Source organism: Cherax quadricarinatus, chromosome 81 (assembly GCF_038502225.1).
Source record: "Cherax quadricarinatus isolate ZL_2023a chromosome 81, ASM3850222v1, whole genome shotgun sequence".
NCBI lineage: Eukaryota > Metazoa > Arthropoda > Malacostraca > Decapoda > Parastacidae > Cherax > Cherax quadricarinatus.
The window spans coordinates 4532153-4676331 of NC_091372.1; the positions used below are offsets into that span (position 1 = coordinate 4532153).

The 144179-nt window shown below is 41.5% G+C and overlaps 2 protein-coding genes and 1 long non-coding RNA gene across 4 annotated transcripts in view; 2 read left to right on the top strand and 1 right to left on the bottom strand.

The window, feature by feature from the left end:
* Nucleotides 1-19013: 19013 nt before the first annotated feature.
* Nucleotides 19014-51398, bottom strand: LOC128699881 (uncharacterized). The gene is made up of 3 exons (XR_008408673.2): nucleotides 51267-51398; nucleotides 35453-35608; nucleotides 19014-19433 (listed from the first exon to the last, which is right to left on the bottom strand). It is a non-coding gene; the product is annotated as an uncharacterized lncRNA (long non-coding RNA).
* LOC128699879 (F-box only protein 5-like) lies at nucleotides 44172-84060 on the top strand. Of its 2 annotated transcripts, XM_053792694.2 has the most exons (6): nucleotides 44172-44305; nucleotides 46523-46728; nucleotides 61077-61304; nucleotides 65650-66169; nucleotides 67065-67229; nucleotides 80402-84060. In XM_053792694.2, exons 3-6 carry the CDS (start codon nucleotides 61087-61089, stop codon nucleotides 80645-80647), a joined length of 1149 nt encoding a protein of 382 aa, XP_053648669.1. In that variant the 5' UTR covers nucleotides 44172-44305; nucleotides 46523-46728; nucleotides 61077-61086; the 3' UTR covers nucleotides 80648-84060. The 2 variants fall into 2 exon arrangements, with proteins under 2 accessions (XP_053648669.1, XP_053648670.1); XM_053792695.2 differs by lacking the exon at nucleotides 46523-46728 and having other exon boundaries at nucleotides 44197-44305.
* Nucleotides 84061-109974: 25914 nt separating this feature from the next.
* The window catches only part of hpo (serine/threonine-protein kinase hippo), a 304676-nt gene continuing 270471 nt past the window's right edge, over nucleotides 109975-144179 (top strand). Inside the window, exon 1 of the mRNA XM_070102292.1 lies at nucleotides 109975-110206. Coding sequence (XP_069958393.1) covers nucleotides 110166-110206 — 41 coding nt within the window. The 5' untranslated portion in view covers nucleotides 109975-110165. The remainder of the gene's footprint in view (nucleotides 110207-144179) is intronic.

The following is a 144179-nucleotide window of genomic DNA, read 5'->3' on the forward strand; positions in this document are numbered from 1 at the left end:
GAAGGCAAATCTTGTATCACAAACCTCCTGGAGTTTTATGACAAGGTAACAGAAGTAAGACACGAGAGAGAGGGGTGGGTAGATTGCATTTTCCTAGACTGCAGGAAGGCCTTTGACACAGTTCCCCACAAGAGATTAGTGCAGAATGAACATTAAAATGGTATAAAATACCGACAGATTGTTAGGTAAGACACATATGCAACAGTTAGGTATCTTTATTTCGAAACGTTTCGCCTACACAGTAGGCTTCTTCAGTCGAGTACAGAAAAGTTGATAGAAGCAGAAGATACTTGAAGACGATGTAATCAGTCCATCACCCTTAAAGTTTTGAGGTGGTCAGTCCCTCTGCCTGGAGATGAGCATTGTTCCGTTGTTTCAGACAATGGAACAATGCTCATCTCCAGACTGAGGGACTGACCACCTCAAAACTTTAAGGGTGATGGACTGATTACATCGTCTTCAAGTATCTTCTGCTTCTATCAACTTTTCTGTACTCGACTGAAGAAGCCTACTGTGTAGGCGAAACGTTTCGAAATAAAGATACCTAACTGTTGCATATGTGTCTTACCTACACAGATTAGTGCAGAAGCTGGAGGATCAGGCGCACGTAAAAGGGAGGGCACTGCAATGGATAAGGGAATACCTGACAGGGAGGCAGCAACGAGTCATGGTACGTGAAGAGGTATCACAGTGGGCGCCTGTTACGAGCGGGGTCCCACAGGGGTCAGTTCTAGGACCAGTGCTATTTTTGATATATGTGAACGACATGATGGAAGGAATAGACTCTGAAGTGTCCCTGTTCGCAGATGACGTGAAGTTGATGAGAAGAATTAAATTGGACGAGGATGAGGCAGGACTGCAAAACCAAAAAGCAAAGTCATGAAAATTTGGGGAAAAGGGGGAAAAAAGAACCCCAGACAGAGTATAGGGTAGGTGGGCAAAAACCAAAACCTCACTGGGGGAAAAAACCTTGGGGGACCATAACACCGGGCAAAACACCGGGGGCCAAATCAACCCAAATTCTTTTCAGCATACGGGGGCCTGGCAAAAACCCGAAAAGCGTTCCAAACCCTTTACCCAAAAAAAACGTTCAAAACCTGCCGGTATTTTGGCCCATACTGGGTATGGCACCATCTGGAACCCACCCGGTCAAACGTCAAAGTTAGGGGAAAGTACAAAGGGCAACAAAAGGGGAATCCCAGGCTCAAAAGGGGGTGTCAGAAAAGGGTTTAAGGGGAAAACGGGCTTTTATGACATTGGAGGACAGAAAATGTCAGGGGGGACATGATAACGACATACAAGATACTGGTGGGGGGAAAAGACAAAAGGGGGACAAAAAGGATGTTCCAAAAGGGGCAAAAGGCTCTCTCTCTCTCTCTCTCTCTCTCTCTCTCTCTCTCTCTCTCTCTCTCTCTCTCTCTCTCTCTCTTACTCTTTCTGTCTCTTCCTCTCTCTCTCTCTTAATCTTTCTCTCCCTTCCTCTCTCTCTATTCCTCTCTCTCTCTCTTCCTCTCTCTCCCTTTCTCTCTCTTCCTCTCTCTTTTTCTCTCTCTCTTCCTCTCTCTTTTCCTCTCTCTCTTCCTCTTTTTCTCTCTTCCTCTCTCTTCTTCTCTCTCTTCCTCTCTCTCTCTCTCTCTCTCTCTCTCTCTCTCTCTCTCTCTCTCTCTCTCTCTCTCTCTCTCTCTCTCTCTCTCTCTCTCTCTTTTCCCTTCTCTCTCCCCTCCTATCTTTTCCTTCTCTCCTCTCTTTCTCTCACTCTCTCCCCCTTTTCCTTTTCACTCTCCCCCGCTCTCTCTCTCTCTCTCTCTCTCTCTCTCTCTCTCTCTCTCTTTCTCTCTCTTTCTCTCTCTTTCTTTCCTTTACTAAAAAACAAAAAAAAAAATGGTTGGGACTCGTAGGAATCAGGGATCAGATGACAAAGGTATTGGTAGGGAGGAATGGATGGAGGAGCAGTGGAGAAGGATGGAGCAAGAATGGGAGAGAAAATTAGGAGAGCTTTCTGAAAAAATGGAGAAAGAGCTCTCTGCAAAATGGGAAAAGAGGTTGGAAAAGGAGACGAAGAAGTGGGAGGCACAAGTCGAAACTGCAGTAGACAGGGTAAGGGTCCTAGAGTTTGAGGTAAACAGGCTGAAGCAAGTCTCAGGGGCAGTGACCAGAGAAGACACAACATATGAAGCTGAGAGGATGAACAGGAAGGAAGGAGATATGAATTATGCTAAGGTCATATCAGCCTGCAAAGAAGGGTCACAGAGTAAAAGGAAAGAGCAGCTGGGTGCAGATAGAGAGGGAGATAAGTCGAATGCTGAGGCACAACCATGCTACCAAGAGCCACTGGAAAAATCAAGGGAGAAAATGACCATATACAGACAGGAACCAGAGTCACAGAGTGAGAGGCAATGGGAGGAGGAAAGGGCAAAATCAGTGTTTATCCATGGGCTTCGGGAGAGAGAGGAAAAGACACACACTGAAAGACGGCAGGAAGAAAGAAAGGAGATTGGGAAAATCATCACGAAAATAGGGGGAGAAGACATGGACGAGATTGTAAATTTTCAGAGAATAGGGGGGTACGTGAAGGGGAGAAACCGACTGATCAAGCTGATTCTCAGGACAGAAGCAGTGAGGAACAGGATCCTCCAAGAGAAACCAAGGTTGAAAAACTTGAAAGAGTACAAGAAGGTGTTCCTAGACAGAGACAGAACACAGAGAGACAGCAGCTGAGGGAGAGGACAAAAAAGCGAAAGGAGATAGGAAAGGAAACAAGGATGGAACCAGCAGAGGTCAGTCAGAGCAGAACAGAGAAGCAAGGGCAAGCACACACACACAACTATCCTCAGAACCCCACAACCTATCACACCATCCCAACACAAAACTACAATCCATACCCACAGCTTCCACCCAACACCCAGCTATAGAACCCCACAGTATGCTATCAGGTCTCCCACCCTCACAGGCCCCCCAAACCACAGTGTTGGAAAGGAAACTGAAGGTATGGTACACAAACGCTGATGGAATAACAAACAAGTGGGAGGAGTGGCACGAAAGAGTCAAAGAGACATCACCAGACATCATAGCACTCACAGAAACCAAGCTTACAGGTATGATAACAGATGCCATCTTTCCAATGGGATACCAGATCCTGAGGAAAGACAGAAGGAACAGGGGAGGGTGGAGGAGTAGCACTGCTGATCAAACACCGATGGAATTTTGATGAGCTGGAGAGAGGAGACAGCGGAGAAGAAAGTGATTACATAGCGGGAACTCTTCACTCTGGAGGTCCCAAGGTGGTAATAACAGTGATGTATAACCCACCACAGAACAGCAGGAGACCAGGGCATGAGTATGACGAGAGCAATAGAGCGATGGTTGACACACTGGCTGCAGTGGCCAGAAGAGCTCATGCATGTAGGGCAAAGCTCCTGATCATGGGCGACTTTAACCACAAGGAGATCGACTGGGAGAACTTGGAGCCACATGGGGGCCAAGATACATGGAGGGCTAAGATGATGGAGGTGGCACTGGAAAACTTTATGTACCTACACGTATGGGACACTACAAGAGAGAGAGGAGAGGATGAGCCAGCAAGACTGGACTTAGTATTCACCTTGAGTAGTGCAGATATTGAGGACATCACATATGAAAGACCCCTTGGGGCCAGCGATCATGTGGTTTTGAGCTTCGAATACACAGTAGAGCTACAAGTGGAGGGGGAAGCAGGAAGGCCAGGACAAATGAAACCAAACTACAGGAAAGGGGACTACATGAGAATGAGGAACTTCCTGAACGAGGTTCAGTGGGACAGAGAACTGGCAGGGAAGCCAGTTAATGAGATGATGGAATATGTAGCAACAATGTGCAAGGAGGCTGAGGAGAGGCTTGTACCCAAGGGCAACAGGAATAATGAAAAAGCCAGGATGAGCCCATGGTTCACCCAAAGGTGCAAGGAGGCAAAAACCAAGTGTGCTAGGGAATGGAAGAAATATAGAAGGCAAAGGACCCAGGAGAATAAGGAGAGCAGTCATAGAGCCAGAAACGAATATGCACAGATAAGAAGGGAGGCCCAACAACAATATGAAAACGACATAGCAGCAAAAGCCAAATCTGACCCAAAGCTGTTATACAACCACATCAGGAGGAAAACAACAGTCAAGGACCAGGTAATCAGGCTAAGGAAGGAAGGAGGAGAGACAACAAGAAATGACCGTGAAGTATGTGAGGAACTCAACAAGAGATTCAAAGAAGTGTTCACAGAGGAGACGGAAGGGGCTCCAGAGGGACGGAGAGGTGTGGCACATCACCAGGTGCTGGACACGGTACACACAACCGAGGAAGAAGTGAAGAGGCTTCTGAGTGAGCTAGATACCTCAAAGGCAATGGGGCCAGATAACATCTCCCCATGGGTCCTTAGAGAGAGAGCAGAGGCACTATGTGTACCCTTAACAACAATATTCAATATATCTATCGAAACAGGGAGATTGCCTGAGGCATGGAAGACAGCAAATGTAGTCCCAATCTTTAAAAAAGGAGACAGACATGAAGCACTAAACTACAGACCAGTGTCACTGACATGTATAGTATGCAAAGTCATGGAGAAGATTGTCAGGAGAAGAGTGGTGGAACACCTAGAAAGGAACGATCTCATCAACAGCACCCAACATGGTTTCAGGGACGGGAAATCCTGTGTCACAAACCTACTGGAGTTCTATGACAAGGTGACAGCAGTAAGACAAGAGAGAGAGGGGTGGGTGGATTGCATTTTCTTGGACTGCAAGAAGGCGTTTGACACAGTACCACACAAGAGATTAGTGCAAAAACTGGAGGACCAAGCAGGGATAACAGGGAAGGCACTACAATGGATCAGGGAATATTTGTCAGGAAGACAGCAGCGAGTCATGGTACGTGGCGAGGTGTCAGAGTGGGCACCTGTGACCAGCGGGGTCCCACAGGGGTCAATCCTAGGACCAGTGCTGTTTCTGGTATTTGTGAACGACATGACAGAAGGAATAAACTCTGAGGTGTCACTGTTTGCAGACGACGTGAAGTTGATGAGAAGAATTTATTCGACCGAAGACCAGGCAGAACTGGAGTTTACCTGGAGTTTACCTGGAGAGAGTTCCGGGGGTCAACGCCCCCGCGGCCCGGTCTGTGACCAGGCCTCCTGGTGGATCAGAGCCTGATCAACCAGGCTGTTGCTGCTGGCTGCACGCAAACCAACGTACGAGCCACAGCCCGGCTGATCAGGAACCCACTTTAGGTGCTTGTCCAGAGCCAGCTTGAAGACTGCCAGGGGTCTGTTGGTAATCCCCCTTATGTATGCTGGGAGGCAGTTGAACAGTCTCGGGCCCCTGACACTTATTGTATGGTCTCTTAACGTGCTAGTGACACCCCTGCTTTTCATTGGGGGGATGGTGCATCGTCTGCCAAGTCTTTTGCTTTCGTAGTGAGTGATTTTCGTGTGCAAGTTCGGTACTAGTCCCTCTAGGATTTTCCAGGTGTATATAATCATGTATCTCTCCCTCCTGCGTTCCAGGGAATACAGGTTTAGGAACCTCAAGCGCTCCCAATAATTGAGGTGTTTTATCTCCGTTATGCACGCCGTGAAAGTTCTCTGTACATTTTCTAGGTCGGCAATTTCACCTGCCTTGAAAGGTGCTGTTAGTGTGCAGCAATATTCCAGCCTAGATAGAACAAGTGACCTGAAGAGTGTCATCATGGGCTTGGCCTCCCTAGTTTTGAAGGTTCTCATTATCCATCCTGTCATTTTTCTAGCAGATGCGATTGATACAATGTTATGGTCCTTGAAGGTGAGATCCTCCGACATGATCACTCCCAGGTCTTTGACAGATAAGATAAGATAAGATAAGATAAGATTTCGTTCGGATTTTTAACCCCGGAGGGTTAGCCACCCAGGATAACCCAAGAAAGTCAGTGCGTCATCGAGGACTGTCTAACTTATTTCCATTGGGGTCCTTAATCTTGTCCCCCAGGATGCGACCCACACCAGTCGACTGACACCCAGGTACCTATTTGCTGCTAGGTGAACAGGACAACAGGTGTAAGGAAACGTGTCGAAATGTTTCCACCCGCCGGGAATCGAACCCGGGCCCTCCGTGTGTGAAGCGGAAGCTTTAGCCACCAGGCCACCAGGCCTGGTGTTTCGCTCTATTTTCTGGACAGGCTGCAGACCTGGTCCAGCAATTGGCTCCTGGAGTTCAATCCCACCAAGTGCAAAGTCATGAAGATTGGGGAAGGGCAAAGAAGACCGCAGACGGAGTACAGTCTAGGGGGCCAGAGACTACAAACCTCACTCAAGGAAAAAGATCTTGGGGTGAGTATAACACCAGGCACATCTCCTGAAGCGCACATCAACCAAATAACTGCTGCAGCATATGGGCGCCTGGCAAACCTCAGAACAGCATTCCGACATCTTAATAAGGAGTCGTTCAGGACCCTGTACACCGTGTACGTTAGGCCCATATTGGAGTATGCGGCACCAGTTTGGAACCCATACCTAGCCAAGCACGTGAAGAAACTAGAGAAAGTGCAAAGGTTTGCAACAAGACTAGTTCCAGAGCTAAAAGGTATGTCCTACGAGGAGAGGTTAAGGGAAATCAACCTGACGACACTGGAGGACAGGAGAGATAGGGAAGACATGATAACGACTTACAAAATACTGAGAGGAATTGACAAGGTGGACAAAGACAGGATGTTCCAGAGACTGGACACAGCAACAAGGGGACACAGTTGGAAGCTGAAGACACAGATGAATCACAGGGATGTTAGGAAGTATTTCTTCATCCACAGAGTAGTCAGCAAGTGGAATAGTTTGGGAAGCTATGTAGTGGAGGCAGGATCCATACATAGCTTTAAGCAGAGGTATGATAAAGCAAGGCTTTTGGGCCCATCCTAGACTCTCAGCATACTCCACCAATTTTCAAAAATCTGAATCTGCTCGACCATCATGAGAGTCTCGATCTTCCCTGAGGAGAATTTAGCTTGGTGAGAGCAAGCAGGTGGAGAGCAAGTCCTATCTGGTAATGGTAGCAGGCTTAAAGGTCCCCCCTCGGGGATAACTAATTTAAAGTGCAAATTCCTGTTGTGTGTGAGTGACAGAGCTCTCTTAGTATCAGGTAAGATAAGATAAGATAAGATTTTGTTCGGATTTTTAACCCCGGAGGGTTAGCCACCCAGGATAACCCAAGAAAGTCAGTGCGTCATCGAGGACTGTCTAACTTATTTCCATTGGGGTCCTTAATCTTGTCCCCCAGGATGCGACCCACACCAGTCGACTAACACCCAGGTACCTATTTGCTGCTAGGTGAACAGGACAATAGGTGTAAGGAAACGTGTCGGAATTTCCACCCGCCGGGAATCGAACCCGGGCCCTCCGTGTGTGAAGCGGGAGCTTTAGCCACCAGACCACCGGGCCACCAGGTGAAGACTCCAATGGAAATAAATCACTTTGTCTGACTTTTTGGGGGGTTATCCTATTTAATTTACACGTTATTAGGTATAATAATTGTACATATATGTACCTGTACCTAAATACCAGGAGTATACCTGGAGGGTGTTTTGGGGGTCAGTTCCCCGCTGCCCGGTCCATGACCAGGCCTCGTAGTGAACCAAGACCTCATCAACTAGGCGGTTACTGCTGACCGCACGCAGACCGACGAACGAACCACAGCCCGGCTGGTCAGATACTGACTTTAGGTGCCTGTCCAGCGCCTATTTGAAGACAGCCAGGGGTCTGTTGTTAAATTAGACACATGTGCAACTCTTGGGTATCTTTATTGAGGAAACGTTTCGCCACACAGTGGCTTCATCAGTCCATACAAAGGATAAACTTGAAGAACAGGAGAAGAATGAGGTAATCAGTCCCTCAACCTTGAGTCGATGTGGTCAGTCCATCAATCTTGAATAGATTGATTGATGAACTGACCACATTGAGAGACTGATTACCTCATTCTCCTCCTGTTCTTCAAGTTTATCCTTTGTATGGACTGATGAAGCCACTGTGTGGCGAAACGTTTCCTCGATAAAGATACCTAAGAGTTGCACATGTGTCTAATTTAACAACATGTCGGTTCTTTGAACCATTCATCTACAAGCCAGGGGTCTGTTGGTAATCCCCCTTATGTATGCTGGGAGGCAGTTGAACAGTCTTGTTCCTCTGAAACTTACTGTGTTGTCTCTTACCATACTCGTGGTGCCCCTGCTCTTCATTGGGGAAATATTTGCTTTCGTAGGGAGTGATTTTCGTGTGCAGACTTGGACCTAATCCTTCAATCTTGTCCCCCAGGATGCGACCCACACCAGTCGAATAACATCCAGGTACCTACTTACTGCTAGGTGGACAGGGACAGCAGGTGTAAGAAAACATGCCCAACGTTCCACCCGGCCGGGAATTGAACCACGGACACTCAGTGCGTGAGGCGAGAGTTTTAGTTAGTTTAATATGTTTATTATGCACCCCATACCCATCCTGTGGGCGGTAGTCAAAAGATTACAGAGGTACATAATTGGTCCAGGGACTGGACTCCAAAGTTTTGATAGCTGAGCAAGTTACAGAGGTAATGAACTCACAATTTACAAAGGTAATGAACTCACAATTTACAAAGGTAATGAACTCACAATTTACAAAGGTAATAAACTCCAGGTAGGTCTGGTCACAATCATGACAAGTTACAAAGGTATTTACAGATTACAGAGGTACGTAATGGGTCCAGGGACTGGGCCCACAAAGTTTTGATAGCTGAACTAGGTACAAAGGTAATGAGCTCAAGTTACAAAGGTAATGAATTCTGTAGAATGGTTACTTACGTTTATACATGGCTACAATCATGAACAAATTATAGAGTAATGAGCAATTCACACTTCCACACCCGGTCACAACTGTAGTGAGTTATTGGTGCAAATATTGATTGTTGAGTCACACACACACACCACACACACACACACACACACACACACACACACACACACACACACACACACACACACACACACACACACACACACACACACACACACACTTTAGTTTAGTATGTTTATTATGCACCCCATACCCATCCTGTGGGCGGCAGTCAAAAGATTACAAAGGTACATAATGGGTCCAGTGACTGGACCCCAAAGTTAAGATAGCTGAACTAGTTACAAAGGTAATGAACTCCAGGTAGATCTGGTCACAATCATGGCAAGTTACAGAGGTAATGAATCAGCTTCACTCTTGAGGGCGAGAGCAACGTCTACTATGACTTAGATTGTTTTAACCACCAGGCATTGTCTTCAGTCTTACCATGACACCGATTTCACGTATTTTATCAGGAATATATGATCTAGGAATGCCCCTTACACGGTGTCCCGTAGCTCTATCGCTAGCGCACTCACCTCACACTCTGAAGTCTGGAGATCGAATCAGCGGTACGGCTGAAAAACATTAGGACGCGTTTCCTTAAAACACCTGCTGTCCATGTTCACCCATGTTCTCATTGATAAACATTTGTCACTGGTCATGCAGTAGTGACGTAGTGACGTAACTGGTCATGCAGTAGTGACGTAACTGGTCATGCAGTAGTGACGTAACTGGAGTTTACCCCTCCTCATCCCCCAGCCCTTGAATTTCATGGAGGTGACACCAAAGATGCCGCCCTGGGTGACACCAAAGATGCCGCCCCAGGTGACACTAAAGATGCCGCCCCAGGTGACACCAAAGATGCCGCCCCGGGTGACACCAAAGATGCCGCCAAGGCCGGGTCACCATCTGGAAAGGACCCGGGCCGGGAGTGTGCCAACGAATCAAGGAGTGCTAGGCGAACAGAGACAGCAGGTGTAAGGTGACTAACACTTGGGTACCTACTTACTGCTAGGTGAACCGAGACAGCAAGTGGAAGACAGGTAAACATCGAGGTACTTACTGCTAGGTGAACAGGGAACAAGGACCCCGAGGTACTTACTGCTAGGTGAACAGGGAACAAGGACCCCGAGGTACTTACTGCTAGGTGAACAGGGAACAAGGACCCCGAGGTACTTACTGCTAGGTGAACAGGGAACAAGGACCCCGAGGTACTTACTGCTAGGTGAACAGGGAACAAGGACCCCGAGGTACTTACTGCTAGGTGAACAGGGAACAAGGACCCCAATGGAAATCAGTCACTCTCAGACTTTTTTGGGGGGTTATCCTAGGTAATTTACACATTTGTATGATAATGTGTATAATTATGTGAACCTGTCCCTAAATAAACTTATATGTTAACTACGTAGTATAACCCAACAAAGTCAAAGTAACTTTTCTAACTAAACTATAAAGCAATTATTATTATTATTAAATATTCGCCGGTATTCTCCCGGCCCGGGCCTTTTCCAAGTGGTGGCCCGGCTTTGGCTCCCTCTTTAGGGAGTGTCTGAGACCTAAGGGAAGATGTTGGCCGCATGTTAACGAACCTTTTTTTATGGACCGATTACGTTCATTTTTGGTGTACTATTAGAAGGTTATATCGAGTATGCTGTGCTGAAGTTTCAATCATATCGGCCAAAAAGGAAATGAAATATGCAAAATTTACGAAAAATTGCATTTGGCAGGGCACAGTTTGTCAGTGGTACTCGGACAAGTGGTTTTGACACTTGCTGCTGCTAGAACAACTCTAATTCCATCACTTGTCATTGACAATTCTAAAATAAACCTTATCTTCTTGCTAAAAAAAAATAAAGTTTCATAACTTTTTTGATATATTGGAAGATGTCGGTCTTGTTGCCCACATAAATCTAAAAATATTTGGGATAGTTCAGAAAGGTACACACTACCTTGTAAAGCAATCATTCTCCTATGTTTGTTGTGAAAATCAAGTCAATTCATTCATAAATAAGGATGGAGTCCCCCTAAATAGGTAAATAAGTTACTTTCGAGATATAGGCCGCAGCGCGCGGCACCCCCGCTGCCCGGGAAAAAAAAATTTCCCCGAAAAATTCGCTTTATTTTACACTTTTTCCGCGGCCTACGAGTGTTTATTACAGATAACCATTGTAAATCCGTTTTCTCTCATCACTGATGAGAGAGGGCGGACCCTCTCTTCACCTTCAGGGGAAATATCGATAGAAATTTATTCCTCGGGGCGTCATATTATGCTATATATTTTTTTTTGAGGTGTACTTTTTATGTTTATATGCTATTATTATATTGCATTATATCATAATAGATCAATTGTGATAGATAAATAAGCCTTATAATTGATATTAGCGTGGGTATGGAATATTTTGTTGGCTGGAGGTGTCGGCCATTTTATGCACTATTCCCAGGGGTTCCCGATTGGTTCCTTGATCACATTAGCTCCACCCACTCTGCAATGATCTCAGATGGTGAATTTGTATTATATTAGACATAAAAAGATGTACGAAAACGATAAAATAACACGGGGAAAAACGTAACGAAAACGTCAACAAAGCTGAGTCAGCGCTTCGTACGCACTATGTCGCGTCAGCGCTGTCACCATGCCTGTTATAAATGGCTGTAATTCCTTTTAGAAACATCGTACAAGGATAATAATTATACCAGCGTGTAGCCAGAAAGTTCAGCTATTTTTTGGTAACAATAACTCAGTTTTCATATATTTTCGAATTTTTTTTTGCTCCGCGCGCGGGAAACCTCAATCTCCCCTTAATTACTGCTAGGTGAACAGGGAACAAGGACCCCGAGGTACTTACTGCTAGGTGAACAGGGAACAAGGACCCCGAGGTACTTACTGCTAGGTGAACAGGGAACAAGGACCCCGAGGTACTTACTGCTAGGTGAACAGGGAACAAGGACCCCGAGGTACTTACTGCTAGGTGAACAGGGAACAAGGACCCCAATGGAAATCAGTCACTCTCAGACTTTTTTGGGGGGTTATCCTAGGTAATTTACACATTTGTATGATAATGTGTATAATTATGTGAACCTGTCCCTAAATAAACTTATATGTTAACTACGTAGTATAACCCAACAAAGTCAAAGTAACTTTTCTAACTAAACTATAAAGCAATTATTATTATTATTAAATATTCGCCGGTATTCTCCCGGCCCGGGCCTTTTCCAAGTGGTGGCCCGGCTTTGGCTCCCTCTTTAGGGAGTGTCTGAGACCTAAGTCTCCCATGGGAGGAGGCACAAGTACCTCCTCATCTTTGGGACCAACTGTCCCCAGGCCTAGCCACAAGCTAGGCCTCTCTGGTCTGCCATCCCCGCCTCAAAGGGGCTAATGGGAATGACAGTCTTATGAGCTAAAGGCTCGGGCTCAGGCACCTACCCTACCCTAGAAGGGTTAGGCATGGTGTCGATCTATAAAGCAAATTATTCTGTTTACCTTATAATATCAGGCAGCCTATTTTTATTTTATTTTTTTGATACTTTGCCCTAATAATTTACTTAGTCATAATGTTTTAACTTTTTTTTTTAACAAGTTGGCCGTCTATATAACTATAATTTTTAAAGGGGTGGACCGGTAAGCCAGCGGAAGGCCTCGGTCAAATGACCAAAAGCTCCAACGGATAGTAAAGAAATTTTACTGGTTTTCTAGTCGCCTTGTTTTAACAAAATATATATATATATATATATATATATATATATATATATATATATATATATATATATATATATATATATATATATATATATATATATATAAATAGTCTATTTTTGCAGGACAAAAAATTAGTATTTTTACAGGAAAATTTATTTCTAGTCACGCTCTTTGTAGAGGAAAAACTTTTTATAGTCAGCCTCTTTCTGAAGGACAAAAAGAAGTGATATAAATCTTCAAGGGATACTTCCACAACATGAATCTTCAAGGGATACTTCCACAACATGAATCTTCAAGGGATACTTCCACAACATGAATCTTCAAGGGATACTTCCACAACATGAATCTTCAAGGGATACTTCCACAACATGAATCTTCAAGGGATACTTCCACAACATGAATCTTCAAGGGATACTTCCACAACATGAATCTTCAAGGGATACTTCCACAACATGAATCTTCAAGGGATACTTCCACAACATGAATCTTCAAGGGATACTTCCACAACATGAATCTTCAAGGGATACTTCCACAACATGAATCTTCAAGGGATACTTCCACAACATGAATCTTCAAGGGATACTTCCACAACATGAATCTTCAAGGGATACTTAAACAACATGAATCTTCAAGGGATACTTCCACAACATGAATCTTCAAGGGATACTTAAACAACATGAATCTTCAAGGGATACTTCCACAACATGAATTTTCAAGGGATACTTCCACAACATGAATCCTCAAGGGATACTTCCACAACATGAATCTTCAAGGGATACTTCCACAACATGAATCTTCAACGGATACTTCCACAACATGAATCTTCAAGGGATACTTAAACAACATGAATCTTCAAGGGATACTTCCACAACATGAATCTTCAAGGGATACTTCCACAACATGAATCCTCAAGGGATACTTCCACAACATGAATCCTCAAGGGAAACTTAAACAACATGAATCCTCAAGGGATACTTCCAAAACATGAATCCTCAAGGGATGCTTCCACAACATGAATCCTCAAGGGATACTTCCACAACATGAATCTTCAAGGGATACTTCCACAACATGAATCCTCAAGGGATGCTTCCACAACATGAATCCTCAAGGGATACTTCCACAACATGAATCCTCAAGGGATACTTCCACAACATGAATCTTCAAGGGATACTTCCACAACATGAATCCTCAAGGGATACTTCCACAACATGAATCCTCAAGGGATACTTCCACAACATGAATCTTCAAGGGATACTTCCACAACATGAATCTTCAAGGGATACTTCCACAACATGAATCCTCAAGGGATACTTCCACAACATGAATCTTCAAGGGATACTTCCACAACATGAATCTTCAAGGGATACTTCCAGAACATGAATCTTCAAGGGATACTTCCACAACATGAATCTTCAAGGGATACTTCCACAACATGAATCTTCAAGGGATACTTCCACAACATGAATCTTCAAGGGATACTTCCACAACATGAATCTTCAAGGGATACTTCCACAACATGAATCTTCAAGGGATACTTCCACAACATGAATCTTCAAGGGATACTTCCACAACATGAATTTTCAAGGGATACTTCCACAACATGAATCTTCAAGGGATACTTCCACAACATGAATCTTCAAGGGATACTTCCACAACATGAATCTTCAAGGGATACTTCCACAACATGAATCTTCAAGGGATACTTCCACAACATGAATCTTCAAGGGATACTTCCACAACATGAATCCTCAAGGGATACTTCCACAACATAATCCTCAAGGGATACTTCCGCAACATAAATCTTCAATTGATACTTCCACAACATGAATCCTCAAGGGATACTTCAACATGAATCCTCAAGGTATACTTCCACAACATGAATCGTCAAGGGATACTTCCACAACAGGAATCTTCAAGGGATACTTCCACAACATGAATCTTCAAGGGATACTTCCACAACATGAATCTTCAAGGGATACTTCCACAACATGAATCTTCAAGGGATACTTCCACAACATGAATCTTCAAGGGATACTTCCACAACATGAATCTTCAAGGGATACTTCCACAACATGAATCCTCAAGGGATACTTCCACAACATAATCCTCAAGGGATACTTCCGCAACATAAATCTTCAATTGATACTTCCACAACATGAATCCTCAATAGATACTTCAACATGAATCCTCAAGGTATACTTCCACAACATGAATCTTAAAGGGATACTTCCACAACATGAATCCTCAAGGGACACTTCCACAACATAATCCTCAAGGGATACTTCCACAACATAATCCTCAAGGGATACTTCCACAACATAAATCCTCAAGGGATACTTCCACAACATAATCCTCAAGGGATACTTCCACAACATAAATCCTCAAGGGATACTTCCACAACATAAATCCTCAAGGGATACTTCCACAACATAATAGTCAAGGGATACTTCCACAACATAAATCCTCAAGGGATACTTCCACAACATAATCCTCAAGGGATACTTCCACAACATAAATCCTCAAGGGATACTTCCACAACATAATCCTCAAGGGATACTTCCACAACATAATCCTCAAGGGATACTTCCACAACATAATCCTCAAGGGATACTTCCACAACATAAATCTTCAAGGGATACTTCCACAACATAAATCTTCAAGGGATACTTCCACAACATGAATCCTCAAGGGATACTACTACAACATGAATCCTCAAGGGATACTTCCACAACATAATCCTCAAGGGATACTTCCACAACATAAATCTTCAAGGGATACTTCCACAACATGAATCCTCAAGGGATAATTCCACAGAATAAATCTTCAAGGGATACTTCCACAACGTGAATCCTCAAGGGATACTTCCACAACATAATCCTCAAGGGATACTTCCACAACATAAATCTTCAAGGGATACTTCCACAACATGAATCCTCAAGGGATAATTCCACAGAATAAATCTTCAAGGGATACTTCCACAACATGAATCCCCAAGGGATACTTCCACAACATGAATCTTCAAGGGATACTTCCACAACATGAATCCTCAAGGGATACTTCCACAACATGAATCCTCAAGGGATACTTCCACAACATGAATCTTCAATGGATACTTCCACAACACGAATCTTCAAGGGATACTTCCACAACATGAATCTTCAAGGGATACTTCCACAACATAAATCTTCAAGGGATACTTCCACAACATGAATCTTCAAGGGATACTTCCAAAACATGATTCTTCAAGGGATACTTCCACAACATGAATCTTCAAGGGATACTTCCACAACATGAATCTTAAAGGGATACTTCCACAACATGAATCTTAAAGGGATACTTCCACAATATGAATCTTCAAGGGATACTTCCACAACATGAATCTTCAAGGGATACTTCCACAATATGAATCTTCAAGGGATACTTCCACAACATGAATCTTCAAGGGATACTTCCACAACATGAATTTTCAATGGATACTTCCACAACACGAATCTTGAAGGGATACTTCCACAACATGAATCTTCAAGGGATACTTCCACAACATGAATCTTCAAGGGATACTTCCACAACATGAATCTTCAAGGGATACTTCCAAAACATGATTCTTCAAGGGATACTTCCAAAATATGAATCTTCAAGGGATACTTCCACAACATGAATCTTAAAGGGATACTTCCACAACATGAATCTTAAAGGGATACTTCCACAACATGAATCTTCAAGGGATACTTCCACAACATGAATCTTCAAGGGATACTTCCACAACATGAATCCTCAAGGGATACTTCCACAATAGGAATCCTCAAGGGATACTTCCACAACATGAATCTTAAAGGGATACTTCCAAAGCATGAATCCTCAAGGGATACTTCCACAACATGAATCCTCAAGGGATACTTCCACAATAGGAATCCTCAAGGGATACTTCCACAATATGAATCTTCAAGGGATACTTCCACAACATGAATCTTCAAGGGATACTTCCACAACATGAATCTTCAAGGGATACTTCCACAACATGAATCCTCAAGGGATACTTCCACAATAGGAATCCTCAAGGGATACTTCCACAACATGAATCTTAAAGGGATACTTCCAAAGCATGAATCCTCAAGGGATACTTCCACAACATGAATCCTCAAGGGATAGTTCCACAACGTAAATCTTCAAGGGATACTTCCACAACATAAATCTTCAAGGGATACTTCCACAACATAAATCTTCAAGGGATACTTCCACAACATAAATCTTCAAGGGATACTTCCACAACATAAATCTTCAAGGGATAATTCCACAACATGAATCTTAAAGGGATACTTCCACAACATAAATCTTCAAGGGATACTTCCACAACATAAATCTTCAAGGGATACTTCCACAACATAAATCTTCAAGGGATACTTCCACAACATAAATCTTCAAGGGATACTTCCGCAACATAAATCTTCAAGGGATACTTCCACAACATAAATCTTCAAGGGATACTTCCACAACATAAATCTTCAAGGGATACTTCCACAACATAAATCTTCAAGGGATACTTCCACAACATAAATCTTCAAGGGATACTTCCACAACATAAATCTTCAAGGGATACTTCCACAACATAAATCTTCAAGGGATACTTCCGCAACATAAATCTTCAAGGGATACTTCCACAACATAAATCTTCAAGGGATACTTCCACAACATAAATCTTCAAGGGATACTTCCACAACATAAATCTTCAAGGGATACTTCCACAACATAAATCTTCAAGGGATACTTCCACTACATGAATCTTCAAGGGATACTTCCACAACATGAATCTTCAAGGGATACTTCCACAACATAAATCTTCAAGGGATACTTCCACTACATAAATCTTCAAGGGATACTTCCACTACATGAATCTTCAAGGGATACTTCCACAACATAAATCTTCATAGGATACTTCCACAACATAAATCTTCAAGGGATACTTCCACAACATAAATCTTCAAGGGATACTTCCGCAACATAAATCTTCAAGGGATACTTCCACAACATAAATCTTCAAGGGATACTTCCACAACATAAATCTTCAAGGGATACTTCCACAACATAAATCTTCAAGGGATACTTCCACTACATAAATCTTCAAGGGATACTTCCACTACATGAATCTTCAAGGGATACTTCCACAACATAAATCTTCAAGGGATACTTCCACTACATAAATCTTCAAGGGATACTTCCACAACATGAATCTTCAAGGGATACTTCCACAACATAAATCTTCAAGGGATACTTCCACTACATAAATCTTCAAGGGATACTTCCACTACATGAATCTTCAAGGGATACTTCCACAACATAAATCTTCAAGGGATACTTCCACTACATAAATCTTCAAGGGATACTTCCACAACATGAATCTTCAAGGGATACTTCCACAACATAAATCTTCAAGGGATACTTCCACTACATAAATCTTCAAGGGATACTTCCACTACATGAATCTTCAAGGGATACTTCCACAACATAAATCTTCAAGGGATACTTCCACAACATGAATCTTCAAGGGATACTTCCACAACATAAATCTTCAAGGGATACTTCCACTACATAAATCTTCAAGGGATACTTCCACAACATTAATCTTCAAGGGATACTTCCACAACATAAATCTTCAAGGGATACTTCCACAACATACTTGCCATCAGAGTGACTGCCAACAATGGCTCACTTTCAGAGTATGAAAGATGTGGAGTCACTGACACAGAGGGAAGAGAGATACTGTGCTACTTCTCAGTGGTTAGAGTATTCGCCTCGCAACCGAAAATACGTGGGATCGAACCCTGGGCGAGATGGGACGCATGAGTAACTCTCCTTACGTCTGCTACTTCTGTTTACCTAGCACTAAATAGGTACCTAGAAGTTAGTCGTTGGAAAGACCTTAAAGGAACTTCATTGTAATTAAGGCATATTGTTGAGTAAGTGCCTTCTGCTGGCCTATCAGTTCATAAGACAAGATTTGTTTGGAATTTTAAACCGGAGGATTAGTCACCCAGAATAACCCCCGAAAGTCGAGGACTGTCCGTCTTATTTACATTTGGGTCCTTCAATCTTGTCCCCCACCAGTTGACTATCACCCAGGTTGACTAACACCCAGGTTGACTATCACCCAGGTTGACTAACACTCAGGTTGACTATCACCCAGGTTGACTAACACCCAGGTTGACTAACACCCAGGTTGACTAACACCCAGGTTGACTAACACCCAGGTTGACTAACACCCAGGTTGACTAACACCCAGGTTGACTAACACCCAGGTTGACTAACACCCAGGTTGACTAACACCCAGGTTGACTAACGCCCAGGTTGACTAACACCCAGGTTGACTAACACCCAGGTTGACTAACACCCAGGTTGACTAACGCCCAGGTTGACTAACGCCCAGGTTGACTAACACCCAGGTTGACTAACACCCAGGTTGACTAACACCCAGGTTGACTAACACCCAGGTTGACTAACACCCAGGTTGACTAACACCCAGGTACCTACACTTACTTATAAGTGAACATGAACAGCAGATATAAGGAAACATGTTAAACATTGGCACCCATGCCGGTGACTGAACCACGAACACTCAGTGTGGAAGGCGGGAGCATTGCCAACCAAGCCCCTTTTTCTGCGAGTTGAAGTGGAAATCCTAGGTACTTAAAGAGGGATATATGAACAATCACCCGAAGCTTCAAAATGTTCTCTATATCGCCGACCAGGCCAAGGTGATGTCTTGCCAACCTTCCTTGATATTTTTCTTCGATGATGAAGTCTTCGTTTCTTATTGTTGTTGTTTTTACGTTTCCTCTTTTCATAGGAATTTTCTCCCTTTATGTTGTGATCCAACCAGTCATCAATGGCAATCTGCAGAAAGAGTAGTTAGTTTAATATGTTTATTATGCACCCCATACCCATCCTGTGGGCGGTAGTCACCACATACCCATCCTGTGGGTGGTAGTCACCACATACCCATCCTGTGGGCGGTAGTCACCACATACCCATCCTGTGGGCGGTAGTCACCACATACCCATCCTGTGGGCGGTAGTCACCACATACCCATCCTGTGGGCGGTAGTCACCACATACCCATCCTGTGGGCGGTAGTCACCCCATACCCATCCTGTGGGCGGTAGTCACCCCATACCCATCCTGTGGGCGGTAGTCAACCCATACCCATCCTGTGGCCGGTAGTCACCACATACCCATCCTGTGGGCGGTAGTCAAAAGATTACAGAGGTACATAATTGGTCCAGGGACTGGACTCCAAAGTTTTGATAGCTGAGCAAGTTACAGAGGTAATGAACTCCCAATTTACAAAGGTAATGAACTCACAATTTACAACGGTAATGAACTCACAATTTACAAAGGTAATGAACTCCAGGTAGGTCTGGTCACAACCATGACAAGTTACAAAGGTATTTACAGATTACAGAGGTACGTAATGGGTCCAGGGACTGGGCCCCCAAAGTTATGATAGCTGAACTAGGTACAAAGGTAATGAGCTCACAAGTTACAAAGGTAATGAATTCTGTAAGAATGGTTACTTACGTTTATACATGGCTACAATCATGAACAAATTATAGAGTAATGAGCAATTCACACTTCCACACCCGGTCACAACTGTAGTGAGTTATTGGTGCAAATATTGATTGTTGAGTCACACACACACATACACACACACACACACACACACACACACCTACTAGAGTTTTATGACAAGGTGACAGAAGTAAGACAAGAGAGAGAGGGGTGGATCGGCTGCATTTTTTTGGACTGCAAGAAGGCCTTCGACACAGTTCCTCACAAGAGGTTACTGCAAAAGCTAGAGGATCAGGCACACATAACAGGAAAGGCACTGCAATGGATCAGAGAATACCTGACAGGGAGGCAACAACGAGTCATGGTACGTGACGAGGTGTCAGAGTGGGCGCCTGTGACAAGCGGGGTTCCACAGGGGTCAGGCCTAGGACCTGTGCTGTTCTTGGTATATGTGAATGACATAACGGAAGGGATAGACTCAGAAGTGTCCTTGTTTGCGGACGATGTGAAGTTAATGAGAAGAATCAAATCGGATGAGGATCAGGCAGGACTACAAAGAGACCCGGACAGGCTACAAGCCTGGTCCAGCAACTGGCTCCTTGAGTTTAACCCTGCCAAATGCAAAGTCATGAAGATTGGGGAAGGGCAAAGAAGACCGCAGACACAATATAGTTTAGATGGCCAAAGTCTGCAAACCTCACTCAAGGAAAAAGATCTGGGGGTGAGTATAACACCGAGCATATCTCCTGCGGCGCACATCAATCAGATAACTGCTGCAGCATACGGGCGCCTGGCAAACCTACGGATAGCGTTCCGATACCTCAGTAAGGAGTCGTTCAAGACTCTGTATACCATTTACGTCAGGCCCATACTGGAGTATGCAGCACCAGTTTGGAATCCACACCTAGTCAAACACGTCAAGAAATTAGAGAAAGTGCAAAGGTTTGCAACAAGACTAGTCCCAGAGCTACGGGGATTGTCCTACGAAGAAAGGTTGAGGGAAATCGGCCTGACGACACTGGAGGCCAGGAGGGTCAGGGGAGACATGATAACGACATATAAAATACTGCGCGGAATAGATGAGGTGGACAAAGACGGGATGTTCCAGAGATGGGACACAGACACAAGAGGTCACAATTGGAAGTTGAAGACTCAGATGAATCAAAGGGATGTTAGGAAGTATTTCTTCAGTCATAGAGTAGTCAGGCCGTGGAATAGCCTAGAAAGTGAAGTAGTGGAGGCGGGAACCATACATAGTTTTAAGGCGAGGTATGATAAAGCTCATGGAGCGGGGAGAGAGAGGATCTAGTAGCAATCAGCGAAGAGGCAGGGCCAGGAGCTGTGAATCGACCCCTGCAACCACAAATAGGTGAGTACACAATCTTGGGCCGGGAGCTGCACGACCACTTATGCATACACCGTGTATGTAAGTGTTATGTATGGCCCTTTAATGTACGTATATGATGAACGTTTACTTTATTCCTGGCACTGGGGATAAAAATATTCTTGACTGGTGACGATTATTATTATTATTATAATCAAAGGGGAAGCGCTAAACCTGTAAGATTATACAGCGCTTGAGGGGGGGCGGATATGGAAGGTATTCAGGTTTAATTCAGGGAACTGGAGAACAGATCCAATTCCCTAGATCAAGAGCCCCTCACCAGCATCAAGGAACCTTCCTTGAGGGGACTGATGGCGAGATAATTAGAAATGTTGGGCAAGGATCCCAATGGAAATAAGTCACCTTTATCTACCGCCCACAGGATGGGTATGGGGTGCATAATAAACATATTAAACTAAACTATCTGACTATTTTTTTGAGTTATCGTAAGTGATTTACACATATATTACTGCGTATGATAATTTGTGTAACTATTTATGTGTACCTGTACCTAAATAAACTTAAGTTTTTACTAAGATTAGATAAGGTCAGGTTTGTCAGGAAACAGAACAAGTGCTGCCTGACCAGTCTTAGATTTTTTATTTTTTTAAGATTCGCTGGTACATTACCTGTGTACTGCAGAAAAGAAATACTGTATATGTACTATTATTATTATTATTATTATTATTATTATTATTATTATTATTATTATTATTATTATTATTATTAATACACTTGCTGCACTGTTCAACTGGCAGTAAGAAAGTACCTGGGTGTTACTCGACTGTTGTGGGTCGCATCCTGGGAGGACAAGAATATTAAGAACCACAATGGAAATAAGACAGTCCCCGATGACGCACTGACTTTAATGGGTTATCTTAGGTGGCTAACTCTCCGGGGTTAAAAATCCCAACAAAATCTTATCTTGTCTTATCTAAGTTAGGTGGTTAATGGGCTATAAAATCTATCAACTACGCGAATACTTCAATTTCTAAAATGGAGATTAAGATAAACTCTCATCGCATATGCGCTGAGAGAATGGTTATAACTAACTATAATTTTTAAAGGGGTGAACCGGTAAGCCAGCGGAAGGCTTCGGTCAGATGACCAAAAGCTCCAACGACGGGTCATCATCTGTCTAAGACCCGCGTCAGGAAACACTTGTCCCGTTTCCTGACGAACCTTACCTAACCTAACGCTGAGAGAAATGTACCTCTCAGTGTATATATCCTGTGAACCTAATTACCTTCCATATCTCAGGTGTCCTATTATCCCCATCATTGTCATAATAATGTCTGGTATCCACATTTACGATCATTTAGTGGATGTCTGTTGTCTTCCTGGTAGTGTCTTGTGTCTGTTGTCTTCCTGGTAGTGTCTTATGTCTGTCTTCCTGGTAGTGTCTTGTGTCTGTTGTCTTCCTGGTAGTGTCTTGTGTCTGTTGTCTTCCTGGTAGTGTCTTATGTCTGTCTTCCTGGTAGTGTCTTGTGTGTGTTGTCTTCCTGGTAGTGTCTTGTGTCTGTTGTCTTCCTGGTAGTGTATTGAGTCTCTTGTCTTCCTGGTAGTGCCTTGTGTCTCTTGTCTTCCTGGTAGTGTCTTGTGTCTGCTGTCTTCTTGGTAGTATCTTGTGTCTGTTGTCTTCCTAGCAGCGTCTCGTGTCTGTTGTCTTCCTGGTAGTGTCTTATGTCTGTCTTCCTGGTAGTGTCTTGTGTCTGTTGTCTTCCTGGTAGTGTCTTGTGTCTGTTGTCTTCCTGGTAGTGTATTGTGTCTGTTTCTTCCTGGTAGTGTCTTGTGTCTGTTGTCTTCCTGGTAGTGTCTTGTGTCTGTTGTCTTCCTGGTAGTGTATTGAGTCTCTTGTCTTCCTGGTAGTGTCTTGTGTCTCTTGTCTTCCTGGTAGTGTCTTGTGTCTGCTGTCTTCCTGGTAGTATCTTGTGTCTGTTGTCTTCCTAGCAGCGTCTTGTGTCTGTTGTCTTCCTGGTAGTGTCTTATGTCTGTCTTCCTGGTAGTGTATTGTGTCTCTTGTCTTCCAGATAGTGTCTTGTGTCTGTTGTCTTCCTGGTAGTGTCTTGTGTCTGTTGTCTTCCTAGCAGCGTCTTGTGTCTGTTGTCTTCCTGGTAGTGTCTTATGTCTGTCTTCCTGGTAGTGTCTTGTGTCTGTTGTCTTCCTGGTAGTGTCTTGTGTCTGTTGTCTTCCTGGTAGTGTCTTGTGTCTGTTGTCTTCCTGGTAGTGTCTTGTGTCTGTTGTCTTCCTAGCAGCGTCTTGTGTCTGTTGTCTTCCTGGTAGTGTCTTATGTCTGTCTTCCTGGTAGTGTCTTGTGTCTGTTGTCTTCCTGGTAGTGTCTTATGTCTGTCTTCCTGGTAGTGTCTTGTGTCTGTTGTCTTCCTGGTAGTGTCTTGTGTCTGTTGTCCTCCTGGGAGCGTCTTTTGTCTGTTGTCTTCCTGGTAGTGTCTTGTGTCTGCTGTCTTCCTGGTAGTGTCTTGTGTCTGTTGCCTTCCTGGGAGAGTCTTGTGTCTGTTGTCTTCCTGGTAGTGTCTTGTGTCTGTTGTCTTCCTGGAAGCATCTTTTGTCTGTTGTCTTCCTGGTAGTGTCTTGTGTCTGTTGCCTTCCTGGTAGAGTCTTGTGTCTGTTGTCTTCCTGGTAGTGTCTTGTGTCTGTTGCCTTCCTGGTAGAGTCTTGTGTCTGTTGTCTTCCTGGTAGTGTCTTGTGTCTGTTGTCTTCCTGGTAGTGTCTTGTGTCTGTTGTCTTCCTGGTAGTGTCTTGTGTCTGTTGTCTTCCTGGTAGTGTCTTGTGTCTGTTGTCTTCCTGGTAGTGTCTTGTGTCTGCTGTCCTCCTGGTAGTGTCTTGTGTCTGTTGTCTTCCTGGTAGTGTCTTGTGTCTGTTGTCTTCCTGGAAGTGTCTTGTGTCTGTTGTCTTCCTGGTATGGTCTTGTGTCTGTTGTCTTCCTGGTAGTGTCTTGTGTCTGTTGTCTTCCTGATAGTCTTGTGTCTGTTGTCTTCCGGGAAGTGTCTTGTGTCTGTTGTCTTCCTTGTAGTGTCTTGTGTCTGTTGTCTTCCTGGTAGTGTCTTGTGTCTGTTGTCTTCCTGTGTCTTGTGTCTGTTGTCCTCCTGGTATGGTCTTGTGTCTGTTGTCTTCCTGGTAGTGTCTTGTGTCTGTTGTCTTCCTGTCTTCCTGGTAGTGTCTGGTGTCTTCCTGGCAGTGTCTTGTGTCTGTTGTCTTCCTTGTAGTGTCTTGTGTCTGTTGTCTTCCTGGTAGTGTCTTGTGTCTGTTGTCTTCCTGGTAGTGTCTTGTGTCTGTTGTCCTCCTGGTATGGTCTTGTGTCTGTTGTCTTCCTGGTAGTGTCTTGTGTCTGTTGTCTTCCTGGTAGTGTCTTGTGTCTGTTGTCTTCCTGGTAGTGTCTTGTGTCTGTTGTCTTCCTGGTAGTGTCTTGTGTCTGTTGTCTTCCTGGTAGTGTCTTGTGTCTGTTGTCTTCCTGGTAGTGTCTTGTGTCTGTTGTCTTCCTGGTAGTGTCTTGTGTCTGTTGTCTTCCTGGTAGTGTCTTGTGTCTGTTGTCTTCCTGGTAGTGTCTTGTGTCTGTTGTCTTCCTGGTAGTGTCTTGTGTCTGTTGTCTTCCTGGTAGTGTCTTGTGTCTGTTGTCTTCCTGGTAGTGTCTTGTGTCTGTTGTCTTCCTGGTAGTGTCTTGTGTCTGTTGTCTTCCTGGTAGTGTCTTGTGTCTGTTGTCTTCCTGGTAGTGTCTTGTGTCTGTTGTCTTCCTGGTAGTGTCTTGTGTCTGTTGTCTTCCTGGTATGGTCTTGTGTCTGTTGTCTTCCTGGTAGTGTCTTGTGTCTGTTGTCTTCCTGGTAGCGTCTTTTGTCTGTTGTCTTCCTGGTAGTGTCTTGTGTCTGTTGTCTTCCTGGTAGTGTCTTGTGTCTGTTGTCTTCCTGGTAGTGTCTTGTGTCTGTTGTCTTCCTGGTAGTGTCTTGTGTCTGTTGTCTTCCTGGTAGTGTCTTGTGTCTGTTGTCTTCCTGGTAGTGTCTTGTGTCTGTTGTCTTCCTGGTAGTGTCTTGTGTCTGTTGTCTTCCTGGTAGTGTCTTGTGTCTGTTGTCTTCCTGGTAGTGTCTTGTGTCTGTTGTCTTCCTGGTAGTGTCTTGTGTCTGTTGTCTTCCTGGTAGTGTCTTGTGTCTGCTGTCTTCCTGGTAGTGTCTTGTGTCTGTTGTCTTCCTGGTAGTGTCTTGTGTCTGCTGTCTTCCTGGTAGTGTCTTGTGTCTGTCGTCTTCCTGGTACTGTCTTGTGTCTGTTGTCTTACTGGTAGTGTCTTGTGTCTGTCGTCTTCCTGGTAGTGTCTTGTGTCTGTTGTCTACCTGGTAGTGTCTTGTGTCTGTTGTCTTCCTGGTAGTGTCTTGTGTCTGTTGTCTTCCTGGTAGTGTCTTGTGTCTGTTGTCTTCCTGGTAGTGTCTTGTGTCTGTTGTCTTCCTGGTAGTGCCTTGTGTCTGTTGTCTTCCTGGTAGTGTCTTGTGTCTGTTGTCTTCCTGGTAGTGTCTTGTGTCTGTTGTCTTCCTGGTAGTGCCTTGTGTCTGTTGTCTTCCTGGTAGTGTCTTGTGTCTGTTGTCTTCCTGGAAGTGTCTTGTGTCTGTTGTCTTCCTGGTAGTGTCTTGTGTCTGTTGTCTTCCTGGTAGCGTCTTTTGTCTGTTGTCTTCCTGGTAGTGTCTTGTGTCTGTTGTCTTCCTGGTAGTGTCTTGTGTCTGTTGTCTTCCTGGTAGTGTCTTGTGTCTGTTGTCTTCCTGGTAGTGTCTTGTGTCTGTTGTCTTCCTGGTAGTGTCTTGTGTCTGTTGTCTTCCTGGTAGTGTCTTGTGTCTGTTGTCTTCCTGGTAGTGTCTTGTGTCTGTTGTCTTCCTGGTAGTGTCTTGTGTCTGTTGTCTTCCTGGTAGTGTCTTGTGTCTGTTGTCTTCCTGGTAGTGCCTTGTGTCTGTTGTCTTCTTCCTGGTAGTGTGTCTGGTGTTGTCTTCCTGGTAGTGTCTTGTGTCTGTTGCCTTCCTGGTAGAGTCTTGTGTCTGTTGTCTTCCTGGAAGTGTCTTGTGTCTGTTGTCTTCCTGGTAGTGTTCCTGGTAGTGTCTTGTGTCTGTTGTGTCTGTTGTCTTCCTGGTAGTGTCTTGTGTGTGTTGTCTTCCTGGTAGTGTCTTGTGTCTGTTGTCTTCCTGGTAGTGTCTTGTGTCTGTTGCCTTCCTGGTAGAGTCTTGTGTCTGTTGTCTTCCTGGTAGTGTCTTGTGTCTGTTGTCTTCCTGGTAGTGTCTTGTGTCTGTTGTCTTCCTGGTAGTGTCTTGTGTCTGTTGTCTTCCTTGTAGTGTCTTGTGTCTGTTGTCTTCCTGGTAGTGTCTTGTGTCTGTTGTCTTCCTGGTAGTGTCTTGTGTCTGTTGTCTTGGTAGTGTCTTGTGTCTGTTGTCTTCCTGTCTTCCTGGTAGTGTCTTGTGTCTGTTGTCTTCCTTGTAATGTCTTGTGTCTGTTGTCTTCCTGGTAGTGTCTTGTGTCTGTTGTCTTCCTTGTAGTGTCTTGTGTCTGTTGTCTTCCTGGTAGTGTCTTGTGTCTGTTGTCTTCCTGGTAGTGTCTTGTGTCTGTTGTCTTCCTGGTAGTGTCTTGTGTCTGTTGTCTTCCTGGTAGTGTCTTGTGTCTGTTGTCTTCCTGGTAGTGTCTTGTGTCTGTTGTCTTCCTGGTAGTGTCTTGTGTCTGTTGTCTTCTTGGTAGCGCCTTGTGTCTGTTGTCTTCCTGGTAGTGCCTTGTGTCTGTTGTCTTCCTGGTAGTGTCTTGTGTCTGTTGTCTTCCTGGTAGTGTCTTGTGTCTGTTGTCTTCATGGTAGTGTCTTGTGTCTGTTGTCTTCCTGGAAGTGTTGTGTCTTTGTGTCTGTTGTCTTCCTGGCAGTGTCTTGTGTCTGTTGTCTTCCTGGTAGTGTCTTGTGTCTGTTGTCTTCCTGGTAGTGTCTTGTGTCTGTTGTCTTCCTGGTAGTGTCTTGTGTCTGTTGTCTTCCTGGTAGTGTCTTGTGTCTGTTGTCTTCCTGGTAGTGTCTTGTGTCTGTTGTCTTCCTGGTAGTGTCTTGTGTCTGTTGTCTTCCTGGTAGTGTCTTGTGTCTGTTGTCTTCCTGGTAGTGTCTTGTGTCTGTTGTCTTCCTGGTAGTGTCTTGTGTCTGTTGTCTTCCTGGAAGTGTCTTGTGTCTGTTGTCTTCCTTGTAGTGTCTTGTGTCTGTTGTCTTCCTGGTAGTGTCTTGTGTCTGTTGTCTTCCTGGTAGTGTCTGGTGTCTTCCTGGCAGTGTCTTGTGTCTGTTGTCTTCCTTGTAGTGTCTTGTGTCTGTTGTCTTCCTGGTAGTGTCTTGTGTCTGTTGTCTTCCTGGTAGTGTCTTGTGTCTGTTGTCTTCCTGGTAGTGTCTTGTGTCTGTTGTCTTCCTGGTAGTGTCTTGTGTCTGTTGTCTTCCTGGTAGTGTCTTGTGTCTGTTGTCTTCCTGGTAGTGTCTTGTGTCTGTTGTCTTCCTGGTAGTGCCTTGTGTCTGTTGTCTTCCTTGTAGTGTCTTGTGTCTGTTGTCTTCCTTGTAGTGTCTTGTATCTGTTGTCTCCCTGGTAGTGTCTTGTGTCTGTTGTCTTCCTTGTAATGTATTGTGTCTGTTGTCTTCCTGGTAGTGTCTTGTGTCTGTTGTCTTCCTGGTAGTGTCTTGTGTCTGTTGTCTACCTGGTAGTGTCTTGTGTCTGTTGTCTTCCTGGTAGTGTCTTGTGTCTGTTGTCTTCCTGGTAGTGTCTTGTGTCTGTTGTCTTCCTGGTAGTGTCTTGTGTCTGTTGTCTTCCTGGTAGTGTCTTGTGTCTGTTGTCTTCCTGGTAGTGTCTTGTGTCTGTTGTCTTCCTGGTAGTGTCTTGTGTATGTTGTCTTCCTGGTAGTGTCTTGTGTATGTTGTCTTCCTGGTAGTGTCTTGTGTCTGTTGTCTTCCTGGTAGTGTCTTGTGTCTGTTGTCTTCCTGGTAGTGTCTTGTGTCTGTTGTCTTCCTGGTAGTGTCTTGTGTCTGTTGTCTTCCTGGTAGTGTCTTGTGTCTGTTGTCTTCCTGGTAGTGTCTTATGTCTGTCTTCCTGGTAGTGTCTGTTGTCTTCCTGGAAGCGTCTTTTGTCTGTTGCCTTCCTGATAGAGTCTTGTGTCTGTTGTCTTCCTGGTAGTGTCTTGTGTCTGTTGCCTTCCTGGTAGTGTCTTGTGTCTGTTGTCTTCCTGGTAGTGTCTTGTGTCTGTTGTCTTCCTGGTAGTGTCTTGTGTCTGTTGTCTTCCTGGTAGTGTCTTGTGTCTGTTGTCTTCCTGGTAGTGTCTTGTGTCTGTTGTCTTCCTGGTAGTGTCTTGTGTCTGTTGTCTTCCTGGTAGTGTCTTGTGTCTGTTGTCTTCCTGGTAGTGTCTTGTGTCTGTTGTCTTCCTGGTAGTGTCTTGTGTCTGTTGTCTTCCTGGTAGTGTCTTGTGTCTGTTGCCTTCCTGGTAGTGCCTTGTGTCTGTGTCTTCCTGGTAGTGTCTTATGTCTGTCTTCCTGGTAGTGGCTTGTATCTGTTGTCTTCCTGGTAGTGTCTTGTGTCTGTTGTCTTCCTGGTAGTGTCTTGTGTCTGTTGTCTTCCTGGTAGTGCCTTGTGTCTGTTGTCTTCTTGGTAGTGTCTTGTAGTGTCTTGTGTCTGCTGTCTTCCTGGTAGTGTCTTGTGTCTGTTGTCTTCCTGGTAGTGTCTTGTGTCTGTTGTCTTCCTGGTAGTGTCTTGTGTCTGCTGTCTTCCTGGTAGTGTCTTGTGTCTGTTGTCTTCCTGGTAGTGTCTTGTGTCTGTTGTCTTCCTGGTAGAGTCTTGTGTCTGTTGTCTTCCTGGTAGTGTCTTGTGTCTGTTGTCTTCCTGGTAGTGTCTTGTGTCTGTTGTCTTCCTGGTAGTGTCTTGTGTCTGTTGTCTTCCTGGTAGTGTCTTGTGTCTGTTGTCTTCCTGGTAGTGTCTTGTGTCTGTTGTCTTCCTGGTAGTGTCTTGTGTCTGCTGTCTTCCTGGTAGTGTCTTGTGTCTGTTGTCTTCCTGGTAGTGTCTTGTGTCTGTTGTCTTCCTGGTAGTGTCTTGTGTCTGTTGTCTTCCTGGTAGTGTCTTGTGTCTGCTGTCTTCCTGGTAGTGTCTTGTGTCTGTTGTCTTCCTGGTAGTGTCTTGTGTCTGTTGTCTTCCTGGTAGTGTCTTGTGTCTGTTGTCTTCCTGGTAGTGTCTTGTGTCTGCTGTCTTCCTGGTAGTGTCTTGTGTCTGTTGTCTTCCTGGTAGTGTCTTGTGTCTGCTGTCTTCCTGGTAGTGTCTTGTGTCTGCTGTCTTCCTGGTAGTGTCTTGTGTCTGTTGTCTTCCTGGTAGTGTCTTGTGTCTGCTGTCTTCCTGGTAGTGTCTTGTGTCTGCTGTCTTCCTGGTAGTGTCTTGTGTCTGCTGTCTTCCTGGTAGTGTCTTGTGTCTGTTGTCTTCCTGGTAGTGTCTTGTGTCTGCTGTCTTCCTGGTAGTGTCTTGTGTCTGTTGTCTTCCTGGTAGTGTCTTGTGTCTGCTGTCTTCCTGGTAGTGTCTTGTGTCTGTTGTCTTCTTGGTAGCGCCTTGTGTCTGTTGTCTTCCTGGTAGTGCCTTGTGTCTGTTGTCTTCCTGGTAGTGTCTTGTGTCTGTTGTCTTCCTGGTAGTGTCTTGTGTCTGCTGTCTTCCTGGTAGTGTCTTGTGTCTGTTGCCTTCCTGGTAGTGTCTTGTGTCTGTTGTCTTCCTGGTAGTGTCTTGTGTCTGTTGTCTTCCTGGTAGTGTCTTGTGTCTGCTGTCTTCCTGGTAGTGTCTTGTGTCTGTTGTCTTCCTGGTAGTGCCTTGTGTATGTTGTCTTCCTGGTAGTGTCTTGTGTCTGCTGTCTTCCTGGTAGTGTCTTGTGTCTGCTGTCTTCCTGGTAGTGTCTTGTGTCTGTTGTCTTCCTGGTAGTGTCTTGTGTCTGCTGTCTTCCTGGTAGTGTCTTGTGTCTGCTGTCTTCCTGGTAGTGTCTTGTGTCTGCTGTCTTCCTGGTAGTGTCTTGTGTCTGCTGTCTTCCTGGTAGTGTCTTGTGTCTGCTGTCTTCCTGGTAGTGTCTTGTGTCTGCTGTCTTCCTGGTAGTGCCTTGTGTATGTTGTCTTCCTGGTAGTGTCTTGTGTCTGCTGTCTTCCTGGTAGTGTCTTGTGTCTGTTGTCTTCCTGGTAGTGTCTTGTGTCTGCTGTCTTCCTGGTAGTGTCTTGTGTCTGTTGTCTTCCTGGTAGTGTCTTGTGTCTGCTGTCTTCCTGGTAGTGTCTTGTGTCTGTTGTCTTCCTGGTAGTGTCTTGTGTCTGCTGTCTTCCTGGTAGTGTCTTGTGTCTGTTGTCTTCCTGGTAGTGTCTTGTGTCTGTCGTCTTCCTGGTAGTGTCTTGTGTCTGTTGTCTTCCTGGTAGTGCCTTGTGTCTGTTGTCTTCCTGGTAGTGTCTTGTGTCTGTTGTCTTCCTGGTAGTGTCTTGTGTCTGCTGTCTTCCTGGTAGTGTCTTGTGTCTGCTGTCTTCCTGGTAGTGTCTTGTGTCTGTTGTCTTCCTGGTAGTGTCTTGTGTCTGTTGTCTTCCTGGTAGTGTCTTGTGTCTGTTGTCTTCCTGGTAGTGTCTTGTGTCTGTTGTCTTCCTGGTAGTGTCTTGTGTCTGTTGTCTTCCTGGTAGTGTCTTGTGTCTGTTGTCTTCCTGGTAGCGTCTTGTGTCTGTTGTCTTCCTGGTAGTGTCTTGTGTCTGCTGTCTTCCTGGTAGTGTCTTGTGTCTGTTGTCTTCCTGGTAGTGTCTTGTGTGTGTTGTCTTCCTGGTAGTGTCTTGTGTCTGTTGCCTTCCTGGTAGAGTCTTGTGTCTGTTGTCTTCCTGGTAGTGTCTTCCTGGTAGTGCCTTGTGTCTGTTGTCTTCCTGGTAGTGTCTTGTGTCTGTTGTCTTCCTGGTAGTGTCTTGTGTCTGTTGTCTTCCTGGTAGTGTCTTGTGTCTGTTGTCTTCCTGGTAGTGTCTTGTGTCTGTTGTCTTCCTGGTAGTGTCTTGTGTCCTCTGTCTTCCTGGTAGTGTCTTGTGTCTGCTGTCTTCCTGGTAGTGTCTTGTGTCTGCTGTCTTCCTGGTAGTGTCTTGTGTCTGCTGTCTTCCTGGTAGTGTCTTGTGTCTGTTGCCTTCCTGGTAGTGTCTTGTGTCTGCTGTCTTCCTGGTAGAGTCTTGTGTCTGCTGTCTTCCTGGTAGTGTCTTGTGTCTGCTGTCTTCCTGGTAGTGTCTTGTGTCTGCTGTCTTCCTGGTAGTGTCTTGTGTCTGTTGTCTTCCTGGTAGTGTCTTGTGTCTGTTGTCTTCCTGGTAGTGTCTTGTGTCTGTTGTCTTCCTGGTAGTGTCTTGTGTCTGTTGTCTTCCTGGTAGTGTCTTGTGTCTGCTGTCTTCCTGGTAGTGTCTTGTGTCTGTTGTCTTCCTGGTAGTGTCTTGTGTCTGTTGTCTTCCTGGTAGTGTCTTGTGTCTGTTGTCTTCCTGGTAGTGTCTTGTGTCTGTTGTCTTCCTGGTAGTGTCTTGTGTCTGCTGTCTTCCTGGTAGTGTCTTGTGTCTGTTGTCTTCCTGGTAGTGTCTTGTGTCTGCTGTCTTCCTGGTAGTGTCTTGTGTCTGTTGTCTTCCTGGTAGTGTCTTGTGTCTGCTGTCTTCCTGGTAGTGTCTTGTGTCTGTTGTCTTCCTGGTAGTGTCTTGTGTCTGTGTCTTCCTGGTAGTGTCTTGTGTCTGCTGTCTTCCTGGTAGTGTCTTGTGTCTGCTGTCTTCCTGGTAGTGTTGTGTCTGCTGTGTAGTGTCTTGTGTCTGTGTCTTCCTGGTAGTGTCTTGTGTCTGCTGTCTTCCTGGTAGTGTCTTGTGTCTGCTGTCTTCCTGGTAGTGTCTTGTGTCTGCTGTCTTCCTGGTAGTGTCTTGTGTCTGCTGTCTTCCTGGTAGTGTCTTGTGTCTGCTGTCTTCCTGGTAGTGTCTTGTGTCTGCTGTCTTCCTGGTAGTGTCTTGTGTCTGCTGTCTTCCTGGTAGTGTCTTGTGTCTGTTGTCTTCCTGGTAGTGTCTTGTGTCTGCTGTCTTCCTGGTAGTGTCTTGTGTCTGCTGTCTTCCTGGTAGTGTCTTGTGTCTGCTGTCTTCCTGGTAGTGTCTTGTGTCTGTTGTCTTCCTGGTAGTGTCTTGTGTCTGCTGTCTTCCTGGTAGTGTCTTGTGTCTGTTGTCTTCCTGGTAGTGTCTTGTGTCTGCTGTCTTCCTGGTAGTGTCTTGTGTCTGCTGTCTTCCTGGTAGTGTCTTGTGTCTTCTGTCTTCCTGGTAGTGTCTTGTGTCTGCTGTCTTCCTGGTAGTGTCTTGTGTCTTCTGTCTTCCTGGTAGTGTCTTGTGTCTGCTGTCTTCCTGGTAGTGTCTTGTGTCTGCTGTGGTAGTGTCTTGTGTCCTCTGTCTTCCTGGTAGTGTCTTGTGTCTGCTGTCTTCCTGGTAGTGTCTTGTGTCCGTTGTCTTCCTGGTAGTGTCTTGTGTCTGCTGTCTTCCTGGTAGTGTCTTGTGTCTGCTGTCTTCCTGGTAGTGTCTTGTGTCTTCTGTCTTCCTGGTAGTGTCTTGTGTCTTCTGTCTTCCTGGTAGTGTCTTGTGTCTTCTGTCTTCCTGGTAGTGTCTTGTGTCCTCTGTCTTCCTGGTAGTGTCTTGTGTCTGCTGTCTTCCTGGTAGTGTCTTGTGTCTGCTGTCTTCCTGGTAGTGTCTTGTGTCTTCTGTCTTCCTGGTAGTGTCTTGTGTCCTCTGTCTTCCTGGTAGTGTCTTGTGTCTGCTGTCTTCCTGGTAGTGTCTTGTGTCTGCTGTCTTCCTGGTAGTGTCTTGTGTCTGCTGTCTTCCTGGTAGTGTCTTGTGTCTGTTGTCTTCCTGGTAGTGTCTTGTGTCTGTTGTCTTCCTGGTAGTGTCTTGTGTCTGCTGTCTTCCTGGTAGTGTCTTGTGTCTGCTGTCTTCCTGGTAGTGTCTTGTGTCTGTTGTCTTCCTGGTAGTGTCTTGTGTCTGCTGTCTTCCTGGTAGTGTCTTGTGTCTGCTGTCTTCCTGGTAGTGTCTTGTGTCTGTTGTCTTCCTGGTAGTGTCTTGTGTCTGTTGTCTTCCTGGTAGTGTCTTGTGTCCTCTGTCTTCCTGGTAGCTCTGGATTTATAATATACTAAATTTCATCCATGTTGGGCAATAATGAAGCTCATATCACAAATCATGAAAACAAAATATTAATTCCCGCCCACAATATGAGGATGTTGTGCTGAAAACTCTAGAACTGCAGACACATTCATCACTTTCAAAACTACAGTTAGAAAACATCTTATCTCCCTGATCCACCCCGACAACTAACTACATGATAACCACCTGGTGGTTCACAATTACACTCACTCACCCACTGACTATAAACCCAGAACTACGAATCTTAATCTTAAAATAATGAATCCTAACTAGTCATAAGTTTGTCTATGATACTCCAATATAGACACTATGTATTGTGCCAAAACAAAAGCATTCACATTGCTTAACCTACAAACTATAATGTAGTCAGTTAGCCTTAATATTATAATCTGTAATAATGTAAAGTTTGGAATTAATTTAAGTCTGCCCGAAATGCCTAGCCATGCTAGGTGTCCTAGTGGCCCCCTCTGTAATTAGTATTTTAAAACATGTAAACCACACAATATGCAAAATCTGTAAACCCCGCATTTTAATCTTTATAGAGAATAAACTTGATTGATTGATTGATATATACGGTGCCTCGTGGCTTGGTGACTAAAGCTCTAGCTTCACACGGTGAGTGTCCGGGTTCGATTCCCGGCGAAGACAGAAACATTGGGCGTGTTTCTTTACACCGGTTGTCAATGTTCCCATCAGTAAAGTGGGTACTTGGGTGTTAGTGGACTGGTGTGAGTCGCATCCTGGGACAAAACTGATCTAACTTACCCGAAATGCTCTGCATAAGAAGGGGCTTTCTATATAGTAGTATGTAATTGATGTCAGCTATGGTCTGTATACCTTGTACTCGTAGAAATAAAAATATCTATTTAATTTTCAACTGTTCAAGGCAACCTCATCAGTCACCCATTCTACTGTATTCACAACAATGAAATGATATCTGTTATTAAGAGGACAGGCTGCAGGTGCATAATAAAGTTCTCAAGGTAATAAAATAATTAAGTCTAACCACTCTTAAAAAAAGTTAAGATAAGATTTTATTCGGATTTTTAACCTGGAGAGTTAGTCACCCGGGATAACCCAAGAAAATCAGTAAATCATATTTCCATTGGAGTCCTTCAATATTGTTCCCCAGGATGTCAAATATACCAGTCGACTAATGCCCAGGTACCTACTTACTGCTAGGTGAACGTAACAGCAGGTGTAAGGAAACACGCCCAATGTTCTCACCCTTGCCGGAGATCGAACCACGGACAGTGTGTGAGGCGAATTACCTTGTACCTAGTTCAGCCATCAAAACTTTGGAGCCCGGTCCCTGGACCCATTGTGTACCTCTGTAATCTGTAAATACCTTTGTAACTTGTCATGATTGTGACTAGACCTACCTGGAGTTCATTACCTTTGTAAATTGTGAGTTCATTACCTTTGTAAATTGTGAATTCATTACCTCTGTAACTTGCTCAGCTATCAAAACTTTGAGGTCCAGTCCCTGGACCCATTATGTACCTCTGTAATCTTTTGACTACCGCCCACAGGATGGGTATGTGGTGCATAATAAACATATTAAACTAACTAACTAACTGTGTGAGGTGAGAGAGTTGCCTACCAGGCATGCTATTGGCTTCTTTTGTGTCTAACAGTATTGTATTACATATAAACTGCATTTTGTATGCTGCAGAGAGAAATAAGATTTGTTTGTTTGTTTGTTTGTAAAGATGAAAACTACTGACCCACCGCGAGGCCTGGTCACAGACCGGGCCGCGGGGTCGTTGTCCCCCGGAACTCTCTCCAGGTATACCTTGAAAATATCACTAACCTTACAGTTAAGTCTCCTCTCCTTGAAAAATTCTGAGGTTGACTGACTTTTCCTTGACCTCTTGGGATGCATGTCTACTGTACTGCTGGAAGCCAGTTTTATAGCACCCTGCACCCTCAGTCTTGACCTCCTGTGACTAGGATCCTTACCTGTAAACTTAAAATACATGTAAAATGAATTAACTTTCGTCTGTTCAACTACTACTACTACGATTAATACTACTACTACTACATTGTTAATACTACTACTACTACTATTACTTGTATTATTATTACTACTACCACTAGTATTATTACCGTTACTATTGCTACTACCACTACTACTGCTCCGCTCTAGAACAACAGATATTACACCTAGCAAATAAAACCCCCCTAAATTCCATCAATGAAACGACATTTGTCTTTACAAACATACAGGGTCTAAAGCCGTCAACAAACAAAATTCCTTACATCAAGGGACTCCTCGTGGAGTCAAATACGATGTTTGCATTATTATTATTATTATAATCAAGGGGGAAGCGCTCAAGCGGACTCCTCATGGAGTCCAAATCAAGAGCAAACATCAAGGAACCTTTTGAGGGGTACATGCATTCACAGAGACTCACATAAAGGATCATTATGACAACGAAATATGAATCCCAGGTTATGACCTATTCCAATGCGACAGACTAAACAGGCAATAAGAGGGGGTTGGCCTGTAAGTCACCGAGTCACTCATTTGCTCAGAACTATTAAACAGAGTGCTCCTTATATACTCAGGCATATCACCCTCTACAATGTTGGTAAGTCCTGATTTGTGTGTCTTGTGCGTAACCTGAAGTTTACCTGGAGAGAGTTCCGGGGGCCAACGTCCCCGCGGCCCGGTCTGTGACCAGGCCTCCTGGTGGATCAGAGCCTGATCAACCAGGCTGTTACTGCTGGCTGCACGCAAACCAACGTATGAGCCACAGCCCGGCTGATCAGGAACCGACTTTAGGTGCTTGTCCAGTGCCAGCTTGAAGACTGCCAGGGGTCTGTTGGTAATCCCCCTTATGTATGTTGGGAGGCAGTTGAACAGTCTCGGGCCCCTGACACTTATTGTATGGTCTCTTAACGTGCTAGTGACACCCCTGCTTTTCATTGGGGGGATGTTGCATCGTCTGCCAAGTCTTTTGCTTTCGTAGTGAGTGATTTTCGTGTGCAAGTTTGGTACTAGTCCCTCTAGGATTTTCTAGATGTATATAATCATGTATCTCTCCCTCCTGCGTTCCAGGGAATACAGGTTTAGGAACTTCAAGTGCTCCCAGTAATTGAGGTGTTTTATTTCCGTTATGCGTGCAGTGAAGGTTCTCTGTACATTTTCTAGGTCAGCAATTTCACCTGCCTTGAAAGGTGCTGTTAGTGTGCAGCAATATTCCAGTCTAGATAGAACAAGTAAATGAATAGTTTAGCCATATTTTGATATATATATATATATATAAAGACGTTGTGAAGCATAATACGAGTGCACCATGCAAATGAAAAAAGTTCAACAAAAGAGGACCGAGTACACTTGGTCCTGCCCGTTTAGGTGATGTTTTCAAGTTTCAGTATATATTCCCATAAAATTTGGTAGTGTATATATGAATTCAGTAATGATCTGGGTGTGTACAGAACGTTGTTATTGTCCTTCCAGATCAATCAGAAATTGTACTACGGTGAGTCCTCCAAGGATAAGTCGAAATTTGTCTGTGTTTGGGGCGACAGTGACTCAGATCAAGACCCAGATGACCTGGATGTGGTGGACACTGATGATAAATACTTGCCACCAGATGCAGAGGTGTCAACAGATGAGGAGGAGGAAGCTGAGCCACCAGCAAAAAAAAAGCAGAAATTGAACAAGAAGAAACGTATTACTGTGGAGGAGTACCCTGATGAAGAAGAGCTTCAAGATGATCTTGCTTCTCAAGGAGACACCCAATGGAAGAATGAGGACATCCAGACTGACCCTTTGCCTGCATATAAACATGTAAAGCCTATTAGTTAATCTTAAGTTAATTTTAAGCCAGCCCGTAATGCTATGCATATAAGTGGCTTTGGCATGCTGCTCTTACCTGTATTTTTTTGTACCTCTGTATGTATGCTAAAATTTATAAATAAATAAATAAATAAATAAATAAAAGTTAGGTGTGCATATGATTATTTTACAGACTTTTTACTCAAGACATGATAGACGACATTGCATTTCAAACTAATTTGTATGCCCAGCAAAAAAAACATACTTACTACTTTTCAAACAGATTCTGAGGAAATAACTAGGTTCATAGGTATTCTGTTGTATATGGGTTACACTGTACAGCCATCCATTGAGGACTATTGGAGAACTGCAAGTAAGGTAATTCAAGTTGCAGAAGTCATAGGATCAAAGAGGTTTAGGTTGCTGAGGCGTACCATTCACTTCAATGATAACACACAAAAGAAGGATAATGACAGATTCCACAAAATAAGGCCTCTTTACACTGCACTAACTAAAGCTTGCTTGAAAGTTCCAGCTACACCCAAGCAGTCTGTTGATGAAGTTATGGTTGATTTCAAGGGTAAAACAGCTGGAAACCTAAGGCAATACATCAAAAACAAACCAGACAAGTGGGGTTTCAAACTCTTTTGTCGTGCCAGTGAAGATGGAATCATACACGATATACTCATGTATCAAGGTAACCCAACTTTTGAGAGCCATCACATAAAGCTGCCAAATGAAGAAAGTAAACTCCCAATGAGTCCCAAGATTGTTCTTGTACTTGCAGCATCTCTCGACCAAAGAAAAACATCAGCAGTCTATGCTGATAATTTCTTTTCAAGTCTACCTTTGGTCAAGGAACTGAGAGACAAGTATAACTGCAGGTACACTGGAACAATACGTGATAATAGATATGGTAAGCCACAACTGATGCCTGTGAAACAAATGGAAAAGAGCAATGTGGCCAGGGGCAATTTTGAATTCAAAAGCAATGATGATATTCTTATTGTAAGATGGAAGGACAACAAAGTTGTGACTCTAGTCACAAATGATGTGGGAGTTTATCCTTTGAGTCTCATTGAAAGATATGACAAGGAATCAAAGAAGAAAGACCACTTTGAGTGCCCAGGCATCAAGAACTACAATGCACACATGAGAGGTATAGACATAAGTAACATGTTGGTCCATCTTTACAAAACATCAATGAAATCAAAGCGTTGGTACATGCGGCTGTTTGCTTATGTTCTGGATCTTGCTGTTATGAATGCATGGCTTCTTTACTGTCGTGATTATCGGTCACTAAACCTGCCATGCCAGCCACTGAAGCATTCAGGCTTGACATCTCTATCACTGAAAGATCCAAAGGACAAAAGTCCAACCACACCAGCATGAGACTAACTCAAAGAGATTCACCCAGTACTTCTTTGGTTGACAGTAGTGAGGAATTATCAAACGTGGATTACCCATCTGCATTTCAGTTCCAACGTGCAGCAAGGCCAGATGACAGTGTGAGGTTGGATAAACAGCTAGGTCACTGGCCAGTGCTAGGTAAGCTGCTTTCATGCAAGTTTTGCAGCAAAAAGAATAATCATGTCACATCCTCATTTTCCTGTGCCATATGCACAAAGAAGGATAGAAATTGTTTCATAAAGTTTCATTTGAGAAATTAGTGATGTGAAATGATTGTTCTTTCTCAGGGAACTCAGGAATATTTCATTTGTAAGTTGTATCCCATTGCAATGTGTCATTGTTGATAAGTAGTTCCTATTTCTATTTTTTTAATGCTTACAAATTGTTCAGAAACAAGTTCCATTTATGTTTTTATATTGTCTACTTGTATAATAATTTTTTTTTTAACAATTGCAACCTTGCAACATTTTAAATTGTTATACCCCTAGCGGGCAGGACCGAGTTTACTTGGTCTTCGAATATCTGCAATTGCTCGACATGTAACTTTAACAACTCCTTTTAGATGGCCTCAGTGACCTTACATCGAGCGGCTCTATCCCCTCATAGGAAATCACTTTCAAATTTGCATTTTAGTCTGCCTTGCCCCTTGAAGGGATAAGAGGGGGTTGGCCTGTAAGTCACCGAGTCGCTCATTTGCTCAGAACTACTAAACACCTCAAATGATGTAGTCGAAGTTTTGGCAGTAAAGACTGAAAAACAAAACCTTGTCATTGTGATAGTATACAAGCCTCCAGATGCAACTTCCCAGCAATTCCAGGAACAGCTTGAGAAAATTGACCACTGTCTTAAAAATCTCCCAACTCCTGCCCCAAACATCTTGCTACTGGGAAATTTCAGCTTGAGACACCTATAATGGAGGAGTGTAGCAAATAATATTTTAGCAGAGATCACCCCAGGAGGCAGATACTCAAAAATCAGGGACAAAGGGATTAATGTACAATTGCTATGGATCCCATTACACATTGGATTACTCCTTCATGATAAAGTTGATATGTTAGCCAAGAAGAGTACCCAGAAGGAGAATGTAGAATATAACTTTGGTATATCTGTGTCTAGCATTAGGAATAATATTAGGAGATAAGTAAATAACGAAAATGATTGTTATAGGAATGCAGTTAGAAGCCAGAGTAGATCTATAACCCATTATGATAACATGAACGTAGATAAGTATGTTTATGGAGCAACTTGCAATGTGAAAAGACTGACTGATATTGTAGTGGAAATTACTAAGCAAATTTCCTAAATTTGCTTGTAACAGATAAGTGAACTGTAGATATGTAGATATAAACCCATATGTACACCTTTTGGGACTTAGTTCCTAGGCCTTTTATGTATCCATATGCTCTTGCGCTACCGTCCACAGGATGGATACGGGGTGCACAATATACTAGCCCTTCCGTGGCGAAATCTAAAAATCTAGGAGGCAGCTCAGACGAAAATTCACACACACACGAGCTATTAAATCTCTGCACCAAATTCACCTTAAACCAGCAAATACTAGAGCCAACAAGACTAGAAAATACGCTGGACCTCATCTTCACTAACAACGACGATCTGATCCGTAATATAACCGTATCAAAGACAATGCACTCAGACCACAACATAACAGAAGTACAGACATGTATGCACAGGGCTCCTGACCAGCAAAATGTGATCAGTCATGTGGGTGTCTTCACAAAATTCAATTTCAATAACAAAAACATATAATGGGAACAAGTCTACCGTGTCCTAAATGAAACAAGCTGGGAAGATATCCTAAACAACACGGATCCGAACATTTGCCTAGAAAAAATAAACTCTGTGGTTCTTGAGATCTGCTCAAGGTATAGATTATTCAGAAAAAGAAAGAGAAGATGTAAACTAGAAAGAGAGAGATGCTCCCTATACAGATAAAGGCGAAGAGTCACATCTGCTGAGAGGAGCCAATATATCTGAAATACGAAGGAAGGCACTGGTCAATGAAATTACATATATCGAACTTAAGCTGAAGGATGGAAATAAATGGTATAAAATACCAACACAATGGAGGAATCTTATAGGAGACAAAAATCGCAGGAAGAACTAAAAGCCATAAAGGAAATGGAAAAAAAAAAACAAAGTACTTCTTCTCTTATGCCAAATCTAAGGGAAAAACAACATCCAGTATTGGGCCCCTGCTAGGCGAAATGGGACATACACAGATGACACCCAAGAATGAATCTTAACTAGTCATAAGTTGGCCTGTGATACTCCAATACTGAAACTATGTATAGCTCCAAAACAAAAGCAATCACATTGTTAAACTCACAAACTAGTATTTAGTCACTTAGCCATAATACCAACTAACCTCATAATTTTGTAATATTTTAAACTTAAGATTTAATTTAAGTCTGCCCGAAATGCCTAGCCATGCTAGGTGTTCTAGTGGTACACTCTGTAATTATTATTTTACTACATGTAAACCACACGATAACCAAATTCTGTAACTCAGCATTGTAATCCTTATAGAGAATAAATTTTGAATTGAAGAAATGAGTGAGATACTAAAGTCCCAGTAGGACTCAGTGTTCAGCGAGCCGCTACCCAGACTAAGGGTTGACAATCCGAGCGAATTCTTTATGAATGAGACTCAAAATGAGACTTTATGAATGAGACTCAAAAATCTCGGATATTATCCTAACACCACAAGATTTGACGTGCCCATGCACTCTGTCCCACGCCCTGACTCACGGAACTCCATGTTCATCAAGAACTGCAAGAAGCCCCTGTCACGTGCCTTCAGCATTTTATGGAGAGGGAGCATGGACACAGAGGTTATCCCACACACACTAAAAACAACAGACAGCCCCACTGCACAAAGGAGGCAGTATAGCAATTGCAAAGAACTACAGACCGATAGCACTAACATCCCATATTATAAAAATCTTTGAAAGGGTTCTAAGAAGAAATATCGCCAACCACCTAGATACCCATCAATTACACAACCCAGGGCAACACGGGTTTAGAGCAGGTCGCTCCTGCCTGTCCCAGCTACTGGACCACTATGACAAGGTCCTGGATGCTGTAGAGGATAAACAAAATACGGATGTAATATACATAGACTTTGCAAAAGCTTTCGACAAGTGTGACCACGGTGTCGTAGCGCACAAAATGCGCGATAAAGGAATAACAGGAAGAGTTGGTAGATGGATCTATAACTTCCTGACAAATAGAACACAAAGAGTAATAGTAAACAGAGTAAAGTCCCAGGCAGCTCTCGTGAAAACCTCTGTTCCAGAAGGCACAGTACTCGCTCCCAGTCTATTCCTCATCCTCATTTCTGACATAGACAGAGATGTAAGCCATAGCTCCGTGTCCTCCTTTGAGGATGATGCCCGGATTGCCATGATAGTGACCTCCATCGAAGACACAGCAAGACTCCAAGCGGACAACCAAATCTTCCAATGGGCCATTCAAAACAATTTGAAGTACAATGAAGAAAAATTTCAACTACTCAGATATGGACTACTTGAGGAAATTAAAACTGTATGAGGGTATACGACAAATTCTAACCATACAATAGAGCGAAAAAGTAATGTGAAGGACCTGGGAGTGATAATGTCAGAGGATCACGCCTTCAAAGACCACAACAATGTAGCTACCTTATCCGCTAGGAAAATTATAGGATGGATAATGAGAACCTTGAAAACTAGGGACGCCAAGCCAGTGATGATTCTCTTCAAATCGCTTGTGCTCTCTAGGCTGGAATACTGCTGTACACTAACAGCCCCCTTCAAGGTAGGCGAAATTGCTGACCTGGAGAGTGTACAAAGAACTTTCACGGCACACATAACTACGATAAGGCACCTAAATTACTGGGAACGGTTGAAGGTCCTTGATATGTATTCCCTGGAATGCAGGCGAGAGAGATACATGATAATATACACTTGGAAAATCCTTGAGGGATTAGTAGCAACCTTGCACATGAAAATCATTCCCCATGAAAGCAAAAGACTCGGCAGGAGATGCAACATTCCCCCAATAAAAAACAGGGGTGCCACGGGTACACTGAGAAAAAACACAGTAAGTGTCAGGGGCCCAAGATTGTTTAACTGCCTCCCAGCATACATAAGGGGGACTACCACTAGACCCCTGATTGTCTTCAAGAAGGCACTGGGCAGTCACCTAAAGTCAGTACCTGACCAGCCGGGCTGTGCTCGTACGTCAGTTTTCTTGCGGCCGGCAGTAACAGCCTGGTTGATTAGACCCTTATCCACCGCGAGGCCTGGTCACAGACCGGGCCGCGGGGGCGTTGACCCCTGAAACCCTCTCCAGGTATACTATTACTATTATAGTACTACTACTACTACTACTACCATCATTTCTACTATTACTACGATTATTATTATTATTATTACTACTACTACTACCCTTTCCTACTACCACTGCTACTAATAGTACTACCAATACTACTACTCCTACTACCACCAATACTATTACTACTACTAGTACTACTATTAATACTACTAGTGCTGTTACTATTACTACTACTAGTAGTAGTTACACTAAATTGTACTACCGTCTATCACATAATAATAATAGAGTGAAATATAAAATATTTATATTCTATCACTGTAAAAGAACTTAATTACGAACTTAAAAATGTAAGAGTGCATCATAAACTGTACTACCTAATATTAATAACAGAGTGAAATATTGACTAATTGTATTATACAACTCTTCACCTGTCTAGACTTAAGTAATTTATAGTAAATTTATTCAGGGATACACAAATAGAGTTACATAGATTATCATACATAACAATATCTATAGAGAGAACCTGGGATAACCCCCAAAAATCAGTGATTTATGTCTGCCCGAAATACCTGGGCATAATAGTGACTTTCTTTACTCCAATCATATTATAATATATAAACACACATTGTAACCTTAGCAGAGAAATAAATAATTTTAATATTATTTATAATGTTAGATAGTTACCTTATCCCTAGTAATGACCCTCGTATTGTAGATAGTCTTAATGACCTTGGTGTAGCAGATAGTCTTTTTAGTATGATAATAAGATGTTATCTTCATTGTAGAATAATAAGAAAATATTATAACCTTTATACTATAATAATAAGGTAAAAGGACCCCAATGGAAATAAGTCACTCTGTCTGACTTTTTTGGGTTATCCCAGGTTCTCTACACATATGCTGCTATGTATGATAATTCTATGTAACTGTATTGTGTATACCTGAATAAATTTACTTACTTACTTACTTACTTACTTACTTATAGTGTGGTGTTTACATGGTGACGTCAGAGCAGCGCAATATTTCGAACACTGGTCCGTTGATGGCTGCTGTTGCTGCCTCTCACACTCCACACATAATCATGTTTTTTATCTCAACCATCACTTTATAAGCTTACTCCATCACACTACATAAGTGAGTTACTATGGTGCTCTCAAGTGTTGTATAATGGCCACGGTTTACTCTTGTAGTTTTATAGGGAATACCATATAAATGATCGCTTGGGAGTGTTGCTTGTGTTGCAGGTAATCCAGGTCAAGTTACACTACTGTTTGCATGAATATCAATTGTTTTACATGGTAATATACGTGTAAATTACCTAGGGTAACATATAAAGTCAAAAAAAGTGACATTTCCATTTCCTTGTGATGCCTGTTACCCTCGTTGATTATTAACCCGAGGGTTAATAACCCAGTCAAGTCTGAGTTATTTCCATTGAAGTCCTTTAATCTTCTACCCCAGGATGCAACCCACACCAGTTCCCTAACACTTGGGGTAAGATTTATTGGTATTTTTAACCCGGAAGAGGGTAAGCCACCTAGGATAACCCAATCAAGTCTGTCATTGAGGACTTAGTAATTTTATTTAGATAGTTTCATAAATTCAGGTGACTACAATTATTATACATAGTAACGTGTGTAAATTACTGAAGATAACCCAAAAAAAAGTCAGTGACTTATTTTCATTGGGATCCTTGTAATGTCTTGTTTAGAGCCTAGCTGTCTGTCTTATTCCTATTGTGGTCCTTTACTCTGGTCCCCCAGGATGCCACCCACACCAGTCAACTAACACCCAGGTACCTATTTACTGCTAGGTGAACAGTACCAGCAGGTACAAGGGCATGTATTCTACTTGTGCTAGTGACTGAACCCTGGTCTCTGTGTGAGCTGAGGACTTTATTAATTAAACTTTAATTTAAGTCTCTTGCTATTTAAACCCAAGATGGGAGGTTCCTTGATCCTGGGTAGAGGCTCTTGATCCTGGTGAGTTGATCTTCCTCTCACCTTCCTTGCATTGAACCTGATTGTCTCCCAATTCCTTGGTAGTTGCATAGTGCTCCCATGAATGTTAATATACTGTATTAAAGTTGTTAACAATCTCTGTATTTGTTCCAGCTCTGACATTTCTCCTGCTTTGAACGGGGACGTCAGCACTGAGCAATATATAATTGTATACGTAATTGATATGTGCTAGTGCGTATACTAGTCCTCGTCCATGGCTGACTCGGGTGTGATTTACTCGCTGTAACAGCCATGTTTCCTCTACATTCTGTACTTTGATAGGTTCAGAATAAGACCAATATAGATGGATTTCAACAGTGGTGCAGCCAAACTAGAGCTTTTGCCATGGCTATAAACATTGACAATTTGAACCCGGCTACAAAACATGGTCAGCCCAGTGCCAGTTGGCATTGCAATAAATAAGAGCAAGAACTTTATCTATATGAAGCCAGCAATGCTCTTCTCCCAAAATACTACAGGGATTATACACTATGTGCTGATCTGAATCTGCTTAAGCCTCTGACAGATTTATACAGGCCTCAAAACACATGTAGTCATTTTGACCTGCTTCCTAAATGCAACATTTTTTCTGGAAATCAAGGTGGGACAAGAACATATAGTAGTAAATTATTACTTACTCTTATTAGTAGTAGTAACAGTAGTGCAGGTATTTGTATTATATTTTATTTTATTATTTTGAAAGCTGCTTTAGGCTACAATGAAGTGTTCACTTCACAGATGGCTATAATTTGTTGACTCCCAGTCTTTCTACTGCATGGCAGAAACTCATTGTCTTTCTAAATCCTTGGGGAGCATTTGGAATGATAGAATTTGGCTTATTGATTACTACACCAAACAGTACAAGACGCACCAACCTTTTTAGAGGTGTACAAGGATGAGGAAAATCTCAGAACAGGCACTGTATACATGTATATGTTTGGCACATACAAAATCTCACTACTGTATAGTGAAACTGTAAATTCATTATATGATAAATTTGTGTAATCATTGGATATTTTACCAGATGAATTCAAGAATTGTAAAATTTGTTTCAGTTACAGTTTTACTTTTATTAATCTGTAATTTGTTTTTAACTATTTTTACTTCCTGTCACTACCTTGTGCTGGGCTCATAAGTGTAGAAAACACCATAGCTATGTAATATTTTTGGTATAAAAGTAGTTTTTTACTTCTAGTCTTTTACATGAAATGCTGTGTTTACTACATATAGGCTTTTGAAACTTTACATTTCTGTATAATATTTTGAAAATTAAATTTTTAATTTGAATGTTCAGAGGAAAGTAAACATGAATAATTTTTAACTTTGACCTATACTCCCATGTATTTTTCAGTGGAACATAATATAAACGAGGCCACAACATAGCTTCCCAAGCCGAACAAATAACCTTTAATACTTGCAAGAAAGTGATCAACCCATGAGTCTACGTACACTTCTGATGAATCATGAATTGTACTCTGCTGTAAAATTCACATGAAATAACTTGGACGAAAATAAGATCATCTTCCCCCACAAGTCGCTAGAGACAGTAACTGTAAGGTAAAACACAAGAAGTTTATTAACTTAAAGATGCCAAACTTCTTTTAACAAAATGCAAGGCTGGGTGCTCAAACTTTTGCATTTCAAATTCTTTTACACACTTTGGTCACACTTCACAGACACACACATGCATATATATATATATACATACATCTAGGTTTTTCTCCTTTTTCTAAATAGCTCTTGTTCTTCTTTATTTCTTCTATTGTCCATGGGGAAGTGGAAAAGAATCTTTCCTCCGTAAGCCATGCGTGTCGTATGAGGAGACTAAAATGCCGGGAGCAATGGGCTAGTAACCCCTTCTCCTGTAGACACTTATTAAAAAAGAGAAGAAGAAAAACTTTATAAAACTGGGATGCTTAAATGTGCGTGGATGTAGTGCGAATGACAAGAAACAGATGATTGCTGATGTTATGAATGAAAAGAAGTTGGATTCCTGGCCCTAAGCGAAACAAAGCTGAAGGAGGGTAGGAGAGTTTCAGTGGGGGGAAATAAATGGGATTAAATCTGGAGTATCTGAGAGAGTTAGAGCAAAGGAAGGGGTAGCAGTAATGTTAAATGATCAGTTATGGAAGGAGAAAAGAGAATATGAATGTGTAAATTCAAGAATTATGTGGATTAAAGTAAAGGTTGGATGCGAGAAGTGGGTCATAATAAGCGTGTATGCACCTGGAGAAGAGAGGAATGCAGAGGAGAGAGAGAGATTTTGGGAGATGTTAAGTGAATGTATAGGAGCCTTTGAACCAAGTGAGAGAGTAATTGTGGTAGGGGACCTGAATGCTAAAGTAGGAGAAACTTTTAGAGAGGGTGTGGTAGGTAAGTTTGGGGTGCCAGGTGTAAATGATAATGGGAGCCCTTTGATTGAACTTTGTATAGAAAGGGGTTTAGTTATAGGTAATACATATTTTAAGAAAAAGAGGATAAATAAGTATACAAGATATGATGTAGGGCGAAATGACAGTAGTTTGTTGGATTATGTATTGGTAGATAAAAGACTGTTGAGTAGACTTCAGGATGTACATGTTTATAGAGGGGCCACAGATATATCAGATCACTTTCTAGTTGTAGCTACACTGAGAGTAAAAGGTAGATGGGATACAAGGAGAATAGAAGCATCAGGGAAGAGAGAGGTGAAGGTTTATAAACTAAAAGAGGAGGCAGTTAGGGTAAGATATAAACAGCTATTGGAGGATAGATGGGCTAATGAGAGCATAGGCAATGGGGTCGAAGAGGTATGGGGTAGGTTTAAAAATGTAGTGTTAGAGTGTTCAGCAGAAGTTTGTGGTTACAGGAAAGTGGGTGCGGGAGGGAAGAGGAGCGATTGGTGGAATGATGATGTAAAGAGAGTAGTAAGGGAGAAAAAGTTAGCATATGAGAAGTTTTTACAAAGTAGAAGTGATGCAAGGAGGGAAGAGTATATGGAGAAAAAGAGAGAGGTTAAGAGAGTGGTGAAGCAATGTAAAAAGAGAGCAAATGAGAGTGGGTGAGATGTTATCAACAAATTTTGTTGAAAATAAGAAAAAGTTTTGGAGTGAGATTAACAAGTTAAGAAAGCCTAGAGAACAAATGGATTTGTCAGTTAAAAATAGGAGAGGAGAGTTATTAAATGGAGAGTTAGAGGTATTGGGAAGATGGAGGGAATATTTTGAGGAATTGTTAAATGTTGATGAAGATAGGGAAGCTGTGATTTCGTGTATAGGGCAAGGAGGAATAACATCTTGTAGGAGTGAGGAAGAGCCAGTTGTGAGTGTGGGGGAAGTTCGTGAGGCAGTAGGTAAAATGAAAGGGGGTAAGGCAGCCGGGATTGATGGGATAAAGATAGAAATGTTAAAAGCAGGTGGGGATATAGTTTTGGAGTGGTTGGTGCAATTATTTAATAAATGTATGGAAGAGGGTAAGGTACCTAGGGATTGGCAGAGAGCATGCATAGTTCCTTTGTATAAAGGCAAAGGGGATAAAAGAGAGTGCAAAAATTATAGGGGGATAAGTCTGCTGAGTATACCTGGTAAAGTGTATGGTAGAGTTATTATTGAAAGAATTAAGAGTAAGACGGAGAATAGGATAGCAGATGAACAGGGAGGCTTTAGGAAAGGTAAGGGGTGTGTGGACCAGGTGTTTACAGTGAAACATATAAGTGAACAGTATTTAGATAAGGCTAAAGAGGTCTTTGTGGCATTTATGGATTTGGAAAAGGCGTATGACAGGGTGGATAGGGGGGCAATGTGGCAGATGTTGCAAGTGTATGGTGTAGGAGGTAGGTTACTGAAAGCAGTGAAGAGTTTTTACGAGGATAGTGAGGCTCAAGTTAGAGTATGTAGGAAAGAGGGAAATTATTTCCCAGTAAAAGTAGGCCTTAGACAAGGATGTGTGATGTCACCATGGTTGTTTAATATATTTATAGATGGGGTTGTAAGAGAAGTAAATGCGAGGGTCTTGACAAGAGGCGTGGAGTTAAAAGATAAAGAATCACACACAAAGTGGGAGTTGTCACAGCTGCTCTTTGCTGATGACACTGTGCTCTTGGGAGATTCTGAAGAGAAGTTGCAGAGATTGGTGGATGAATTTGGTAGGGTGTGCAAAAGAAGAAAATTAAAGGTGAATACAGGAAAGAGTAAGGTTATGAGGATAACAAAAAGATTAGGTGATGAAAGATTGAATATCAGATTGGAGGGAGAGAGTATGGAGGAGGTGAATGTATTCAGATATTTGGGAGTGGACGTGTCAGCGGATGGGTCTATGAAAGATGAGGTGAATCATAGAATTGATGAGGGAAAAAGAGTGAGTGGTGCACTTAGGAGTCTGTGGAGACAAAGAACTTTGTCCTTGGAGGCAAAGAGGGGAATTTATGAGAGTATAGTTTTACCAACTCTCTTATATGGGTGTGAAGCATGGGTGATGAATGTTGCAGCGAGGAGAAGGCTGGAGGCAGTGGAGATGTCATGTCTGAGGGCAATGTGTGGTGTGAATATAATGCAGAGAATTCGTAGTTTGGAAGTTAGGAGGAGGTGCGGGATTACCAAAACTGTTGTCCAGAGGGCTGAGGAAGGGTTGTTGAGGTGGTTCGGACATGTAGAGAGAATGGAGCGAAACAGAATGACTTCAAGAGTGTATCAGTCTGTAGTGGAAGGAAGGCGGGGTAGGGGTCGGCCTAGGAAAGGTTGGAGAGAGGGGGTAAAGGAGGTTTTGTGCGCGAGGGGCTTGGACTTCCAGCAGGTATGCATTAGCGTGTTTGATAGGAGTGAATGGAGACAAATGGTTTTTAATACTTGATGTGCTCTTGGAGTGTGAGCAAAGTAACATTTATGAAGGGGTTCAGGGAAACCGGCAGGCCGGACTTGAGTCCTGGAGATGGGAAGTACAGTGCCTGCACTCTGAAGGAGGGGTGTTAATGTTGCAGTTTAAAAACTGTAGTGTAAAGCACCCTTCTGGCAAGACAGTGATGGAGTGAATGATGGTGAAAGTTTTTCTTTTTCGGGCCACCCTGCCTTGGTGGGAATCGGCCAGTGTGATAATAAAAAAAAAAAAAAAAAACTTCTTCAAGGAGGGTTGTTGGAAAGACATGCAGAGGATTCCTTTATTTGTACATTTCACCAATCGGAGCTTTTTCAAGTACATCTGATGAGTGGAGTTTTGTGTAAATAGAGAATTCTGCATTAATGCCTCTTTTTTTTTAAATCGACTGGCAACAGTCATTGTCTCCAACTTCAAGGAGGGTGCTGATGAAGTTGTTGATCCAAGGAGTTACAGCTACCCTCCCCCTTCCTTAAATCAAACCTGATTACCCCTTGTTCATCAGATGCTATATGACTACAGGTTTAGCATTTCCACATGAATATAAGATCTGCCCCCTTCTATCCCTTCCTGGGACAGTCCTTCACACCTTCCACTCCATATTTGCATGCCCTCTTGATCACAGTACATTTATATACCTTAGAAAAGTTAGCATTTAATTAATCTTACCAAGCCAACATAGTACAGTGGCTATCACACTTGTCAGCACACTGGCATGTAGTCTTAGTACAGGCTTGCCATGGGTTTGAACCCCATGTAATTTTTTTTTTTTTTTAAACACTTCAACCATTTCCCACCGGGGCAGGGTGATCCAAAAAGAAAGAAAATAAAACTTTCATCATCATTCAACACTTTCACCATCATTCATACATAATCACTGTCTTTGCAGAGGCACTCAGATACAACAGTTTAGATGTCATTCCAAACAGACAATTCTCGGTTATTTACAATAATTTTATTACAGTTTTGCAAGACGTGCAATTGAGTTGGTGCCTCCATAATCTGATACATTCCCATTTTCCATCTATTGACATATGTTCTTCCAGAGTCCATGATTGATACCCAAGCGATTCACCTCGTCTTTCACAAATCCATTTGGTGGCACTTGCCTAAATATCTAAATACATTTATAGTACAGTGGTTTTATGATACTAATCCATTCCAGGTATATTGTAACTCAAACCCCAGAATACATAGTTTTATGGTAATTTGTTTCAAGACTCTCACAAATGCAAGTTCTACTGTACCTTAGACTTGAAGAGTTGGTGGTGTGGTGGTGGGAGAGGAAGTTACTGGTTGGAAGGAGAAGCTCCTTCCCACTGCTACCTCTTGGGGAAAAAAGCTATCCCAAGTTGTTTCTGTTGTTGTCGTCCAGGCTCTTAAAATAAGATAAAATATTATCTTCAAAAACACAGGAAATTTCAGTTTTATTCAATGTCTGGGTGTTTTCTTATGATTATTTTCAGACCTTTGTAATGAGTAAACAACTGAATTTCATCAGCCACTTTAATATTTTTTTATAATTTTGTTTTGCTTGGTTATAGTAGAGATGGTTGATTGTGGAAAACCATATTCATGCACCAATGCAATAATTCTAATTCCTTCATCATATTTTTCAAAATTTCTTGCTTGATCTTCAGAGAAATTGCCTATTTACTCTGTACTTTAGAGGCCATGATAACATGACTTGGTAACACAAAAGATGGTGTAATTAAGTCACAAATGCAGTTATAAAGAATACATAATCTAGAATTGGTGCTGGCCACATACCTGGTATGACTCACGAAATCATAATGACATGATTGCAAACAAACCGTACCACGGGTGTGGGTTAGAACCTGCGATCAGAGAGTCATAAAACTCCAGACTGTCGCGTTAGCCACTGGGCTACTTAGTTGGATGAATCTTAATCTTATGTAGCTAGCTGGCCCAGTGGCTAATGCAACGGTCTGGAGTTTTACGACTCTCTGATCGCGTGTTTCTAATCCCACCCGTGGTATGGTTTAACATACCTGGTAGCTTCAAATGATGCTATTGGCCAAGACCCATTGCTGATTAGCCACAAAGCTACCCCCACTGATGCTCTTATTGGCTCATACACTGCCCAAGAGGCAGGCTACTGCATCATTGGTAGGCTGAGCCCCACCCACACATGCCAACCATTTTATGCATATCGTCTCAAATTTTTCATTTCGACTCGATGCTCAATTCCTTTATGAAGATAAATCATAACTCAAAATTATTGTAACTCCAAACTCCTACTTTTGGAGCTCATTTTTCAGAATCCTCCAAGCAAAGAGCAGCTATGACAGCTCCCACTTGATATTAATTTTATAAGCTACTAATACTGCACTTTTCCCTAAAACTTTAATTCCCTTTTACAACTATATTGTGACCAAAGGTGTATCCCTATCTAAAACCCACATTTACTGGAAAATACAGTACAGTGGATCCCTGGTTTAAGATATTATTTCATTCCAGAAGTATGTTCAGGTGCCATTACTAAACGAATTTGTTCCCATAAGGAATATTGTGAATTAGATTAGTCCATTTCAGACCCCCAAACATACACGTACAAATGCACTTACATAAATACACTTACATAATTGGTCGCATTGGGAGCTGATCGTAAACCGGGGGTCCACTGTATTTGCCTTCTCTCCTTCACTGGTAATTTAGTCCAAGATCCTCCTTTTCCTTGTAATTTTATGTTTATACTTTACCACCTTTTTACATGCATTTGCACAATTAGCCACATCTCACCTGTGTCCACAGTATCATAGCCTGTTTTTCAAATTCTACCTGATTTGGTAGAAGACTGCCAGTGTATTAAAATCTTTTTTAATGTACAGCTCACTTGTATGCTTTAATATAAATTCTTGATCAATGCATTATTTTCCTTCCTAAATCCATTGTGTACATCTGCAAGTTCTGTCTTTACCATAACTTTTTTTTTTTATTCTATCATATACTTTTCCTGGTATAATTTTCTTATAGTTCTTGCTTAACAATAGTTACCTTAGGGACACAAGTTGAAATCAACAGAGGTCAGAAATGGAATAATTACGGAGGACATGAAAACTAGCAACTCAAGATCACGGTTATTAGTGATTATGTATTTGTAACTACAGGATCAGAGCAAAGCTCATGATCAAGTTCACTGTCAATGAATCATTGCCAATGGATATTGTGAAGGAAAACCATCGTGATGCAAAAATGGCAGACAGGCACTTAACTCCTAATTACTGATCACTTGGTTAACACAGTAGGAATATTGCCAGAATCAATAATTGCAGATGCAATTCACAGTTACTCTGATACAATTCACTGAATGAATCTCAGCACAAATTTAAATAGGGTCCTTGCATAGCAAATAGTGTACCATGATTAAATGACATTATTTATGCACACTTCTATAAGGACTATGATAAGTAACACACAGGTGAAGAGAATAGCAACACCTGGTATTTGAAACAAAATTCTCTCCTGAACTGAGGCATGGGTGATGAATAGGCAATAGAGAACATGCATAAATAGGGAAAAATTGGAGTGAGGACTTGTCACACGTGACATTCCACAAGGATCAACATTGGGCCCCTTGTTCACAGTCTGTATAAATGATCCAGACAAAGGAATGAATAACAGAAATAAAGTTGGGCAGCAAATTCTGAGGCTGATACCATGGAACTTGGGGATAATTTGGATAGGTTAATGTGGTGAGAATAATTGCACATATGGTTCAGTGTAGACAAATGTAAGGTAGCCCTGGGAAAATTAAATAGGTGCAGTACAACACAGTACAGTGGGCCCCTTGGTTATCAGCCAACCAGCTTATCAGCCGGGTTTTTGGCTCCCGGTTATTGGCCGTTATTTCGCTTATCAGCCGTATGGTACATGTCAGCCCTCCACCGCCAGCCACTCGCTTGTCAATCTGGCTTTGCCTCTGGGCAAGTGAGGAAGCTTCTGCTCATTCATCCAAACATTTCTCTATAATTCATTGATTTTCATGGTTATCGATAAAGGAGGCGACGAACCTTTTTTTAGCGATAAAAAAATTGAAATTGAAGAATTATGGAAAACTGTTTTCTTACTAAAAATAGTGCATAATTCTGGCAACATGTTGATGGAATCAGCTTGTTTCTATCATATTTCTAAGTATGTTTTTCCACAAATGTAATTTTTTTGTTCTTGCTGTCAGCAAGAGGACATACCTGGAGAGAGTTTCGGGGGTCAACGCCCCTGTGGCCCAGTCTGAGACCAGGCGTCATGGTGGATCAGGGTCTGATCAACCAGGCTGTTACTGCTGGCTGCACGCAAGCTGACGTACGCACCACAGCCTGGTTAGTCAGGTACTGACTTTAGGTGTCTGTCTAGTGCCTTCTTGAAGACAGCCAGGGGTTTATTGGTGATCATCCCTTATGTATGCTGGGAAGCACTTGAACAGTCTTGGGCCCCTGACACTTATTGTGTTGTCTCTGTGTACTTGTGGCACCCCTTCTTTTCATCAGGGGAATGTTGCATCTCCTGCTGAGCCTTTTGCTTTCATAGGGAGTGATTTTCGTGTGCAAGTTTGGTACTAATCCCTCCAGGACCTTCGAAGTGTATATTATCATGTATCTCTTGCCTGCTTTCCAAGGAATACAGATCAAGGACCTTCAACTGTTCCCAGTAGTTTAGGTGCCTTATCGTACTTATGTGTGCCGTGAAAGTACTTTGTGCACTCTCCAGCTCTGTAATGTTGCCAGCCTTGAAGGGGGCCATTAGTGTACAGTAGTACTCCAGCCTAGAGAGCACAAGTGATTTGAAGAGAATCATCATGGGCTTGGCATCCCTAGTTTTGAATGTTCTTATTATCCATCCTATCATTTTCCTGGCGGATGAGGTAGATACATTGTTGTGGTCTTTGAAGGCGAGATCCTCTAACATTATCACTCCCAGTTCCTTCACATTACTTTTCCACTCTATTGTATGGTTAGAATTTGTCGTATACCCTGACACATTTTTAATTTCAAGTTTCCCATATCTGAGTAGTTGAAATTTCTCCTCGTTGAACTTCATATTGTTTTAAGTGGCCCATTCGAAGATTTGGTTGATGTGCACTTGGAGTCTCGAGGTGTCTTCAATGGAGGTCACTGCCATGGTAATCCGGGTGTTATCCGCAAAGGAAGACACGGAGCTATGGTTTACATCTCTGTCTATGTCAGAAATGAGGATGAGGAATAAAATGGGAGCAAATACTGTGCCTTGTGGAACAGAGCTTTTTTACTGTGGCTGCCTCAGAGTATACTCTGTTTACTATTACTCTTTGTGTTCTATTTGTCAGGAAGTTGTAGATCCATCCACCAGCTTTTCCCATTATTCCTTTATCATTCATTTTGTGTGCTATTACACCTTGATCACACTTGTCGAAAGCTTTTGCAAAGTTTGTGTATACTACATCTGTATTTTGTTTATCCTCTACAGCATCTAGGACCTTGTCATAGTGGTCCAGTAGCTGGGACAGGCAGGAGTGACCTGCTCTAAACCCGTGATGCCCTGGGTTGTGTAATTGATGAGTATCTAGGTAGTTGGCTATCTTGCTTCTTAGAACCCTCTCAAAGATTTTTATGATATGGGGTGTTAGTGCTATCAGTCTGTAGTTCTTTGCAATTGCTTTACTGCCACCTTTGCGGAGTGAGGCTATGTCTGTTGTTTTTAGTGTGTGTGGAATTACCCTCATGTCCATGCTCCCTCTCCATAAAATGCTGAAGGCACGTGATAGGGTCTTTTTGCAATTCTTGATGAACACGGAGTTCCACGAGTCTTTGCCTGGGACATAGTTCATGGGCATGTCATTAATTGCCTCTTCAAAGTCTTGTGGAATTAGAATATTATCCGAGATCTTTCAGATAACCAAATTTTGGGTTTCATTCATAAAGAATTCATTTGAATTGTTGACCCTTAGTCTGGACAGCGGCTCGCTGAACACTGAGTCATATTAGGACTTTAGTATCTCACTCATTTCTTGGCTGTCATCTGTGTATGTCCCATCCTGCCTAAGCAGCAGCCCAATACTGGATGTTGTTTTTCCCTTACATTTGGCATAAGAGAAGAATTTTTTTTTTTTCAATTTCCTTTATGACTTTTAGTTCTTCCTGTGATTCTTGTCTCCTATAAGATTTCTTCAGCTTAAGTTCGATATTTGCAATTTCATTGACTAGTGCCTCCCTTCATATTTCAGATACAGTGGACCCCCGCCTTATGAATGCATCGCGTTACGTTAAATCCGCCATACGAAGCATTTGAACACAAAAATTTTGCCTCGCCTCACAATAAAGAACTCGCCTTATGTTATTCGTCCGGGCCATGTCCCACGTGTAACCTCAGCTGCCCCATGGGTGCCAGTGTTTACAAGCCAGCCAGTGAGGTCGCATCTAAGCATACATTCGGTACATTTCATATTATCACAGTGTTTTTAGTGCTTGTAACTGCAAAATAAGTCACCATGGGCCCCAAGAAAGCTTCTAGTGCCAACTCTGTGGTAAAAAGGGTGAAAATTACTATGGAAATGAAGAAAGAGATAATTGCTAATAACGAAAGTGGAGTGCGTGTTTCGGAGCTGGCCAGGTTGTATACCAAACCCCAATCAACCATCACTACTATCTTGGCCAACAAAACGGCAATCAAGAAAGCTGTTTTTGCAAATGGTGCAAGTTTGTTTTCGAAACAGAGATCGCAAGTGATAGAAGATGTTGAGAGACTGTTATTGGTGTGGATAAACGAAAAACAGATAGCAGGAGATACCATCTCTCAAGCAATCATATGTGAAAAGGCTAGGAAGTTGCATGATGATTTAATTAGAAAAATGCCTGCAACTAGTGGTGATGTGAGTGAATTTAAGGCCAGCAAAGGTTGGTTTGATAGATTTAAGAATCGTAGTGGCATACATAGTGTGATAAGGCATGGTGAGGCTGCCAGTTCGGACCAAAAAGAAACTGAAAAATATGTGATAGAATTCAAGGAGTACATAGACATTGAAGATTTGAACCCTGAACAAGTGTTTAATTGTGACAAAACAGGCCTGTTTTAGAAGAAAATGCCAAGCAGGACCTACATTACTCAGGAGGAAGAGGCCAGACCTGAGGAAACTGTTTCAAAGGAGGGGAGAGAGAAATTGAGGAAGTTGCCTACTTCAAAGATTTAGGAAATGTGTGCAAAGTGGGTTGAACTGCAAACCTTTACGGATGAAAATCACCCTGACACAGCTACTGCAAGCCGTGTTGGCAACCTGTACAGTGACAGTGTTATGGCCCATTATAGGAAAGTCTTAAAGGAACGGGAGGTACAGAGCTCTATGGACAGATTTGTTGTGCGACAGAGGTCCAGTGACTCAAGTTGGTCCTAGTGGCATTAAAAGAAGAAGGGAAGTAACCCCGGAAAAGGACTTGCTACCTCAAGTCCTAATAGAAGGGGATTCTCCCTTCTAAACAATAACTTCCACACTCTCCCCTCCTCCCATCCCATCAATCATCACCAGATCTTCAATAAAGGTAAGTGTCATGTATTTCTATTCTTAGTAGAGTTAATTGTGCATGTCTTCTTCAGTTTGTGTGTATTAAAATTAATATTTCATGTGGTAAAAAAAAAAATCATATTTTGTTATGTCAGGAACGGATTAATTTGATTTCCATTATTTCTTATGGGGAAAATTAATTCGGCTAACGATTATTTCGGCTTATGATGAGCTCTCAGGAATGGATTAATATCGTAAGGTGGGGGTCCACTGTATATTGGCCCCACTCAGCAGCTCTGTGACTCTTTGCCTCCATCTGTATAGGGAACATCTCTCTCTTTCTAGTTTACATCTTCTTTCTTTTTCTTAATTAAATGTGTCTTGAGCAGATCTCAAGAACCACAGAATTCAATTTTTCAAGGCAAATGTTCGGATCCATGTTGTTTAGGATATCCTCCCAGCTTGTTTCATTTAGGACATGGTTTACTTGATCCCATTGTGTGTTTTTGTTATTGAAATTGAATTTCGTGAAGAGACCTTCATGACTGCTCACATTTTGCTGGTCTGGAGCCCTGTGCATACATGTCTGTATCTCTGTTATGTTGTGATCTGAGTGTATTGTCTTTGATACAGTTATACTACATATCAGATCATCATTGTTAATGAAGATGAGGTCCAGCATATTTTCTAATCTTGTAGGCTCTACTATTTGCTGGTTTAAAGTGAATTTGGTGCAGAGATTTAATAGTTAGTTTAATATCTTCATTATGCACCCCATACCCATCCTGTAGGCGGTAGTCAAAAGATTACAGAGGTACATAATGGGTCCAGGGACTGGGCCTCAAAGTTTTGATAGCTGAGCAAGTTACAAAGGTAATGAAGTCACAATTTACAAGAGATTTAATAGTTCGTGTGTTTGTGAATTTTCATCTGAGCTGCCTCCCGGGGTGATCTCTGCTAAAACATTGTTTGCTATACTCTTCCATTTTAGGTGTCTCAAGGTGAAATCTCCTAGTAGTAAGATGTTTGGGGCAGGAGTTGGGAGATTTTCCAGACACTGGTTAGTTTTCTCAAGCTGCTCCTGGAATTGTTGGGAAGTTGCTTCTGGAGGCTTGTATACTACCCCAATGACATGGTTTTGGTTTTCAATCTTTACTGCCAGAACTTCAACTAATCATTTGAGGTGTTTAGTAGTTCTGTGCAAACGAGCGACTCTGTGACATATAGGCCAACTCCCCCTTGTTGCCTGTTCAGTCTGTCGCATCAGAATAGGTTATAAACTGGGATCCATATTTCGTTGTCATAATGATCCTTTATGTGGGTCTCTGTGAATGCTGCAAACATTGCATTTGACCCCATGAGCAGTCCCTTGATGTAAGGAATTTTGTTGTTTTTTAACAGCTTTAGACCCTGCATGTTTGCAGAGACAAATGTCATTGTATTGGTGGAATTTAGGGGGGTTTTATTTGCTGACTCTAATATCTGTTGTTCTGGAGGCCAATGTCCGTGCCTCTGCTCCAGAAGTGTTTTCAGGTGATGTAGGATTATTGTCATTTCTTGCCAGCCTTTTTTTCCCTCCTGACCCTAAAAACCTCTGTCCCTGGAGAGGTTGTGGCTCCTCTCTTTTGTTTCCCATAGTCTGGCTGGTCTGTGTCTTCTAGTCCCCTTTAGATGATGTGCCTGGCAGTATGCATTGTAGCATTTTCTTTCATGGATTGACGAGTGTCACATTTCTGGGTGAAATAAATTACAGGGGGGGAAGTTGCACTCTCCTGTTATGTGGGTGTGGCATTTTTTGGGATGGTCAGAGGTGCATGTCCCACGTGTTTTACCAGATATACCGTGCCTCAGATACCTAAGGCATAGTATTTACATATATTGTAATTCTGTTTGCTTGGATTTATTGTAGCTGCGTTCGCTGCTGGTGCATTTATTTTTCCTGTTTCCTCTCTATCTTTCACCCCTGTATGGATATCAGTGCTTCCACCAGGTTTTGCTGGTAGTGTGTCGACACTATTACCTGAGGCATCATCCCATTTTGATCCACCTCCAGCAGTATCTCTATTTTGAACCTCTGTGGACTGAATAACATTGTCTTCACTGTCCTCCAGGACAACACTTGTACCTTCACGAGCACTGTCTTCTGAGACATCACTAGGACCTTCAGCACTTTCCTCCAGTGTGGTAAATGGTTTAAGAAAAACTGATAAGTTGAAGATTGAGACACTTATGCAACACATGGGAATCTTTATTGAGGAAACGTTTCATCACCCAGTGGCTTCATCAGTCCAGTACAAAGCAGAAAGGTGTAAGGAGAGGAGGAGTTTGAGGTAATCAGTTCCTCAGCCTGGAGTCAATGTGTTTAGGCCATCAATCATCAATTCTACAAGATTGGTGGACTGAACACATCGACTCCAGGCTGAGGGACTGATTACCTCAAACTCCTCCTCTCCTTACACCTTTCTACTTTGTATTGGACTAATGAAGCTGCTGTGTGGTGAAACATTTCCTCAGTAAAGATTCCCATATGTTGCATAAGTGTCTCAATCTTCAACTGTCCTCCAAGACAGCACTAGCACCCTCAAGAGCACTGTCCAAGACAGCTCTGTCCCTACCACCCATCTTATTTTCCCAGCTGTCATACCATGTTGACATGTCTTTCAAGAAGGATGTTTTATTGGTGTTCTTGTCTTTTAATATAGATGTCATTTCCTCATACAGGTGTATCTCGTTTGGGCAGACTCAAAAACATCTCTCTGAGTTTGTCAAGTGTGGTCACTGGTTTAAAATTCCTGCATATACCATGGGACCATTTACCACAGAGATGGCAAGCAATCCAGGCTTGGTTTTGTCCCTTACCCTTTCTGCAGACTACAGATCTTCATGGTGATGGTCATCTTACAATACTTGACAACTCTCCCAGCTAGCTAGTCTATAATTCCCCAAAGTATTTAATTTTTTGTAACAGTTCTTCCTATTTGGCTTTATTTCCAATGAAATCATTTGAATCCGCCCGAATCTGGACGAATCCAGTTAGTGGATCACTGTATATCTTTTTACTAATAATCACCTTAACAGTAGATCTGTCTATCTGTGTTGTAACTATTTGTTGTAGTTACTGTTTGAGTGTTTGATAAGGGCGCTTAGAGCCCCGTCAGTTAATGAAACCAGTCAGAGGATACCTTGTTATCAACGAATCCGTTTGAATCCAGTCGTTGGATGAATCCGGGCAAATCTGGATTAGGCTTGCTGGATGATTTGGACTAGCTCATCAAAAGGACTACTGGAAAATTTTTAAACAGAGTAATACGTGTTCAGTTTGATGCAGAAAGTATAACTTGCGTGTTTGGGCGCCAGTGGCTTCTGTAGATGAAAAATTACTGGAAGAATATAGCTCTTCCCAATCTAGTTCATTAGTAATAACTGTAAGGGTACAATATTTAATTAACAGTTGATTTAGTTTTAGTAAATTATAACCAAGGAAAGACAGATTGATAATATTCATGTCCAGCATATTAGTGCACACTTCATAATTGATTTTGTATTTCATTTGTTCACCTTTCAGATAGGTAAAGATGGAGGTCAGTGTAATTTGTGCTTCTGCTTCTGCCAAGGACAAACACAAAGGTCTACATCCGGCATCCAGAAACCATAACTCTACTAACGACTCTGGCTATTGTTCTGACATACTTGCATCACCAGAATGCACTTCTGGTTCACGTATACCTCAAGTTGTGGAAGCAAAAGAAGTCGCATGTCTCACCCCTGTTATCCTTGAAAGAAGAACTGGAAGGTGAGCATTTTGTGGACAATAATACAGTTTCTAGTGTTCTTTAATATTACAAACTTCCTTTTGTAATTACCTGCCTGAAGCTACAGGAGCAAACCTATGCTCTGGGTGTTTTATCCTCAGTTTTTAATCAATAATGATAATTCAATTTTCTCTAGTGGCTGTACACGCTACCCTTTCTTGTGACCCAGTTAATTGTTCTACCCCATTGAAGAACTTAATATCATCCTTTAGGCATCTTTTCTTCCTCTGTTTACAACTATGGGCTCTTGTTTTCTTCTGGCTAAGTAGTAGTTTAATACCAACAAAATTAGAAAAAGACATCCAGTTACATAGCGTTATTAATTACATTTTGCCCATGTTAATTATAAAGTCACAAACATCTTTTTATGACTTGGTAAAATCTGCTCTGTAGACAAAACTTAGTCAATGAAGCTTCCGTGTAGCTGCATTTGTTCATTTCTCATCCTGTTCTCCCTGATGTGAAATGGAAAAAAAGCTTTTATTAGGACATCATTTTGCTTTGTGTAGAGTTTTATCAAGTCCTGGAGGTGGGAAGGGCAGTGCCTGCACTATGAGGGAGGGGTGGGAATGTGGCAGTTCAGTTGTTTACCAAGTTGTGATATCAGCACACTTGTTAAGACAGTGATTGAATGAATGATGGTGAGTGATTCTTTTTTTCTTGGGTCACCATGCCTTGGTGGGAAATTGCCTTCAAGGTAAAAAAAAAAAAAACACAAGTGAAAAATCTCAATGAAAGCTTACTCTAACCTATCTTTTTTCACTGTTTTTGGAAGTGTTCTATACCATTTGAATTTTTTATAATGTGATAAACTGCAACAATAACAAGGAGGGGTGTTAGTGTTACAGTTTTATAACTGGAGTGTGAGCGCGCCTCTGGCAAGATGGCATGAATGATGAAAGTTTTTCTTTTTTGGGCCACCCTGCCTTGGTGGGAGACGGCCGATGTGTTATAATAAAAAAAATCACATATCATATTTTCCTAACTAAGTGTAACATGGATAGCAGTTTGTAAAAGTAATTTGTACAGTTTACCCACAAAACTGGCAAATGGACAATATAATTTAATGTAGGTAAGTGCCTGCCTTCTCCATGGGGAAGTGGAACAGAATTCTTCCTCCGTAAGCCATGCGTGTCGTAAGAGGCGACTAAAATGCCGGGAGCAAGGGGCTAGTAACCTCTTCTCCTGTATAATTTACTAAATGTAAAAGGAGAAACTTTTGTTTTTCCTTTTGGGCCACCCCTCCTTGGTGGGATATGGCCGGTGTGTTGAAAGAAAGAAAGAAGTGCCTGCCTCGGTGGGAGACGGCCGACTTGTTAAAAAAAAAAAAAAAAGTGCGTCATATCTAGGTAGTAGGTTGGTAGACAGCAACCGCCCAGGGAGGTACTACTATCCTGCCAACTGAGTGTAAAACTGAAACCTGTAATGGTTTTACATGATGGTAGGATTGCTGGTGTCTTTTTTGTCTCGTAAACATGCAAGACTTCAGGTACGTCTTGTTACTTCTGCTTAAACTTAGCTCACACTACACGTGCATGTTTTTCTTTTTTTTACCAAGTCGGCCATCTCCCACCAAGGCAGGGTGACCCAAAAAGAAAGAAAATCCCCAAAAAGAAAATACTTTCATCATCGTTCAACTCTTTCACCTCACTCACACATAATCACTGTTTTTGTAGAGGTGTTCAGAAACACAACAGCTTAGAAGCATATACGTATAAAGATACACAACATATCCCTCCAAACTGCCAATATCCCGAACCCCTCCTTTAGAGTGCAGGCATTGTACTTCCCATTTCCAGGACTCAAGTCTGGCTATATAAAAATAACCGGTTTCCCTGAATCCCTTCACTAAATATTACCCTGCTCACACTCCAACAGATCGTCAGGTCCCAAATAATAGTCTTCTCCATTCACTCCTATCAAACACGCTCATGCACGCCTGCTGGAAGTCCAAGCCCCTTGCCCACAAAACCTCCCTTACCCATTCCTTCCAACCTTTTCAAGGACGACCCCTGCCCTGCCTTCCTTCCCCTACAGATTTAAATGCTCTCCATGTCATTCTACTTTGATCCATTTTCTCTAAATGACCAAACCACCTCAACAACCCCTCGTCAGCCCTCTGACTAATACTTTTATTAACTCCACACCTTCTCCTAATTTCCACACTCCGAATTTTCTGCATAATATTTACACCACATATTGTCCTTAGACAGGACATCTCCGCTGCCTCCAACCGCCTCCTCACTACTGCATTCACAACCCAAGCTTCACACCCATATAAGAGTGTTGGTATTACTACACTTTCATAAATTCCCTTCTTTGCCTCCATAGATAACGTTTTTTTTGTCTCCACATATACCTCAACGCAGCGCTCACCTTTTTTCCCCTCATCAATTCTATGATTAGCCTCATCCTTCATAAATCCATCCGCTGACACGTCAACTCCCAAGTATCTGAAAACATTCACTTCTTCCATACTACTCCTCCCCAATTTGATATCCAATTTTTCTTTATGCATGTACAAGCATATATATATATACACACACCCCTCAGGGTTTTCTTCTATTTTCTTACTAGTTCTTCTGTATTCCCTCTTATCTCCATGGGAAAGTTGAACAGAATTCTTCCTCCATAAGCCATGCATGTCATAGGAGGTGACTAAAATGCCGGGAGCAAGGGGCTAGTAACCCCTTCTGTATATATTACTAACTTTAAAAAGAGAGACTTCTTGATTTAATTTTTGGGTCACCCTGCCTCGGTGGGATATGGCCAGTTTGTTGAAAGAAGTGCTTCGTAGTAGAAATGGGACAATGAGGAAATGAGAAATACTGTGCTTGCTAAGTTGCTGTATCCTTGGGAAAATTCTTAAAAAAAATAAATCACAAGATGCATTAGACCAAAATTGGAGTGTTCATCTGTAGAATCCACAAAAAAAAAAAAAAACAATGTTACAGTTCAGTCATATTACAGAATAGCTTCTCAAGTTGAGATAATTAAAGATCATAAAATTATACAAGAATTTAGGCAAGTAGATTTTTTTTTAGCATGGGGTCACAACTGAACTAAGGGAGAAAGGATATAAGTTGTATTTTTATATAATGGTAGACATCTGAGAGGGGGTAAAGGAGGTTTTGTGGGCGAGGGGCTTGGACTTCCAGCAAGCATGCGTGAGCGTGTTAGATAGGAGTGAATGGAGACGAATGGTACTTGGGACCTGACGATCTGTTGGAGTGTGAGCAGGGTAATATTTAGTGAAGGCATTCAGGGAAACCGGTTATTTTCATATAGTCGGACTTGAGTCCTGGAAATGGGAAGTACAATGCCTGCACTTTAAAGGAGGGGTTTGGGATATTGGCAGTTTGGAGGGATATGTTGTGTATCTTTATACGTATATGCTTCTAAACTGTTGTATTCTGAGGACCTCTGCAAAAACAGTGATAATGTGTGAGTGTGGTGAAAGTGTTGAATGATGATGAAAGTATTTTCTTTTTGGGGATTTTCCTTCTTTTTTGGGTCACCCTGCCTCGGTGGGAGACGGCCGACTTGCTGAAAAAAAAAGAAAATTCTGGAATAGGATAAGAGGTGGTGGTAGTAGTATGGGCTACAACCACTGGAAACTTTGTTGAAAAGACACAAATACACAAAAGTCCAACCTTTTCGAGGACGACCCCTACCCTACCTTCTTTCCCCTACAGATTTACAGTATATGCTCTCCATGTCATTCTACTTTGATCCATTCTCTCTAAATGACCGAACCCCCTCAACAACAACACCTCAGCCCTCTGACTAATGCTTTTATTAACTCCACACCTTATTTCCACGCTCCGAATTTTCTGTATAATATTTACACCACACGTTGCCCTTAGACAGGACATCTCCACTGCCTCCTCGCTGCAGCATTTACAACCCAAGCTTCACACCCATATAAGAGAGTTGGTACCACTATACTTTCATACATTCCCTTCTTTGCCTCCATAGATAACGTTTTTTTGTCTCCACGTGTACATCAACGCACCAGTCGCCTTTTTTCCTTCATCAATTCTATGGTTAACCTCATCCTTCATAAATCCATCCGCTGACACGTCAACTCCCAAATATCTGAAAACATTCACTTCTTCCATACTCCTCCTCCCCAATTTGATATCCAATTTTTCTTTATCTAAATCATTTGATACCCTCATCACCTTACTCTTATCTGTGTTCACTTTCAACTTTCTACCTTTACACATATTTATGTATTAATAAATAGGTGTTGAAAGTTAAAGCAGCTACAAAATTTATATACTTTAGTAAGATAGTCATGATACTGAACATTATTAATTTCAGATTGACAAGCACTCCCCAGAGCCCCAGTAGCCCTGACATTGGCTTGGTATTAAGTCCTCCATTACCAGAGATTGAGGATGTTGAAGGTATATCCAGGTGTAGGCAGATGTCTGCTGGTGATTCTGCTATGTATATTACCACGCCTATTGAGATATGCGAGTTGGAAATGACTTGCGATAAGGATTCAGACAAGGTAGAAAATTTGCTTCCAATAAATGAGCAATCAAAACTGGTCTCCAAAGAAACAAAGTCTACAAGCAGCAAACGTGCTGCCAGCAAAAAAATATCATTAAGGCTTATTCGAAAATGTAAGAAACCCTCCAATGTACTTATTCGTATGCTGAAAGAAGCAGATTATCTGGTATACAAAGTCTTGAAATACATGTCTGGAGAAGATTTATTACACCTTAGTCATGTAAACAAGCAGCTGCGAGACACGATTCTTCAGGATAAAGGACTTGATAGAAGAAGAATGGCTTTTATTAATGGAAGAAGAAAGGATCTGGAACATGTGGGAAAGGTAATTGCATTTTAGTATGTAGGAGAAAGGGGGATTATTTTCCAGTTAAAATAGGGCTTAGAAAGGGATGCATTGGCACCATGGTTGACTAAGGTTAAATTTAAACTCTTTAGCAGTTTATTAGGTAATTATTGTTTAGTTTAATGTTAATGGTTGTCTGAGGGTGTTATTGAAGTTTACATTGGTGTGGACATCATCTCCCATTTAGGGAGGTCTGCTCTTATGTATCACTTTAAGGAGGTGCCTAGACAGTAAACTGCTCTGATCCAAGGATATGGAGTTACCCCTTCCTTTAGATCAGACCTGAATGCCTCCCTTTCTCCAGGTGCTGTGTGGCCCCTACAGTTGTGTATGGCTTTACCCAATTATTGATACTTTATATGAATTATGTGAAGTACATATAGGTTAAATTTGGAGGGATATGTTGTGTATCGTTATACGTATATGCTTCTAAACTGTTGTGTTCTGAGCACCTCTGCAAAAACAGTGATTATGTGTGAGTGTGGTGAAAGTGTTGAATGATGATGAAAATATTTTCTTTTTGAGGATTTTCTTTCTTTTTGGGTCACCCTGCCTCGGTGGGAGACGGCCGACTTGTTGAAAAAAAAAAATAGGTTAAGTTATTTAGTAGTCAATTCCCTTCATGCTGGTAAATAGATCTTGAGCCAAAGAACTGCAGTTACCCTCACTTACCTTGGATCAAACCTGATTACCTCCCTTATAGGTTTAGGGCTTCCTTATACTAATAGTGCATTAATGTCATTGTATTTGGGTAGTGATCTGGCATGTTAGTGCACATCTTGAAAATGAATGGGGCTGGAATAATTATTTTTACCTCTAAATTATTGGTCTATGATAGTAATATTAATACTTTGATTTCTTCTGCACTTCTCAGGAAAATTTTAAATTGAAGAATTGTGAACAAGCTGGGACATCATTTGGAACACTCTCTCCACGTAAAGAATTATCTGCTATCCATAACATTTGTGCACCCAGTCCCAAGAAGGCCTCGCCCTCCTTCACCATTAAATCTCTTACACTTTCTGAAAGATTTATTGAGGTTTGTTATACTTCCTTTATTCTTTTACTGTTTTAGAGGCGACACTGGCTGGGCTCAATTGCCTGTACATAATAGCATAACTAATGAGAAAGCAGAGAATGCTCTTTCATATTTTGTTTTAAAGAATACACTCAAAGTACTGTACCAGTTGTTAGTCTCTGACATTCATACTACAGAATTTTGTAATGGAGCGATGAAGATAAGTTGGAGGTTTTAAACTGTAGTGTAGGTATGCCTCTGGCAAAACAGTGATGATGAGTGTTTCTTCTTTTTTGGGTCGCCTTGTCTCATTGGGAAGCAGCCAGTTTGTTAATAAAAAATTATATATAAAGGGCCTGATTTCAGACCAAGCCTTTTGGTTGATATGCTGCTCAGACTGTTGGTGCTGGAGGATGCCTTCATTCCAATGCAAACTTCTAAACATCCCTTCTTTATACATGTATATGAAAGGGCTATGTGTAGTACATTGGTAGACAGCAACCACCCACGGAGGTACTACTGTCCTACCAAATGAGTGTGAGACAGAAACCTGTATTTGTTTTACATGATGGTAGGAGTGCTGGTGTCTTTTTTCTCAAACACTCAAGGTAACAGGTATATCTTGCTACTTTTACTTACACTTGGGTCACACTTTACGAGTATGTACACGTTTATGTATATTCACTCATTCGAGTTTTCTTTGATTTTATCTTAATAGTTCTTGTTCTTATTACTCTTCCTTTCATATCCATGGGGAAGTGGAAAAAGACACTTTTCTCTAAGCCAGGTAAGCCATGCGTGTTGCAAAAGCCAACTAAAATGCCAGGAGCAGTGGGCTAGTAACCCCTTTTCCCATACAGCGTACTAAAAATAAAAGGAAAACCATCAAAGTGGGATGTTGTAATGTGCATGGATGCAGTGTGAATGATAAGAAAGACAATTGTGGATGTTATGAATGAAAAGAAGCTGGATATCCTGGCTGTAAGTGAAACAAAGCTGAAAGGGGTAGGAGAGTCAGTGGGGAGGAATAAATGGGATTAGATCAGGGGTTTCTAATAGAGCTAAGGAAGGAGTAGCAATAATGTTAAAGGATAAGTTACGGCAGGAAAAGAGGGAATATAAATGTATAAATTCAAGGATTATGTGGAGTAAAACAAAGTTTGGATGTATGAAAGAGGGGAAGGTACCTAGGGATTGGCAATGTGTATATAGTTCCTTTATATAAAAGGAAGGGGGACAAAAGTGATGGTAAAAATTATAGGGGAATAAGTTTACTTAGTATACCAGGTAAAGTGTATGGTAGTTTTATTATGGAAAGAATTGGAGGTAAGACAGAGAGTAGCACTGCAGATGAATAAGGAGGCTTCAGAATGGACAGGGGATGTGTAGGTCAAGTGTTTACATTGAAGCATATATATGAACATTATTTAGATAAAGGTAGGGAAGTTTTCATTTCGTTTATGGATTTAGAAAAGGCATATGATAAGGTGGATAGGGGAGCAATGTAACAGATATTGCAAGTGTTTAGAATAGGTAGTAAGTTACTAAATCCTGTGAAGAGTATTTATGAGGATAGTGAGGCTCAGGTTAGGGTGTGTAGAAGACTACTTCCCAGTAAAAGTAAGCCTTAGACAGGGATGTGTTATGTCAACATGGTTATTTAACATATAGTGGACCCCTGGTTTTCGTAATTAATCTGTTCCAGAGAGAGTGACTGAACCTGAATCTGACGAATTCCGAGTTAATTTTCCCCATAAGAAACAATGGCAATCCAATTAATCCGTTTCAGACTCCCAAAAGTATAAAAAAAATGTTTTCTACATGAAATATACATTTACCTACACAGAAAACAATAATACATGAAGAATAAAACAATAATAACATCACACTTACCTTTTATTGAAGACTTGGTGATGTATGGAAGATGGGAGGAGGAGAGAGGATGAAGGAGTTTACAATTGTTTGGAAAGGAAATCCCCTTCCATAAAGACTTCAGGTACCAAGTCCTTATCCTGGGTTACTTCCCTTTGTTTTTTAATGCCATTAGGATCAGCTTGAGAATCGCTGGACCCTTGTAGCTCAAAAAAGTGTTCCAGAGAGGTTTGTTTCTGGCGTATGTTAGGAATTGTTTTGGGAGACAGGACAAGATAGTCCTTCAGTATGACACTAATATCAGCTCTACGGCTTATTTATCTAGCACAATTCATCTAATGTGACATAAACAATATTAATAACATAGAAACATGATATATACTCTAGAATGAATAAAATATGGCATTAAGAATGTCACGAGTGGTAGTGTGTTGTTTGTTGGGTGTATAAGGGCCACTGAAAGATAAGCCTTACATAGTGGTGGTTAAGGTGGTAGCAGAGGCAGCGGTGTTAGTTAGTAGCCCTATATACCTCCAACAACAATGGAGGAGTTAGTTTCGTGCTATCCTTTTTCTATCAATTAATTGCTTAACTTACTTGCTACACTGTTAATGCTACACTTTATTGCTGGCTGGTGCTATAGCCTTTATCAACTCCTGCTGCTTTGGTATCATACATATTGCAGAATCACTGAAAAAGGCACATTCTCCCCTCTCTCTCGTCCCTTTACCAAAGGGCTGGCTGGCACTAGGAACTTTCTTTGGGCCCATGATGGCTTATTTAGCAGTTACAAGCACTAAAAAGAATGGAATAATACAAAATGTATTGTATAAATGGGTGGGATCATCCTCACTGGCTGGTAAACAGTGGCACACTGGCTGTGCATGGAGTGTTGGAGTTGCTCAGGCTGCGCGGACACGTTCCAGACGAATGACTTGTACGGACTTCAATGACGATCACCGAGCCAATATTTTGACAAAAAAAAAGTTACTTATTCCAAATATTACATATTCTGATGACGTAATCCAGGGGTTCACTGTATTTATAGATGGGGTTGTAAAAGAGGTAAATGCTAGGGTGTTGCAGAGACGGGTGGGATTAAATAATGGGGAATCAAATTCCAAATGGGAATTGACAGTTACTTTTTGCTGATGATACTGTGCTTTTGGAAGATTCTAAAGTAAAGTTGCAAAGGTTAGTAGATGAGTTTGAAAGGGTGTGTAAAGGAAGAAAGTTGAAAGTGAACATGGGTAGTTTTAAATTTAGGTTGGATAAATACACAAGTGAGAGGGGTTTGATTCGAGTGGGGCTTGCACATGAGTAAATAGAATTATTGAAGCTTATTGCTTGGGTAGCATTGAAAATTGGGTTGGGCAAATATTCTGTTAGTGGGATGGATTGTGAAGGACCTGCCTAGTATGGGTCAACAGGCCTGCTGCAGTGTTCCTCCTTTCTTATGTTCTTATGTGATGAGGGTATCAAACGGTTTAGATTAAAGAAAAATTGAATATCACATTGGAAGGAGTATAGAAGAAGTGAATGTGTTCAGATATTTGGGAGTTGACCTGTCAGCAGATGGGTTTATGAAGGATGAGGTTTAATCATAGAATTGATGAAGGAAAAAAGGTGAGCGGTGCTTTGAGGTATCTGTGGAGACAAAAAAAAACATTATCCACGGAGGCAAAAAAAGGAATATATGAGAGTATAGTGGTACAGGTCGACCATCACTAATCCTGCATCATTGGGACCTGTAGTGTGTAGGATTAGTGAGTTTGCTGGATTACAGAGTGGTTAGGTTAGAATACACTTAATTAACCTATCAATAGAGACTTTCTGCTACATATTCCTCATTTTCATCACTGCTTTCTCCTCCACTGGCTTGCTGCTGTGGATTTACAACCATGTGCACAATTTCTGAGTCAGTATAATGATGAAATTTGAGTCATTATAATGATTTGGGTCAGTATAATGATGAAATTTGAAAAACCATACCCCGGCCGGGATTGAACCTGCGGTCAGAGAGTCTCAAAACTCCAGCCCATCGCGGGTTCAATCTCGGCCGGGGTATGGTTTGTTTGCAATCGTGTCATTACGATTTCGTGAGTCATGTTGATGGCAGTGAAGGGACTTGAGCTAGAGTTCATCACGGCCACGCTAGCTGGAGATTCGTCTGTAAAAACTTGCATTTGTGGTCACAGTGGTGCCTGTGCTAACCTTCCTATGGTGTAGAAATACTATACCTAGTTAGACGAATCTTATTGTGGCTAGCTGGTCTAGTGGCTAACGTGATGGGCTGGAGTTTTGAGACTCTGACCGCGGGTTCAATCCCAGCCGGGGTATGGTTTGTTTGCAATCGTGTCATTACGATTTCGTGAGTCATGAAATTTGAAAATATGCGAGCCGAAATTAGTGTCAGATTACTGATGGAACCAGATAACTGATTGCCGGATTAGCGATGGCCGACTTGTGCCAACACTTATATGGGTATGAAGCATGGGTTATAAATCTGCAGCAAGGAGGAGGCTGGAGGCAGTGAAGATATTGTGTCAAAAGGGCAATGTGTGGTGTAAACATTATGCAGAGAATTTGTAGTGTGGAAATTAGGAGGAGGTGTGGAGTTACTAAGAGTACAGTGGACCCTCGCCTAACGATATTAATCCATCTCTGAGAGCTCATCGTTAGCTTAATTAATTTTCCCCATAAGAAATAATGGAAATCAAATTAATCTGTTCTTGACGCCCCAAAGTATGACAAAAAAAATTACCACACGAAATATACATTTTTATACACCCAAAAAGAAGACGTGCACAGTTACTACTCTACTAAATAAAGAATACAAGACACTTACCTTTATTGCAGATCTGGTGATGACTGATGGGATGGGAGGAGGGGAGATGGTGGAAGTTATTGTTTGGAAGGGTAATCCCCTTCCATGAGGACTTGAGGTAGCAAGTCCTTTTCCTGGGTTACTTCCCTTCTTTTAATGCCACTAGGACCAGCGTGAGAGTCACTGGACCTCTGTCGCACAACAAATCTGTCCATAGAGCTCTGTACCTCATGTTCCTTTAAGCTTTGCCTAAAATGGGCCACAACATTGTCATTGTAATAGTCACCAGCATGGTTTGCAATAGCTGTGTTAGGGTGATTTTCATCCATAAAGGTTTGCAGTTCAACCCACTTTGCACACATTTCCTTAACCCTTTCAGGGTCCGTCCCGTAGATCTGCGGCTTTACGTTAAGGGTCCAAACCGTAGATCTACGCCATGAGCTCAGCTCACTCCGATAAACTGTGAGTGGTAAATTTGAGCCTAGATATGAGAGAATACATCTATGTGGTATGTGTGCACTGCATAAAAACAAATCCTGCAGCACACTGTGTATAATGAGAGAGAAAAAACTGAGACCGTGATTTTCGATTAAAACAGCGACTTTGCAGTGCTTTTTCGTATGTTTTTTATAGTTGTATTTTCGAATTCTTGGTCCCGTGTGATAGAATGGAAGACATTTCACAGAAATAGAGATGATTTCAATTGGTTTTAACACTGGAAATGGCTTGAAACTGAGCTCAGAGTAGCGGAAATGTTAAATTTTTGCCGATGTTCAAAAGTAAACAAACAACCTCACATGTCTAATACAAGCCAGCTGGTGGGTCTAATATACATTCACAAATGTGGTAATGATATTTATACAATTATTACAATATTGCATAGCAGTAAATTTTTTTTTTTTTTTTTTTTTTTTTTTTTTTTTTTTTTTTTTTTTTTCCCTCTAACAAGTCGGCCATCTCCCACCGAGGCAGGGTGACCCAAAAAAAAAGAAAGAAAATCCCCAAAAGGAAAATACTTTCATCATCATTCAACACTTTCACCACACTCGCACATTATCACTGTTTTTGCAGAGGTGCTCAGAATACAACAGTTTAGAAGCATACACATATAAAGATACACAACATATCCCTCCAAACTGCCAATATCCCAAACCCCTCCTTTAAAGTGCAGGCATTGTACTTCCCATTTCCAGGACTCAAGTCCGACTATATGAAAATAACCGGTTTCCCTGAATCCCTTCACTAAATATTACCCTGCTCACACTCCAACAGATCGTCAGGTCCCAAGTACCATTCATCTCCATTCACTCCTATCTAACACGCTCACGCACGCTTGCTGGAAGTCCAAGCCCTTGCCCACAAAACCTCCTTTACCCCCTCTCTCCAACCCTTTCGAGGACAACCCCTACCCCGCCTTCCTTCCCCTATAGATTTATATGCTTTCCATGTCATTCTACTTTGATCCATTCTCTCTAAATGACCAAACCACCTCAACAACCCCTCTTCTGCCCTCTGACTAATACTTTTATTAACTCCACACCTTTTCCTAATTTCCACACTCCGAATTTTCTGCATAATATTTACGTCACACATTGCCCTTAAACAGAACATCTCCACTGCCTCCAACCGTCTCCTCGCTGCTGCATTTACCACCCAAGCTTCACACCCATATAAGAGTGTTGGTACTACTATACTTTCATACATTCCCTTCTTTGCCTCCATAGATAACATTTTTTGACTCCACATATACCTCAACGCACCACTCGCCTTTTTTCCCTCATCAATTCTATGATTAACCTCATTGTATTATGAGAACAGATTATCCAACTTACGAGGTGATATAAAAAAGACCTGGAAAACCCTATCAGAAATTCTGGGAACAAAAAAGATATCACGAAATAGCGCAATAAAATTAGCAAAATCAGATGAACCCCAACTCCCACCAACAGAAACAGCAAACAGACTCAATGATTTCTTCTCCACTATAGGACAAAACCTTGCCAATAAAATCCCAAGCTCAGATACCTCATCAAATGACTACCTCACCGGCAACTACCCGAACACACTGTTCCTAGCTCCGACTAACCCATACGAAGTCTCCCTTATTATCAACGCACTAAAAAACAAGGCAGGAGACTTAAATACCTTGCCACCCTTTATATACAAAAAAGTGTCACAAGTGCTATCACCAATCATTGCAACACTCTTTAACAAATCCATTGAATCCTCCACCTTCCCTACAGTACTCAAAATAGCAAGGGTCACCCCGATCCACAAAGGAGGAGACCAAACAGAGTTGAATAACTATAGGCCAATATCCAACTTACACCCTCTCTCAAAAATCTTCGAGAAATTAATTCATAAACGAATCTACTCCTACCTTATCTCCCAAAACATACTCAACCCCTGCCAATTTGGATTCAGGCCAAATAAAAATACTAATGATGCTATTATACACATGCTAGAACATATATACACTGCAATAGAGAAAAAAGAAGTCCCACTGGGGATCTTCATTGACTTACGTAAAGCTTTTGATACAGTTGACCATGACTTGCTCCACGTAAAATTGTCGCACTATGGTATAAGAGGGCACTCCCTCAACTACCTCAAGTCATACCTCAGCAACAGAAGCCAATATGTGTACGCAAATGGGGCAAACTCTTCTGCACAACCAATTACAGTTGGTGTCCCACAGGGAAATGTCCTTGGCCCTCTTCTCTTTCTCCTATACATAAATGACCTACCAAATGCTTCGCAATTGCTCAAACCCACACTATTTGCAGATGACACTACATACGTCTTCTTCCACCCGAGCCCAGTCATGCTAGCCAATACTGTAAATACCGAATTACAGAAAATATCTACCTGGATGAGGACTAACAAACTTACACTAAACATTGACAAAACCTACTTCATTCAGTTTGGTAACAGAGCTACAGATGTCCCTCTTAACATAATGATAAACGGATCACCTATCACAAAGCTAACAGAGGGAAAATTCTTAGGAATCCACCTTGATAATAGACTCAAATTTCATACACATATACAACAAATTTCTAAGAAAATTTCCAAGACTGTAGGCATACTATCGAAGATACGGTACTATGCTCCACAGTCAGCCCTCCTGGCCCTATATCACTCTCTTATTTACCCCTATCTCACCTATGGAATTTGTGCATGGGGCTCAACAACAATTAACCATCTCAGACCACTAATTACCCAACAAAAGGCTGCAGTTAGAATGATAACAAATTCTCACTACAGGCAGCACACTCCACCAATATTCAATACACTAAACCTACTCACCATACAAAACATCCATACTTATTACTGCACCTATTACATACATAGAACACTTAACTCTGATATTAACCCTCCCCTCAAACATCTCCTTGCCAACCTCAACAGAACACATGACCATAACACAAGGCATAGATCACTCTTTGATGTTCCTCGTGTCCATCTCACACTATGCAAAAACTCAATGCACATAAAAGGCCCTAAAATCTGGAATTCATTACCTGTAAATATAAAAGAAACACTACCTGTTTATAAATTCAAGTCTCTTCTCAAAGATCACTTACTCACTCAAAACCAAATAAATACTGAATAACTGAACCTTATAAATTGTATATCCTAAATGTTACTCACAATTATATCACATAAATGTTAAACCTAAAACCCAATCTAACTTTATTATTTTTTAAATACACTACCTAACAGAATACTCCATACGACTGAATGTACAACAATGCATGCAACCATATGACCTGTCTTTGTAATACTCACTTGTGCTTTATAGTAATCTGTTTACATTAATGTTTTATCACTGATTTCATCATTGCTAAGTTAATTTTAAGCCAGCCCGTAATGCTATGCATAGTATAAGTGGCTTTGGCATGCTGCTCTTATCTGTATTTTTTTGTACCTCTGTATGTGTGCTCAAATTTTAAATAAATAAATAAATAAATCCTTCATAAATCCATCCGCCGACACGTCAACTCCCAAGTATCTGAAAACATTCACTTCTTCCATACTCCTCCCCAATTTGATATCCAATTTTTCTTTATCTAAATCATTTGACACCCTCATCACCTTACTCATTTCTATGTTCACTTTCAACTTTCTACCTTTACACACATTCCCAAACTCATCCACTAACCTTTGCAATTTTTCTTTAGAATCTCCCATAAGCACAGTATCATCGGCAAAAAGTAACTGTGTCAATTCCCATTTTGAATTTGATTCCCCAAAATTTAATCCCACCCCTCTCCCGAACACCCTAGCATTTACTTCCTGTACAACCCCATCTATAAATATATTAAACAACCATGGTGACATTACACATCCCTGTCTAAGACCTACTTTTACCGGGAAGTAGTCTCCCTCTCTTCTACACACCCTAACCTGAGCCTCACTATCCTCATAGAAACTCTTTACAGCATTTAATAACTTACCACCTATTCCATATACTTGCAACATCTGCCACATTGCTCCTCTATCCACTCTATCATATGCCTTTTCTAAATCCATAAATGCAATAAAAACTTCCCTACCTTTATCTAAATACTGTTCACATATATGCTTCAATGTAAACACTTGATCTACACATCCCCTACCCACTCTGAAACCTCCTTGCTCATCCGCAATCCTACATTCTGTCTTACCTCTAATTCTTTCAATTATAACCCTACCGTACACTTTTCCTGGTATACTCAGTAAACTTATTCCTCTATAATTTTTACAGTCTCTTTTGTCCCCTTTCCCTTTATATAAAGGGACTATACATGCTCTCTGCCAATCCCTAGGTACCTTCCCCTCTTTCATGCATTTATTAAACAAAAGTACCAACCACTCCAACACTATATCCCCCCCTGCTTTTAACATTTCTGTCATGATCCCATCAGTTCCAGCTGCTTTACCCCCTTTCATTTTACGTAATGCCTCACGTACCTCCCCCACACTTACATTCTGCTCTTCTTCACTCCTAAAAGATGGTATACCTCCCTGACCAGTGCATGAAATTACTTCCTCTCTTTCTTCCTTAACATTTAAAAGTTCCTCAAAATATTCTCTCCATCTACCTAATACCTCCATCTCCCCCATCTACTAACTCCTCTACTCTGTTTTTAACTGACAAATCCATACTTTCCCTAGGCTTTCTTAACTTGTTTAACTCACTCCAAAATTTTTTCTTATTTTCATTAAAATTTCTTGACAGTGCCTCTCCCACTCTATCATCTGCTCTCCTTTTGCACTCTCTCACCACTCTCTTTACCTTTCTTTTACTCTCCACATACTCTGCTCTTCTTATAACACTTCTGCTTTGTAAAAACCTCTCATAAGCTACCTTTTTCTCTTTTATCACACCCTTTACTTCATCATTCCACCAATCACTCCTCTTTCCTCCTGCCCCCACCCTCCTATAACCACACACTTCTGCCCCACATTCTAATACTGCATTTTTAAAACTATTCCAACCCTCTTCAACCCCCCCACTACTCATCTTTGCACTAGCCCACCTTTCTGCCAATAGTCGCTTATATCTCGCCCGAACTTTATATGAATAAAAATTCATTATGTGAATAAAAAATCAAAATGGAATTTATTTGTAAAGCCTCAAAACGTAACTAATGAACAGAGGAAATGTTAGTTTAGTGCCAGGAATACCTACATTGTTTATTCTGGACCCTATTTTGAAATTGGAATATTTTGAACTTTGTGTTAAATTGGCCAAATTACCAATTTCCAATTACTTTATTTTGTAGTTGAAACAGTTGACTTGGCGATTTCTTGTGCTCAATCGATAGAATACAAGTAATACTAGTGAAATAGCTAAGAATTTGGTCGACTGGAATAATGTACTTGGCCTAAAATGGGAGTCAAAGTCGGCAAAATCGCTGATTCGTAAATATCTGGAAGGCTTGTAAACACTGGCACCCACGGGGCAGCGTGGACAGGTCCTGGATGAATCATGTTGGGCGGGGCAAAAATTTTTACGCTCAAACACTTTGTTAGGTGGATTTAACATTATGCGATGCGTTCGTTAGGCGAGGGTCCACTGTATTACTAAAAGTATAGAAGTCTGGTAAGGATTGTCCTAGGAAGGGTTGGAGGGAGGGGGTATAAGAGGTTTTGTGAGCTAGGGGCTTGGACTTCCAGCAAGCGTGCGTGAGTGTGTTAGATAGGAGTGAATGGAGACGAATGGTTTTTGGGACCCTGACAAGCTGTTGGAGTGTAAGCAGGGTAATATTTTATGAAAGGATTCAGAGATTCAGGTCTCCAAATCTTAAGCAAATAAAAATGATAATGCAATTGTTGGTCATTGTTATGTATGTTTTTTCTGTTGTTCAAGCCTACATGTGCAACAGAAATTATATTTCTTATCTTAAATTATGGTTGCTGGTGTTTGTCGATGATTGTGGAGGGAGTGGAGAGGCATGCTGAGGCCCATCTGGGATGAGGTGGATGGTAGTCCAGTCAGTCAGTCAGTTCAGTAGGTCACTCATTCAAGTCAGTCAGTCAAGTCAGTAAATCAGCCAGGTAGTAGGTCAGTAAATCTGTCAAGTCATTCAGTAAATCAGCCAAGTCAGTAAATCAGACTACAGCCCGGGTTATTCATTGTACAAGCCTGTATATTTGCTTCACTCTTTAATCATACAAACCGACGCTTCATTAAGGCCATAAGCTCACGCCATGTCCACACAGGCACCACATATAAGCTTATCTAGTACGTATCTCAATTTTCTTCATAATTCCAAGACTTGAACTTTTTTTTTTACTTTGTCTTACCACTTCATGCATCACTTGCATGCCTCCTGGGTGCCATGGTTCCTTGGCAGATGCAATGTATGGTAATGAAAAGACCAAAACCCGATTCACAGACACTGCTAGGTACCGCACTGGATGCTTATAGTATACCGATCACTGATATGAAGGTGAAAGGGTAGGAAATTAGGGCCTCCCCTGTAAAAAACAATGGCTTGACCCACAGGGAAACTGCCTAGCGCTCGGTACATGGGAAGAGCCCCGCTATCCAGTTTGCAGCACTGAAATTTTTCCCTTACCGAGAAGCAGAACTGTTTAACCCTTTTAACTATCGAGACCCCAAATCCTGAAGTCTCTCTGTGTTGCAAAATATTTGAAAAACAAAATTTTTTTCATGTGAAATTGTGGAGAATCTTTTCCCAATGGTAATGACACTATAAGTACAAAATTTGATGGAAAACTTACGGAATTACTCTCTCGCGAAGTTAGTAATCTCGACAATATATATGCATCAGCAATTTCGCCCACTTTAAGCCCTATTTTCAGCCAATTCCATTGTTCCAGTGTACCAAACTCATAGCTATTTCTTTAAAACTCCATTTGTTCTATCGAATGAGTACAAGAAACTGCCCATTTACCGATTTCAACTACCCAATAAAGTGCTCAGAAATTGGCAATTTGGCCAGTTTCATGGAAATTGAAAAAAGATGCCAATTTCAAAATAGGGTTCACAATAAACAACGCAGACATTCCTGGCAGTAAAATAACATTTTCTCTGTTCATTAGTCACGTCTCTAGGCCCCTCTTATATTACTCTTGCTTTCTATTTTGAATTTTTATTCTCACAAAAAATAGATTTACTGTTATGCAGACTACTGCATTATTGTAATAATTGTATAAATAATGTCAACCCATTCATGACTGCATATTAGAATGGCTAGTTGTACACTTGAACATCGGCAAAAATTGAACATTTCCCCTACTTTGAGCTCAATTTCAAGATCCTTTTCATCATGAAAAAAAAATAAAAATCATCTCTTCCATTCTAACAAAGGAGACCAAGAAAATGAGAATACAACCATAAATACTATACAAAAATACACCTCAAAGTGGCCATTTTAACCCAAAAACACTTGGAGTTTTTTTTCTCATTATGCACTGCGTGCTGCAGGATTTTTTTTTATACTGCACACATTGACCACACAGACCCATTCTCTCACGTGGGCTTACCAGCTTTCTCCTGCTTGATTTGAAGTCGCTAGAATTTTGGTGTTATTACATCAAGAACACTGGCTTGTAAGCCGTATATATACTACACCGACAGTCTAAGGGTTAAATTGAATTTTACGAAGTGTAAAACGAAAATATGCCACAATTTGACAATAGTGTAATGGAGAAAACATTTTAAAGGAAACCATTTTAATCAACAGTCTACTGTATAAATAAATTTTTTTCTCTCAACAAACAGGCCATATCATATCGAGGCAGAGTGACCTTAAATTTTTTTTTTTTTTTTTAATTTAGTAGTGTATACAGGAGAAAGGGCTCTTTGCCCCTGGCATTTTAGTCGTATGGTTTACAGAGGAAGAATTTTTCTCCACTTCCCCATGGAGATATATTTAACCTTAATTGGCTTGTTCTGTGTGTACTTAAAAAATGTATTTTGCAGTGTTTTAAACATCTTTCAAAATAAGAATATTTAATAATTTTAAATAATTTTCAGGAAGGCCAGAGACTACCTCAAGGAGAAGAACTACAAAAGTGTGTGAAATGTAAAGCACCTGCTAAAGTGCTTAAACCTCACCAAAGGGCAGTGTGCTCCCGGAAGACATGTGGTTATGACTATTGTACACGTTGCCATCTCAGTTATCACCTCAAACCCCAAGACTGTTCTGTACTTAAACCACGCACAAGACAGGGTAGTGGAATATTCTCAAATAAGTGTAAGAGAAGTTTACGAAGATTATGACTGTTAGTTGTAGAAGGTTTTATTTTGGCCAAGTACCATTTTGTGTATGTACAGTATATCTAAGTTAACATTAGGGAAATAGGCATATAATTTGAATGAATGTGTAAATAGTTTTATTTCATGAATGCTTATTGTATATACTGATGTACTAGGTTTATAAATATTCTTGCATTTTGTGGTAGAGTATGTGTTATATTTGTACATTTATGTTTGTATACGAGGAGCAGACTTCATGTATGTTTGCCTTATTTATGAATGAAATATTTTACTGCCATTGAACAAATATATATTTCCTTTCCTCTTCAGACTAGGAATATTTATATACGGTACTATATCAAATCAGTTACTCGAGTGACACTTTTTTGTAACAGAAGCAAACCTTTAAATTTCTAGGTCATATATATATTCATATTAATGAAAACAATTTACATAAATCCCATTGAAGAGAAAAAAAGGAAGTATCACAAATCTTCAAATTTGTTTTTCTGTTCACTTAGAGTATATTTTTCAAGAGATATACAATTTTTTCAATACATACCAGACACCATTCCTATTTTTGTTACTAATCCATATTATTCATGTACAAAAAAAATCATCATAGACACAGTAAAAAGAGTAATTTTGTTATGGTATAAGTTTGAAAAATATAAAAAAGGGAAGGAAATGCTTACCTAATCATACATTGTCATTCAGTGGTTGCTTCAGAAGTAATAGTCAGTTCAATCATTTTTCTTGCATAAACCTGTCTGTCTGCATGAGTAAAACTTTTCTTTTTGTGTGTGTGTGTGTGTGTGTGGAGTAAACTTTTTAAATATCAGAAGATACTGTTAATTACAAAATATTCATGATTCACATGTGCAACAGTCTTATTAATGACATTTTATACCCATGGTGATTTTTGTCAGTACAAGTCATGCTTTATGTATGAAGTTATACTGTACTGACTAATGATGACTTGATGTTTTTATATATGTTTTTTTTTTTTTTTCCCTCAAATATTTTAATTTTTCAGTAGAATTTAGAAATTAAAATGAGGTACAGGTTTTTTGTTTTTATGCACTTTTACAGGAGTGAATGTTGCAAAACATCATGCTTGTTTATGGTGTGTGTGTGTGTGTGTGTGTGTGTGTGTGTGTGTGTGAGAGAGAGAGAGAGAGGATATTGTGGGAGGGGGGGGACAGGGGACAGAATCCCGTCTCGTCCTTTTTTTTTTTCCATTCCAGTTATAACGTGTTAAGAATACTAAATCGCATTATTCTTAGAATTTGTTGCCAATTCAGTTTATAAAACAGCTTGGCTAAGGATTTTAATTTGTGACACAAGCAAAGGTAATAAAGACAATAGATTTGTAGGCATCCTGAGGTAGTACAAGATAACTAATATCTTTATAACTTTTTTGATATATAGAATCTTATGTTTAATAGTTTAAGTGCATTTTTCTGCTTGTGAAGTAACACTATTACTATGCACATGAATGGCTATGAGCTCACAAATGGTGAAAATGATGACACTTCAGCAAAGAACATTCTTATTAATATGAATTTTCACCCACTGACTTTTATCAAGTATGTGCAGAAAAACATAAAACAGTGGTATGTAAAGTTTATGGACAGGTGAAGTGGTGCTGTGTCAGATCAGGCTCCACTAAGAGAAAATTGGTACCATTATAAGGTGAGATTAAGGGATGCTGGGTGGAGGCGAGGTCAGAGTCGAGTCATGGATTTAAGTGGATCATGGCAAACTCAATACACAGCTTCAAGAATATTTGATAAGGCACAATAGACTAGAAATCACCCCAATAAGACCACAGGCACAGCCAGTCTATATTGGGTGTGATAACTTTCATGTAGGTGAGACAGCAAGAGATCTAGGTACTAACTTCAAGCACACAAACATGCATGCAAAATAGATAACACATAATGTGTGCATGATACATTGCAGCACACATTCACACATGGACTGGAAGCAAGCATATCTGTATACAGGTAAAACAACAGTATTAACAGCAGGTGTTCTGAGGCTGTGACCATCCATAAAGCAAAATAGGGGGATGTACATTTTGTCTTAATGACATTAGCACCTCGCCTCCCTACGTTCTTTTTGTGTTGAATATATTTGATAAAGCTCCCAATGAGTGAAATGTACAGTACAGTAAACCTTAATAAGGAGGAGGAGAGAGTGGCCAGTAATGACACTTGTGATGGTTAGAAGAGATTGTTTTACTTTGATAGTAACAATAATGGACAATTCTGTAACCAACAGACCCTGTCCATTGTTTCTGAATCGACTGGCACACCAGATTTTGTTCTGTATTTCTGAATTCTGTTACATCGAGGGTTCACTGTTAATAAAAGGCTCTTTGCTGAGAATGTCCTTGATCACTGTACCACTACTTAAAATTATGGAAGCTTGATATTTTAATAGAAAACAATATATGTATAGTTTTATTTAGTGTTTTGTATAGTATTTCTCATTACATTAAATGCCCTAAATGTGATAATTTTTGAAGAAAACAGAGTGGTTGTATTGTATTATAACTGGTATTCTTCAGCAATTCTGTGTGCATGCACATAACATGAATGCAGTAGGCATACAGAATTGTTTCCCAGGTGATTTCACCCATCTTCATAATGGTCTTGTAAGTTATTGTTACATCTGCAAATTGTATTGCATTTTTTAATTAGAGAAAGTTTTTCATGATCTATATTACAATCCCTTTCCTTGATTTATATATTTAATCCAGCACTGATTGCTCAGTATAAGTGAGGAGCTGGGAAATTATCATGGGTTTATATAGCAGAATCGGTGAGATGTGCTCTATATGTTAGGGATATTATATCTTGAAAATTTACATTGTTGCTTCTTTTGTTCACAGTTTATTATTGTTGATCAAAACCTAATGATGCTCCTTGAGTAACTGTCTATAGGAATTTCCTTAATTCTTAAATTTAAAGTTGGAGTTAATAATGAATTTAAAAACACTCTGCACTTTGTTGTAAATCATAAAAAAATAGTATACATTTCCACACAGAAATGACAATACACACACACTTCCTCACCAGGGCATACAAAGTATGTACCGGCTGAAATGTAAACTTGATCGAATGACATAATAAGTACAGTAATGTATATATTTTCTTAATTACAATTCAATATACATTGCTACTTTTGAAGATAATCATCAGATGATACAATATGTGCTTTTTTTTTTTTTTTTTTTTTTTTTTATATTTTTTTTTTATCATATTTTACTGTACTGAGAAGAGCTGCTATGAAAAATCTTTGTCACTGGAGGAAGTGAAGTATTACAAACCAACAATTTTCTAAAAAAAAAAAAAAAATAATGGAAACATACCAAGAGCTCTATATGGCTAATAGTGCTGGCAGTTCATAGATGTAGTAGTAAGGCATGGTGTACTTTATAATGTATTCTCCTTTAAGACACTCTATGATCAATGGGATAATCTCTTACTTTTATTAGTATAAAAATGAACAAATTCCTTTGTGATGTACTGTATAGCCTACAGGTTTCATGCTTTATGTGAATGTAATGTCTCTGATTTTGAAGTGAACAAATTTACAAGCACAATTCTTCATTGTTTTGATCTTGAAATATTTGTTAACATTTTGCATGTTTTCTTCAGTTTGTTTTTTTTTTTTTATTTTTGTTTTGTTTTTTTTGGGGGGGGGGAGGTAAGCTACTAGAATCAAAAATTTGCAAACAGGTCTACATGTATAATACTTTTACACAGTTAAATTTTAACACTCACTGCAGTAGCAACTATTGTTTGTGCAACAAAATGAAATGCCTGTTTTTTCAATACTACCTTTCATTGTGTGGTGCTACCATATATCAGTATTCAATTTAAATGAGATATAATATTGCTGCATTTATTACAACCTTAAACAGAAAGATGGTGAGCTAATTTGGTGGTAGAAGTACTTTATTTTGAAGATATATGCTAAAAAATTTGCTTTTCATAAATATTTGATACCTAGTTCTTTTTTGGAATTTTCACTTTCAGGTAGGTGACTGTATGCATAATTTGCAAACTGAAAACAATGTGGATTGCCTCTTTAGCAAGCACAGGCTAGTGAGAGTCAAGAAGGATAACAAAGATGTAATTGGGAAAAATGAAAAAAATAAAATATCTATTGAAATTGCAACATGGATGTAGAGGTGATATGGAGATCTGTCATACTAATTGCAATATCAAGTCTCACCTTCAGCATTTCACATAAGTTTGTCGTATTGTATGTTTACTGTGAACACCATACACTAATAATGAATCAGTCTAATCATTCAACTTAACATATTTTTGTACATTTTATAATTTTTTTTGCAGGGTTGAAATTCTATTTTTATATTTTATTAAAATAAATGACCTGTCACTAGTGTTTGTTTGATAATCATAAACATTGAAAATAAGTGAAATAATGTACTGCACAGTACCTTCAATTGCTTCTGTGCTCTCTACATGCATTTACTCACTTTATAAAACAAAAACAAGGGAACATGGCTGGAAAGAGTGTTTGTGTATCACAAAACATTTAAATAAAAGTGAAATTAATAATAACAAATGAGGCAAATTTTGTAAAGATAAAAATACTTAAAGGGGGTGTGTTTCTTACTGTGCAAAAGGGCTCTTGATCAGAGGAATTGGACCCTTTCTTGGATCAAATATCAATACCTCCATCTTGATCTCATTAATAGGGATACAGTGGAACCTAGGTATGCGACCTTAATACATTCCAGAAGGCTGTTCAAGTGCCAATCAGTTGAGTATCGAACAAGTTCTTCCCAACCAATTTTCTGTTTGGTTGGCTGTTATCACTAATCTTCATAGGCCCCATGGTGACTTATTTATACAGATAATACAAAAAAAAAAATGCAAAGAAACACGAAAGAGTTTACAGCGAAATTCTGGCAGGTTGTATTTGTTTGGTAGAGTGCTGAGCTTTGTTCAAGTAGGGAGTTGGTCATGTATCGAGGTTCCATTGTATTTCCCGTTTCGTAAAATCCAACTTCTAGACAGAAAGAAAAAGAATTACAACCAGCCCTGTTTTAGTATAGTTTCTACTGGTAATACTATGGTGGTTGTGTTGCTCTGCCCAATTGAAACTGGGTCATAAGATAGCAGGTAATTTATAACCCCTGCCCTATTTTTATAATGTTGCATGACCATTATCAGGACTTGTGATAATGAATTAACTACTGGAGGTTGCCTGCAGATATGGGAGTGGTACCCAAAAGTTTACAACTCCTGGTGTTCTTGCCATTTCGCCTATTATTAACTGAAAGATGACTGCACACTTCACGATCTTGCCTAAATAGGTAGTTTTGCTTAGTTCTAGAGGTGCCAACCTGGTGTTGTGCACTAAATACACTAAGTTTCCAAGGAACATGAGCACTACCTGCTGCAGCAAAGGTGACCATGACTTGGGGTGGCTTAGGGCTTATTATTTGGGAGGTTCCTCCCATTTTTTTTACTTCATGATGTACGAGACATTCTTTCATTCTCCTCATTATTATAATAACAATAATACTTAATGCTCCTGGATCCAGAGTGAGTGATTTCCTCTGCTGACTCCCAGACAGCCATGGATCCTCCCTAGAATTGCTTTCTGGATACTACTTTGCCCAAACCCAGTACGGGTGTTCAACCTATTGCTTCTGGTATCTCTAGCCCTCACTATCTTGATTATGAAATTGGCTTTCCCCAGAATGCTAACATGATTCATGGATTGTCCTCATACCAAAGGATGGAGTGGCTTGAACCCATTTTATTCTAATGCAACAGATTTTGAGTATCATCATCAAGGTTCAGTCCCTGGACACGATGTGCAGGGCAATGAACAAGCAGATGCTTCTGCTCGGTCAGCAGTGCATGATCTAACGGTTTCCTACAGAGATTATTTTCCAGTCATCTCTGCCTGTCTTCGCAGCCATTGGCAACAACAGTTGGTAGAGCATGCACCATAACAAACTGCACTCTTAAACTGCTTTAGGTTGTCATACTAGGGAGATTACGCTCTCCCAGCTCTGCATTGGCCATACTCGCCTTACCCATGGGTATCTGATGGAATGACACCCTATTCCTCTCTGTGAGGTTTGTCGGGTCTATTTAAGTTCTTCACTTTCTTGTCAATTGCCCGGTTTACCAGCAAACTTGCAGGATTTACCTCCAATGATCATGACACCCTACCACTCTTACCTTATCTTCCCTTCTTGCAGATGGCCCTGCCTTTGACTTACAATTACTTTTACTTTTTGTCAGCAACTGCTTTACTGTACAAACTTTGACACATAGCTCTTAGTGTCCCTTCCAGCCCTTTTCTCCCCTCACCTCCGATCCCCTCTCCATCCAGCTGTTTATAGCTTCAGTACTGTTTTCTGCCCCACAGCACTATGACCCTTGTCGGTTTAGTGCTTTCTTTGATAATAATAATCAGGGTTCAGTGATGCCCTGTCACTTAAGTGATGTCTGTTGTCACTGTTAGCTCTGATATCTGTTGTCACTGTTAGCTCTGATATCTGTTGTCACTTAGTATCTGTTGTCACTGTTTAATATCTGTTGTCACTGTTAAGTGATGTATGTTGACTCAGTGATACCTGTTGTCATTCTTATTTCGGTGATGTCTGTTGTCACTTGGTTCATGGTTAAGTGATGTCAACGATGGTTTAATATTATCAATGTTAGTTAAGTGATGTCTGTTCTCTGTTAGTTTAATGACGTCTGTTATCTTCATTGGTTAAGCAATGTCTATTGTCAGGGGCCCAAGACTGTTGAACTGCCGCCCAGCAAACATAAGGGGTATTACCAATAGACCCCTGGCTGTCTTCAAGGTGCTGGACAGATACCTAAAGTCAGTACCCGACCAGCCGGGCTGTGGTTCGTATGTCAGTTTATGTGCAGCCAGTAGTAACAGCCTGGTTGAGCAGGCCCTGATCCGCAGTGAGGCCTAGTCATTGAATGGGCCGTGGGGGCGTTGACCCCCAGAACACCCTCCATGTATACTTTGTTGGCTCATTAATATCTACTGTCCCTGTTGGTTCAATTATGTCTTCTGTCACTATTAGTCCAGTAATATCTGTTTCACTGTTGGTTCAGTAATGTTATTTCACTGTTAATTCGGTGATGTCTATTGTTACTATTGGTTCAGTTATATATGTTACCACTGTTGGTTCACTGATATGTTGTCACTGTTAGTTCATTGATATCTGTTGTCACTCTTGTTTCAGTAATGTCTGATGATTCAGTGATGTGTGTTTTCACTGTTGATTCAGTGATGTCTTTTCACTGTTGATTCAGCGATGTCTGTTTTCACTGTTGATTCAGTGATGTCTGTTTTCACTTGATTCAGCGATGTCTGTTTTCACTGTTGATTCAGTGATGTCTGTTTTCACTGTTGATTCAGCGATGTCTGTTTTCACTGTTGATTCAGTGATGTCTGTTTTCACTTGATTCAGCGATGTCTGTTTTCACTGTTGATTCAGTGATGTCTGTTTTCACTGTCGATTCAGTGATGTGTTTTCACTGTCGATTCAGTGATGTGTTTTCACTGTTGATTCAGTGATGTCTGTTTTCACTGTTGATTCAGTGATGTCTGTTTTCACTGTTGATTCAGTGATGTGTTTTCACTGTCAATTCAGTGATGTGTTTTCACTGTTGATTCTGTGATGTCTGTTTATCACTTTTAACTGCCTATAGGAATCGTCATCACAGAGTTACTCTTACTAATGTTCAAATTTTAGATTGGCTGTTATATTCTTCATGTATATTTGCCGGCTTTCTGTTTTATTATAATTATCAGTGGGTAGGTCCCACTTTCTGAGAATGTTTTTGAAGATGGTTCTAAGTAAGGGTGATTATTAATAGACCCCTGGTTGTCTTCAAGGAGCTGGACAGGCACCTCGAGTCAGTACCCGACCAGCCAGGCTGTGGTTCGTACGTTGGTTTACGTGCTGCCAGCAGTAACAGCCTGGTTGATCATGGCCTGGTCATGGATCGGGCCGCGGGGGCGTTGACTCACAAAACACCCTCCAGGTAAGTTTATTTAGTTACAGGTACACATAATACAGTTACACAAATTATCATACATAGTAATATATGTGTAAATTACGTAGGATAACCCAAAAAAAGGTCAGACAAAGTTATTTATTTCCATTGGTGTCCTTTCACGTAAATGTCATTTAGACTTTTTGGGGGTATCTTAGGTAATTTACACGTGTTAATATGTATGATAATTGTGCTTACGTGTACCTTTATCTAAATAAACTTGGTTATGAAAAATGTATAGCTTCCAACCATACGTTCATGAGGGAGAGTGCTGAATCCGTTGAGGTTATAGGGCTCCAAGGATGTGAAGCAACCAGTTTAAAGGAATGGGAGGCAACCAGCTTCAAGGAATGGGAGGCAACCAGCTTCAAGGAATGGAGGCAACCAGTTTCAAGGAATGGAGGCAACCAGTTTCAAGGAATGGGAGGCAACCAGCTTCAAGGAATGGGAGGCAACCAGCTTCAAGGAATGGGAGGCAACCAGCTTCAAGGAATGGGAGGCAACCAGCTTCAAGGAATGGAGGCAACCAGCTTCAAGGAATGGAGGCAACCAGTTTCAAGGAATGGGAGGCAACCAGCTTCAAGGAATGGGAGGCAACCAGCTTCAAGGAATGGGAGGCAACCAGCTTCAAGGAATGGGAGGCAACCAGCTTCAAGGAATGGAGGCAACCAGCTTCAAGGAATGGAGGCAACCAGCTTCAAGGAATGGGAGGCAACCAGCTTCAAGGAATGGAGGCAACCAGTTTAAAGGAATGGGAGGCAACCAGCTTCAAGGAATGGAGGCAACCAGTTTCAAGGAATGGGAGGCAACCAGCTTCAAGGAATGGAGGCAACCAGTTTAAAGGAATGGGAGGCAACCAGCTTCAAGGAATGGAGGCAACCAGCTTCAAGGAATGGGAGGCAACCAGCTTCAAGGAATGGAGGCAACCAGTTTAAAGGAATGGGAGGCAACCAGCTTCAAGGAATGGAGGCAACCAGTTTCAAGGAATGGGAGGCAACCAGCTTCAAGGAATGGGAGGCAACCAGCTTCAAGGAATGGGAGGCAACCAGCTTCAAGGAATGGAGGCAACCAGTTTAAAGGAATGGGAGGCAACCAGCTTCAAGGAATGGAGGCAACCAGCTTCAAGGAATGGAGGCAACCGGCTTCAAGGAATGGGAGGCAACCAGCTTCAAGGAATGGAGGCAACCAGTTTAAAGGAATGGGAGGCAACCAGCTTCAAGGAATGGAGGCAACCAGTTTCAAGGAATGGGAGGCAACCAGCTTCAAGGAATGGGAGGCAACCAGCTTCAAGGAATGGGAGGCAACCAGCTTCAAGGGATGGGAGGCAACCAGCTTCAAGGAATGTGAGGCAACCAGCTTCAAGGAATGGGAGGCAACCAGCTTCAAGGAATGGGAGGCAACCAGCTTCAAAGAATGGGAGGCAACCAGCTTCAAGGAATGGAGGCAACCAGCTTCAAGGAATGGAGGCAACCAGCTTCAAGGAATGGAGGTAACCAGCTTCAAGGAATGGAGGCAACCAGCTTCAAGGAATGGGAGGTAACCAGCTTCAAGGAATGGGAGGTAACCAGCTTCAAGGAATGGGAGGTAACCAGCTTCAAGGAATGTGAGGCAACCAGCTTCAAGGAATGGAGGCAACCAGCTTCAAGGAATGGGAGGCAACCAGCTTCAAGGAATGGGAGGCAACCAGCTTCAAGGAATGGGAGGCAACCAGCTTCAAGGAATGGAGGCAACCAGCTTCAAGGAATGGAGGCAACCAGCTTCAAGGAATGGAGGCAACCAGCTTCAGGGAATGGAAGGCAACCAGCTTCAAGGAATGGGAGGCAACCAGCTTCAAGGAATGGGAGGTAACCGGCTTCAAGGAATGGGAAGCAACCGGCTTCAAGGAATGGGAGGCAACCAGCTTCAAGGAATGGGAGGCAACCAGCTTCAAGGAATGGGAGGCAACCAGCTTCAAGGAATGGGAGGTAACCAGCCTCAAGGAATGGGAGGCAACCAGCTTCAAGGAATGGGAGGCAACCAGCTTCAAGGAATGGGAGGTAACCAGCTTCAAGGAATGGGAGGCAACCAGCTTCAAGGAATGGGAGGCAACCAGCTTCAAGGAATGGGAGGCAACCAGCTTCAAGGAATGGGAGGCAACCAGCTTCAAGGAATGGGAGGTAACCAGCTTCAAGGAATGGGAGGCAACCAGCTTCAAGGAATGGGAGGCAACCAGCTTCAATGAATGGAGGCAACCAGCTTCAAGGAATGGGAGGCAACCAGCTTCAAGGAATGGAGGCAACCAGCTTCAAGGAATGGAGGCAACCAGCTTCAAGGAATGAAGGCAACCCACTTCAAGGAATGGAGGTAACCAGCTTCAAGGAATGGAGGCAACCAGCTTCAAGGAATGGAGGCAACCAGCTTCAAGGAATGGAGGCAACCAGCTTCAAGGAATGGAGGCAACCAGCTTCAAGGAATGGAGGCAACCAGCTTCAAGGAATGGAGGCAACCAGCTTCAAGGAATGAAGGCAACCCACTTCAAGGAATGGAGGTAACCAGCTTCAAGGAATGGAGGCAACCAGCTTCAAAGAATGGAGGCAACCAGCTTCAAGGAATGGGAGGCAACCAGCTTCAAGGAATGGAGGCAACCAGTTTCAAGGAATGGAGGCAACCAGCTTCAAGGAATGGGAGGCAACCAGCTTCAAGGAATGGAGGCAACCAGCTTCAAAGAATGGAGGCAACCAGCTTCAAGGAATGGGAGGCAACCAGCTTCAAGGAATGGGAGGCAACCAGCTTCAAGGAATGGGAGGCAACCAGCTTCAAGGAATGGGAGGCAACCAGCTTCAAGGAATGGGAGGCAACCAGCTTCAAGGGATGGGAGGCAACCAGCTTCAAGGAATGGGAGGCAACCAGCTTCAAGGGATGGGAGGCAACCAGCTTCAAGGAATGGGAGGCAACCAGCTTCAAGGAATGGGAGGCAACCAGCTTCAATGAATGGAGGCAACCAGCTTCAAGGAATGGGAGGCAACCAGCTTCAAGGAATGGAGGCAACCAGCTTCAAGGAATGGAGGCAACCAGCTTCAAGGAATGGAGGCAACCAGCTTCAAGGAATGGAGGCAACCAGCTTCAAGGAATGAAGGCAACCCACTTCAAGGAATGGAGGCAACCAGCTTCAAGGAATGGAGGCAACCAGCTTCAAGGAATGGAGGCAACCAGCTTCAAGGAATGGAGGCAACCAGCTTCAAGGAATGGAGGCAACCAGCTTCAAGGAATGGGAGGCAACCAGCTTCAAGGAATGGAGGCAACCAGCTTCAAGGAATGGGAGGCAACCAGCTTCAAGGTATGGGAGGCAACCAGCTTCAAGGAATGGAGGCAACCAGCTTCAAGGAATGGGAGGCAACCAGCTTCAAGGTATGGGAGGCAACCAGCTTCAAGGAATGACAATTTTCACTTATATCTGTTGTAACTGAGTTTCTAGCTTAGTGTATCACAAGCCTCAAATCCACAGTATTGTAGTGACTGTTATTTTAGTTTCATGTCTTGTGTTTCCAGACTTTTTTGTAGTTCTGTGTTAAACATGGCATTTACCATTTTCAATTAAACTGCTTATGTATGATAGTTTTCAGAGTGACTTGACATACTATGATGTGAGATTGTAAATTGGAATGTTAGTGTTGCATTGTGTGTTACCTTGGCAGGTTCAGTAACTGTCATTGTGTAGTTAAATAAATAAATAACAAAAAGGCACAATACCGTGACTGGAACGATACACAAATAACCCGCACATAAAAGAGAAGCTTACGACGACGTTTCGGTCCGACTTGGACCATTGACAAAGTCAATGGTCCAAGTTGGACCGAAACGTCGTCGTAAGCTTCTCTCTTTTATGTGCGGGTTATTTGTCATTGTGTAGTATTCCCCAGAGTGTAACTACCTAGTGTATGGATATATCATATCCTTTGGAACAGTGCTCACGTAAACCTGGAACAGTACTCACGTAAGCCTGGAACAGTGCTCACGTAAACCTGGAACAGTACTCACATAAGCCTGGAACAGTGCTCACGTAAACCTGGAACAGTACTCACATAAGCCTGGAACAGTGCTCACGTAAACCTGGAACAGTACTCACATAAGCCTGGAACAGTGCTCACGTAAACCTGGAACAGTACTCACATAAGCCTGGAACAGTGATCGCATAAACCTGGAACAGTGCTCACGTAAACCTGGAACAGTACTCACATAAGCCTGGAACAGTGCTCACGTAAACCTGGAACAGTACTCACATAAGCCTGGAACAGTGCTCGCGTAAACCTGGAACAGTACTCACATAAGCCTGGAACAGTGCTCACGTAAACCTGGAACAGTGCTCACGTAAGCCTGGAACAGTGCTCACGTAAACCTGGAACAGTACTCACGTAAGCCTGGAACAGTGCTCACGTAAACCTGGAACAGTGCTCACGTAAGCCTGGAACAGTGCTCACGTAAACCTGGAACAGTGCTCACGTAAGCCTGGAACAGTGCTCACGTAAACCTGGAACAGTACTCACGTAAGCCTGGAACAGTGCTCACGTAGGCCTGGAACAGTGCTCACGTAGGCCTGGAACAGTGCTCACGTAGGCCTGGAACAGTGCTCACGTAGGCCTGGAACAGTGCTCACGTAGGCCTGGAACAGTGCTCACGTAGGCCTGGAACAGTGCTCACGTAAGCCTGGAACAGTGCTCACGTAGGCCTGGAACAGTGCTCACGTAGGCCTGGAACAGTGCTCACGTAAGCCTGGAACAGTGCTCACGTAGGCCTGGAAGAGTGTTCACGTAGGCTTGGAACAGTGCTCAAGTAGGCCTGGAACAGTGCTCACGTAAGCCTGGAATAGTGCTCACGTAGGCCTGGAACAGTGCTCACGTAAGCCTGGAACAGTGCTCACGTAAACCTGGAACAGTGCTCACGTAGGCCTGGAACAGTGCTCACGTAGGCCTGGAACAGTGCTCTCGTAGGTCTGGAACAGTGCTCACGTAAGCCTGGAACAGTGCTCACGTAGGCCTGGAACAGTGCTCTCGTAGGCCTGGAACAGTGCTCACGTAGGCCTGGAACAGTGCTCACGTAGGCCTGGAATAGTGCTCACGTAGGCCTGGAACAGTGCTCACGTAAGCCTGGAACAGTGCTCACGTAAACCTGGAACAGTGCTCACGTAGGCCTGGGAGATATGGATATACAAGTTCCAGGCTCGTTAGTTAATTGTGATTAAAACCCGTCGACATTATCGGTATGTTACCTGTTCAACACCGTTCAAGACTAATCCCAAATATGAATGAACTGGGATTAAAGTACACCGTATTTATCCTGAGATATACTGTACACCACTCCAAGTGTACATACACTGTTTATCACCGTGTACACATCCACAGAGATGTAGAATAGGGATTAAGGTAATGTTTTTTGTATTTGCTCACTTTTCTTTCTAAACTTTTCAGTGTATATACACTGAGAGAAATACCTCTCAGTGTACATACACGGAGAGAAATACCTCTCAGTGTACATACACGGAGAGAAATACCTCTCAGTGTACATACACGGAGAGAAATACCTCTCAGTGTACATACACGGAGAGAAATACCTCTCAGTGTACATACACGGAGAGAAATACCTCTCAGTGTACATACACGGAGAGAAATACACGTCTGGGATCTCTGACTCTCCATTAAGTTTATTATAACAATATACAATGTACTATAATAATAATCTTTATTTACTATAAGTACATGTACAAGGTATACAGACCATAGCTGACATCAATGATATATTAATACACAGAAAGCCGCTTGTTATGCTGAGTATTTCCCGCAAATTAGGTTATGTCCCAGGATGCGACCCACACCAGTCCACTAACGCCCAGGTACCCATTTTACTGATGGGTGAACATAGACAACTGGTGCAAAGAAACACGCCCAATGTTTCCACCCCTTCGCCGGGAACCGAACCCGGACCCTCACTTATATGTATGTGTGTGTATATATATATATATAAGGGGAGACTACTGAGAATAGTAAGACTTACCGATGAAAGCAGCTGCAGGTATGTGTTCACACACTGGGTTGCCCTAGTGACATCGACCTTAATGCTACTTTAATATTCTACTTACACAACTTTAAATTCATATTCCCTACCATTACAGAATATCTCCTAAACTTCTGCTGTATAATCCTCCGGGTTTAGCGCTTCCCCTTTCATTATAATAATAATAATAATAATCCTAAACTTCTACAGTTATATGAATTCAACAATGTAAATAAACAAAATGTATTTGTAGATCACATTAAATCGCACTGGTCTTCCATGTTTAATGATTTACATTTAAAAAAAATTAATTTAGACCTATAGAGTGCTTCTGGAGATGTAAATAACAACTGCTCTAATGAGAGTGTGCCTGTACTCATCTAATTGTGGTTTCAGAGGTCGAATCACAGCTCCTGGCCTCGCCTCTTCACTGGTCGCTATTCGGTCACCCTGCTCCATGAGCTTTATCATACCTCTTCTTAAAGCTATGTATGGATCTTCTCTCCACTACATCACTACCCAGGCTATTCCACTTCCTGACTCTCTGACTGAAGAAATACTTCCTAACATCCCTGTGGTTCATCTGAGTCTTCAACTTCCAACTGTGTCCCCTTGTTGCTGTGTCCCATCTCTAGAACATCCTGTCTTTGTCCACCTTGTCGATTCCTCTTAGAATTTTATATGTCGTTATCATAACCCCCCAATTTTTCCTGTTTTCTCCCTTCAAGGAAGGTTCCTTGATGCTGGTGAGGGGCTCTTGATCTAGAGAACTGGATCTGTGCTACAGTTCCCTGAATTAACCCTGAATACCTTCCATCCTGGAGTTTACCTGGAGAGAGTTTCGGGGGTCAACGCCCCCGCGGCCCGGTCTGTGACCAGGCCTCCTGGTGGATCAGCGCCTGATCAACCAGGCTGTTGCTGCTGGCTGCACGCAAACCAACGTACGAGCCACAGCCCGGCTGATCAGGAACTGCCTTTAGGTGCTTGTCCAGTGCCAGCTTGAAGACTGCCAGGGGTCTGTTGGTAATCCCCCTTATGTGTGCTGGGAGGCAGTTGAACAGTCTCGGTCCCCTGACACTTATTGTATGGTCTCTTAACGTGCTAGTGACACCCCTGCTTTTCATTGGGGGGATGGTGCATCGTCTGCCAAGTCTTTTGCTTTCGTAGTGAGTGATTTTCGTGTGCAAGTTCGGTACTAGTCCCTCTACGATTTTCCAGGTGTATATAATCATGTATCTCTCCCTCCTGCGTTCCAGGGAATACAGGTTTAGAAACCTCAAGCGCTCCCAGTAATTGAGGTGTTTTATCCCACAGGCGCTGTATAATCCTACGGGTTTCGCGCTTCCCCCTTGATTATAATAATATAATCCTGCCTTCCAGTGTCGCCAAGTCGATTTCCCTTAACCTCTCCTCGTAGGGCATATCCCTTAGCTCCGGGACTAGTCTTGTTGCAAACCTTTGCACTTTCTCTAGTTTCCTTACATGCTTGGTTAGGTGTGGGTTCCAAATTGGCGCTGCATACTCCAATATGGGCCTAAAGTACACAGTGTGCAGCGTCCTGAATGACTCCTTATTAAGATGTCGGAAGGCTATTCTTAGGTTTGTCAGGCGCCCATATGCTGCAGCAGTTATTTGGTTGATGTGTGCCTCAGATGTGCCCGGTGTTATACTCACCCCAAGATCCTTTTCCTTGAGTGAGGCTTGTAGGCTTTGGCCCCGAGACTGTACTCCCTCTGTGGTCTTCTTTGCCCTTCCCCAATCTTCATAACTTTGCACTTGGCGGGGTTGAACTCCAGGAGTCAGTTGCTGGACCAGGCCTACAGCCTGTACAGATCCCTCTGTAGTTCAGCCTGGTCCTCGTCCGATTGAATTCTTCTCATCAACTTCACATCATCTGCAAACAGGGACGCTTGAGAGTCTATTCCTTCCGTCACGTCGTTCACAAATACCAGAAACAGCACCGGTCCTAGAACTGATCCCTGTGGCACCCCGCTTGTTACAAGCGCCCACTGTGACGCCTCGCCATGTACCATGACTCGCTGTTGTCTTCCTGATAGGTATTCCCTGATCCATTGTAGTGCCTTCTGTGTTATCCCTGCCTGGTCCTCCAGCTTTTGCACTAATCTCTTGTGTGGAACTGTGTCAAACGCCTTCTTACAGTCCAAGAAAATGCAATCTACCCACCCCTCTCTTTCTTCTTACTGCCGTCACCCTGCCATAGAACTCCAGTAGGTTAGTGACGTAGGATTTCCCGTCCCTGAAACCATGCTGGCTGTTGTTGATAAGCTCATTCCTTTAAGTAATAAGTAAGTAAGTAAGTTTATTCAGGTATACACAAATACAGTTACATAGAATTATCATACATAGCAGCATATGTGTAGAGAAACTAGGATAACCCAAAAAAGTCAGAGTGACTTATTTCCATTGGGCTCCACCACTCTTCTGATAATCTTCTCCATGACCTTGCATGCTATACACGTCAGTGACACTGGTCTGTTGTTTAATGCTTCATGTCTGTCTCCTTTTTTAAAAACTGGGACTACATTTGCTGTCTTCCATACTTCTGGTAGTCGCCCTGTTTCGACAGATGTGTTGAAGATAGTTGTTAGTGGTACACAAAGCACCTCTGCTCCCTCTCTCAGGACCCATGATGAGATGTTATCCGACTCCATCGCCTTTCAGGTATCTAGCTCACTTAGCAGTCTCTTCACTTTTTCCTCGGGTGTATCACACCTTTCCGTCTTTCTGGAGGCTCTTCTGTCTCCTCTGTGAACACTTCTTTGAATCTCATGTTGAGCTCCTCACATACTTCGCGGTCATTTCTTGTCACCTCCCCTCCTTTGTTCCTCAGCCTGATTACCTAGTCCTGATGTGGCTGTATAACAGCTTTGGGTCAGATTTGGCTTTCGCTGCTATGTCATTCTCGAATTGTCTTTGGGCCTCCCTTCTTAACTGTGCATATTCATTTCTGGCTCTGCAACTGCTCTCCTTATTCTCCTGGGTCCTTTGCGTTCTATACTTCTTCCAATCCCTAGCACACATGGTTTTGGCCTCCCTGCACCTTTGGGTGAACCATGGGCTCATCCTGGCCTTTTCGTTATTTCTGTTACCCTTGGATACAAACCTCTCCTCAGCTTCCTTGCACATTGTTGTCACATATTCTAAAATCTCGTTTACTGACGTCCCTGCCAGTTCTCTCTCTGTGTGTGAGTGTGGCCTAATTAATGTTTACTGGAATAACTCATTACGATTGTGACCAGATATAAACATGTAAATAGTTCATTACCAGTGTAACTTGTTCAGCTATCAAAACTTGACGGTCCAGTCCCTGGACCCATTATGTACCTCTGTAATATTTTGACTATCGCCCACACCATGGGTATGTGGTGACTACCACCCACACCATGGGTATGTGGTGACTACCACCCACACCATGGGTATGGGGTGACTACCACCCACACCATGGGTATGGGGTGACTACCACCCACACCATGGGTATGTGGTAACTACCACCCACACCATGGGTATGTGGTAACTACTACCCACACCATGGGTATTGGGTGACTACCACCCACACCATGGGTATTGGGTGACTACCGCCCACACCTGGAGTTTACCTGGAGAGAGTTCCGGGGGTCAACGCCCCCGCGGCCCGGTCTGTAACCAGGCCTCATGGTGGTTCAGAGCCTGATCAACCAGGCTGTTACTGCTGGCTACACGCAATCCAACGTACGAGCCACAGCCCGGCTGGTCAGGTACCGACTTTAGGTGCTTGTCCAATGCCTTTTTGAAGACAGTCAGGGGTCTATTGGTAATCCCCCTTATGTATGCTGGGAGTCAGTTGAACAGTCTTGGGCCCCTGACACTTATTGTATTGTCTCTTAACGTGCTAGTGACTGTTATCCTTAAACGCATTTGTGGCTATTACGCATGGTCACACCATGTCGATGGTTGCTACAACTGTATATATTACATCCCGCATTCTTTGTGTCTAGCACTAGGACCTTGCGTAGTGATCCAGTAATTGAGACCAGACAGAGCGACTGCTACTAAACCCAGCCATGGGTTTGTGTAACTAGAGGGGTATCTGATGGGTGGCGATCACGCTTCTGGGACCCTTTCAAAGATTGTTCAGCTGATAGGGATGTTAGTGCTACGATCAGGTCTGTAGCCCTGCTGGTGTACGCTTTAGTGCCTGCCAAATGCTTATAGACAACAAACATCATGTAACACCTTAGGAAAACTGAACCATCTTTGGCCTGAAACATAAATGATGAGTAATAATTTATATGTTCAATGGGTAATGTGCACCCATCACTTTGGTTTCATCAGTAAAATATTTTGGGAATCCTTGACATCCCATCAGGAATTGATAGGACAGTGTAGTAAAAGCATATGCCAACTGCAAGTTCCTGTATGGCAAGCACAGTGTCTACCTACTGAGGCTCCAGTAGACCTATGTTACTCCTTATATATGCCATAGGATTCTCTTCTTTTCTGGTACTCTGCCTTGACAAGAAGCTGTAAGATAGACTGCAAATCACCAGAACAAAATACTGAAGATTCATCCTGGGCTGGACCAGTGACATGAGGTCTGGATATTACAGCAGTTGGATATCTAAATGTTGAAGACAATGTAACAACTGAAGCTAGATCGTCTTAAAATTGTCACACATGTCAGAATATCTTGTGCTCTAGTTTTGTCGAAGTTGTTTTGAACCAAAGTTAATTCATAGTACATAGGGAAGAGTTAAATCTCATGTTGAATCAGTCAGTGGCCAGGTTTGGTATGAGCCACCTTTATGTGTCGCAATGAAGAATGTAGAGATTCAGATGTCATCACATGCAAAGGAGCACAGTGTGGCGTGAACCAGTTCAGAAGAGATGCAAGAGAGGACCTTTGTGGAGTGGGGCTATGTCTGTTGTTTTTAGTAACTGTGGGACGACCCCCGTGTCCATGCTCCCTCTCCATAGGATGGTAAAAGCTCGTGATAGGGGCTTCTTGCAGTTCTTCATGAACACGGAATTCCATGAGTCTTGCCCTGAGGCAGAGTGCATGGGCATGTCATTTATCGCCTGTTCGAAGTCATTTGGCGTCAGGATAATATCGGATAGGCTTGTGTCTAACCAAATTCTGTGACTCTCTCATAAAAAATTCATTTTGATCTTCGACTCTCAGTCTGGTTAGCGGCTTGCTAAAAACTGAGTCATATTGGGACTTGAGTAGCTCACTCATTTCCTTGCTGTCATCTGTGTAGGACTCATCTTGTTTAAGTAGGGGCCCAATACTGGATGTTGTTCTCGACTTTGATTTGGCATAAGAAAATAAATACTTCGGGTTTCTTTCGATTTCATTTATGGCTTTTAGTTCTTCCCGCGATTCCTGACTCCTATAAGATTCCTTTAGCTTAAGTGTGACGTTTGCTATTTCTCTGACCAGTGACTCCCTACGCATTTCAGATATATTGGCCTCTTTTAGCCGCTCTGTTATTCTTTTCCGTCGCCTGTAAAGGGAGCGCCTGTCTCTTTCTATTTTACATCTACTCCTCCTTTTTCTTAGAGGAATAAGCCTTGACCATACATCGAGTGCCACCGAGTTAATCTGTTCTAGGCATAAGTTGGGGTCTGTGTTGCTTAGTCTATCTTCCCAGCTTATATCGCTTAGGACTTAGTTTACTTGATCCCACTTTATGTTCTTGGTATTGAAGTTGAATTTGGTGAAGGCTCCCTCATGACTAATCTCATTATGTCGGTCTGGGGCTCCACGCATACATGTCTGAACCTCGATTATGTTGTGATCTGAGTATATTGTTTTTGATATGGTGACATTTCGTATCAGATCATCATTGTTAGTGAAGATGAGATCTAGTTTATTCTCCAGTCTAGTAGGCTCTATTATTTGTTGGTTTAAGTTGAATTTTGTGCAGATATTTAAAAGCTCGTGTGTGTGTGAGTTCTCGTCAGAGCTGCCTCCTGGTGTTATCACTGCAACATTATTTGCTATATTCCTCCATTTTAGGTGCCTCAAGTTGAAATATCTCAGGAGCAAGATGTTTGGGGCAGGAGCTGGCAGATTTTCCAGACAGTGGTCAATTTTTGACAGCTGTTCCTGGAATTGCTGGGACGTTGCATCTGGAGGCTTGTAGACTACCACAATGACTAGGTTTTGGTTCTCGATCTTTACTGCTAAAACTTCCACTACATCATTTGAGGCATTTAGCAGTTCTGTGCAAATAAGTGATTCTGCAATATACAGGCCAAGCTCCCCACTTTTGCCTGTTCACTCTGTCGCATATGTATAGGTTGTAAAGTAAAAGGACACAAGTGCAACTAATGTGACATTTATTGTGGCAACGTTTCGCTCTTCAGGAGCTTTATCAACCTGGGATCCATATTTCGTTGTCCAAGTGATCTTTTATGTGGGTCTCTGTGAAAGCCGCGAGCATTGCATTTACCTCTGCAAGCAGTCCACGGATGAAAGGTATTTTGTTGTTCGTTGCTGACTTTAGACCCTGTATATTTGCAAAGAAGAATGTCATCGGACTGGTGGTATTGGTGGTACTGGGGGGAACTTTTTTTTTCGGCACTAGTATCTGTATCTGTTGGTTTGGAGTGGAGGCCATCGACTGTGGTTCCACTCCAGAAATGACTGGATTTGGCGTACGAATTCTGCCATTTCCTGCCAGTTTTTTTTTCCTTCCTGGCACTAAAAAACCTCTCCCTCTTGAGTGGCTGTGGCTACCCAGGTTTTCCCATGGCCTGGATGTTTTGTATCTTTTTGTCCCCTTTAGATGTTGTGCCTGGCAATTTAAGTTATAACGTAAAGATATACATGTGTATATATCTAGCTACGTAAAGATATACATGTGTATATATCTAGCTACGTAAAGATATACATGTGTATATATCTAGCTACGTAAAGATGTACATGTGTATATATCTAGCTACGTAAAGATATACATGTGTATATATCTAGCTACGTAAAGATATACATGTGTATATATCTAGCTACGTAAAGATATACATGTGTATATATCTAGCTACGTAAAGATATACACGTGTATATATCTAGCTACGTAAAGATGTACATGTGTATATATCTAGCTACGTAAAGATGTACATGTGTATATATCTAGCTACGTAAAGATGTACATGTGTATATATCTAGCTACGTAAAGATACATGTGTATATATCTAGCTACGTAAAGATGTACATGTGTATATATCTAGCTACGTAAAGATGTACATGTGTATATATCTAGCTACGTAAAGATATACATGTGTATATATCTAGCTACGTAAAGATATACATGTGTATATATCTAGCTACGTAAAGATATACATGTGTATATATCTAGCTACGTAAAGATATACATGTGTATATATCTAGCTACGTAAAGATGTACATGTGTATATATCTAGCTACGTAAAGATGTACATGTGTATATATCTAGCTACGTAAAGATACATGTGTATATATCTAGCTACGTAAAGATACATGTGTATATATCTAGCTACGTAAAGATGTACATGTGTATATATCTAGCTACGTAAAGATATACATGTGTATATATGTAGCTACGTAAAGATATACATGTGTATATATCTAGCTACGTAAAGATATACATGTGTATATATCTAGCTACGTAAAGATATACATGTGTATATATCTAGCTACGTAAAGATATACATGTGTATATATCTAGCTACGTAAAGATGTACATGTGTATATATCTAGCTACGTAAAGATGTACATGTGTATATATCTAGCTACGTAAAGATACATGTGTATATATCTAGCTACGTAAAGATACATGTGTATATATCTAGCTACGTAAAGATGTACATGTGTATATATCTAGCTACGTAAAGATATACATGTGTATATATGTAGCTACGTAAAGATATACATGTGTATATATCTAGCTACGTAAAGATATACATGTGTATATATCTAGCTACGTAAAGATATACATGTGTATATATCTAGCTACGTAAAGATATACATGTGTATATATCTAGCTACGTAAAGATATACATGTGTATATATCTAGCTACGTAAAGATATACATGTGTATATATCTAGCTACGTAAAGATATACATGTGTATATATCTAGCTACGTAAAGATATACATGTGTATATATCTAGCTACGTAAATTAACAAGGATTACAAACGAAATGAGTCACATTGACTTGACTAGGTTATTCCAATGGTAATAAGTCAATTTGACTTTGTTGGGTTATCCTAGGCAATTTACTCACATGTTACTAGGTATGATAATTGTAGTAACTATACTTATGTATTTCTGTACCTAAATACTCACATACGCACTTATTTCCTTACTTAGTAGACTTTTATTAAGCATTAGGATTAGTTTGCCCGAAATATTTTGCATACTAGTAGCTTTCTTTTGTTGCTAACAATGTTTTATTACATGTAAACTACATCATTTTGTATCACATAAGTTTAGTTTAGTTAACATCTTTATTATGCCCCTGGTACCCATGGTGTGGGTGGTAGTCAACATATTACAGAGCGAGAAACTAACGTTAAAGACCTGGGAGTGATCATGTAGGAAGATCACACCTTCAAGGATCATAACATTGTATCAATCGCATCTGCTAGAAAAATGACAGGATGGATAATGAGAACCTTCAAAACTAGGGATGCCAAACCCATGATGACACTCTTCAGGTCGCTTGTTCTATCTAGGCTGGAATATTGCTGCACACTAACAGCAGGTGAAATTGCTGGCCTAGAAAATGTACAGAGAACCTTCACGGCGCGCATAACGGAAATAAAACACCTCAATTACTGGGAGTGCTTAAAGTTCCTGAACCTGTACTCCCTGGAACGCAGGCGGGAGAGATACATGATTATATACACCTGGATAATCCTAGAGGAATTAGTACCAAGCTTGCACATGAAAATCACTCCCTACGAAAACAAAAGACTCGGCAGACGATGTAACATCCCAGCAATGAAAAGCAGGGGTGTCACTAGCACGTTAAGAGACAACATAATAAGTGTTAGGGGCACAAAACTGTTCAGCTGCCTCCCAGCATACATAAGGGGGATTACCGATAGACCCCTGGCTGTCTTCAAGCAGACACTGGACAGGCACCTAAAGTCAGTACCTGACCAGTCGGGCTGTGGTTCATACGATGGATTGCGTGCGGCCAGCAGTAACAGCCTGGTTGATCAGGCCCTGATCCACCATGAGGCCTGGTTACAGACCAGGCCGCGGGGGCGTTGACCCCCGGAACTTTCTCCAGGTAAATTCCAGGTACATAATGGATCCACAGACTGGACAGTAAAATTCTGATAGCTGAACAAGTTACAAAGGTAATGAACTATTTACAAGTTTATATCTGATCATGTGGAAAATACTGTATATATTTTCAGGAAATACGGTAATTTATAGGTAAGTAGATGCCCTATATTGTATTTTTAAAGGAAGTATGTTATCGAAAATTGGAAACCTGCGGCTGGGGAGTCACATAAGAACATAAGAAAGGAGGAACACTGCAGCAGGCCTGTTGGCCCATACTAGGCAGGTCCTTTACAATTCATCCCATTAACAAACATTTGACCAACCCAATTTTCAATGCTACCAAAGAAATGAGCTCTGATGTGCAAGTCCCACTCAAATCCAACCCCTCCCACTCATGTACTTATCCAACCTAAATTTGAAACTACCCAAAGTCCTAGCCTCAATAACCCAACTAGGTAGACTGTTCCACTCATCAACTACCCTATTTCCAAACCAATACTTTCCTATGTCCTTTCTAAATCTAAACTTATCTAATTTAAATCCATTACTGCGGGTTCTCTCTTGGAGAGATATCCTCAAGACCTTGTTAATATCCCCTTTATTAATACCTATCTTCCACTTATACACTTCGATCAGGTCTCCCCTCATTCTTCGTCTAACAAGTGAATGTAACTTAAGAGTCTTCAATCTTTCTTCATAAGGAAGATTTCTAATGCTATGTATTAATTTAGTCATCCTACGCTGAATGTTTTCTAACGAATTTATGTCCATTCTGTAATATGGAGACCAGAATTGAGCTGCATAATCTAGGTGAGGCCTTACTAATGATGTATAAAGCTGCAGTATGACCTCTGGACTTCTGTTGCTTACACTTCTTGATATAAATCCCAGTAATCTATTTGCCTTATTACGTACGCTTAGGCATTGCTGTCTTGGTTTAAGGTTGTTGCTTACCATAACCCCCAAGTCCTTTTCGCAATCTGCATGGCTAAGTTCCACATTATCTAACTTATAAGTGCTAGGGTTATGGACACTCCCGAGCTTCAGAACCTTGCATTTATCTACATTGAACTCCATCTGCCACTTTTCTGACCAAGAGTATAGTTTGTCTAAATCCTCCTGAAGTTCCCTAACATCTACGTTTGAATCAATTATCCTACCTATCTACGTTTGAATCAATTATCCTACCTATCTTCGTGTCATCGGCGAATTTGCTCATATCACTAGTAATTCCTTCATCAAGATCATTGATATATATTATAAACAACAACGGGCCCAAGACTGATCCCTGTGGAACGCCACTTGTTACTGAACCCCACTCGGATTTAACCCCATTTATGGACACTCTCTGCTTCCTGTCTGTGAGCCATGATTCGATCCACGAGAGCACCCTTCCCCCAATGCCATGAGCTGCTACTTTCTTCAACAGTCTTTGGTGCGGAACTCTATCAAATGCCTTACTAAAATCTAAGTAAATAATATCAAATTCTTTATCGTGGTCAACAGCCTCAAAAGCTTTACTGAAGAAAGTTAATAAATTAGTTAGACAAGACCGGCCTCTTGTGAATCCATGCTGAGTATCATTAATCAAGCTGAACAAGTCACTCGCCATCTTGGTTTTGAATTTGTATTAGAACGTTGGTGTAATGGGTAGAAATTTTTCGTGCTCTAGAGGTTAAAATTGTGTTGACACCTCTCAAATAGGAGGCGAAATTGGTGGATGTGCATTCCTGCATAACTTAAGATATCAGACGACTGGACAAGACAGCTCCAGGAACCTCAGATAAGCTCTCTACATTTGTGCGTAATTCTGACCAGCATTATTTTCATAGATTTAGTTAGAGTGAGGTTTTCTGAGTATGATACACATTAATCTCCAGTCAAATTGGTTTACCTGGAGATTACCTGGAGAGAGTTTCGGGGGTCAACGCCCCCGCGGCCCGGTCTGTGACCAGGCCTCCTGGTGGATCAGCGCCTGATCAACCAGGCTGTTGCTGCTGGCTGCACGCAAACCAACGTACGAGCCACAGCCAGGCTGATCAGGAACTGACTTTAGGTGCTTGTCCAGTGCCAGCTTGAAGACTGCCAGGGGTCTGTTGGTAATCCCCCTTATGTGTGCTGGGAGGCAGTTGAACAGTCTCGGGCCCCTGACACTTATTGTATGGTCTCTTAACGTGCTAGTGACACCCCTGCTTTTCATTGGGGGGATGGTGCATCGTCTGCCAAGTCTTTTGCTTTCGTAGTGAGTGATTTTCGTGTGCAAGTTCGGTACTAGTCCCTCTAGGATTTTCCAGGTGTATATAATCATGTATCTCTCCCTCCTGCGTTCCAGGGAATACAGGTTTAGAAACCTCAAGCGCTCCCAGTAATTGAGGAGTTTTATCTCCGTTATGCGCGCCGTGAAAGTTCTCTGTACATTTTCTAGGTCGGCAATTTCACCTGCCTTGAAAGGTGCTGTTAGAGTGCAGCAATATTCCAGCCTAGATAGAACAAGTGACCTGAAGAGTGTCATCATGGGCTTGGCCTCCCTAGTTTTGAAGGTTCTCATTATCCATCCTGTCATTTTTCTAGCAGATGCGATTGATACAATGTTATGGTCCTTGAAGGTGAGATCCTCCGACATAATCACTCCCAGGTCTTTGACGTTGGTGTTTCGCTCTATTTCGTGGCCAGAATTTGTTTTGTACTCTGATGAAGATTTAATTTCCTCATGTTTACCATATCTGAGTAATTGAAATTTCTCATCGTTGAACTTCATATTGTTTTCTGCAGCCCACTGAAAGATTTGGTTGATGTCCGCCTGGAGCCTTGCAGTGTCTGCAATGGAAGACACTGTCATGCAGATTCGGGTGTCATCTGCAAAGGAAGACACGGTGCTGTGGCTGACATCCTTGTCTATGTCGGATATGAGGATGAGGAACAAGATGGGAGCTAGTACTGTGCCTTGTGGAACAGAGCTTTTCACCGTAGCTGCCTCGGACTTTACTCTGTTGACGACTACTCTCTGTGTTCTGTTAGTGAGTGATATTAAGATATATTTTCCTTCTGTTATGTCGGTTCCTGACCAGCCGGGCTGTGGTTCGTACGTTGGTTTGTGTGCAGCCAACAGTAACAGCCTGGTTGATCAGGCTCTGATCCACCAGGAGGCCTGGTCACAGACCGGGCCGCGGGGGCGTTGACCTCCGGAACTCTCTCCAGGTAAACTCCAGGTGTAATTGTGTATATATATAACCATTTATTATTTTTAATATACAGTCCACAAATTTATATATTTACCAGTATTCCTGGTGTGTATATTTCATTTAATTAATAGGTCCAGAGCAATTTGTGGTTATGACAGTGGTAGGTATCGAAGGGGGACATTTTTTGCGACCTAGGTGTCCCAAATTCCTACTTGTCTATGTAACATTGATAAATAATAATTATCTTTGTTATCATTTACTGTTATGTACGTAATTAGTTACATTCAGATAAATGCAATTTTCCACAGGTCACAATCATAATGAGTTATTTATGCAAACATTAATTTGGTCACACACACACATACACACACATACACACCACACACACACACACACACACACACACACACACACACACACACACACATTGTATTTCTTCAGGAAGTATTTCTTCAGTCATAGAGTTGTAAGGCAGTGGAATAGCCTAGAAAATGACGTAGTGGAGGCAGGAACCATACACAGTTTTAGACGAGGTTTGATAAAGCTCATGGAGCGGGGAGAGAGAGGGTCTAGTAGCAACCGGTGAAGAGGCGGGGCCAGGAGCTAGGACTCGACCCCTGCAACCACAAATAGGTGAGTACAAATAGGTGAGTACACACACACACACACACACACACACACACACACACACACACACACACACACACACACACACACACACAGGAGCTAGGACTCGACCCCTGCAACCACAAATAGGTGAGTACAAATAGGTGAGTACACACACAAACACACACACACACACACACACACACACACACACACACACACACACACACACACACACACACACATACACACAAACTCACACAACGACATGCAAAATACTGCGTAGAATAGATAAGGTGGACAGAGACAGGATGTTCCAGAGAGGGGACACAGAAACAAGGGGTCACAATTGAAAACTAAAGACTCAGATGAATCACGGGAATGTTAGGAAGTATTTCTTTAGTCATAGATTTGTCAGGAAGTGAAATAGCCTAGCAAGTGATGTAGTGGAAGCAGGAACCATACATAGCTTTAAGACGAGGTATGACAGCTCAGGAAGTAGAGAGAGAGAGAGAGGATCTGGTAGCGATCAGTGAAGAGGCGGGGCCAGGAGCTGAGTCTCGATCCCTGCAACCACAATTACGTGAGTACAATTAGATGAGTACACACACACACTGTTTTATTCACAGTGTACCTGGAGAGAATTCCGGACAAAGTCAGAGTATTTTTCCAGAATGGTCTGTAATATACCACTGTGGATAAAATACTTTGACATTAATTAAACTTTTCTAAATGTGTTGTCTCTGAATTCATCAATTTTGTCACATTCCAGTACATAATGACACAAGGTATGACAATAGTCCATCTGACAAAGTTTACATTTAGTGTACATCTGGTGGTGGTGATTTAACCTGCCAAAGATACTTGTAACCCAGACGGAGCCGGCCAATAGTGACATCCAAGTGTCTGATTATTATGTTGGATGAACCATAGACATGTGGCTCCTCCTGCTTGATAGATGGACTGACTGGTGTCAGTCTTCTTGACTGGTGCCAGTCTCCTTGACTGGTGCCAGTCTCCTTGACTGGTGCCAGTCTCCTTGACTGGTGCCAGTCTCCTTGACTGGTGTCAGTCTCCTTGACTGGTGTCAGTCTCCTTGACTGGTGCCAGTCTTCTTGACTGGTGTCAGTCTCCCTGAGTCTTAGGTCAATTAAGTCCAGTTAAGTTCTTTTTATTGTTCTCAAACTGCTAACTGACAGTCCAAGATTGTAAATCTACTCTCTCTTTGAATGCATATATATAACTTAGCCAATTCATCAGTTGTATCATGCATCTGAAGACCAACAGATGGAATCCACATCATGTACACTCTGACTCCTGTCCACAGTCCTACTTTACCTGTGTCTGGCTTCTGACACAAGTATGACACAGTTTATACTTCAGGAGTTTAGAGTATTTATGGATGATAGAGAATCAGTTACAATTAGTGTCAACTTCAGATACGTGGACGCTTTTGAGTGCAAGGAATATGGCAAACAGTTCTGTCTGAAGGGTAGTGTACCTGGAGAGGATTTCGGGGGTCAACGCCCCCGCTGCCCGGTCTGTGACCAGGCCTGATGGTGGATCAGGGCCTGATCAACCAGGCTCAGTTATTAATGCGTGCTACAGTTTCTTTAAGAGAGCCATCACTGACAGCAGCAGCATTACCACTAGTACACTGGTGAACATAACCATCAACGTAAATAATTTGTGAAAGAGTGTGACTAAGTTATCAGTATAGCCTAAGGCATCCTGCCTGGCTTCAAAACGATACTTTGTTTGTGATTTAATAAGTGTTTTTGTGGGAAAAGGGAGGAATATAGTGGTTTGGAATGGGGTAATATCCCATGGAGCGTGGAAATGTAAAAAGGAAGATTTGTATTTATACTTGTACAAGAACCCTATTGGAAATAAGTCACTGACTTTTAGGTTATCCTAGGTAATTTACACTATATATTATAATTTTACGTATGTATACCTGTGCCTCAATAAACTTACTTACTTTTAAGGGTTAAATAAGAAGATATTACAAGGACTCCAATGGAAATAACTCACTGACTTTTTTTGTGTTATCCCAGGTTCTCCACAGATATGCTGCTATGTATGATTATCTATGTAACTGTATTTGTGTATACCTGAATAAACTTACTATGTAACCCCTGGCAAGGGGAAGGGGAAGGGGGTAAAGAGGCGCTCATCCCCCGTCACTTGCCTCCCCCAGCAGTGTATTGTGGGTAATCACTGCAGAAGTTAGTGTTTGTCTGCCTACCATGTTATGATAAGGAGAAAAAGGCAGCACTGTGCTTTCAATGGGTCCGCCGGGTGTGTGAAGGGCAGAGGTTTTTTGAGCGGCTTGTTGCGGCACCGTCAGGAGGGTGGAGGCCAAGATGACCAGCCTGGAGAACAAGGAGACCTCGGAGAACAAGAGGTGAGTCCTAGCTAGCCGCCAACGGTTTGTTTTGGTCCTCACTGTTGTGGTCTGGATCTTACTGTTTTAACGGTGGGAACTAGGTGGTTCTGTAGTTTTAGTCTCCTGTTTGGAGGTGGTTGATCTGCCGGTTATCTCCGCTGTTTCGATCGGGTGATCTTGGGTTGTCTTGCCTACTGTATTTGTGTATACCTGAATAAACTTACTTACTTTTTGGTTGGGTCTTAACCTGACTGGTTGACTCTCAACCTGCTGGTTTTCACGGTGGCAACTAGGTGGTTCTTCTGTTTTAGCTTCCTGTTTGGAGGTGCTTCATCTGTTGGTTATCTCAGTTGTTTTCATCAGGTGTTCTTGAGTTGTCTTGCTTGTTAATCTTGCTGTTGTTGCCTGGTTGGGTCTCAACCTGGCCGTTTTAATGGTAGAAATTGGGTTGTGCCAGTTTAGTCTCTTGGTTGGAACTGGTTGGTTCTAGGATGGTCTGCTGGTTATCTCCGTTGTTTCACTCGTGTTATCTTGGGTTGTCTTGTGTGTTAGGTTACTTTTGTGGTCTGGCTGGTCTGAGACTTGGTTTTCATGGCAGAAATTAAGTAATTCTATAGATAATGGAGTTTCAAGCCTATCAACTACTTGAGAATAATTTAGGCTGCTTACACAATCTTTTCACTGCCAGAAAGAATATTTTAATCCTTAAAATGGATTAAAGTAAACTTTCAACATATATATACTGAGATGCATATATACCTCTGTATATCCTGTGATGCTGGTGAGGGGCTCTTGATCTAGGGAATTGAATCTGTGCTCCAGTTCCCTGAATTGAACCTGAATACCTTCCATCCCCCCACATGCGCTGTATAACCTTACGGGTTTAGCGCTTCCCTGTGATTTTAATAATAATAATAATCTGTATATCCTGTGGGTTTAACCATTTTATCATTTTCTTTTAAGCTGGTTGGTTTACCAGTTATGTGTTACTTTCATTGAATAATGTTGGGTCTCTTCCTAGTGTTACTGTTTTCACAAGTTTATTCATGTAAGATTTTTGAGTGATTACAATTGTCTTGTATAGTAACATGGGTAAAACACTCAGGATAGCCCCCCCCCCCAAAAAAAAAAAAAAAGTCGAAGTTATTTATTTCCATTGGAGTTCTTAATGGAAATCAAGGACCCCAGGGGAAATAAGTCATATTGTCTGACTTTTTTTTTTGGTTATCCTGAGTAATTTACACTGTATGATAATTATATTATGTATACCTGTGCCAAAATAAACTTACTAATTTGTATTTAGACCAAAATGCTGAGGATCCTATAGGCTTTCTGACTGCTGATTTTGGAATGTACTGATTATTTCCAATCCTAATGAGTTGTGGCAGAGTCTGGATTATACTATCTGTTACAGGTAACACTTGGTATAATTCTTTGTAACTGATATAGACAAGCAGCTTAAAAAGGCACCTGAGCAAACACTAAGACATACTAGATGTTTTGATCCTTGGAGCTTCATCACTTGGCTTTGTTGAACCTTCAATATATTACCTGTTATTGTTGAACCTTGGTGGTATTGCATGTTATTGTTGAACCTTGGTGGTATTGCCTGTTATTGTTGAACCTTGGTGGTATTGCCTATTATTGTTGAACCTTGGTGGTATTGCATGTTATTGTTGAACCTTGGTGGTATTGCATGTTATTGTTGAACCTTGGTGGTATTGCCTGTTATTGTTGAACCTTGGTGATATTACCTGTTATTGTTGAACCTTGGTGGTATTGCATGTTATTGTTGAACCTTGGTGATATTACCTGTTATTGTTGAACCTTGGTGATATTACCTGTTATTGTTGAACCTTGGTGGTATTGCCTATTATTGTTGAACCTTGGTGGTATTGCATGTTATTGTTCAACCTTGGTGATATTACCTGTTATTGTTGAACCTTGGTGGTATTGCCTATTATTGTTGAACCTTGATGGTATTGCATGTTATTGTTGAACCTTGGTGATATTACCTGTTATTGTTGAACCTTGGTGGTATAGCCTATTATTGTTGAACCTTGGTGGTATTGCATGTTATTGTTGAACCTTGGTGATATTACCTGTTATTGTTGAACCTTGGTGGTATTGCATGTTATTGTTGAACCTTGGTGGTATTACCTATTATTGTTGAACCTTGGTGGTATTGCCTATTATTGTTGAGCCTTTGTTGTATTGCCTATTGTTGTTGAACCTTGGTGGTATTGCCTATTATTGTTGAGCCTTGGTTGTATTGCCTATTATTGTTGAACTTTGGTTGTATTGTCTTATTGTTGAACCTTGGTTGTATTGCCTGTTGTTGATGAACCTTGGTTGTATTGCCTGTTATTGTTGAATCTTGGTGGTATTGCCTATTATTGTTGAACCTTGATGGTATTACCTATTATTGTTGAACCTTGGTTGTATTACAATGGACCCTCAGTTATCGGCTGTAATCTGTTCCAGGTCAGCCTAAATCCAAAATGACCAAAAACCGTTATTGTTGAACCTTGGTGGTATTGCATGTTATTGTTGAACCTTGGTGGTATTGCCTATTATTGTTGAACCTTGGTGGTATTGCATGTTATTGTTGAACCTTGGTGGTATTGCCTATTATTGTTGAACCTTGGTGGTATTGCCTATTATTGTTGAACCTTGGTGGTATTGCATGTTATTGTTGAACCTTGGTGATATTACCTGTTATTGTTGAACCTTGGTGGTATTGCCTATTATTGTTGAACCTTGGTGGTATTACCTATTATTGTTGAACCTTGGTAGTATTGCCTATTATTGTTGAGCCTTTGTTGTATTGTCTATTATTGTTGAACCTTGGTGGTATTGCCTATTATTGTTGAACCTTGGTGGTATTGCCTATTATTGTTGAACTTTGGTTGTATTGTCTTATTGTTGAACCTTGGTTGTATTGCCTGTTGTTGATGAACCTTGGTTGTATTGCCTGTTATTGTTGAATCTTGGTGGTATTGCCTATTATTGTTGAACCTTGATGGTATTGCCTATTATTGTTGAACCTTGGTTGTATTACAATGGACCCTCAGTTATCGGCTGTAATCTGTTCCAGGTCAGCCTAAATCCAAAATGACCAAAAACCGAAATAATATTTCTCATAAGAATTAATGTAAATAATCTGCTTCAGACACCCAAAAATATTAACAAAAAATACATTTTTAAAGATTAACTATAGTTTTACACAAAACAATGAGAAAAAATAAAAAGCACTAATTTTACTAATAAATTAACATTACATACCTTTATTGAAGGCTCGTTGGCATGTGGAAGAAGGCGAAGAGGGGTTACTTCCTTTCTTTGTCTTTTACTGCCACTAGCACCAGCTTGAGTCACTGTACCCCTGTCACACAAAAAACTGCCCACTCCCTGCCTGCTACACTCCCTGCATGCCTGCTACACTCCCTGCCTTCCTGCTACACTCCTTGCATGCCTGCTACACTCCTTGCCACTATGTCTGCCTGCCCTGAATTCTATTGTGTTTCTCACTTTCTTTACCAAAGGAACTTTACTAGGAACTTTCTTTCGGCCCATGGTTACTTATTTCGCAGTTGCACTCAATCAGTAACCACAAAAAACAATGGATTATAGCAAAATGTTTGGATGAATGCGCAGAGGCTTCCTCACTCACCCAGAGACACACCCAGACTGACTTCCGAACCCGGCGGAGCGGTGGGTGGACACGTCCAATACAGCTGATCTCCGAAATAACGGCAAATAAGCAGGATAGAATTTAGGCCAAAAAAAGTGGGCGAAAACTGAATTGGCTGATATCCGGAACGGCCAATAACCGAGGGTCTACTGTACTTGTTATTGTTGAACCTTGAGTGCATTGCTTATTATTGTTGAACCTTGGTTGTATTACTTATTATGGCTGAACCTTGGTTGTATTTCAGTTATGGCTGAACCTTGGCTGTATTATCCATCATGGATGAACCATGGTTGTATTACCCATCATGGGTGAGCCGTGATTGTATTACCCATCATGGGTGAGCCATGGTTGTATTACCCATCATGGGTGAGCCGTGGTTGTATTACCCATCATGGGTGAGCCGTGGTTGTATTACCCATCATGGGTGAGCCGTGGTTGTATTACCCATCATGGGTGAGCCGTGGTTGTATTACCCATCATGGGTGAGCCGTGGTTGTATTACCCATCATGTGTGAGCCGTGGTTGTATTACCCACCATGGGTGAGCCGTGGTTGTATTACCCACCTTGGGTGAGCCGTGGTTGTATTACCCATCTTGGGTGAGCCGTGGTTGTATTGCCCATCTTGGGTGAGCCGTGGTTGTATTGCCCATCTTGGGTGAGCCGTGGTTGTATTACCCATCTTGGGTGAGCCGTGGTTGTATTACCCATCTTGGGTGAGCCGTGGTTGTATTACCCATCATGGGTGAGCCGTGGTTGTATTACCCATCTTGGGTGAGCTGTGGTTGTATTACCCATCATGGGTGAGCCGTGGTTGTATTACCCATCTTGGGTGAGCCGTGGTTGTATTGCCCATCTTGGGTGAGCCGTGGTTGTATTGCCCATCTTGGGTGAGCCGTGGTTGTATTGCCCATCTTGGGTGAGCCGTGGTTGTATTGCCCATCTTGGGTGAGCCGTGGTTGTATTGCCCATCTTGGGTGAGCCGTGGTTGTATTGCCCATCTTGGGTGAGCTGTGGTTGTATTGCCCATCTTGGGTGAGCCGTGGTTGTATTGCCCATCTTGGGTGAGCCGTGGTTGTATTGCCCATCTTGGGTGAGCCGTGGTTGTATTGCCCATCTTGGGTGAGCCGTGGTTGTATTGCCCATCTTGGGTGAGCCGTGGTTGTATTGCCCATCTTGGGTGAGCCGTGGTTGTATTGCCCATCTTGGGTGAGCCGTGGTTGTATTGCCCATCTTGGGTGAGCCGTGGTTGTATTGCCCATCTTGGGTGAGCCGTGGTTGTATTGCCCATCTTGGGTGAGCCGTGGTTGTATTGCCCATCTTGGGTGAGCCGTGGTTGTATTGCCCATCTTGGGTGAGCCGTGGTTGTATTGCCCATCTTGGGTGAGCCGTGGTTGTATTGCCCATCTTGGGTGAGCCGTGGTTGTATTGCCCATCTTGGGTGAGCCGTGGTTGTATTGCCCATCTTGGGTGAGCCGTGGTTGTATTGCCCATCTTGGGTGAGCCGTGGTTGTATTGCCCATCTTGGGTGAGCCGTGGTTGTATTGCCCATCTTGGGTGAGCCGTGGTTGTATTGCCCATCTTGGGTGAGCCGTGGTTGTATTGCCCATCTTGGGTGAGCCGTGGTTGTATTGCCCATCTTGGGTGAGCCGTGGTTGTATTGCCCATCTTGGGTGAGCCGTGGTTGTATTGCCCATCTTGGGTGAGCCGTGGTTGTATTGCCCATCTTGGGTGAGCCGTGGTTGTATTGCCCATCTTGGGTGAGCCGTGGTTGTATTGCCCATCTTGGGTGAGCCGTGGTTGTATTGCCCATCTTGGGTGAGCCGTGGTTGTATTGCCCATCTTGGGTGAGCCGTGGTTGAATTGCCCATCTTGGGTGAGCCGTGGTTGAATTGCCCATCTTGGGTGAGCCGTGGTTGAATTGCCCATCTTGGGTGAGCCGTGATTGAATTGCCCATCTTGGGTGAGCCGTGGTTGAATTGCCCATCTTGGGTGAGCCGTGGTTGTATTGCCCATCTTGGGTGAGCCGTGGTTGTATTGCCCATCTTGGGTGAGCCGTGGTTGTATTGCCCATCTTGGGTGAGCCGTGGTTGTATTGCCCATCTTGGGTGAGCCGTGGTTGTATTGCCCATCTTGGGTGAGCCGTGGTTGTATTGCCCATCTTGGGTGAGCCGTGGTTGTATTGCCCATCTTGGGTGAGCCGTGGTTGTATTGCCCATCTTGGGTGAGCCGTGGTTGTATTGCCCATCTTGGGTGAGCCGTGGTTGTATTGCCCATCTTGGGTGAGCCGTGGTTGTATTGCCCATCTTGGGTGAGCCGTGGTTGTATTGCCCATCTTGGGTGAGCCGTGGTTTTATTGCCCATCTTGGGTGAGCCGTGGTTGTATTGCCCATCTTGGGTGAGCCGTGGTTGTATTGCCCATCTTGGGTGAGCCGTGGTTGTATTGCCCATCTTGGGTGAGCCGTGGTTGTATTGCCCATCTTGGGTGAGCCGTGGTTGTATTGCCCATCTTGGGTGAGCCGTGGTTGAATTGCCCATCTTGGGTGAGCCGTGGTTGAATTGCCCATCTTGGGTGAGCCGTGGTTGAATTGCCCATCTTGGGTGAGCCGTGGTTGAATTGCCCATCTTGGGTGAGCCGTGGTTGAATTGCCCATCTTGGGTGAGCCGTGGTTGTATTGCCCATCTTGGGTGAGCCGTGGTTGTATTGCCCATCTTGGGTGAGCCGTGGTTGTATTGCCCATCTTGGGTGAGCCGTGGTTGTATTGCCCATCTTGGGTGAGCCGTGGTTGTATTGCCCATCTTGGGTGAGCCGTGGTTGTATTGCCCATCTTGGGTGAGCCGTGGTTGTATTGCCCATCTTGGGTGAGCCGTGGTTGTATTGCCCATCTTGGGTGAGCCGTGGTTGTATTGCCCATCTTGGGTGAGCCGTGGTTGTATTGCCCATCTTGGGTGAGCCGTGGTTGTATTGCCCATCTTGGGTGAGCCGTGGTTGTATTGCCCATCTTGGGTGAGCCGTGGTTGTATTGCCCATCTTGGGTGAGCCGTGGTTGTATTGCCCATCTTGGGTGAGCCGTGGTTGTATTGCCCATCTTGGGTGAGCCGTGGTTGTATTGCCCATCTTGGGTGAGCCGTGGTTGTATTGCCCATCTTGGGTGAGCCGTGGTTGTATTGCCCATCTTGGGTGAGCCGTGGTTGTATTGCCCATCTTGGGTGAGCCGTGGTTGTATTGCCCATCTTGGGTGAGCCGTGGTTGTATTGCCCATCTTGGGTGAGCCGTGGTTGTATTGCCCATCTTGGGTGAGCCGTGGTTGTATTGCCCATCTTGGGTGAGCCGTGGTTGTATTGCCCATCTTGGGTGAGCCGTGGTTGTATTGCCCATCTTGGGTGAGCCGTGGTTGTATTGCCCATCTTGGGTGAGCCGTGGTTGTATTGCCCATCTTGGGTGAGCCGTGGTTGTATTGCCCATCTTGGGTGAGCCGTGGTTGTATTGCCCATCTTGGGTGAGCCGTGGTTGTATTGCCCATCTTGGGTGAGCCGTGGTTGTATTGCCCATCTTGGGTGAGCCGTGGTTGTATTGCCCATCTTGGGTGAGCCGTGGTTGTATTGCCCATCTTGGGTGAGCCGTGGTTGTATTGCCCATCTTGGGTGAGCCGTGGTTGTATTGCCCATCTTGGGTGAGCCGTGGTTGTATTGCCCATCTTGGGTGAGCCGTGGTTGTATTGCCCATCTTGGGTGAGCCGTGGTTGTATTGCCCATCTTGGGTGAGCCGTGGTTGTATTGCCCATCTTGGGTGAGCCGTGGTTGTATTGCCCATCTTGGGTGAGCCGTGGTTGTATTGCCCATCATGGGTGAGCCGTGGTTGTATTGCCCATCATGGGTGAGCCGTGGTTGTATTGCCCATCATGGGTGAGCCGTGGTTGTATTACCTGGAGTTTACCTGGAGAGAGTTCCGGGGGTCAACGCCCCCGCGGCCCGGTCTGTGACCAGGCCTCCTGGTGGATCAGAGCCTGATCAACCAGGCTGTTGCTGCTGGCTGCACACAAACCAACGTACGAGCCACAGCCCGGCTGATCCGGAACTGACTTTAGGTGCTTGTCCAGTGCCAGCTTGAAGACTGCCAGGGGTCTGTTGGTAATCCCCCTTATGTGTATTACCCATCATGGGTGAACCGTGGTTGTATTACCCATCATGGGTGAACATATTGTATACTTCCTGTAATGCAGAAAATATGGCTATACTACATACTATAAGAACAGGAGAGCAGAGCACTGCCAGACTACTCGCCCATGCTAGATAGGTCCAATTCACACACAACCACATTTTATGTACCCATTTATCTTCTGTAAAGCTACCCAAAATTCTTGCTTCAATGACTCTAGGACTCTGGTATTTGTTCCTAATATCTTTTTTAAATCTAAATTTGCCCAAAGTGATTCCAGTGCTGCAAATCCTGTCATGGTTAAATATTTTCAGCACATTATTAATATACTCGTTATTAATTTGTTTTCCGTTCGTGCACTTAAGTCATATCGCCCTTAATTCTATGCCATTCCAGAGGTAAACACAGCATAACTAGCGCATGTTTGACTTTCAGTATGCCAAACGTTCACCCTGTGATGTCACGTGAGACTGATACACTTTTATGTGAATCTCATAATTATCGCTCATCTTGACTTCTCAAATGCTGTTGGTTAAATACATTCAGTTTTCATGGTACACTTGATGTATAGTCTGTGTGTTGAAATATTGTGAAGCCAAAGAGGACTTATGTGCTTGAAATTTAGAATTGAGCCCTCAGAAGGATACCTGAAGCACATTTCCAAGGGTCAGTACCCCATGGCCTGGTCCCAGACCAGTTCTCCCAGTGGATCAAGGATTGATCAGCCATATTGTTACTGCTGGCTGCACCTGTATACAGGAGGGCCCGGCTTTACAGCATTTTGCTAATGCAGCAGTTTTCAATTATACCCATTCTTCATTTATTCAGACTTCCTACAATAAATATATTCACCACCCACTATAAGCTAAGGACGAAATTATTTTAAGGCAAGTAATGTGAGTACTGTATATGTATTTTTTAGGCCTAACTCTGTTGTTCATTATTAATGACAAATATTTCTGATACTAGTTGTTTAATTCACTTCAAAACAAACTTCTACTACATTCATATATGGTACAGTATCATGATTCATGCATGTCCTATTAAATGGCATTCATTTTACATTCAGGGTGCTTAACTATAAGTGGTGAGTCTGTACAAATCTGGAACAGTTATACAGCAGGGGCCTGCTTGTGCAGCAGGTTAGGTTCCAGGCTACTGCTGTAAAGTGAAACTTAGCCTTTTTTCACTTTCAAATGCACATAGAGCTAGGCCTAAAAAATGCATATACAGTACACACATTACTTAAAATATTTTTGTCTGTAGCTTATAGTGAGTAAAATATATTTGGGTATAATTGAAAACCACTGCATTAATGAACCACTGTAAAGTGAAGCACTGTAAAGCAGGGCCCTCCTGTATAGTTATCCATGTGATTTCTGTTAAGCTGGCTGTCAGTATGTCCAACTTATTTAAGGGGCAATGATGGTCCACTCTTCTCCAAATACTCAATAACAGCACATCACTGATCTTAATTCTATAGTCTGTAAACTATCTTGTATCTATAATGTTTGGGAATAGTACAAGTACTGTACTGTTATTTTAATACCAACAGATTGTGGTAATAAGGCAAGCATAGACAATTCACACATTGAAGAAGGCATCTTGGGACTGTGGCTTTAGGACTGAGTTACTAGTGAAGAAATGTCTTCTTTACTAAATAGTGGAACCTTGACTTACAAGTGTTCCAACGTACGAGTTTTTGAGATACGAGCCGTCGCTCAGTCGATTTTTTGCTCTGAGTTACAATCCAACATCCAAGTTATGAGCCAGCTCCCCTTGCTTCCCCCTCAACCCAAAACGTGCGCACCTCGCTTGTATATCTATGATTTCGTGCTTTAATACCATGGAAATCATCCTCTTTTTCTTCTCAACACTGTCCTTTACACATACTTTCTTAGGACTCGTGCTTAGAAAAATGAAAGTTGGCCAAATGACTGTAAAAAATGTAAGCAAAGCATGAAAGAAATACTCCCACACTGAGGTAAACAGTGCACTGAACTGGTGGCATTCTGAAGCTCTCCATTATTATTATTATTATTATTATTATTATTATTATTATTATTATAATATAAGAAAGAAGGAACACTGCAGCAGGCCTACTGGCCCATGTGGGGCAGGTCCATGTCAACCCCTGGCGTAGACCAATGGCTCGCCCAATCAGGTCACCTCCACTCCCTTGACTGTCGCAACCCCCAATCCTGAGGTGTCTCCTGGTGTCGCAAAATTTCAAAAAAAAAGTTATTTTTTCTTATGAAATGATAATCTTTTCCGGATTGTAATGACACCAAAAAAACGAAATTTGATGGAAAACTGACTGAATCATGCCCTTGCAAAGTTAGCGACCTTGGTGATATTTACAAATCGGCGATTTCACCCACTTTGAGCCCTATTTTCGGCTAATTCCATTGTTCCAGTCGACCAAACGCATGGCTATTTCTTTAGAACTCCATTTTTTCTATCAATTGAGTACAAGAAACTGCCCATTTACCAATTTCAACTACCCAATAACGTGGTCAGAAAATTTCAATTTGGCCAATTTCACGAAAATTAAAAAATATGACAATTTCAAAATAAGGTCCAGAATGAACAATGCAGACATTCCTGGCTTTAAAATAACATTTTGTTTGTTCATCAGTCATGTCTCCAGGCCCCTCTGATATTACTCTTGCTTTCTATTTTGAATTTTTATTCAAACAAAAAATAAAAGATTTACTATTATGCAGACTACTCCAATACTGTAATAATTGTATAAATAACATCAACCTATTCACGACTGTACATTAGAATGGCTAGTTGGACATTTATTGGAAAATGATGTCATTTGTTTACTTTTGAACATCGGCAAAAATCAAACATTTCCCCTACTTTGAGCTCCATTTCCAGGTTCTTTTTATAGTAAAATCAATCAAAATCATCTCTTTTTCTATAATGTGTCTTCCATTCTATCAAACGAGACCAAGAAAATGAGAATACAGTGGACCCCCGCATAACGATTACCTCCGAATGCGACCAATTATGTAAGTGTATTTATGTAAGTGCGTTTGTACGTGTATGTTTCGGGGTCTGAAATGGACTAATCTACTTCACAATATTCCTTATGGGAACAAATTCGGTCAGTACTGGCACCTGAACATACTTCTGGAGTGAAAAAATATCGTTAACTGGGGGTCCACTGTACAATCATAAATACAGTGGACCCCCGCTTAACGATCACCTCCAAATGCGACCAATTATGTAAGTGTATTTATGTAAGTGCGTTTGTACGTGTATGTTTGGGGGTCTGAAATGGACTAATCTACTTCACAATATTCCTTATGGGAAAAAATTCGGTCAGTACTGGCACCTGAACATACTACTGGAATGAAAAAAGTTCGTTAACCGGGGGTCCACTGTACTATACGAAAATAGACCACAAATTCGGCATTTTAATTAAAAAAAACAGCCGGAGTTTTTTTTCTCATTATGCACTGCGTGCTCCAGGATTTTTTTTATGTGGTGCACACTGACCACACAGACCCATTCTCTCACATGTGGGCCTACCAGCTTTCTCCTTCTTGATTTGAAGCCGCTAGAATTTATGAGTATATATACGTCAAACACGGTACCTCGTAAGACGTACAGTGGTCCCTCGTTTTTTCGTAATTAATCCGCTCCTGGAGCCATTACTATAAATGAAATTTACGATTTACGAATCAATTTTCCCCATAAGAAATAATGTAAATACAATTAATCCGTTCCTGACACCCAGAAGTATTAAAACAAAAAATTTTTTAATATGAAATATACATGTAGTACATAAACAATACAATGGGAAATGATGAACGAAACATTAACAGCATAACACTTACCTTTATTGGAGATTCTTCTTAGTGTATGGGAGACTGGAGGAGGAGAGAGAGTGGATTGTTTATAGTTTGGAAGGGGAATCCCCTTCCATCAACACCTCAGGTACCATTTGCTTTTCTGGGGTTGCTTCTCTTCTCTGTTTCTTAATGCCACTAGGACCACCTGGAGAGTCACTGGAGTCCTGTCTCACAAAATAACTGTGGAGAGAGCTCTGTTTCTGGTGTCTCGTTAACACTTCCCTAAAATGGCCCAAGACTTTGTCACTGTACATGTTGCCAACCTAGCTTGCAACAACCTTGTTAGGGTGATGTTTCTCCATAAAGCTTTCCATCTTACCCCACATAGTAAAAATCTCTTTAATTTCTGAAGAAGGCACCTTCTTCTTCGTTGGAGGAGAGGAGTGGTATTCGGGGGCAAGAACTTTACTGCGATGAACCCAAACTCCTCGAAAATTAGGTCATCCAAGTTTGGAGGATGAGCAGGTGCATTGTCCATTACTAGCAGGCACTTGAGATCCAATTTCTTTTCCAGGAGATACTCCTTCACACTAGGGCCAAACACTTCATTGAACCACTCGACGAAAATTTCCCTCGTGACCCATGCCTTACTATTAGATTTCCAAAACACACACAATTTACTCTTCATAACATTGTTTTTCCTGAACACTCTGGGATTTTCAGAATGGTACACTAGTAATGGCTTCACTTTGAAATCCCCACTAGCATTAGCACAGAACATTAGTGTCAGCCTGTCTTTCATAGGCTTGTGTCCTGGCATTGCCTTTTCCTCTTGTGTAATAAAGGTCCTCTTTGGCATTTTCTTCCAAAAGAGGCCTGTTTCGTCACAATTGAACACTTGTTCAGGTTTCAGTCCTTCAGCCTCTATGTACTCCTGGAATTCATGCATATATTTTTCAGCCGCCTTGTGGTCCGAACTGGCAGCCTCGCCATGCCTTAACACACTGTGTATGCCAGTACTGTTCTTAAATCTCTCAAACCAGCCTTTGCTGACCTTAACCCTTTGACCCTTAACCCTTTGTCGCGGCCGTATATATACGTCTTACGAGGTACCGTGTTTGGCGTATATATACTCATAAATTCTAGCGGCTTCAAATCAAGCAGGAGAAAGCTGGTAGGCCCACATGTGAGAGAATGGGTCTGTGTGGTCAGTGTGCACCATATTAAAAAAAATCCTGGAGCACGCAGTGTATAATAAGAAAAAAAAACTCCGACCATTTTTTTAATTAAAATGCCGACTTTGTGGTCTATTTTCGTATAGTATTTATGGTTGTATTCTCATTTTCTTGGTCTCATTTGATAGAATGGAAAACATATTATAGAATTAGAGGTGATTTTGATTGATTTTACTATAAAAAGAACCTGGAAATGGAGCTCAAAGTAGGGGAAATGTTTGATTTTTGCCAATGTTCAAAAGTAAACAAATGATGTCATTGTCCAATAAATGTCCAACTAGCCATACTAATATGCTGTCATGAATGGGTTGATGTTATTTATACAATTATTACAGTATTGCAGTAGTCTGCATAATAGTAAGTCTTCTATTTTTTGTTTGAATAAAAACTCAAAATAGAAAGCAAGAGTAATATCAGAGGGGCCTGGAGACATGACTGGTGAACAAAGAAAATGTTATTTTAGAGCCAGGAATGCCTGCATTGTTCATTCTGGACCTTATTTTGAAATTGTCATATTTTTTAATTTTCGTGAAATTGGCCAAATTGCAAATTTCTGACCACATTATTGGGTAGTTGAAATCGGTAAATGGGCAGTTTCTTGTACTCAATCGATAGAAAAAATGGAGTTCTAAAGAAATAGCTATGAGTTTGGTCGACTGGAACAATGGAATTAGCCGAAAATAGGGCTCAAAGTGGGTGAAATCGCCGATTTGTAAATATCGCCGAGGTTGCTAACTTCGCGAGAGCATAATTCCATCAGTTTTCCATCAAATTTAGTTTTTTTTGGTGTCATTACAATCGGGAAAAGATTCTCTATCATTTCATAAGAAAAAATAATTTTTTTTTTTTTGAAATTTTGCGACACCAGGAGACGCCTCAGGATTGGGGGTTGCGACAGTCAAAGGGTTAAATTCACTCACTTCACCACTATTTGCAGGCAATTTCTTTATCAAATCTTCATGCAACTGCCTAGCCTTTTCACAAATAATCGAAATCATAAGAGTATCTCCTGCTAATTGTTTCTCATTTATCCACACCAATAATAACTTCTCAACCTCTTCCAATACTGGTGATCTCATTTTTGTCAGCATAGTTACTCCCTTTGCAACAACAGCATCCTTTATTTCCTTTTTCTTGGCCACTATGGAACATAAGGTTGTGTAGGGTTTCTTATACATCCTGGACAGTTCGGCCACACTTGTACCACTTTCATATTGTTCAATGATGGTTTTCTTAAATTCACTCGTATTTCTCACCTTCTTTACCACAGGCTTGGCACTAGGAGCTTTCTTTGGAGCCATAGTAGCTTATTTAGTACTTGCAAGCACTAAAATAAATGGAATATTATGAAATATTTCGCTGGAGCACGTGAGGGGACCTTCGCTCACTGGTAAACAATGCCATACTGGCCGCCCCGGCTCACGCAGTGGGTACGTGTCCCGGACGAACTATGACTCGCGAGTCAACCTATGAAAAGCGAGTCCATGTTTATACAAAAATTCCCCTATGATTGGCGAATTTTACGATTGCCGGGAACTACGAAAAGTGGGGGACCACTGTATATATACGGCCGCGACAGTCAAAGGGTTAAGGAAGGGGCACATCTGACCCAGTAGCACCAGCTAGTCAGGTCCAACTCACACCCACCCACACCCACTCATGTATTTATCTAACCTATTTTTAAAACTATACAATGTCTTAGCTTCTATAACGGTACTCTGGAGTTTGTTCCACTCGTCCATAACTCTATTACCAAACCAGTGCATAAGAACTACTTATAGTCTGTCTAAATCTTAAGTAACTTTTAAGCTTTAGGATTAGTTTGCCCAAAATGCTTTGCATGTTAGTAGTTTTCTTTTGTGCCTACCATTTTTTTCTTATACGTATGTAAACTACAGTATTTATACTGCATAAAGAAATAAAAATTATATACAAAGTGTCTTGCTTTCACACCAAGTGATTTTAGTGTTCAGGTTCAGGACCAGTCCTTCCAAGGAATATGTAGCTCAGTATAACCCATACAGATTTATCACTTTTTTTACTTAGTCATATAATAATGATCTGGCAAGATAGTGATTCAATGAATGGATCACTCTACCTCAGATTCAGATGACCAGTGCTAACAAAAGTAATAATAGTGTAACCAGACTGTTGCCTTATTCCTCAGTTCTGACGCTAATGTATATTGAATTGACTAGTTACGGTAAGTTTTGTAAATTTATCATTCCCTGGGGAACTGCTTCTATCACCCTAATTCTCTCAGAAAGATGACCTTATTATTCATTTTAGGAGGGCCAAGAGGTCACTTCTTGTACTGTATGATTTACATGGGTTTAATGCTTTGCATAGATATGGGCTTTTCCATGTAAGAAACCTTTGTATCAAATGCATGTTGTTAGAAAATAAATTTATTAATAATAGCAATAATAAAAAATATTATTTGCTTTAATAAAATAAAAACTACTGTTGTGTAGATTCCGATCATCTTTTCACCAATAAGTGCCACATAATAAATTATCATTTACATATATACATAGTACCTTTTTTATATATACATGTATCTAGTACGTATACAGTGTATATACGTATACCAGTTGGTAGGGTATAATGCATTGGACTACATACTAGAAATACAATATGGCAATTTAAGTTGTGCAGTACAATACTTAGCCTACTTTAGTGGCTGTAAACATTGATGTCTTACCTATGTGATTTTGACTGTAGATGCACTGCCTAAACTACATTATCCTTCAACCACCCACACCGTTTGTAAGGTTTCTGTACAGTTCTTTTACATTAAATATAATTTACTTTGTGAGATAAATAGTCATCTCCCAGAATTCACTTCTTTAATAATCCATGCAATTCAGTTACAATGGAACCTCAGTTTTCTTATGCCCTGGTTTTTGTAGGATTCGATTTTCGACGACTCTCTTATACGTGTTAAAATTTTATACATGTTAGGTACAAAGAAATCCACTAACATGTCAAGGCATTTCGGGCAGATTAATCCTAATCCTTAAGACTTGACAGGTAAAGAGTGGTAAATTTTAATTATACATTATTTTCCTTATTACAGCAGTGAGGTAGCTAATGGTTTGCAGTAATAAAATGTATAGTTGTGGTGTAGCATATAAAAAAATACAGTAATACAATTTAGCACAAATAGCAATAATACAATTACACCTACCATCCGACTTACGACCGAGTTCGGTTCCGAGAAACCGGTCGTAAGTCGAAATGGTCGTAAGCTGAACTTTACTACTGAATATCAACAAAACATTTTTGTAATGACTTTATTTTATTGTTTTATTTTGGTATTTCATGTTTTACTTTACTTTTTATGTTGTTAGTACTGTATTTTATACTGTAAGGTTTAGGATAAACACTGTGTACAACACAAATAGTTGTTTATTTCCCAGAAATTTGGCATAAAAAACACGGTTGTAAGTCGAGTGGCCATAAGTCGAGCAGGTCGTAAGTCGGATGGTAGGTGTATAAGTACAGTGGTCCCCCGCTTTTCGTAGTTCCCGGCAATCGTAAAATTCGCCAATCATAGAGGTATTTTCGTATAAACATGGACTCGCTTTTCATAGGTTGACTCGCGAGTCGTAGTTCGTCCGGGACGCGTACCCACGGCGTGAGCCAGGGTGGCAGCCAGTCTGGCATTGTTTACCAGTGAGCGAAGGTCCCCTCACGTGCTCCAGCGAAATATTTCATAATATTCCATTTATTTTAGTGCTTGCAAGTACTAAATAAGCTACCATGGCTCCAAAGAAAGCTCCTAGTGCCAAGCCTGTGGTAAAGAAGGTGAGAAATACGATTGAATTTAAGAAAACCATGATTGAACAATATGAAAGTGGTACAAGTGTGGCCGAACTGTCCAGGATGTATAAGAAACCCTACACAACCTTATGTTCCATAGTGGCCAAGAAAAATGAAATAAAGGATGCTGTTGTTGCAAAGGGAGTAACTATGCTGACAAAAATGAGATCACCAGTACTGGAAGAGGTTGAGAAGTTGTTATTGGTGTGGATAAATGAGAAACAATTAGCAGGAGATACTCTTATGACTTTGTTTATTTGTGAAAAGGCTAGGCAGTTGCATGAAGATTTGGTAAAGAAATTGCCTGCAAACAGTGGTGAAGTGAGTGAATTTAAGGCCAGCAAAGGCTGGTTTGAGAGATTTAAGAACCGTACTGGCATACACAGTGGTAAGGCATGGTGAGGCTGCCAGTTCGGACCACAAGGCGGCTGAAAAATATGTGCATGAATTCCAGGAGTACATAGAGGCTGAAGGACTGAAACCTGAACAAGTGTTCAGTTGTGACGAAACAGGCCTCTTTTGGAAGAAAATGCCAAAGAGGACCTTCATTACACAAGAGGAAAAGGCAATGCCAGGACACAAGCCTATGAAAGACAGGCTGACGCTAATGTTCTGTGCTAATGCTAGTGGGGATTTCAAAGTGAAGCCATTACTAGTGTACCATTCTGAAAATCCCAGAGTGTTCAGGAAAAACAATGTTATGAAGAGTAAATTGTGTGTGTTTTGGAAATCTAATAGTAAGGCATGGGTCACGAGGGAAATTTTCGTCGAGTGGTTCAATGAAGTGTTTGGCCCTAGTGTGACGGAGTATCTCCTGGAAAAGAAATTGGATCTCAAGTGCCTGCTAGTAATGGACAATGCACCTGGTCATCCTCCAAACTTGGATGACCTAATTTTCGAGGAGTTTGGGTTCATCACAGTAAAGTTCTTGCCCCCGAATACCACTCCTCTCCTCCAACCCATGGACCAGCAGGTTATTGCAAACTTTAAAAAACTCTACACAAAAGCAGTGTTTCACAGGTGCTTGACTGTGACCACAGACACTCACTTGACCCTAAGGGAATTTTGGAGAGAACACTTCAGCATCCTCCACTGCATAACCCTTATAGGTATGGCTTGGGAGGGAGTGACTACCAGGACTTTGAACTCTGCCTGGAGAAAATTGTGGCCAGATTGTGTCGACAAGAGGGATTTTGAAGAATTTGGGACTGACCCCAATGAGCCTATGTCTGTTGTAAAATCAATTGTGGCACTGGGGGAGTTCCATGGGGTTGGATGTGAGTTTGGAGGATGTGGAAGAATTGGTGGAAGACCACAATGAAGAGCTCACCACTGAGGAGCTGCAAGAGCAACACATCGCAGCTCAGAATCTTGCTGCAGAGGAGGAGGAAGAGAGATGGAAGAAGGTGCCTTCTTCAGAAATTAAAGAGATTTTTACTGTGTGGGGTAAGATGGAAAGCTTTATGGAGAAACATCACCCTAACAAGGTTGTTGCAAGCTAGGTTGGCAACATGTACAGTGACAAAGTCTTGGGCCATTTTAGGGAAGTGTTAACGAGACGCCAGAAACAGAGCTCTCTCCACAGTTATTTTGTGAGACAGGACTCCAGTGACTCTCAAGGTGGTCCTAGTGGCATTAAGAAACAGAGAAGAGAAGCAACCCCAGAAAAGCAAATGGTACCTGAGGTGTTGATGGAAGGGGATTCCCCTTCCAAACTATAAACAATCCACTCTCTCTCCTCCTCCAGTCTCCCATACACTAAGAAGAATCTCCAATAAAGGTAAGTGTTATGCTGTTAATGTTTCATTCATCATTTCCCATTGTATTGTTTATGTACTACATGCATATTTCATGTTAAAAAAATTTTTGTTTTAATACTTCTGGGTGTCAGGAACGGATTAATTGTATTTACATTATTTCTTATGGGGAAAATTGATTCGTAAATCGTAAATTTCGTTTATAGTAACGGCTCCAGGAACGGATTAATTACGAACAACGAGGGACCACTGTACAGTGGAACCTCTACTTGCGAGTTTAATCTGTTCCATGACCTTGCTTGCAACTGGATTTGCTCGTTTGCAGAGTCAATTTTCCTCATTTAAATTAATTGAAATGCAATTACTCCGCTCCAGTGGAATTCTGTACTTCAATAATTTCGCTAATATTAACTCTACGGCTTATTTATCTATCTCACTTCATTTAATATGACATAATAAACAATATAAATAACATAGAAACCTGATATATACTCTAAAATTACGAAAGTATGTCATTCATGTAGTGGTATGGGTGGTGTCTGCGGTGGACGAATTTGTCTGGAGACCGGGCAAAATACTTCATGAATAATTTCGCTAATATCATCTATACGGCTTATTTATCTATCACAGTTCATTTAATATGACGTAAACAATATAAATAACATAGAAACATGATATATACTCTAGAATGAATAGTGTCATTATGTAACAGGTGGAGGCGGCCACAACCGATCCCTCTTTGTTGTGGTAAACACTGCCATCTTTTGACGGCCTTTTGAACCAGTCTATTATTATAATTATTATATGTAGTACATTATTATTATATACATATGTATTATTATTATACAAATATTATTATTATTATTATTATTTTTGTATTATATTATTGTACTATTATTATTATATGTATTATTATTATATGTATTATTATTATACATATTATTATTTTACATTATAATTATTATTATTATAATATTATATAATAATTTGTAATTTTTATTCACACAAAAAATATAAGATTTACTGTTATTCCTTATTGCAATAATTGTATAAATAATGTCAACCCATTCACGACTTCATATTAGTATGGACAGTGACGTCATTTGTTTACTCTGAAACAGCCAAGCAATGGACCATTTCTCCTAGGTTGAGCTCTATTTCAAGGTACTTTTTGTCATGAAAGCAATCAAAATTATATCTATTTCTGTAATATATCTTCCATTCTATCAAATGAGACCAAAAAAATGAAAATACAACCATGAAAACCATTCGAAATTACCGCTAAGGGGTGGCTAATTGGTGAGAAGTGAGCTCCATTATTTATGCTTAGATTTCTTTCATTTTTGGTGTACGTTAAGAAGCATCTTTCCATCATACATTGTACAAGTTTCAATAAGATAGTCCAACAAACAAATGAGATACAATTCCTGAGATCAAGAGCAAGAGCCCCTCACCAGTGTCAAGGAACCTGCCTTGAGGTCTGCTCGCTTGTGGAAATTTTGCTCTCGTATGGAAGCAAAAAAATCGACGCATCGACTGCTCGTATTTGGAAAAACGTGGACACGCTTCACAAGTAAAGGTTCCACTCTACATGTATGTATTAACATTTAGTTAATCAATAAGTATACGTAGTATGCATAGTAGTAGGAGTGAATTTTTTTTTTATTTTTTATTATCACACTGGCCGATTCCCACCAAGGCAGGGTGGCCCGAAAAAGAAAAACTTTCACCATCATTCACTCCATCACTGTCTTGCCAGAAGGGTGCTTTACACTACAGTTTTTAAACTGCAACATTAACACCCCTCCTTCAGAGTGCAGGCACTGTACTTCCCATCTCCAGGACTCAAGTCCGGCCTGCCGGTTTCCCTGAATCCCTTCATAAATGTTACTTTGCTCACACTCCAACAGCACGTCAAGTATTAAAAACCATTTGTCTCCATTCACTCCTATCAAACACGCTCACGCATGCCTGCTGGAAGTCCAAGCCCCTCGCACACAAAACCTCCTTTACCCCCTCCCTCCAACCCTTCCTAGGCCGACCCCTACCCCGCCTTCCTTCCACTACAGACTGATACACTCTTGAAGTCATTCTGTTTCGCTCCATTCTCTCTACATGTCCGAACCACCTCAACAACCCTTCCTCAGCCCTCTGGACAACAGTTTTGGTAATCCCGCACCTCCTCCTAACTTCCAAACTACGAATTCTCTGCATTATATTCACACCACACATTACCCTCAGACATGACATCTCCACTGCCTCCAGCCTTCTCCTCGCTGCAACATTCATCACCCACGCTTCACACCCATATAAGAGCGTTGGTAAAACTATACTCTCATACATTCCCCTCTTTGCCTCCAAGGACAAAGTTCTTTGTCTCCACAGACTCCTAAGTGCACCACTCACTCTTTTTCCCTCATCAATTCTATGATTCACCTCATCTTTCATAGACCCATCCGCTGACACGTCCACTCCCAAATATCTGAATACGTTCACCTCCTCCATACTCTCTCCCTCCAATCTGATATTCAATCTTTCATCACCTAATCTTTTTGTTATCCTCATAACCTTACTCTTTCCTGTATTCACCTTTAATTTTCTTCTTTTGCACACCCTACCAAATTCATACACCAATCTCTGCAGCTTCTCTTCAGAATCTCCCAAGAGCACAGTGTCATCAGCAAAGAGCAGCTGTGACAACTCCCACTTTGTGTGTGATTCTTTATCTTTTAACTCCACGCCTCTTGCCAAGACCCTCGCATTTACTTCTCTTACAACCCCATCTATAAATATATTAAACAACCACGGTGACATCACACATCCTTGTCTAAGGCCTACTTTTACTGGGAAAAAATTTCCCTCTTTCCTACATACTCTAACTTGAGCCTCACTATCCTCGTAAAAACTCTTCACTGCTTTCAGTAACCTACCTCCTACACCATACACTTGCAACATCTGCCACATTGCCCCCCTATCCACCCTGTCATACGCCTTTTCCAAATCCATAAATGCCACAAAGACCTCTTTAGCCTTATCTAAATACTGTTCACTTATATGTTTCACTGTAAACACCTGGTCCACACACCCCCTACCTTTCCTAAAGCCTCCTTGTTCATCTGCTATCCTATTCTCCGTCTTACTCTTAATTCTTTCAATTATAACTCTACCATACACTTTACCAGGTACACTCAACAGACTTATCCCCCTATAATTTTTGCACTCTCTTTTATCCCCTTTGCCTTTATACAAAGGAACTATGCATGCTCTCTGCCAATCCCTAGGTACCTTACCCTCTTCCATACATTTATTAAATAATTGCACCAACCACTCCAAAACTATATCCCCACCTGCTTTTAACATTTCTATCTTTATCCCATCAATCCCGGCTGCCTTACCCCCTTTCATTTTACCTACTGCCTCACGAACTTCCCCCACACTCACAACTGGCTCTTCCTCACTCCTACAAGATGTTATTCCTCCTTGCCCTATACACGAAATCACAGCTTCCCTATCTTCATCAACATTTAACAATTCCTCAAAATATTCCCTCCATCTTCCCAATACCTCTAACTCTCCATTTAATAACTCTCCTCTCCTATTTTTAACTGACAAATCCATTTGTTCTCTAGGCTTTCTTAACTTGTTAATCTCACTCCAAAACTTTTTCTTATTTTCAACAAAATTTGTTGATAACATCTCACCCACTCTCTCATTTGCTCTCTTTTTACATTGCTTCACCAATCTCTTAACCTCTCTCTTTTTCTCCATATACTCTTCCCTCCTTGCATCACTTCTACTTTGTAAAAACTTCTCATATGCTAACTTTTTCTCCCTTACTACTCTCTTTACATCATCATTCCACCAATCGCTCCTCTTCCCTCCTGCACCCACTTTCCTGTAACCACAAACTTCTGCTGAACACTCTAACACTACATTTTTAAACCTACCCCATACCTCTTCGACCCCATTGCCTATGCTCTCATTAGCCCATCTATCCTCCAATAGCTGTTTATATCTTACCCTAACTGCCTCCTCTTTTAGTTTATAAACCTTCACCTCTCTCTTCCCTGATGCTTCTATTCTCCTTGTATCCCATCTACCTTTTACTCTCAGTGTAGCTACAACTAGAAAGTGATCTGATATATCTGTGGCCCCTCTATAAACATGTACATCCTGAAGTCTACTCAACAGTCTTTTATCTACCAATACATAATCCAACAAACTACTGTCATTTCGCCCTACATCATATCGTGTATACTTATTTATCCTCTTTTTCTTAAAATATGTATTACCTATAACTAAACCCCTTTCTATACAAAGTTCAATCAAAGGGCTCCCATTATCATTTACACCTGGCACCCCAAACTTACCTACCACACCCTCTCTAAAAGTTTCTCCTACTTTAGCATTCAGGTCCCCTACCACAATTACTCTCTCACTTGGTTCAAAGGCTCCTATACATTCACTTAACATCTCCCAAAATCTCTCTCCTCTGCATTCCTCTCTTCTCCAGGTGCATACACGCTTATTATGACCCACTTCTCGCATCCAACCTTTACTTTAATCCACATAATTCTTGAATTTACACATTCATATTCTCTTTTCTCCTTCCATAACTGATCATTTAACATTACTGCTACCCCTTCCTTTGCTCTAACTCTCTCAGATACTCCAGATTTATTCCCATTTATTTCCCCCCACTGAAACTCTCCTACCCCCTTCAGCTTTGTTTCGCTTAGAGCCAGGACATCCAACTTCTTTTCATTCATAACATCAGCAATCATCTGTTTCTTGTCATCCGCACTACATCCACGCACATTTAAGCATCCCAGTTTTATAAAGTTTTTCTTCTTCTCTTTTTTAGTAAATGTATACAGGAGAAGGGGTTACTAGCCCATTGCTCCCGGCATTTTAGTCGCCTCATACGACACGCATGGCTTACGGAGGAAAGATTCTTTTCCACTTCCCCATGGACAATAGAAGAAATAAAAAAGAACAAGAGCTATTTAGAAAAAGGAGAAAAACCTAGATGTATGTATATATATATATGCATGTGCGTGTCTGTGAAGTGTGACCAAAGTGTAAGTAGGAGTAGCAAGATATCCCTGTTATCTAGCGTGTTTATGAGACAGAAAAAGAAACCAGCAATCCTACCATCATGCAAAACAGTTACAGGTTTTCGTTTCACAGTCATCTGGCAGGACGGTAGTACTTCCCTGGGTGGTTGCTGTCTACCAACCTACTACCTATGAGTGAGTTTTATCTTTATTAAATACTAAGTTTAGACTTTTGAAGAGTGGGGAAGCGTATTGTCTGGCATTGGACTGGGCGATCATTTATACTGATGGTTTTTGTTGTTGTTGTTGGCTTAAGGTGATATGGTGTAGTGGATCCCCAGGCACAAATAGCATAGGTGAGGTAGGGACATATGTATTAGAGAGTAGTATAATGTAAGTAGTGCTGCTTGAGATGCATATATCTTGGGGAGGATGCCAACTGCAAGTGTTGAATTTCAAGCTGCTGTCAAGGAACAGGCCTAAGAACTTCCTTTGTTTTGTTTTGCAATGGGAGAACCGTTAATCATGACATTTAGTTGTAGCTCTCTTCCCAGACATCATGTAGGTTTTGTCAGTGTTAAGAGTGAGTTTATTGGTAGTCACCCAGGTAGATGTCTTTATGAGCTCCTCATTAGCAGTGTTATTGAGAGAATTTGGATTTGGGTGAGAGATGGCAAAAGTTGTCAACTGTAAGCAGAACAGGTCTTGATGAGATGCATTTGGAAGATCATTGATGTATGCATATGAGGAAACACTTTCCTGCAGGACCTCATGTCAATAGGCCTTGTTGTCAAGGTTATGCCCTGGATGGAGATGTGTCATAAGCTTTCTTAAGATCAATAAAGAGGCTTGGTGGATATTCATCATTCTCAAGAAGAACTGCATAAAGGAAGTCTAGCATTTTTATAATTGTATTGTTTGTGCTTTTATTTAGTCTGGAACCAAACTGGTAGGGGTCGAGTACATCGAGTGATGATAGAAAACATTATAATCTGTTGTGCATTAATTTTTTTCCAAAATTCTGGATACAATGGTAAGTTAGATACTGGTCTGTATTATTTATGTCTGTTGGGTCTCCACCTTTGTGTATTGTATTGTGCACATGAGCTGCTCTGTTTAACAATAGTGGTGGTACTTGTGCTAGGTTTCCTGGCTCATTTTTCAGTGAATTTATTATCAAAGTAAACTCAGTAGGATTAGTTGGAGCCAAATAGAGGGACTTTGGGAAATTTCCAACAGAGTAGTCACTTGCTTGAGTACTGGTACAGGAGGGCCCCACTTGTACAGCAGGTTAGGTTCCAGGCTACTGCTGTAAAGTAAAACATTTCCTTCTTTCACTTTCAAATGCACATAAAAGCCTGATAACATGTTTACACTATCAAATATTAAGTGAGCAATAAAGTTAAGCCTAAAAAATAGATATACAATACATACATTATTTACCTTAAATTTTTTTTGTCCTTAGCTTATAGTGAGTGGTGAATATATTTATTGTAGGAAGTCTTAATAAATGAAGATGGGTATGATTGAAAACCACTTCATTAGCAAAATGCTGTAAAGCAAAGCACTGTGAAGTGAGGCCTGCCTCTACTTGGGATGTTGCTACCTAGACTTGATCCTGTAGTAGAGAAGAAATCATTCAACTTATTGGCTGTTTCATCAGGCTTTAAATGTAGTACATTGGGTTTGATTAGGACAATATCTCTGGTTTTGGTTAATTTCCAAGAGCCCAGGATTTGAGTGTTTGTATTCCTGGTCTTCTTCATATCGCCTCTTATTTCATTGAACCTGCTAGCATAATACAGTTGTTTAGACTTCCTTGTTAGTTTCATAAGTACTAACACAGTTTTTGGTTTAGTCTTGAGTTATTAAACTCAGTCTGTATGGTTTTTCATAAAAATATTTCTCGTTAGCCATGGATTACCTAGTCTCTTTCCTGTGATTTTCTTAATTTTAATAGGACAGTGTCTATTGCAAAGGCTTTGTACTTTTTGCAGAAAAAATTTTGACCCATTCATCAGTGCCCCTGTCATCAGTAAACTCTCCATGCCAGTCAGTGTAATTTACTACTGTAGTGAAGTTATTTAACCCTTTCAGGGTCCAGAGGCCAAGTTTCAAAGTGTGCACCAGAGTCTAAGAATTTTCAAAAAATAATTGTTATTTTTTCTTATGAAATGGTAGAGAATCTTTTTCTGAAGGTAATAAAACAAAAAGTACCAAAATATGATGGAAAATTGACGAAATTATGCTATCGCGAATTTTGATGTGTCAGCGATATTTACGCATTGGCAATTTTGCCGACTTTGACTCTCATTTTAGGCCAATTACGTTATTCCAGTCGGCCAAATTCTTAGCTATTTCACTAGTATTACTTCTATTCTATCGACTGAGCACAAGAAATTGCCAAATCAACTGTTTCAACTACAAAATAAAGTGATTGGAAATTGGTAATTTGGCCAATTTAATGCAGAGTTCAAAATATTCCAATTTCGGTTGGCCAAGGTTAATGTTGAAGTCACTAGCAAGTATTAGGTAATGTTTGTTTAATTGCTTGTTAGTTATTAGGTTCTTTAGGTTGCAGTAGGAGTCTTTAGGTTTTTGGTTAAAAGTTAGCAAATATGTATTCACCATATTCATCACTGGTGCATGTAGAGTTACTGCATATTAGTTCATTAGAGTAGTAGATGGCAATCCCTCCCCCATTTGATTAGGCCTGCAATTATGAATGGCTGTGTACCCAGGTAAAGTAAGGATGTCTGTTGTGCCAGGTTTCAGTAAGTATAAGAGAGAGATGTTTGCATTAAAAGAATCCAAAAGAGCTAGATCATCCTAGTGCTTACTGACGGATGTAATGTTGTAGCTGAATATTGATATATTCCTCGTGTTGCTAAGAACAGCTTTTGCTTGACTTGCTGTTTAGTATAGACAGTTATTTTCAGAGAAGTATTTATTACTATTTTGATAAGATAAGAGTTTTAAATCAGGGTCATTGTCAGCATTAATGAACAATGATGTGGGATTAGGAAAGTGATGGATGAGGTAGAGGTATCAACACTAGTGATACAAGCAGTGGAGTGAGAACAGAATAACATGTACTTAGTTGGTATAACTTTCTGGGCAGAAATTGGATTATTACCTTTACCTTCAATAGGTTTCAAGAGTTTTCCCTACTCCTGCAGCCCAGCCCTGGGCCAGACTGGTTTGGTGCTTGCATGGTTAACCAGGCTGTTGCTGTTGGCATCCTGCTGCCCACATATCAGTCAAAGCTTGGTTGATCTAGCACTTGGCAGAGGAAATTCTTTTCTGATTTCATTCTGGTACGTTTATTTTCTGTAGTCTAAAAAATATATACGTACTGTACAATATATATAATGTTGTCTGTTGTTTCTTCTGGGAACTCGTTATTGATGAGATAACAGTATTCACAATCTTTTCCCAAACATTACAATTACTGTACTGTTAGATGCTAACATCTGCACTCTTCCAGGTGTATATGCTTTATTTTATTTTTATTATTTATTTTATCATCACTGGCCGATTCCCACCAAGGCAGGGTGGCCCGAAAAAGAAAAACTTTCACCATCATTCACTCCATCACTGTCTTGCCAGAAGGGTGCTTTACACTACAGTTTTTAAACTGCAACATTAACACCCCTCCTTCATAGTGCAGGCACTGTACTTCCCATCTCCAGGACTGAAGTCCGGCCTGCCGGTTTCCCTGAACCCCTTCATAAATGTTACTTTGCTCACACTCCAACAGCACGTCAAGTATTAAAAACCATTTGTCTCCATTCACTCCTATCAAACACGCTCACGCATGCCTGCTGGAAGTCCAAGCCCCTCGCACACAAAACCTCCTTTACCCCCTCCCTCCAACCTTTCCTAGGCCGACCCCTACCCCGCCTTCCTTCCACTACAGACTGATACACTCTTGAAGTCATTCTGTTTCGCTCCATTCTCTCTACATGTCCGAACCACCTCAACAACCCTTCCTCAGCCCTCTGGACAACAGTTTTGGTAATCCCGCACCTCCTCCTAACTTCCAAACTACGAATTCTCTGCATTATATTCACACCACACATTGCCCTCAGACATGACATCTCCACTGCCTCCAGCCTTCTCCTCGCTGCAACATTCATCACCCATGCTTCACACCCATATAAGAGCGTTGGTAAAACTATACTCTCGTACATTCCCCTCTTTGCCTCCAAGGACAAAGTTCTTTGTCTCCACAGACTCCTAAGTGCACCACTCACCCTTTTCCCCTCATCAATTCTATGATTCACCTCATCTTTCATAGACCCATCCGCTGACACGTCCACTCCCAAATATCTGAATACATTCACCTCCTCCATACTCTCTCCCTCCAATCTGATATCCAATCTTTCATCACCTAATCTTTTTGTTATCCCCATAACCTTACTCTTTCCTGTATTCACTTTTAATTTTCTTTTACATGCCCTATCAAATTCATCCACCAATCTCTGCAACTTCTCTTCAGAATCTCCCAAGAGCACAGTGTCATCAGCAAAGAGCAACTGTGACAACTCCCACTTTATGTATGATTCTTTATCTTTTAACTCCACGCCTCTTGCCAAGACCCTCGCATTTACTTCTCTTACAACCTCATCTATAAATATATTAAACAACCACGGTGACATCACACATCCTTGTCTAAGGCCTACTTTTACTGGGAAATAATTTCCCTCTTTCCTACATACTCTAACTTGAGCCTCACTATCCTCGTAAAAACTCTTCACTGCTTTCAGTAACCTACCTCCTATACCATACACCTGCAACATCTGCCACATTGCCCCCCTATCCACCCTGTCATACGCCTTTTCCAAATCCATAAATGCCACAAAGACCTCTTTAGCCTTATCTAAATACTGTTCACTTATATGTTTCACTGTAAACACCTGGTCCACACACCCCCTACCTTTCCTAAAGCCTCCTTGTTCATCTGCTATCCTATTCTCCGTCTTACTCTTAATTCTTTCAATAATAACTCTACCATACACTTTAAAAGGTATACTCAACAGACTATCCCCCTATAATTTTTGCACTCTCTTTTATCCCCTTTGCCTTAATACAAAGGAACTATGCATGCTCTCTGCCAATCCCTAGGTACCTTACCCTCATCCTTACATTTATTAAATAATTGCACCAACCACTCCAAAACTATGTCCCCACCTGCTTTTAATATTTCTATCTTTATCCCATCAATCCCGGCTGCCTTACCCCCTTTCATTTTACCTACTGCCTCACGAACTTCCCCCCACACTCACAACTGGCTCTTCCTCACTCCTACAAGATGTTATTCCTCCTTGCCCTATACACGAAATCACAGCTTCCCTATTTTCATCAACATTTAACAATTCCTCAAAATATTCCCTCCATCTTCCCAATACCTCTAACTCTCCATTTAATAACTCTCCTCTCCTATTTTTAACTGACAAATCCATTTGTTCTCTAGGCTTCCTTAACTTGTTAATCTCACTCCAAAACTTTTTCTTATTTTCAACAAAATTCGTTGATAACATCTCACCCACTCTCTCATTTGCTCTCTTTTTACATTGCTTCACCACTCTCTTAACCTCTCTCTTTTTCTCCATATACTCTTCCCTCCTTGCATCACTTCTACTTTGTAAAAACTTCTCATATGCTAACTTTTTCTCCCTTACTACTCTCTTTACATCATCATTCCACCAATCGCTCCTCTTCCCTCCCACACCCACTTTCCTGTAACCACAAACTTCTGCTGAACACTCTAACATTACATTTTTAAACTTGCCCCATACCTCTTTGACCCCATTGCCTATGCTCTCATTAGCCCATCTATCCTCCAATAGCTGTTTATATCTTACCCTAACTGCCTCCTCTTTTAGTTTATAAACCTTCACCTCTCTCTTCCCTGATGCTTCTGTTCTCCTTGTACCTCCAATAGCTGTTTATATCTTACCCTAACTGCCTCCTCTTTTAGTTTATAAACCTTCACCTCTCTCTTCCCTTATGCTTCTATTCTCCTTGTACCCCATCTACCTTTTACTCTCAGTGTAGCTACAACTAGAAAGTGATCTGATATATCTGTGGCCCCTCTATAAACATGTACATCCTGAAGTCTACTCAACAGTCTTTTATCTACCAATACATAATCCAACAAACTACTATCATTTCGCCCTACATCATATCTTGTATACTTATTTATCCTCTTTTTCTTAAAATATGTATTACCTATAACTAAACCCCTTTCTATACAAAGTTCAATCAAAGGGCTCCCATTATCATTTACACCTGGCACCCCAAACTTACCTACCACACCCTCTCTAAAAGTTTCTCCTACTTTAGCATTCAGGTCCCCTACCACAATTACTCTCTCACTTGGTTCAAAGGCTCCTATACATTCACTTAACATCTCCCAAAATCTCTCTCTCTCCTCTACATTCCTCTGTTCTCCAGGTGCATACACGCTTATTATGACCCACTTTTCGCATCCAACCTTTACTTTAATCCACATAATTCTTGAATTTACACATTCATATTCTCTTTTCTCCTTCCATAACTGATCCTTCAATATTACTGCTACCCCTTCCTTTGCTCTAACTCTCTCAGATACTCCAGATTTAATCCCATTTATTTCCCCCCACCGAAACTCCCCTACCCCCTTCAGCTTTGTTTCGCTTAAGGCCAGGACATCCAACTTCTTTTCATTCATAACATCAGCAATCATCAGCTTTATTATCCAATATATTTACTGAAGGGTCTTCTGCAGGTAGTGCAGATTAAAGCACATCACTTGACTTTTCAGCTGAAGAGGCCATGTGACATGGTGTATTGATACTGCTGCTTTGTTTTTAACAATGGATTTGTCCATAATAGTGATAAAACTAAACATTAACCCAACTTGTTATATAGACTGGACTTACACTAATTACTGTACCTCAGGGCCCTCTTTCTTTAGCTGTTATGTTCCCGACCCCAACAGTAAGGCAAAATTGCTGATGGGTGGAAAAGGGCCTTTTTTCAATATCAGATGCATCTAAAACTCTTGATAACATGCTTACACTATCATATATGAAGTGCTCAATACAGCTAGGCATAAAAAAGCAGATACAGAAGTAAGATAAGTACACAGTACAGGTGGGCCATGCTTTACAGCGCTTGGCTTTACAGCATTTCACTAATACAGCAGTTTTCAATTATACCCATTATTTATTCAGACTTTCTACAATATATATATACACCACTCACTATTGCTCACTTAGTATATGATAGTGTAAACATGTTAACAGGCTTTTATGTGCATTTGAAAGTGGAAAAAAAAGCTATATTTCACTTTACAACGATTTTCCCTTTACAGCAGTAGCCTGGAACCTAATCTGCTGTATATGCAGGGCTCCCTCTGTAGACACAATACTTACCATAAAATATGATGCAGGTTGCCCTTCCCTTACGCAGATGTTGTGTAAAAGTGGTGGAAAGGCGGTAAAAGCACTGATAATGAACAGTGGCTCAATTGAAAATCACGGAACATGTGAAAACCAAAAATAGGGTGCCAAATTTGAGGGGCCCTCTTGTACTGTACAGGAGGGCCCTGCATATACAGCTCCCTCTTGTCAGTGTTCCACATTTTCATTGGATTCCATCTGAGCCATCGTTCATTATGTTCAGTGGTTTTTACCGCTTTTCCACCATTGTCACCGTTTTCGTACAACAGTTGCATAAGGGAAGGATGACTGGTGCTGTGTATTTCTTTTCTTTTTTTTTATGCAGAGCTGTATTGAGCACTTAATTAATATATAATAGTGTTAACACATTATCAGGAATTTTAGACTCTTTTAATAATAAAAGAACATATTTTTCCACCTGCCATCAATTTGCACTTATTGTTTGGGGTTGCAAACTTTAAAGCTGTATGATTGGACCCCTCCTGTATTATGTTTTTTTTTTAATAGACATGTCAGCCATTTCTCACCAAGGCAGGGTGACCCAGAAAAGAAGAAACACTTTATAATCATTCATTCTATCACTGTCTTGCCAGAGGTGCACCTACACTACAGTTAAAAAACAAAAACATATTTCCACCCCTCCTTCAGAGTGCAGGCACTGTAATTTCCACCTCCAGGACTCAAGTCTGGCTAACCAGTTTCCCTGAATCCCTTCATAAATATTACTTTGCTCACACTCCAACAGCATGCCAAGTCATAAAAACCATTTGTCTCCACTCCTATCTAACACGCTTACACATGCTTGCTGGAAGTTTAAACTCACACACAAAACGTGCTTTACCCCCGTCCTTTCCACCTTAACTAGGACAACCCCTATCCTGCCTTCCTTCCACTACAGATCTATACCCCCTCAAAATCATTCACCTTCATTCCCTTCTTTCTAAATGTTCGAACCACCTCAACAACCCTTCCTCAGCCCTCTGTATAATACTTTTAGAAACCCACACCTCCTCCTAATCTCCAAGCTACAGATTCTCTGCATAATATTCACACCACACATTGCCCTCACACACGACATCTCCACTGCTTCCAGCCTTCTCTTTGTTGCAACATTCACCACCCATGCTTCGTACCGTATAAGAGGTGTTGGTACCACTGTACTCACATACATTCCCCTCTCTGCTTCCATGGATAATGTTCTTTGTCTCAAGAGACTCCTCAATATACCAGTCACCTTTTACCCTTTATCAGTTTTATGATTTACCTAGTCTTTCATAGACCCATCTGCTGACAAGTCCACCCCCAAATATCTGAATACATTCACTTCCTCCATACTCTCTCCTTCCAATTTGATATCCAATCTTTCATTACCTAAATTTTTTATTATCCACATCACATTACTTTTTCCTGTGTTTACTTTTCTTCTTTTACATACCTTTCCAAACTCCTCTACCAGCCTCTGCAACTTATCTTCAGAATCTCCCAAAAGCACAGTGTCATCAGCAAAAACAACTGTGACAACTCCCACTTTGTGTTAGAATCTTTACCTCTTAATTCCACATCTCTTCTCTTACAACCCCATCTACAAATATAAAGTTGTACAAGTATGGTGTACAATACTGACAAGATGAAGATTTAGACACATGTGCAACATCTGGGTATCTTTATTGTAGACATTTCTCCATCCAGTGGCTTTATCAATACAGGTTCTAGGACATAATTTGAAGACAGTAGAACTATATACAAAAGATGAGATAATCAGTCCCTCAGCCTAGGAGTTGGTGTGAAGAGCACCAAAGTCGTGTAGGTTCTGGAGCAGAGGCAAGGAAGCTGGCACTTATATACTGATCGTCAGGTGGAAAAGGGACGGGTAGCAGACGAGGGCATAGTCACTGATAGGTGGGATTCCCCAGTAGAAGTAGGTCATACCCAAAGGGATGTGTAAGTTGTAGTAGTAGTAGTTGTAGTAGCCATGAAGAAATTCACGTAGATGTCCTCTGAACCAAGATTCTATGATGTTACAGTGTCATACAAGTTGTACAAGTATGATATACAATACCAACATCAAGGCTGAGGGACTGATTATCTCATCTTTTGCATATAGTTCTACTGTCTTCAAATTATGTCCTAGAATCTGTATTGATAAAGCCACTGGATGGTGAAACTTCTACAATAAAGATATCCAGATGTTGCACATGTGTCTAAATCTTCATCTTGTCGTTATTGTATACCATACTTGTACAGCTTGTCAAACACTGCAACATCAAGGAATCTTGGTTCAGAGGACATCTACATGACTTTCTTCATGGCTACTACAACTTACCCATCCCTTTGGGTATGATCTACTTCCACTGGGGAATCTCGCCTACTAGTGACTGACCTCGTCTGCTACCCGTCCCCTTTCCACCTGACGATTAGTATACAAGTGCCAGCCTCCTTGCCTCTGCTCCAGAATCTACACATCTACGGTGCTCTTCACACCAACTCCAAGGCTGAAGGACTGATTACCTCATCTTTTGTATATATAGTGGTACCTTGACTTGCAAGTTTAATTTGTTCCGTGACCGAGCTCGTAACTCAATTTGCTCATATATCAAATCAATTTTCCTCATTGAAATTAATTGAAATGCCATTAATCCGTTCCAGCCCCCCAAAAAAACACCCCTTTTTTTTGTTAAGGGTTATAAATAAGAAAAATGTATTTATAAATAAGTAATGATTTTTGCCTTTTTTGCCAGGTCCCAGCAATGTTTTGGAAATGCTGAAGTATACATGTATATGAAATTGCTTGAAGCATGGTGTAAGATGAGCGTCACTCCACTGCTGACAGTGCAGCAGTGAAGTGACATTTGATGATCGTGCACTGCCTTGGCTTTATTTTTCACTGTTACACATAAACATCTATCTGTTTGTTTCTGTCTTTTTGTCTGTCTGTCTAGCTCTGTTTTTCTCTCTCTGCTTATCTATCTTTCTGTCTGCCTGTGTTTCTGTCTTCCTGCCTCTCTACTTGTC

Coding starts and splice junctions, on each gene's coding strand:
- LOC128699879 (XM_053792694.2), top strand. CDS start 61,087: ATGGAGGTCAGTGTAATTTGTGCTTCTGCTTCTGCCAAGGACAAACAC. Junction 66,170..67,064: donor ATCTGGAACATGTGGGAAAG/GTAATTGCATTT, acceptor TGCACTTCTCAG/GAAAATTTTAAATTGAAGAA. Junction 67,230..80,401: donor TTTCTGAAAGATTTATTGAG/GTTTGTTATACT, acceptor AATAATTTTCAG/GAAGGCCAGAGACTACCTCA.